This window comes from Triturus cristatus, chromosome 8 (assembly GCF_964204655.1).
Source record: "Triturus cristatus chromosome 8, aTriCri1.1, whole genome shotgun sequence".
Taxonomy (NCBI): Eukaryota; Metazoa; Chordata; class Amphibia; order Caudata; family Salamandridae; genus Triturus; species Triturus cristatus.
The window spans coordinates 38134366-38278544 of NC_140591.1; positions in this window are offsets into that span (position 1 = coordinate 38134366).

A 144179-nucleotide genomic window follows, 5' to 3' on the forward strand; every position below is an offset into this window, starting at 1 on the left:
ATGGCCAGCAGCTCTCTTTCTGCCACCGTGTAATGTTGTTCAGCTGGCAGCAGCCTGTTTGTAACTCTTGTTACAAGAGTCTTCGTTTCAAACCTCACTCTGATATGTGGCTCTCAGCCTGCCTTCGGTACAAGGATACACATGAGAGTCTGTGTTTCAAGCCTCACTCTGATCTGCGGCTCCCAGCCTGCCTTCGGTACAAGGATACACATGAGAGTCTGTGTTTCAAGCCTCACTCTGATCTGCGGCTCCCAGCCTGCCTTCGGTGCAAGGATACACATGAGAGTCTGTGTTTCAAGCCTCACTATGATCTGTGGCTCCCAGCCTGCCTTCGGTTCAAGGATACACATGAGAGTCTGTGTTTCAAGCCTCACTCTGATCTGCGGCTCCCAGCCTGCCTTCGGTACAAGGATACACATGAGAGTCTGTGTTTCAAGCCTCACTCTGACCTGCGGCTCCCAGCCTGCCTTCGGTGCAAGGATACACATGAGAGTCTGTGTTTCAAGCCTCACTCTGATCTGCGGCTCCCAGCCTGCCTTCAGTACAAGGATACACATGAGAGTCTGTGTTTCAAGCCTCACTTTGGGTCCGTGCATCAATCTTCCAATAGGCTACTAAGCGCCTGAAGATTGCGTTCCACACTTCTGCCGCTCCTGATCTCTTGTTATATGTATGAGATTCATTACATCTCAGCTGTGCCTGGGGAGGAGGTATGTTCAGTATAGACTTTCCCCGAGTTTCCTCTTTCCATACTCGAGTATGCCCCTGCCGCCCAACTGTCTTTGGATTTCTTCTGTGTACGTGCCATGTACCCTACTCACACTCAAATATCATTCAAGGTATCTTCTGTCCCAGGCAGTGATCCAGTGTGCTCTCCACTCGCCCACAAAACTGTCCTCAGTCCGATTTGCTGTCTGGTGTGTGGGTTCATCTCCCATAGTTTTTTTGGGTTTTGTGAAGGGTTGCAGTAATGTAATGTAATGTAAAATAGATTTCTATAGCTCACTACCACCCTATGGGTATCATGGCGCTGAGAGGATACCTTGTTGTTATAAGCATGCTTCATCAGTCACCCGAAAAAGAAAATACAGGAACTTGGTTAGAGAGTGAGGGGAGAACCGGACGAGATCAGTAGATAAATCAGTGACATTACATTTATGTATTATTTCTTCCTCGGGAATAACCATGTCGTCAGTTTCTTCCTAAATTGCATTACATTCTCACTCTGCCTGATGTTGGATGGAAGCTCATTCCACAGTTGTGAGGCCACTGAGCTAAAAGCTCTTCCACCTGTCCTAGCTCTTTTAAATCTTGGGATGTTGACCAGATTTGCTCTTGACGAGCGGAGGTTTCTTATAGGAGTATACCATGTAAATTTTCTCTGCAGTGGTCTAGGGCCCAGGCCATGTGCTTCTGTAAAAACAATGCAGAGAGATTTAAAATAAATCCTCTGCTGTATCGGTAGCCAGTGAAGGTCTCTTAGAGCTAGGGATGCAGAAGATCTGCGCTGCGGATTTAAGGCCAGCTTTGCTGCTATTACTAGGATTCTTTGCAACTTGAGTATCATGGAGTTAGGGGCTCCAAGACACAGTGAGTTGCATCAGTCCAGTCTGCTCAAGATAACACTCCTAACCACTTGTATTCTGGCAGAGACTGGTAATAGCAGGAGAATCTTACGCAGAGCTCTAATAAAGGAGAAACAAGTGCCGACTGTTTTGTTAACTTGTGAATCCAATTGGAGATTGTTATCCATCAGCACTCGCAGATTGCGTACTGTTTTAGTTGGAGTTAACACGCTATCTGTAGGGGTAAGCCAGAAATCAGCAGGAAGGGGACGGGCTATTTTGCCTGTGGTACAGAAGACAACTTCTGTTTTGTCTCCGTTAAATTGGAGAAAGTTATTTCTAAGCCAGTTTGTAGTGTTTTCCATGCACTGATGAAATATATCCATGGAAATTGTTTTATCTCCTTCCAGCGAGAACATAAGCTGTGTATCATCAGCATAGTTGACCAGTTGCACTCCAAAGGATTTAATGATGGGAATGAGTGGGCGCAGGTAGATGTTGAATAAAATTGGACTGATAGCAGAACCCTGCTGGACCCCATGAAGAACAGCTGTCCTTAATGATGTAAAAGGTTGGATGCTCACTGCCTGCGTCCTGTCCACTAAATAGGACTGAAGCCATTTTAATGCTTTTAGTGGAGGTTACTGATAACATCAGGATGGCACTGGACAATGGTCAGGCAGCACTTTTGGTGCTGCTTGACCTTTCAGCAGCATTTGACACTATTTCCCATCAGATTCTGTTGGAGAGGCTACAAGATTTGGGTGTTCAGGGACTTGCTCTGAAGTGGTTGACTAATTTCTTAACGGATAGAACTCAGACAGTCACCCTGGGCCCTTTTAAGTCTGCCCCTTCCCGGGTTACCAAGGGGGTCCCTTTGGGCTCGTGTTTGAGCCCAACTCTTTTTAATATCTATCTGACCTCTTTGGCGAAACTTATGAGGAGTTTGGGTTTAATCCCATTTCATATGCAGATGACACCCAACTCCTCCTTACTTTTGACAAAAACAGATCTGACATCCAGCATATCTTCTCCGAGGGCATGATGGCTGTTGCCTCTTGGATGCAAAGTAATTTCCTCCAATTAAACTCTGAAAAATCTGAAATTATGCTGTTTGGAGGTGCCGCCATTTGTTGGTCACCTACTTGGCGGCCTGAGGAGTTGGGTAAAGCCCCTACTCCTAAAGAAGTGATCAAAAATCTTGGTGTCAAAATCGATCAAAAGCTTACTCTAGATGCCCATGTCAACTCCACTATTGGCACCTGCTACTATGTTTTGGGTCTACTCAGGAGAAATTTTCCCATACTTCCCCCTCCGACTAGAAAAATGTTGATGCAGGCTTTGGTCATGAGTAGAAAAGATTATTGTAATGCCCTGCTTCTCTCGACCAATGAAGCCTCCTTAAACAAACTGCAGGTTGTGCAGAACACGGCAGTCCGCCTAGTTGCGGGAGCCCCGCTTAGGACTCCCTCTATGCCCCTCTTGAAAAAGCTCCATTGGCTTCCAGTAAGGAAAAGAGTGAAATTTAAGATAGGCTGCATTGTCTTTAAGGCCTTAAACGGTCTTGGCCCGTCCTATCTCTCTAGTAAAATAACTAACTACACTCCTCTACGCTCACTTAGGTCAGGATCTAAACGCTTACTCTTTATCCCCAGGATTAAAAAATCTCGTAGCGGCGGCAAAGCTTTCTCATATCTGGCCCCGGTTCTCTGGAATGAATTACCACAACATCTCCGTGATTGTATGACCATCTCTCATTTCAGAATGCTCCTTAAAACCTATCTCTTTTAATCAGTCGGCCGATGCAGTAGGGCCGTTACAAGCGCAGAGATACCCCTTGGGGTGATTCAGCGCTATACAAAATCATAAATAAAATCAAATCAAATGCTTGACCTTTAACTCCAATATTTCTGAGTCTTTCTACCAGGATACTATGGTTCACTGTGTCAAATGCTGCTGACATATCCTGCAGCACCAAGACGACCGATTGTCCATTATCAGCTTGTATTCTCATGTCGTCAAACATAGTTACAAGGGCTGTTTCTGTTCCGTGCTCTGGACGGAATCCAAATTGCCGTTCATCTAGTAGATGATTAGCCTCTAGGTAGTGGGATAAGGACTTGCTCACTATTAGCTCAAGGATTTTTACTGGATACGGTAGTAAGGAGATAGGTCTATAACTGACATATCGGAGGGGTCAAGTGTTGGTTTCCTAAGTAGCGGGGTCACTACTACCTGTTTCCAGCATTCTGGGACCTTTCCTTCCTGTAGCGATTGGCAGCATATCTGACGCAACTGGGGGAAAAGTTCTGCCTCAAATTCCTTCCAAACCCTCTGAGGGAGGGGATCCACTGGTGATCCAGAGGAGACGGTCAGCACTATATTATTAAACGTTTCCTCCAGAGGCAATTGGAACCGCTCCAAAGTAGGCTGATGGTTACTATCTAGACTCTCCATCTGTGTTTCCAGCACAGATTGCCCCAATAAGTCATTCTCCGTCTTTGTGGGTGCATTGCTATCACCGTCAACTCCAGTCTGCGTCTTTAAATTAAGTCCGTTGATAATTTTGTTAATCTTTTTATTAAAATAGGTTGCCAAATCGTCCCATAACTTTTGAGTGGCTACAATCTTATTACTTACGCAAATTGGCTTAGAAGGATCCTTTACTATACGCTAGGGATGGGGTTTTTAGTGAAGTCAGGAAGAATGGCGCTCAGACTAATGCACATATTGTCTTCTACGGACCTGTGTCGGTACGGTGCTGCCAGGTCGGGGGATTTACCCGATAACCCCCGGAATTGTGTGAATCACAGAATACACACTGGAAAGTGAGCATAGTCCTGGGCACACGTGGTCCACTGCCACTCCGCTTTTTGACCCCTCCTCTCCGCCAGACACTGGCTCCACTTTCTCTGCAACCTTTTAGGGTAAGTCCACCTAGTTTGCTGTCCAGGACCTGTAGTTTCCCGATCGCTACCCCCTCATCGTCAATTTCTCTTTCCTACAGCATTCCTGTCCATCCGCCGCCCCGGCGCACCCGCCTCGGCCATACTTCTTGATCCCACACACGTACGGCTCTACTTCAAGCCTGGTAAGGTGATATCTCACTTGTGCTCTCCCTTACTCACTAAGGTCATGTCCACACCCAACCTTTTGCTCTCTCCTACAGCGGCCACAACTGCCCATTCGTATTCCCAAACCTACGCGGAGCGCATCTAGTGCCAACCCCAATGATCCCAACGTACGCCCATAACCGGGGTGGAATTATCCGGTTATGGGCGTGTATCCACCATCCGTGGTGGCCTTGTCCTTACTTCAACCCCTGTTCGACTTATGTCTCTTTCACACAGGGGCCTGCTCCCCCGCACTGGTCCAAACACGTAACAGGTAACCAGCTTAATTTCCACCTCATGCATTCTGCCGACCCAGCGGCTTTACATGCCTTGTTTTTCTGTCTGCTCAGGATCCCACTTCTATTCCTTCACCTAGGGTCTCTCGGTCCTCCGATGCAGTTCCCTTCCCTCATCGCAATACATTGACAATTTTGCGTACCTTGTCCACTAGGTTCATCTCAGGCACTTATTTCCCTGCTTGTGTCAATTTTGGATGCTGTTCTTGCCACTGATTACATTAAGACCGCTTCTACCATTTATATGTACTACCTATCGCCGCCGATTTGTGCTTCTTTCTTTGGCCCCTTTTTGGTTAATTTTGCATCTAAGTTACCACAACTGCTCACACTTGCATACTATGTCACATCACCTCTTATACCGTGTTTTCCCGCGCTTTTTTCATGATATCCATGAGAGCGGCACACTCACAACAGTCACTGTATTTACTATGTTTTCCAGCACTTTTATCATGCGATCAAACCCATGAGAGCGGCACACTCACAACAGTCAGTCTTCGCCACACGCTTTGTATAGTGTAATTGTCTTCGGATGCACTAAGGGTATTCCCTTCCCCACTGTTCTCCGAGTATGACAACGACTAGTTACCCTCTGTTTACCCTGTTTCCCTCACCCAATGTTTTGTATCCTTCCCAGCCCTGAAGAGTCACAGGACTATTCCTAGTGACGAAACACGTGTCGGCTGGTTGTTTGGTTCAACACAGTCGTTGCTTCATGATAAAAAACTTTTTCAAACTTACGCTGGTGTCGACCACTGTACTTATATAACACATAAAACTTGTAGTAACATTGTGATATCCCCACCACGTGTGCCCTGGGATCCTTTACTATATTAAAAATAGTTCTAGCCTTATTCGATGATTGCAAGATGGTATTTGCAAAGTATTCATCCTTAGATCTGGCAATTGCCTCCTTATACTTATACAATTGAGTATTGTAATTTTTCAAATCTTTTTCAGCATATATCCGCCTCCATTTTCTTTCAGCCAATTTGCATTCCTTCCGCTGTAACCTCAGGTCCTCGCTGTAACAAGGGGCAGAAGGTTTGTCTCTATTTTTCAACCTCTTTACTGGGATTCTTTGATCTAGGCATTTATTTATCTCAGCGCAGAGGGTTAGATAATTTTCTCCCACTAAATTTTTTGAGTCAAATAAATGTTCCTCTGTAAGTAGTGGAGTTTGTTTGTTTTTTAATAGTTTGGGCCATTCCCTACCCTGCCGAAAATTCCCATGACAGGTCCCCTTCTTGATTGCTCTAGGTAGCACTAACAGAAAATGGACTAAAGAGTGGTCAATCCAGCATAATGGTAGTACTTCTACCACTCTGGCTTCCATAGGATTGGCAAATATTAAATCCAGGACATGACCTCTTTGATGTGTGGATTCTAGCACTAGTTGTTGCATATTAAAACTCTCACATGCTTGTGCTAGATCTCTCAGGGCTGGATTCACATCCCCCTTGTCCCAAAAGATTAAAATCGCCTAATAAAATCAGCCTAGAGTGTGTAAGTGACATATTATACACCAGATAAACCAGTGCCTGACAATGAGAGCCCTGTCCTGTGGGTGGTCTGTAGCACACTATGCCTGTGAGTATCTGTCCCTTATCCTCCTTAAGGGAAAATCCCAGAAGTTCTGCACCCTCAACCTCATCCATTTGAAGTGGAGTGAAATTCAATTTTTCTTTAAAAATTACTCCAGCCCCCTATCCTCTCCCATGTGTTCGGGGTTTATGGAAGGCTTTATATCCTGAGAAACAAGCTAGCCCTAGTTCCACTGTAGAATCACTCTGAGTCCATGTTTCCGTGATAAACAGAGCGTCAAAGTCATGGCTTTCCAACATAATAAAAATCTCTTGATAGTGCTTAACTAGGGATCTTGCATTGACTAACCCACATTTTAGGCTATCTAAGCGTAGCCCTATCAGAGGGGTGATTACATTCCCCCAATTTTTTGCCACAGAACCCATAGCATTTCCCTTGCCTATATGAATAATTTGTTCCCTTGAATAAGATGTTCTAGTATTGCTGGGTAGACGGCATTCCTCACCGGCAGCGTAGCTGGCGCTGTGCATCGTCGGTGCGCGGACAGGGGCAGACGGGCTTGCCTTTGGCACACCTCCGACGCGCCATCGGCGTGACCCGCTCTAACAGGCGGAAGCACACCAGCACACCCTGGTCGATGAGAGAAGTGCAAAAAGCAGGACAGGTAAGCCTAGTTTAATTTTTTTGCAGCGTTACAATTTTTTACCTGGTACAATTTCAGTGCAAAATCTTAGCAATCAAGGCTGTGCTCACTTGATACAGTACTCGACGTGGTTAAAATCACCCTACAAAGTTTAAAAAAAATTTCTAAAAAAACGGTTGGACACAGTTACGCTCAGAAAGAGTTCCCTTTTCAGAATTTAAAGTAAGCAATCACACATGCAACCTGTATACTCCGTCAGTAGTGCCTTAAACAAAGCCTTGTTCACTGAACCCTGCACATGGCAATCTAGGGCTTCTACTAACTGCTCCTCCATTTGGTGCGCATAAGGCACCTCCTCAAACTCAACGTAATCATTATAATCAGCCCATTCATCAACCTCTTCGGCGTAGTACGCCATCTCACTAAAGGAGGTGTGGAGGAGGTTAAGGGGGAGAGTAACCCAGGGGTGAAGTGACTTTATTAGAACTGTTGACTCTAACTGATTTACAACTGCACTTTTTTCAGGTTTAATCCAACAGGAAGAGTTGTTTAAAATTAAAATGTTTTTGCCTGAATTAATTTAGTCACATATATCTCAAAGTGGAGGGAGCCACCCCTATCCGCTCTCCTAAGGCAGAGCCTTCCACCGTTTATGCGGCCCGTCGGGCGTTTCAGGGACCGAGGACCAAGGCAGGATCACCAGCGCTGACGCTAGGAGCCAATCAGAAGATAATAGCTCCGATCTGGCTGCTCGCGCATGCGCGAGGTTCCTGGCAACAAAAAGAGGACTCCCTCCTCCAGTGAGCGAATTCTATGTCAGGACCGGAGGCTCCGATTATGCTTCTCATTTCTTTACTAGAAATTCGCTCAGCAGCCAATCATATTACAATATAACAAAAAACTACAATACCCATGAACCCAATGGGTATGACGAAATAACCATAGAGTATGCACATATAAATAGTCAGCAAGAGAATACCACATCCTCTTTCTTTGCTGCTCCGCAGCCAGTTAAGTGCATTTCTCTTTCTCCTTACAGCTATTTGTTTATTTATTTATACCGCTTGTTTTGTATTGCTCTGTTATTTAAATTCTGCATTGGTTTATATTCTCAGCGCTGTGCGCCGCTTGCGGACCTTGTGTTATGCTGTTAGATTTCTTCTTTGCTTCATATCGGTTCCATCGTTGCAGGGAGCGCGTGTCTTCCTCCCCGGTTCGGGCGCTCTGCGCCCGCCTCTCATTTCAAGTGGAGCGGGAGTGAATTAAGGGGCTGAAAGGCTACGCGCGTGTCGCGTAGGTCTTTCCTCGGTTAATTTCAGGCGGCCGTTAACGCGCATGCGCGGCGGCCATGTTTCCTGGGTAAAAACTTACTGTTTCCTCAGGAGTTCAGCGTGAGAGCAGCGCTTTATTTGCTCATGCCCACTGCCTGATTTCTCTTGCCCCTGTTGACGTCCTGCTGCAGGTTTGAAGCAGTTGGGGCTGTATAATTTTGCATAGGCTTTGCCTAGAGTGGCTTTCATTTGGCAAGTCCTCCCTCCACATCTAAATATTCATATTTCAGGTTCATTTTTGAACTGTTTGTTTAAACTTGCCTTCGGGGTTTGTGCCGCTCCCCCTTTATTGTGCTTGGCATACCAGATTTACTGTTGTTTTTTCCTTCCTCTTGTGGGCATTATTTGCGCCAGGTTCTGCCATGGCTGATAATTTTGAGGAAGATGACTATTATTATGATTATGAAGATGAGGACGCCTCTGGCTCTATGGAACAGGATTTGGTAGAGGTTCTTGACTTGGGTGTACAGTCCTCTGTGAATAAAGCGCTGGTCCGCGCTATTACACCTCTAAAACGTCATTTATTGCAATATGCTGTGCAACAGGGTTGGTTGCCCTCGTCCTCTAAATCTTCGAAATCTACTCAGTCCTCCAGGTCCTCTAAATCTTCTAAATTGTCTAATCCTCACAGGTCAGATTTTGTAAAGCTGGCTAAGGCCCTTTCCTCGGAAGATTCTTATGGTCAACCTCCTAAGGAGCCTTCCTCCCCTTCAGTTCATCCAACAGACGATGACGGTACCTCTCCATCTTCTTCTGACCATGGGGTATCTTCTCCTCCTCCTCGTAAAAAGGCTCGCAAGAAGCATTTTGTTGATGCGCCGTCGCATCCCCAGGTTCTCACGTTTGAACCTTCAGATATCATTCATCCCAATTCCTCTTCTTGGCTCCCGTCTCCTGAGGTGGCGGAGTACGTCCAGACGCATATTCGTCAACCTTTTGACAAGGAAGTGTGTTCCCGTCTTCGCTGTGAGTGTCCCCGTCCTGACTTGACTGATAAATTAGCGGACACCCCTGAGGTGGATCCCACTATGGTGACATATCTTAAAAAATATGCCAAGGATCCTAAAAGGGCCATTGACAGAGCATGGCGCTTTTGTCAAGATAAACTTTTGGATTTATTGGGACCCCTCACCAAAATTTTGGATTTAGGTTATCGGGCCAAGGAGTCTTCCTCTGCCATTGACCCGGATGACCTTATTGGTTGGGCTCAAAGAGCAGTTTGTCAATTGGGTAACGCCAATTGTGCTATGTCTTCGGAACGTAGGCGTTCTATTTTACTGAAATTGGACCCAAAATTGGCTGAACTTTCTACTTCTGAATCTGGTCCTTTGGCACAGGGTTTATTGTTTGGCCAGTCTTTCCTCAAAGAACTCACTAAATTTGTGGCCACTTTTAGTGGTCTTGATAAGGCGCAAGCGTCTATCAGATGGGCTTTTCGCCCGGTTTTTGGAAGGGCCGGTCGATATAGGGGACGATCGTCCGGCCGAGGTTATAACCAATCTAACCAGCGTGGTTTCCAGTCCCACCGTGGAGGAGGTCAGGACCCCAACTACTCCACCAACAAACCTTCCTTCTACCCTTCCCGTCGAGGTCGACACCAATTCCGGAAGGGGCGTACCGGCGGCAATCAAGGAGGGCACCACGATTCCTCCGCTTCAGGTGAGTCTGATCTCTGCTTCAGAGGTCATGTTGGGGGGCAGAATTCAGTTTTTTCTTCCCAATTGGCGTTTGATCTCCAACGATGCATGGGTGTTGGAGACGGTCAAGGGTTTCAGGATAGAGTTTTTCAGTTGCCCAAGTCAACCTGTCCCTCCTTTACCCTTGGTTTTTTCCCTTCAGGATCAGGCGATTATTTCTGCAGAAATAGACTCCCTTCTGACAAAAGGGGCGGTTGTCCGGTCTTCTCCTCACCCGCAGGGTTTTTCCAGCCACATTTTTCTCGTTCAGAAAAAAGGAGGCGGTTACAGGTTGGTTCTCAACCTGAAAGAGTTCAACGGCTGGATTGTCTATCGCCACTTCAAGATGGAAGGCATCCATCTTTTGAGGGATCTTCTTCAGGAAGGGGACTGGATGGTTCGTCTAGATCTAAAGGATGCGTATTTGTCAATTCCCATTTACGGTCCTCATCGCCGGTTTCTCCAATTCCAATGGCAAGGTGTCTGGTACGAGTTCCAGGTTCTCCCGTTCGGCCTCTCGTCAGCACCCTGGTGCTTCACGAAACTTCTGAGGCCTGTGGTAGAGTCTCTACGATCTCGGGGAGTTCGTCTGATAATCTATCTGGACGACATTCTTATCATGGCGCACTGTCCGCGTCTGTTAATGCTCCATTTGGACTGAGCAATAGATCTTTTACAGTCACTCGGATTTCTAGTCAATCCTCAGAAATCTATGTTCCGCCCTTCCCAGTCGATAGAATTTTTGGGTTTTCTGATCAATTCCCTCTCTTGCCAACTGTTCCTGCCTCTTCAGAAGATCCGGATGATCAAACGGGAGTTGAGATTGATTTTACACAAACAGCTTGTGTCATTGAGGTCTCTAGCTCGGATTGTCGGTCTGTTAGCTTCTTCAATTCAGGCCATCTTCCCGGGTCCCCTCCATTATCGGGCACTTCAGCGACTTAAAATCCGGCATCTCCAGAAAGGCCTCCGATACTCAGATCAGATTCCTCTTTCAGAGGAGGCGAGGTGGGAGATGTTGTGGTGGTTGGAACACATGGAGTCCTGGAATGGCAGAGCCCTGTTCGGAGTGTCTCCGGAGGTGGTGATCGAATCCGACGCCAGTCGGTGGGGATGGGGAGCCCGTTGCGGTCCAATGTCCACGGGCGGCCGGTGGTCCTTGGAGGAACTATCTCTCCATATCAATTGTCTGGAGCTTCTGGCGGGGTCGTTTGCGATCCGTTGTCTGTCTCCACGCATGACGAATTGTTGCATTCTCCTACGCATGGACAATGTCTCAGCGGTTCGATATGTCAACAAATTGGGGGGGACACGTTCCAAGATTCTGGCAGAAATTGCCAAGGACTTTTGGCACTTTTGCCTCCAGAGAAACATCACGGTGATTGCGGAGTACCTGCCGGGTCACAGCAATTTGATAGCAGACTGGAATTCTCGACATCTTCGCGACTTCAGCGACTGGAGACTTCACCCTCGAGTGTTCAGATCTCTGTCTCGAATGTGGGGCCCCTGCCAGATCGATCTTTTTGCCTCTCGTCTCAACACTCAACTTCCTCGGTTTTTCAGTTGGCGTCCGGATCCGGAGGCTCTGGCCACGGATGCTTTTCTTCAGACCTGACCGTCTCTTCTGTGTTATGCCTTTCCCCCGTTTGTCATGATATCCAGGGTTCTGGCACGCATGAAACTATATCAGACGGAGTTGATTCTGATCACCCCTCTCTGGAGGGCTCAGGCTTGGTTCCCTGTTCTCCTGCAGTTGTCTTGTGCAATTCCAGTTCTTCTTCCCCAATTGTGGAATCTGTTATTGGACCCTCTCAACAATCCTCATCCTCTCATAGTCGGGTCAACTCTTTCTGGTGGCATGGCGGGTTTCGGGGATCGCTGGCAGATCCCAGGCCTTTCGCGAGACGCTTCCAGATTTATCAACGAAGCTTGGTCTCCCAACACACACAAACGTTATGCCGCAGCATGGAAACGTTGGTGTGATTGGTGCACTCAACGGCAAGTGGATCCCTCTTCTGCGGATGTCGCTTTGATTGTGAATTTTTTAGCTTCTCTGGCATCCTCCGGCCTTGCATATCGGACTGTCAACAATTTCCGTTCGGCTATCTCTGCGGGGCATATTCCTATTAATGGTAAACCTGCGGGTGAACATCCTTTGATTTCCAAATTACTCAGAGGTATCAGATTGATAAAACCTCCTTCTCCAAAGTATGTTGCGTTATGGGATGTGTCTATTGTCTTACGTTTCTTGGAGGCTTGGCCTTCCAACGACTCTTTGTCCCGCAAACAACTTTCAGCAAAGTTAACTATGCTGTTGTGTCTAGTCTCTTGCAAACGTGTGTCTGATGTTCGCGCGCTAGATCTTGCAGGTCGTACTTTTTCTCCTGAAGGGGTTACTTTTTCCATTTCCAGACGTACTAAGTCTAATACTGCCTCCATCACTTACCCAAGTTTTCCCAATAATCCGAAACTCTGTGTAGTGCAATGTATTAAGGATTATGAGGTAAGTACTGCTCCTTTTCGTCAAGATTTACATGGTCAATTGTTGATTGCGTTGCAAAAACCCTTTCGCCCTGTGACCCCGGCTACTTTAGCCAGATGGGTCAGATGGCTCATGGGTGAAGCTGGTATTGATGTTACTACTTTTGGTGCACACTCAACTCGTGGAGCTATGGCTTCCAAGGCCTTTTCTATGGGTGTGACCTTAATAGATATTATGAAAGCAGCTGATTGGTCAACTGATTCTATGTTTAAGACTTTTTATTATAAACCTATTCTGGATATTGCTTCTGTTGTGGTGGCTCAGCTTTGAACAAGCATAATCGGAGCCTCCGGTCCTGACATAGAATTAAAAATTTGCGAACATTCGTGACAAGAATTTTCAATTCTATTAAGGACACGGAGGCGAGGATTATCCCACCCATTTTTTCTGTTATGTATTTTGCATATGATAATTTTTCAATTATTATTTCTGGTATACTGTTATGATGTATTTGGATACAGTCCGTGTTTTTCTCTTCCCTCCCTAAGTATTCTATGCTTTCTTTTCATTTCGGAAGGGTATATTACCACTTTATATCTTTTTTCAGGTTCTGATCCGAAGTGAGCTGCGCTTCTTTCTTTACCTTGGATTATTTTTTGGACGTCTGCTGGTTCCTGTTTTGGGGGATGTTGTTTCACGCATCAAATCAGCTGTTCTATCCTGTTGGTCTTCAGTTGAAGTGTTCGAGCTACGATTTTATCTTCCACGCCTTTTTTCCAGTTGTTGCACTTTTTTCTTCTTCTGACTGTTGCTAATTTCCAAAGAAAGAGGATGTGGTATTCTCTTGCTGACTATTTATATGTGCATACTCTATGGTTATTTCGTCATACCCATTGGGTTCATGGGTATTGTAGTTTTTTGTTATATTGTAATATGATTGGCTGCTGAGCGAATTTCTAGTAAAGAAATGAGAAGCATAATCCTCGCCTCCGTGTCCTTAATAGAATTGAAAATTCTTATCACGAATGTTCGCAAATTTTTAATTGCGCGTCCATCCAGCTCCTGCTCCACCAAATGACGTCAATAAAATCAATCACTCGCCGCTAATCGCGCCCTGGCAATGCTTGAGTCTGACTAATAACAATATTCAAAACATATCGCCATAACAATAACATAACTACTGAATAAAGAAACGCCTGTACTTAATTGGCTGCTGCAGCGGCAAAGAAAGAGGACGGACTTTGGTATTATGGCATTATATACCCTGTGGGAGGACTCTGTGATTGGTGCAGCGATGTCATGCTAACCATCATGGGTTATGTAGTTTAAAGTTTATTTGCTGCTGATTTGGCTTCAGTAAAGAAAGAGAAGCGTAATACTCGCCTCCGTGTCCTTAATAGAATCGAAAATTCTTGACGCGTCAGCTAGAATTTCTTTTACTCTGTGTCTACTCTGTGAGCTCCACCCACCCGATAAAGTGGTGAATGAGCAGGAAGAAGAAGGAAATGCATGGACATGGCGTCCCACCCATACAGAAGGCAATAGACTGCACCGATGTCTATAAGGCCAGGAAGCTGCAACGTCACCGACCTATCTGACCCATCTATAAAAAAGACTTTTTATTGAATTTAATTAATTTATGCTTCTCTGCCTGCAGAAGACCTGGCAATTATTATGAGAGCAGATGTTTTAACAGTGGAAGATTTCAATGTGAAAATAACCAACAATATAAGTGCTTAATTTGAGCCCTGCTTTCCGGTGCTCGGCACCATCATTTATTTGTCAACACCAGTGCTTGTGACAGTTTGCAACATGGTGGCACTTTCTGGCTAATTTAGGGATGACCACAACAACAGTCCATTATGAATTCAATAAAGTGGTGGCTGGCACAGGTAAACTCGTTGGGGCGGTGGGGCGGGGTCGTGGCAGGGTGGGAGGGGGAAGTATACAGATGACAAAATAGGTATAATTAAATAAATAAATAATACCTATTCCTTCATCTGTTGGCTTCCCCCTCTGTCGCGCTCTGCCCCGCCCTACCGTCCCACCGCGCTTACCACTGCTGATTCAATATACATGAAAAAAAAAGCTATTTTGTGCTGCCGAAGTCGTTCTTGTAGCTTTGGGGACCTGAAATAGTCTGAATTGTCACACTTCTAGGAGTGTGATGGTTACTAGCTGTGTTGTTGCTATCATTGGCAGCCTGGCAGGGGCGATGGGTGATGCAAGAAGCAGCGGCCTCGAGAGCCCTGGCACTGTTTTTTTTTTACAGATTAAGCACTGGATAACGAACGATTGCCACGGACGTCAAGAAACACTCTGGTTTATTCAAGAAGCACAGATTGCTAATGAAGAAGGTTCTAAAACAAGAATATCACTATTAGACACTTTACTTGAGTAAAGAGGTGGAATCCTTAACCTGGAGTAAAAGGGGGTATTCAGGAACTGACATCCTCTTGCTCCTGAATGGATTATAAAATCCCCTCCTATTTTCTATTCCATACAGAAGACAACATGACTGTCACGTTCACACATTTTTTGTGCAACAGTTCTTGTTCAATGACATCTTTTGTTTTAAAAGAAGTTTATTGATGTCCACATCAATATGGTAGGTGCACAAGCCAGGAATTGTGTCGATAGCCCTGTATAGCACAATGCCAGTGTAAATATTTTCCAATGAAAAGAGATAGTAAACCAAAAGAATAACAAGGTGACAACCTCAATATTAACAAATTCCCCCACTCCCTACCAACCATCCCCCTCCAGCTAGTATCAGTTGATCTAGTATAGGTTTAGTTGCAAGCAGTATTATGTCCACTTGGGCATGGTCGTTCCCTTCCTATCAGCTCCATCACAAGACCATGGGGGCCTCATTTACCATACATTGGTGCAGGGCAGTGCCACAAGCCTTCCTGCTGCTCTGCCCTACGTCGAAAGAAAAGGGCAGGAATGCGCAGTATCTACGAGATATCGCGCATTCCTGTCCTCTTCCACACTGTTGGTGCAGAAATGGAGGCCATGCGCCAACGCAGGCACCCGCGCACCATGGTGCAAGGGTGTTTGCATAATTTGGAATCAGGTTGTTTTTGTGGGGGAAAGGACACCTCCCTTCACAAAAAGAAGCCTTACGCCACCCCTGTGGAGGTGGAGGCTTTTGACGCATTCTCAGGTTTACAGCTTGTTGTAAATCTGGGTATATGTCAGATGCCATAGGTGTGACATGGGCACACCAACAATAAGGCCCATGGCATGCCTCTCCATCGCACTGTGAGGCAACATAGGGACTTGCACTGTGAGGCCTCACACCATATCTACGAGGTCATGAGAATCCATGCAGGTCCTCTGTGTATGGCCTCGCAAATATGGGTAAGTCCAGTGCGCCATCGGGCGTCATATAAAGTTACTGGGCTTGTAAATAAGTGAGGTGCACTAAGCTTGTAAATAAGCCCCTGTGTGCTTATGGGTCATCATCTACGCACCCTTTAATGTCGGTGGGCACTGTACCCAGATGTGTCCGAGACATAAACACTACTACACCACCCCAGCTTCCCTCAAAGCTCAGATGCTCCCCACACACACATTACTCATGAGCCTCCCCACAGTGACAATGTCCCACAGTCTGTTGCACTAATGAAATATGAGGGGTCCTTCTTCTTCAACCATATTGTTATTGCCAATTTAGCTAACCCTAAGAAATTCTGCAGCATAATCCAATCCGTTTTCATCATATATCTATGGTCTGATTGTCAGAGCGACTCCACATACATTTTCTAGCTTCTGTCTGACATCTTTAGCTAGTTCTGCTTTCACGGTGGCAGCAATTCAATTATGGACTTGTATTTTTGATATTTCATTTAAAGGTATTAGGTCCCCGTGAAGGCTTGGACTGGTACCGCTGAAATCGCCCTACGTTGGGCGCCAACTGAAGTACTGGGAATTTAAAGCCCAGCGGTGCAGGGGAACACACCCTAAGACTTCGGGATCTTCCTGTTTCAGACCTACAGAAACACAGAGTCTTCTGGGTGAAGTCAAAGATCGATTTATTGGCTGCAGACCAATTACAGGTATCCGAGAAGTACAACACAATGTATGTTCTCAGGAGACTGCTTAAAATTACAGAAACGGGCTTCTCCTTAAATACAAAATATCATGCTTCAGGCACACATTCCTCGTTTTATGATATGGTCATTCACATGTATTCATTACAAACGAAAAGGCAGAGTCATGATGACCATCCCACATTCCAGTTAAGCCAGCCCACAATTATTTACCCAGCGAGGCTCAGATCCCACATCAGATATCAACAGGCCCCAATAAACACGGGCATCTCCTGTTTGTAAAACAAGTCATAAAGCAGGAAGAGTCAGGTGTGAAAGAGATTAGCCGGAGGCTTGTGTGGGATGAAAAGGCTTTATGGTGCGTCAAACCCTGATGCTAATCACAGGTGGCCGTAGGACGGGGAGCTCGTGGGACCGGACTGACCTGGGGCAGCGGAGCCAAGCTGCACAGGTCACAGAGAAGTCAAACAGAAAGTACATGTGTTCTAAAGGCCCGTACTTGTTCATAATGTGTAGCCTATGTGAGGGCAACCATAAGATGGCCCCTGCTCCAAAATGGGACCCACGAAGTCAATGTAAAATATCGTATACAAAGTGCATTTATCGCTAAAACGTTATACAAAGCACTTGTACATACTGCATTGGCCATTCGCGGTTCGCTAATACCGGAATAGGCAGGGGTAGGGCCCTGTCTCCCACGCGGTCCCAAATTTTAAAGTACCACACCCGGATATTGATGTTTACTTCTGTTGGCTTTAACCTTATGGCAGGCTGAAGGTGGCAAGGAGGAAGTGTAGCCATGTAGCAGCCATGGTGTGCTGCAACACAGTATTAGATATTCTGTCAAGGAACTACTCTAACAAGGGTGTGTATTCACTCACGTCACCCATCCCTCCATCTTTCCACAGGGGAATCAACACTCACACCCCTCACACCCCTATGATACTTATATTGACACCCCCACCACACCTCACACCCCTATGATACTTAGTTCCACAGCCCCCGCTAGTCCACCCCCCCACTCCAGATGATCAAGCAAGCAGGACGCAACACAATGACCCAGACTACGTGTTACCCTCAAACTACCTTCTTGACACAAGCACACCTCCCATATCCACAATCCATTCATCAAACAGGCTACCACCCACACCTGACCCTAGACTTGACGAGATTCTACTCTCTTTAGAGCAAGTCAAAGAGGACCTACAAGCTCTATGCAAATTGTTTCTTAACCAACCCTCGACCAATAGATCTGAACAAGAAAACAGGACAAACCTCCACACTAACCACTCCATACTCACCTCAAAACTACTGCCCTCTAGGTGGAGATCAGTTCCTCACCACAATACTTCAACCCGCCCAATCCGAAGGACCAAAACTCTATCGGATAAAGACTTACTCTCCCTACTATGCTCCTATGATCTCCCACAACCCACCCTCAACACAGCGCTCTCAGACAACCTACACAAACATTCACTAATCCAAACTATCCCTTCCAATTCTCACAGATTCACAAAACATAATCCCAGAGGTATAGCTGAAATAAACCTTAGACAAGTTCCCCTTATACAAGAACCCAACTCAACCCTATTCAAACCCCATCTTAAAGGCATACTGCTAAATTGTAGATCTGCCTCAAGACATGCAGCTGATTTAGCTGACCTCATACTTACCCAAGAACCGGACCGATTAATTCTAACCGAAACATGGTTAAATGAATCTTCTATGCCCATCCTCGACATACTGGTTCCCCCAAACCATGATATCATCAGACTAGAAAGAATTCATAAGCCAGGGGGTGGGATTGCCTGCATACACGGGAACAATCTCTCAGTGAACCGATTCCAGTCTCCAGTATTCCCATCTTGCGAATACCTATGCTTAGACATAACTAGCAATAACAAACCAGTTTGTTCTCTTCACATTCTCTATCACACACCAGGTGATAACCTCACCTTCATCGAGCATCTCATGCACATTGTTTCTACTAATGCCGGACAACAAAACACCCCTATATTTTTCGGAGACCTCAATCTCCACTGGAATTATCCTAATGATTCAGCGGTCAATAGTCTCAAAACCTTCCTCTCGGACCTCGACCCCACCCAAATCTGTAACAGCTCCACACATGATAAAAGGGCAATCCTTGACTCAGTCATCAGGCCGAATTCATTCAGCTCGATACAATCCGTCCATGTGATTGGTCTGACCATCACATCATCACCTTCTTCAGCAACGAAACATTAAAACCAAAATATGGAAAAGGGACCTGAAAAATATCAATTCTGACCTAATCACAACCTCCAGCTCCAACATCCTTCTTTCCCCAGTAGGGCTATATGATGTTCAAGATATCACCAACCACTACTTCAATTCCATGAACATGGTATTAGATAAGGTTGCCCCCCTTCAACTGAGGAGAATCTCCATAAAAGACTCAAAACCCTGGTACGATGGAAGACTAAGTAAGGACAGATGATCCTTAAGATTAATCGAATGAAGATGGAGATCTGCACCATCCGCCAACCACCTCAAGCTGCTAAGAATGAAGAGAAACGCCTACAACAGAAAGATCTTAAGCAGACTTTTTCAGTTATAAATTAGACCAAGCCAAGAATCGTCCCAAAAAACTATTCGAGCTAATCAAAACACAATCTAAGGATCCACCCCCCAAGCTAACACAGGTTCACTACCCAATTGCGAAGCGTTTGCCTCCATCTTCACTCTAAAGACTGAAAACTTAAAGAAGGACCTACTCAACGATTTAATCACACAAACTGACACACACGTTGACTCTTCACCATCCTTTCCAAGAGTCACACCCCAGAGCTCACCAAGGCTCGACCTCAAAAATAATGCATCTTGGTCCTTCTTCAATACTCATAGTGAAGATGCTATACTCAAAATGCTCATAGCCTTGAATCCCGCCAAACACTTCACAGACTCTCTACCAGCAATCTGCATTAAAGACTTCATTCCACTTTTACTGCCTCTTTGGACCAAGATTATAAACTCCACTCTATTTCCAGGAATAATTCCCAAAATCATTGAATCCGGACAGGTATCCCCCATCCTAAAGAAACCAACGGCTGACCCCGCGGACTTAAATAATTACCGCCCAATAGCCAACTTTCCTACCCTGGCCAAGCTCTTAGAAAAATGTGTACACCTTCAGCTTCGAAAATACATAGACCACTTTAACCTTTTCAACCAATACCAATCCGGCTTCCATGCAGGATACAGTACTGAATCAGCCATGACCAACATAATAGATGATGCACTACAAATCCTAGACCAAAACAAAGCCTGCTTGCTTATCTTGCTCGACCTTTCTTCGGCATTTGACACCGTCAAACACAACAACTTGCTTGACCGTCTGAAACACAGAATGGGTTTATCCGGATCTGTTCTAAATTGGTTCTCATCGTTCCTCCAAAACAGATTGCAACGTTTTAAGGTTAATCATTCCCTGTCCAAACCCATCCCAGTCACCCTAGGAGTCCCACAAGGATCATCCCTCTCTCCAACACTTTTCAATTTATTCATGGAATCACTCACCGAAATTCTCAACTCCTCTAACATACAGTATCATATGTACGCAGATGATACACAACTATACCTAAAGATCCATTCATTAGAAGACATTCAATCTCTCAACACAACGCTAGAAAAAACTCAGACCAGGCTGGCCAAAAATCATTTAAAACTGAATACCCTCAAAACTGAATTTCTCCTAATCGCTCCTCCCGCCCAATTAACCATAATTCAAGATTGGATCAAACAGGGGCGTGGCCAACCGCCGAGAGACATGGCCGCTTTCTAAGGCGGCTCCGACTGAGTGTGCCCGCTCCAGGACAAATCAGCTCATAAATCCGTCCATGAACTGGTCGAAAATGGTATGGTGAAGTACCGGAATACACCTCGAGTCGAAGGAGCCTTGTGACCGCCGATTCCAGCTAGCGGTTCCAGCTATTGGCCTGACGACGCACTTCGCGGCCTGGCGGAGGTGCTGCGTAGTATACATATCGGAGGAACCCGAACCGCTGACTGGGGCTCTGTTCCAAGTAGTTGGTTTTGCCGGAGAAGGCCCCGTCTCTACCTGCTTGCGGCGCCTGGGGCTGATTGGAGGCCGGGTGCAGGTTGTGCCGAGCGGTGGCCAGCCGAGACAAGAGACACACCACTGACAGACTGGCTATTGCGCGGGCCTCGGAGCACCGGAGGCCCCGGGATGGCTCGCTCCTTGCAACCCAATTGGGATTGATCATCACAGAGCCCTCTGAAGCGCCGGATACTACAGACGTCGGAGGGGAAGGGCGCTCGCCTGCACCGGGGAAAACAGTAGCCTACCACCCCGCTGCCCCGAGGGAGTGGCCCTGGGACCAGCTATTGGGCCACAAGGCAGGAAAGATCACCGAGTGCCCCAGCAGGTTGTTCCGGTCCTGAGCGCTGCCCGCCTGTGAAGGGAGGAGACAGGTGGAGGGACGCGACCCCTGAAATCCCTCGGCGCCCGGGTCCCGCTTACTGCCTTCCTGGCCGACCACAGCCCTAGTCCGTGGCCATTAAAAGACAAACGGTGGCCGCTGCCAGATGCTGCACAGAGAAAGGGTTCACCCCCCCTGAGGTGGCGAGAAAAGCTGCCGGAAGGCCTTGCGGCCTGATTGTGCTCTGAGCAAGTGGCGGGGACTGAAGAAAGAGACGTTGAAATGAGTGATTTGACCGCCATCACCACTACGGCGAAGTTGCCGCGCTCGGTGACTGCCAAAGAGCGGAGTTGTTAGCCTGCGGACCGGAGGAGGGCTTGATACCTTGTACCCGGGAGTGCAGCCTATCGGCCTATTACCATTGCCTGAATCCCCAGTAGCCCTCGGCCCACAGCACTATACATAATCCCGCAGGAGAAGCTCTATTGGCAATTGGTATTGATCACCATCTGCGCAGATCGGATTTGCTCCTTTCCCCCGGATCACACACTGATCAATACGGCTTAGTCATGGCTGGGGGTCGTGGTTCCAAAACGGCGGTCCCGGCCAAGCTGATCAAATTTGCATGGGACAAGGGCCCTGGGGCAAGCCCGAAAGGGGGAGCGGCCGCATTGGAGAAGCAACAGTCCTGGGAGGAGGCAAAGGAACTGACACTGCTAGACATTCTCACAGCCATCACGACTGTTCATATGTCGTTGGAGTCGCGGATCGATTCTGTGTCCACAGAAGTAGTCCTTATTCGGGCAGATATGTGCTCTATGAACACGCGACTGAAAGATATAGAAATCAAAGCAAGCTCCTTGGTCGAAGACACCTCTGAAATGCAGCGCAGGATGGATGACCTTCAGGCTCACACCAACAAACTAGAAGCGCAGCTGGATGACTATGAAGGGCGCTCTAGACGTAACAATGTCCGCATAGTGGGAGTTCCGGAAAGGGTGGAAGGGCCGGCAGTGGACTTGTTTGTAGAGTAACTAGTCACCACTTACCTCAAATCAAGCTGGCTCTCCAACTTCTTCTCCGTGGAAAGAGCACACCGAGTGCCGGGCGGCAGACCAAAGCCAGGGGCCCACCGCGGCCCTCACTGGCTAGGATTTTTAATTTCAGAGACAGGGACATCATGTTGCAGACGGCTCAATCTGCGCCCCCACAGGAATTCCAAAACAGTCAAATCACCTTTTTCCCGAACTTCACCCTCAAGGTGCAGCGACAGCAACGCAGCTTCCTGGACGTCAAAAAGGCACTTTGAGAAGGTTCTGAAATACGCCATGCTCTTCTTGGCGAAGCTGAGGGTGGAATCAGACGGAATGGCTTGGTTCTTCGCCTGGGACTGGTTGGATGGATGGCGCACTGCAGGCCGAAAAAACAACCGCGCCCGGGAAGCGAGAGGCAAGAGGGGCACTGAAGATATCGGCAGAGGCACCCTGCCCGGCGAACAGGAGGCGACGACGGGAGGGTCAGAATAACTAGTCTGTATGTTAATCTATTCATGGGTTGGGGATCTATCTACTTTCCGCTGGACTGAGATGCGGGCTGGGTCCTCTTAGTGGTCAAACCCGCTATTGATCTGTGGTTCTGGGACTTCTTCATGATGGGCCCACTGTGATTTGGATATTAAATTGTAGTCGAATACTTATTTTTTATCAAATTATATGTTTACCAGTTGCCTTAGTCTCTGGGACGGGTGTCCGGCTGGACACACACACCCACAAGAGTAAGGGGTAGGCAATAGGCACTCTGTAAGTTCGGGTGGGCGGGAGGTTCTGACACCGCCATGCAGGGAGGCAGGGAGGGGGGTTCAGTTTTATGTTTCTAGGGTGTTGGGCTGTTACTCTGTTTGCCCTTTTTAGCGCAGGGAATAGGGTGGGGGGGATGTTCTATTCAGTTTTGCTTTGCATCTTGTACGTATGACAAACATGAATCCAATCGAGCATTGACAACCACTATACATATGTTTTGTGCTGTCGAGTCAGGCAGGGGGGGGGCTCTATAGTGCAGATTCAGCATGAAAATACCCAGGCAAAGTGTCCCCCGAGCCCACGCTACCAGACCTCAGGAAATGAGTGACAAGTCAGCTCGACCTGGGCCCAAACTGTTGTCTTGGAATGTCAATGGGCTGGGAGATAGGATCAAGCAGGGTGACGTTCTGCAGTTCCTCAAGTGACACACCCCAGTTGTTGTCCTCCTACAGGAAACACACTTGCTAGGCAACACATGTAAAGCCATGTCCAGATGGGCTTTTAAATTGGTGGCACACTCAGCATTTGGGTCTGGCTCCTGTGGAGTGGGTGTGATGGTGCAGAAATCGTTTCCCATGATGATAGACAAGGTTTGCAGTCTTGGCAGGTTCGCCGTTATAACTGGGACTTGGGAGGGGGAAAAACTGAACCTCCTCTCTGTCTATATTCCACCTGGTCTGCAGGCCCAGACTTTTAGAGATCTTGGAGATCTCCTTCTGGCATTACCATAGGGCAGGGTATGGATCGGGGGCGACTTTAACTCGATTGTCTCTGACTCGCTTGATCGCTGGCCCCAGAGAGCACTACTACCTTATGGAACACAGATCCACGGCTTCTTGGGGGCCATGGGCCTGGTTGATGTATGGAGGAGACTACACCCCATTGAGCAACAATTCACGTACTATTCAGGAGCCCACCAAAGCATGTCTAAAATAGACTACATCCTTACACTGGAACACCAAGTTGTCAGCGTCAAGGAAATTCAACACTTAGCCTGGGGCATTTCCGCCCACTCTCTGATCCTTTGTCGCATTGAAGTTGGGGAACCCATGGTAGGCCGAACAGCCCCGATTAATACTTGGTACCTTAAGAATCCCCAAGTCAGCGACAAAATACTGTGTGACTCCGATCTTTATTTTCAGGAAAATGAGGGATCAGTTGACTCACCGGTGGTACTATGGGAGGCCTACAAAGCTGTTATTTGGGGCTTGGCCCTGTCCCAAATAGCGGGCTTGTGGAAGGAGAAGAGAGCCGTAATGACTCGATTGGAGGGGGAAATCGTGCAGCTGGAGGAGACACTCAGAGAGCGGGATGAAGGAAAGGCGCACCATCAACTCCACATCAAAATCAGAGAGTACACTGACTTGGCAACAGAGGCAGCCAAACTGTACCATAGAGCCTCGCTTAGCAGAATATACAATGTCGGTGACTAGGCGGGTAGATTGCTGGCTTGGTTGGACCGGAGGGAACAGGCACATAGAGTGGTGGTTGAGGTTGAGACAGAATCTGACGCCCGCCTAACCGCCCCACAGGACATAGCAGATGCTTGTGGGCAATATTACCAGACCATCTACACAGCACAAACTCCGCACTCGGAGGAGGAGGCAGCCTCCTTTTTGCTAGATATCTCACTGCCGTCACTTACAGAGGAGGAGTGCCTTGAGCTCGAACTAGATATCACTGACATCGAGGTGGGAAAAGCCATTCAGGATTTATGGGGAGGTAAAGCTACGGGCCCCAATGGACTACCGATCGAACTATTTAAACTAACTGCGAGTAAAATCGCTCCGCACATCACCAATATGTTCTTGGCAAGCAAGGAACAGGGACTACTGCCGGCAGACCAACGGTTAGCTAATATCGTTGTTATTCACAAAGAGGGCAAGCCAAGGCACATATACTCCTCCTACAGACCAATTTCGCTATTAAATGGTGAAGCTAAGATCTTGGCGAAGGTCCTGGCCTTCCAACTACTAAGGGTCATCACCAGCCTGGTCCATACGGACCAGTCGGGCTTTATGCCCGCAAGAAACACCGCCCTCAACTTGCGCCGACTCCACGGAGTGCTAGGTCGAGCTGAGACAATATGTGAGGATGCGGTGGTGGTGTCGCTTGATGCGGCTGCAGCATTTGACACCATTGAATGGCCCTTCATGTTTGCTGTGCTTCGTAAACTCGGTATGGGCCCGGAATTCATAGGTTTGGTCCGAATTCTCTACCATAAACTTCTGGCCCGGGTAGTGGTCAACAACAGGACTTCCTACACCTTTGATCTTAGCAGGGGCACCAGGCAGGGATGCCCTTTATCCCCGCTCCTATTTGCCCTGACCCTCGAGCCACAGGCTATGTGAATTCATAGAGATCCATAGTCAGATCTGTGGCGGTTGGGAGGACCGATCGCATCTCATTGTATGCGGATGATATTTTTCTTTACCTGTCATCACCGGCCGCCTCATTGCACAGGGTCCTGAACATCTTTCAGGTCTTCGGAGAATTTGCTGGCTATAAAATAAACTGGTCCAAATCAGTGATATACGTCATTAGTGGGGCATTGCCTCCACTTCCTTGCGGGCTCCAACTAGTCGAAGCAGCCGACAGTTTTAAATACCTGGGGATCAGGGTCTCTAAGGACCCTACTAGATTCTACAAACTCAACCTCCTACCGCCTCTGACACGTCTCAAATCTAACATCAGGCACTGGAAGACGCTCCCAATCTCCCTATTAGGTCGTGCTGCCCTATTTAAAATGATGTCCCTTTCCCGCTTCCTCTACGCTTTACAAAACACCCCACACTGTCAGCCCCTCATATTTCAAAGAAGTTGACAGCCTCCTGCGAGACCTGCTCTGGGAGGGCAGCCCCCCGCGCATAGCTACCCACAAGCTCACTAGGGGATGGTTTGACAGGGGAATCAGATTGCTGGACATAAAGCGCTATTACTGGGAGTCTCCCCTCGCAGCCATCAACCAATGCATGTACAGACCCCAAGGCGATCCAGCCTTTCAGATTGATAGGTGGCTACTGCCGGGTGGGAGTTTCGTAGGGGCAATATATGCGTGTGCGCTGAACCACAACTTGACTGGCCCCACTGCACATGCGGTGCGAGTATGGAAGACTGCTATGAAAAGCCTGGGATGGGAAGGCAAGATCACCAAGCCACGCCGCTCTGGTGCTGCGACCAATTAGGACGATTGATTCGCTCGAAGGGCTTCGATCGGTGGGATCTTATAGAAATTCCCAGGGTAGGTGACATATGGAAGTCGGGAGACGTGGTCACGTTTGAGCAGCTGCAACAGGTTTATGAAATGGTGCGCTCCGAACACTTCAGATATCTGCAAATAAGGAATGCCCTGCTTGCAATACTCGCTAGAGGGGAACCGCTCCTGGAGTCCTCTCCGTTGGAAGATAGAGTACTAGATGGGGACCTGCCGGAGAAAGCCATATCGCTTATCTATAAAAAAGTGATAAATAACTTGGCGGACCCACTGGTCCAGCTGCGAGCAAAATGGGACCCCGAAGTGGCTGGTCTGGATGACGACGAATGGCTAGCATCTGTGGCCTCTCCTCGAGAGGTGGCCATCTCTTCCAGTCTGCGCTTAGTGCAGCTCAAAATCCTGCATAGATCGTACCTATCTAGATCAGTTTTGGTCTGAATGGGCTATAGCTCCTATGAGAATTTCTCTAGGTGGTGTGGACAGGTGGGCACGTTCATCCATACGCTTTGGGAATGCACAGTTATTCAGGGATATCGGGCGGGGATTGTGAGGCTTATGGAAAATGTGGAAGTATCTCTCTCTGTGGCCTTCTCAGATCCTCAACGGCCCCTCTAAGAGCTTCAATTAACGCAGCAGCCAGACTTATAACTGGCTCCAAAAGAAACTCTCACATCTCCCCTGACCTCAGATCCCTTAACTGGCTACCTTTTGAAGCCAGAATTCAACTAAAAATCGCTTGCCTGACGCACAAAGCCATACATCACAACACTCCTAGCTATCTGGCACAGGAACTGATGCCTTCTTGCGGCAACAGAGCATCCAGAAGGGCCATTACCCTTTTACTGACACCACAAAGATTCATCAAGAAGAAATCTTACAATCAAGCCTTCTCAGGAATGGCGCCCAGGATCTGAAGTGTCCTGCCCCCAGAAACTAGACTGAATCCCTCTACTGCTTCTTTAAAAAAAGAAGTGAAATCTCTTCTCGTTCCTGAAATCACTTGAGCCAGGGTATTGTGATTATACGATTCTTGATTGGTATGGAACTTTATGTTATTGTCTATATGCCTATGTGTGTCTATATTTACCCTGTAAAGCGCTCTGATACCCGCAAGGGTCTTGTTTGCACTATATAAAACCTTCAAAATAAATAAAACACTCCTGTACAAATCCCACCTCTGACTGCACCCAGCATCACCCATTTGCCAAAGGCCTGTGTCTACTGGTAACTAGTCCCAAGATGCAGCTGCTAGGGACCTAGTGAGGGAGAGGCCTGCCCCTTGAGCCCAGCCATGCTGCTCAGAGCCCAGGCACGACAGCTGCAAGTGCCAGCACAGCCCATTACCTTGATGCCACCAGTCCAGATGTGGGCCACACGAGCAGAAAGAGTCTGAAGCCTTTCCACCTGCCCCTCCCAAGCCTGCCCTGCCCTCTGCCACAGTGTCTAGAGGCCCTTGGTTGGCTGTGATGGAGGCTCAAGTTCCCACCCTGGGAGTATGAGTGGCAGGCACACTATAGCGCCTAGACTTGACACCTATACCTCTGCGTTCACATGTTGTGAATCAATGTTTTGGGGCACAGAGGCACATGTGTAAATACTCAGTAAAGGACGAACGAGGCAGGCAGACTGGGCAGGAATGTTGAACCTGGTGAGGGGTGAGATCCTTCTCATGTGACCCCGACTGGGGCGGATCTGATGCTGTGATTCAGCCGAAGAAACCTGAAATGGACTCCCAGACCCTCCAGAGCCTGAGGCGCATTTGGAGGAAGCGATTAAAGGAAGATTGGTGCATGCTCCAGACCATAGCAGCACCTCAGAGACAATATGGCTTCCTCAGTGGCCCCAGTGTTGGAGGAAGGCGAGGATTCCTTCTCTAGTATCACTGGAAGGACTCAGAGTCTTCACCTCTTCATAAGGTGATCCGACATGTTGTGGAAAGGGAAAAGGGAATGGAAAGCCATCGATAAGCATTCTTTCCTCGTTTCTGCCTAAACGTTATCCGTTGCAGGGATTGTCAGATGCGTGTCCTACTGTGGTCAGGGCAGACTCTTTCATGGCAGGGTTGTCTCCCCAGGGGTTATCATTTCAGAAGACGCGGTCCATCAGACCCTCTTGATAAAAGAATTGATTTTCAATGAAGTGGTCTTTTGCTGCATCAAACTTTGCAATTGTAACTGCCGCCAATTCCAGCTCTGAGGTTCAATCCCTCATTAAAGACTTTCTGGGGATAGGGGAGCAGATGCAGCAAGAGGAGGAGAGGACACCACCGACAGTCTGACAATAATGGGACATCACCCACAGTCTGACAATAATGGGACATCACCCACAGTCTGACAATAATGGGACACACCACAGTCTGACAATAATGGGACATCACCCACAGTCTGACAATAATGGGACACACCACAGTCTGACAATAATGGGACATCACCCACAGTCTGACAATAATGGGACACACCACAGTCTGACAATAATGGGACATCACCCACAGTCTGACAATAATGGGACACACCACAGTCTGACAATAATGGGACACACCACAGTCTGACAATAATGGGACATCACCCACAGTCTGACAATAATCGAGCGACAGCTTTGCTTCTTTTATTTTTACTGTTTTATTGGCTTTTTTCATAAAGTATTGCCGCAGTACTTACAGTGTATAAGATGCAGGATAGGTAGTAGCATAAAGCATGGCAGTGGCTGATATTTCAATAACTGAACAAGCAATGCAGGGGTGGACAATGAGGAAAGGAAGCAAAGTGGAGAACACACTGATCACAATGTCAAGGCTGCCCGGGGTGCCACGCAGTGGCCCCTCATCAGGGCGGCCGCCTTAGTGCCACAGGAAGGCACTGGAGTCGGCCTCTTAGTCTCCCTGGGCTGGGACCAGGGGGACTTCCGGCCGGCCACTTCCGGTAATGGGAGGGGGGACAGGGGTACATATACTGTCCCCCGCCCACTGGGCAGCCTCTTGTCCGCTGCCTGTCTCGCCGCACATACAGTGTATAAGATGCAGGATAGGTAGTAGCATAAAGCATGGCGGTGGCTGATATTTCAATAACTGAACAAGCAATGCAGGGGTGGACAATGAGGAAAGGAAGCAAAGTGGAGAACACACTGATCACAATGGCGACGATTACTCAGTCAGCTCAGGGTGAAGCAACAGATAGGAGCGGAGCGGTCGCCAAATGGTTTTTGACCTGGAGGCAAGAGGGACCAGCGTCGCATACACATCACTGGTGGTGTCACAGTATAGTAAGTCTCTCACCCAGGCCTTCACTGTAGGTGGTCTGCAAGGACACTGGCCTCTTGGCCAGCAGGAGGGCAATAGCCGTAAAGCGCCGATTCCCAGCTCCCAAAGGTCGGACACATCCTAGCAGCGCAAGTAATGGAGAGGGGGTCAGCGAGGGCTCCATCATTAATGCCAGATGTCTGAAAACTGCCCCCCAATACGTCAGCACAGGGAGCAATTCCACCCCAGGTGGATAAAGTCGGCAGTCAGTCAGCTATGGGGCCTGGCGGGGTCCACACTAGCGAGGAGTTTGGGCTGACATGGACTCTGTAGAAATATTTGAAACAGAGGAGCTTATGCTTCTAATTGCTGGATATATAGCGAGTTTGTTCGCAGCAGTATGCCCACATCTTGTCCGGCATAGGGGGGGGGGGGGGGGATCAGATCCCTCTCCTATGCCGCCCGTGCCACTCCTCCCAATTCTGGATGGAGTGTCTGAGCAAGGTGGTATAAGCGGGACACCAGATGCGCACTGTCCACCCACCATTGATGGCTTATCACAGTGACCACTGAGGCTCGTGTCCTATGCGAAAGGAATCTATCTGATGAGGACACGTCATGCCCCGCAGCCATGTCTGGCCCCCACTGTCCCCCATGGTACGGAGTCCACATCGCGAGAGCGTGTGCTTGGTCAGTGTTTCAGTGGTCGGGGATTCTTCGGGAGCGGTAAGTGTGGAGAGTAAAGGTATTGGCAAAGTTTTTTCCAAGCCAGCATGTGGAATGCAATGTTTGGATCTCGGTTGGAGATTTTGTGAGGCCAAGGGGGAGAATGGCAGAGAGAGGGCAGGGGCGAGTCTGCGACTGCTCGGGTTTCTGGTATTGTAGTCATTCATCTGGGTGATACCCAAAATATACGTAGCGTATTTGGGCTACCAAATAATATAACTAAAAATCTGGGACCCCAAAACCCCCCTTGCAAAGGGCATCGTGAGTGTCTGCCACCCAATGCGGGCATGTTCGCCGGCCCACACCAGCCTGATTAGCATGAAGGGTGTTAAAAAATAGGCGATAAAATTATCGCTGCTTTAGCGGCAGAAAACGGCGATAATGGGCTTGATAATATGCTCTATGGAATTCCAACTGAAGCTCAGGTTAGATGTCCTTCACCTCTAACATGGGCTTCTATGGGAATTCACAAGGGCATATTATCAAGCCCATTATCGCAGTTTTAGCGTCAGTTTTCTGCCGCTAAAGCGGCGATAATTTTATCACCTGTCTTGATAATATGCCCCTTGGATGTTAGTGGGATTGGGATGTTTAAAATAGATATAGATATAAAAATAGATTCATACAAAACGGGGCAACACAACCATCTTAATGATGGCTATTCTACCGGCAACCGATAGTGGGAGTGCTACCCATCGATCAATTTGCATCAATAATCGGTCAATTGCAGGGCCGTAGTTAAGGCAGATACCTTCGGACGCTGTGCGGTGCAGTGTAATACCAAGATATCGAGAGGGGTCGTCGCACCAGCGCAATGCCTTTTCGACGTCTAATGAGATTGCGGTCGCAGGGAGTTCAGGTTCGATTTGATTGATTACCACAAATATTGTACGCAAACTGACGGGGGTTGATCAGTTCGGAACAAAGCCAGTCAGAAGAGGGGAGATAATTTGATCAATTAAAAGCGATATGCGCGTGGCGAGCACCTTAGCTAACATTTTATAGTCTAGGTTTAGTAGGGATAGGGGCCTGTGAGAGGTTTATCTATCAGGTGGTTTACCCGGCTTAAGTAACAATGAAACAACAGCCTCTCGCATCGTGGGAGGGAGTGTCCCCAATTCCAATGCCTCCACATAAACCTCCAGGAGATGCGGAACCAGTAGGGTTTTGTATGTCTTGTAGAAAATGCCCGTGAGTCCATCGTGCCAGTGGCACAGTGCCATTAAGGTCGTCTATGGCCTGGGACACTTCATTGGTGTTTATAGGCGAGACCAAGAATTGACGCTGGCCCTCTTCAATCCAGACCATCACCACCTCCTCCAAATAGTCAGAGAGTGAGAAATCCGTTGGTGGGGAGCACGTAATGTATAAGCGAGAATAGTATGAGAAGAAAGCTGAGATTATGTCTGAGCCTTGAGTGATGTGAGTGTTGTTGTCTAGCTGCAACTGAGTAATGTATGAGGTCTGGTGTTGGGTCGCTAAGTGGTCTGGCCAGTGTCCACCCCGGTCTCTCACCCTCTCCTTACACCCAGGTCCGCGCATATTTCCCCAAATAAGTGGTTTCACAGGCAGCGAGCTCTTGGAAGTCCGCCAGTAGCTTTGCATGTTGATGTAAGGAAGAAGGTGGGTCGCCCGACTGGGCGTGAGCTTTAAGGGCTCTCAGTGCCCTCTCTGCTGCATGAAGATCACGCTGAATGGTGCACAAGACACCCGCCTATTTGGTTATGCAGATGCCTCGAATATACACTTTAAAGGCTTCCCATAAAGTGGGGTAATGAGGTACAGAGCCCATGTTGAACTGGAAATATTCGACAATAGCGTCATTTATCTCGCTCTTAAAGATGGCATCAAGAAGTGCATCAGCTGATAAGTGCCAGGGTCTGTATGGACGCACTATGCAGGGAATTGTTAGTGACATTAGCACCGGCGAATGGTCCGAGAGCGTTTGGGGCAAGTATTCAGTTGATAGCGCATGGAGCAAAAGATCAGTAGTCAGGTACCAGTGGTCTATACGAGACCATGTACCATGAGGTGACGGATATAATGAGAATCCAGTATTAGCAGGGTGCTGATGTCGCCAAGCAGTAGGTTTGCAGCAGGGCTGTGTGTTCCCCTGGGGAATGCAATTTAGTGACATGTTTTGTATCCCTGGGACCACTGCCTGATCTTAAAAAATATTTTCGCATCCATTCACAAAGGGGAAGGGGTCCCCTGGGAACCCCTTCCTGTTTGCGAGTGACTTACCACCTACTTGAAGTAGGTGGTAAACTGCAAGTGTTTTGCGGTCGCATTTGCGGTCGCAAAACAATGGTACATTCCATTGTGACTCGCTATTAGGAAAGGACGCCCCTTCCCAATAGCAAGAGTCGCAGACGCCATTTCGCGAGTCCCTGACTTGCAAAATATTTTTTGTACATGCCAGGACCCTTTTTTGCAGTTGCAAACAGGCCGATTTCCCATTTGCGACCGCAAAAGACGGTCGTACATCTGGCTCTGAATCACTGCAGGGCTGTCAGCTGTCTAATATGGGGTGTGGGGAAGGTCTAATCAGACATTGTCTTAGCCTGGACTTTGGAACGCCCTGGACTCTCTGATGAGCAGCAATCTCAGCCACTGAGACTCAGAGAGCTGCTCTCCCACTGCACACACCACTGGGAGCACTAGACCAGTCAAGACATGATGGATGTAAGGGATGCAGTTGTGGCAGCATGCAGGGGGATGCTCAGGGAGAGTTACATTGCAAGCCACACTTGTACTTGGCCATTTTCCACAAGCACATTTGAGCCCTAAGGCCTGTAAGATCTGAATGTGTGAGGCAAAGAAGTAGGTCAAAGAGAAGTGGATCAAGGAGAGGAGCGCATTCTGCTCTCTGTCTTGCACGTGGCCATTTCCCTGTCCGTGACTGCCCTCTTGAATAGTCACCTGCATATCTGCACCTTCCTCTCACAGGTGCTCTGCAGCTCACCTTAGCATTGCTGTTACTGTTGGAGACATGGGTTGTTACAATTAACATCTGTGAATTTGACATATTGCTGGTTATTCTTGGCTTCTAATGGGCATCTGGTGTACCGTGGCCCCTGGTTGTGGTCTGGTGGTAATTGAGACACAATAGTGCTTCACAGCCCATGTTAAGTTTGGAAGCCTCGTTCCTGATGCCCCCTCACATCCAGAGAGGACTTTCTGACATGGTTGTCATTTCTTTACATACATGGAGGCATTTCATCATCTCTGTTCATAAGTGCTTTTATGACATGATGGCGCCTCCCTGTACCACCCCCTCTCCAAAAGGAGTGTCCCGCACATTTGGCCACACCCATCTACCACCAGTTTCACAGGTCCTGTAGCGGGTAATTAATAGTAGCTGGGAGTATATGCCTCACTCCAGTTACCAACTGTACTTAGGGCTAGATTCAAAGCCACCAAAGTCACCAAAAGTGACAGAAACCGGCATAAAGTGTTGACTATGGAGGTACATTTCAGTTCAAAACCTATTCTGCATTGGAGAGTTGCCTCAAGTAACGCTTTGCACTACTTTGCTTTACTTTGCACCATGGGAGCATCCCATAGCTGCATCATGGGTGTTCCCATATTATCACTCATGGGTTAGGTTTTGGTGCAAACCCCTATTTACAGACATTTGTACACAGGGCTTCATGGCAAAAATTGCACCTCATTGAGGCAGGCACTAAGTGGGGAAAAATAATATTTTCTCCAAACTTTTCTAACGTTACTTGTGTGCTTTCCTGTGTAGCACACGTACAAAATGGGAAACATTTTAAGTATGCCTGAACAGAGCATTTTGTAGTGGAACCTATGCTAGATCTCACACACTGTGGTGCAAAGGTGTGTACATGGTGCTAGCTGCCTGAAAGTGGATGTATGCCGATACAACGCAAACAAAAACCACGCATGCAATTTCATCGCATTTTTTGCACACAAATACCACGCATACAATTACATCATAAAATTCTCCCTAACGGCCCCCCAAACACAAATATAGAAACCTTCCAAACACACTACGACCCCCTGACACTACCCTCAACCCTAAGCCCTAATGCCAAAAACAGTACCCTACACTACTCTTAACCCTAAGCCCTAACCCGTAAAGCCAAAAACAGTACCCTACATCACTCTTAACCTTAAGCCCTAAAGCCTAAAGCCTAAAACACTACCATATACTACTATTAACCCTAAACCCTAAACCTTAATCCCTAAAGCCTAAAACACTACCCTCCACTACACTCCCCATCAACTACCCTAAACCCTAAAACACTATGAGTCCAGCGTCGTCCTTACCTGTCTCTCGTTGTGGTTCCAGCTTTGTCTCCCCGTCCCGGTACCCTAAGCCATAACCCATAAAGCCAAAAACAGTACCATACACTACTAATAACCCTAAACCCTAACCCCAAAAGCCAAAAACAGTACCCTACACCACTCTTAACCCTAAGCCCTAAAGCCTAAAACACTACCATATACTACTTTTTCAACCCTAAGCCCTAAACCCTAATCCCTAAAGCCTAAAACACTACCCTCCACTACACTCCCCATCAACTACCCTAAACCCTAAAACACTATGAGTCCAGCATCGTCCTTACCTGTCTCTCGTTATGGTTCCAGCGTTGTCTCCCCGTCCCGGTGCACGACCTTCCCGGAGCCCGTCCCAGCGCACGACCCATCGGTGTAAAAGCATGCGTTGTAACGTCGCATGCGATGTAATGTCGTACGTAGTGAACGCACGCATCGTAATGTCGCGTGCGTTATGACGGCACGCGACGTAAACGCATGCATTGTAATGCATGCGTTGAGATGGTTGTTCGCCTCTGAAAGTGCACCAGTGCTAGGGAAGAGAGCAACAGTGAAATATCCTATTAGATATGGTGCTGTCCTCTCTCCCTCTCACGCAATGCAGCACAGCAATTTGGTTGCTGCGCTATGGGAATTATTGGTAAATTTGTCTCATACTGCCTGCGTCTTTCCATGACATGAAACACTACAACCGAAGCAAATTCTGCGCTCGGGTTTCACTGACAACTACTGGGAAAGTACTTAATATTGTTAGGGACACTTCCTCTGCTTAGGATTAATAACTACTTTTGTAGTGAGTTGTTGCTGTACACAATACTCATACACACATTGTAAACTTGAAGTTTCCCAAGCCCATGTGTGATGTGCTCCTCCAGTGTAGGTTTTTTCTTTGAATTTTACTGCTTGTAGTCTTGTTTATTGCATTATAAAACAGGACTGCAAGCCGCAGAATTCAATGAATAACAATCATTGGCAAAGCCATTAGGTCTCTCCAATGCAAGAGCTATTGACTTTGGTAAAGTGTTCTAGCCATGTTGTACACCAGTATGGCAGCTGTTCAGCATGGCTAAAGCTTTGTGATGGGGAGTGTTGTAAAGTGGAGTAGGGGAGTAGAGTGGATTTCTTGAAGTAGAGTGTCGTAGACTGGAGCAGAGTGCCACATTGTTATGGAGTAGAGGAGAGGAGAGTTCAGTGGTTCAGTGGTAGAGAGTGTCGTAGAGTGCAGTTTCACAGAGTGGAGTGGGGCGGAATAGCGTGGAGTATGTTGAATTGGATTGATGTAGTGAAGTGAATTGGATGGGATTGGATTGGAGTAGAGTGTGGTGGATTGGATTTGGGTAGAGCGGAGTGGATTGGAGTGTGGTAGGGTGTTGTGGATTGAGTGGGGTAGGTTGGCATGGATGGAGTGGGGTGGATTGGATTGGAGTGCAGCTGGGTGGATTGGAATGGAGTAGATTGGAGCGGAGTGGGGGATTAAGTGGGCTGTATTGGATTGAATTTGATGGGGTGGATTGGAGAGGGGCGTTTTGAACTGGAGTGGGGTGGATTGGATTGGGTGGAATAATCTGGATTGGGTGGGTTGATTGGATTGCAGTGGATACATTTTATTGGAATGAATGAATGGACTGGGGTGGGGTGAAGATTGGGGTGGGGTGGATTGGATTGGGGTGTATTGGAGTGGGGTGAATTGGATTGGGGTGGATTGGAATGGAGTGGGATGTATTGGATTGGAGTGGATTGGATTGGAGTGGGGTGGGCTGTGGTTGATTGGATTGGACTGGAGGAGGATGGATTGGACTGGAGTTGGGTGGATTGGAGTGAATTGGATTGAGGTGCCTTTGCTTAGATTGTAGTGGATTGGAATGGATGGAGTGGGGTAGATTGGATTGGTGTGGGGTGGATTGATTTAATCGGAGTATGGTGGACTGGATTGGAGTGTGGCAGATTGGATTGGAGGGTGGTATATAGAAGCGGGGTGGATTTGGTGGGGTGGGTTGGGTTGGATTGGATTGGGGTGGGGTGGATTGGATTGGGGTTGATTGGGTTGGATCGGAGTGTGGTGGATTGGATTAGAGTGGGGTGGTTTGGATTGGGGTGGAGTGGGTTGGGGGTGTTGAATTGGAATTGGGTGGTTTGGAGTGCAGCAAGTTGGATTGGAGGGGGGTGGAGTAGATTAGATTGGATTGGAGTGGGGTGGATTGGACTGAAGTGGGGTGCATTGGATTGAAGAGTTGTGAAATGGAGTAAAATCGATTGGGCAGAGTGGGGTGAAATGGAATAAAGTGTGGCGGATTGGAGTGGGCTGGATTGGATTGGAGTGGGGTGGATCAGAGTTAGTGGGTGGATTGGATGGGGTAGGTTGAATTGACATGGGTGGATAGGATTGGAGTGGGGTGGATTGTCTTGGCGTGGGGTGGATTGGGGTGGGTCAGATTGAGTTTGGGTGGTTGGATTGGGGTGGACTAACTGGCGTGGGCTGGACTGGTTTGAGGTGGTTTGGATTGGGATGGACTGGATTTGGGTGGGGTGGAGTGCAGTGGATTGGATTGGGGTAGGGTGTTGGGTGGATTGAAATGGGGTGCAGTGGATTGGAGAGCAGTGGATTGGAGTGGGGCAGATTGGATTGGAGTGGGGTTAATTGGATTTAGGTGGATTGGACTGGAGTGAGATTAATTTTCGCAGTGGGGTGAAATGAGGTGGAGTAGACTGGGGTGGGTTTGAATGGGATCGATTAGATTGGATAGGGATGAATTTAATTGGAGTGAGGTGGATTGGATTGGAGTGAGGTGGGTTGTGGTGTACTGGATTGTATTGGATTGGTTTGGAGTGGGTGGAATGGACTAGAGTTGGGTGGGTTGGATTGAGGTGGCTTAGCTTGGATTGGAGTGGATTGTATTGGGTGAGGTGGGGTCGATTGGATTGGAGTAGATTGATTTGATTGGAGTAGGGTGGATTGAATTGGAGTGTGGCGGATTGGATTGGAGTGGGGTGAATAGGAGTGGGGTGGATTGGAGTGAGGTGCATTGGAGTGAGGTGGAGTGGGTGGGGTGGATTGGATTGGGGTGGGGTGAATTGGAGTGAGGTGGATTGGAGTGAGGTGCATTGGAGTGAGGTGCATTGGAGTGAGGTGGATTGGGTGGGGTAGATTGGATTGGGGTGGGGTGGATTGGATTGGGGTGGGTTGAGTTGGATTGGACTGGAGTGGGGTGGATTGTATTGGAGTGTGTGGATTGGATTGGGTGGAGTGGGTTGGGGTGTTTTAGATTGGAATTGGGCAGTTTGCAGTGGGGTGAATTGGAGTGGGGTGGGGTTAAATTAGATTGGAGTGGGTGGATTGATTGGATTGGGATGGGGTGGGGTGGATTGGTGTATGGTCGATTGGACTGGAGTGAGGTGGATTTGGGTGGGGTGGATTGGATTGGTGTGGGGTGGGGTGGAGTGGATTGGATTGTTGTAGGGTGTATTATATTGGAGTGGCGAAGATTGTGGTGTATTGGACTGGGGTGGAGTGGGGTGGAGTGGATTAGATTGGATTGGGGTAAGGTGGATTTGATTGGAGTGAGGTATATTGGGTTGGGATGGATTTAAGTGGGGTGGATTGGGGAGTTGGTGATTGGGTGGCGTGGATTGTATTGGTATTGGGTGGATTGGAGTGAGTGGGTGAATTGGACTGGAGTAGGGTGGGGTCGATTGGATTGGGGTGTATTGTGTGGGATAAAATGGAGTGGATTGGATTGGGGCAGATTGGAGTAAACTGTTTGGATTAGTGTGAGGTGGAATGGATTGGGGTGGATTGGAGTGAGGGGGATTTGGGTGGATTGGGGTGAGTGGTTTGTATTGGAGTGGAATAGGTTGGATGGGAGTAGGGAGGATTGCTGGATGGATTGGGTGGATTAGTTTGGGGTGGATTGGTGTGGACTGGGTTAATTGGGATAAATGCTTTGGATTAGAGTGGGTTGGATGGGAGTGGGGTGGATTGAATTGGGTTGATTAGTGTGGGGTAGATTTGATTGGGGTGAATCGTGGTGAGTGGTTTGGATTGGAGTTGAGTGGGTTCGATGGGAGTGGGGTGGATTGAATTGGGGTGGTTTGAAATGGTCTGAGGTGGATTGGATTGGATGGGGTGGATTAATGTGGGTTGGGTTGGGTTGGGGTGGATTCGATTTGAGTAGGATGGTTTGGTTTGGATTGGGGTGGATTGGTGTAAAGTAGATGAGAATGGGGTAGATTGGGATGCTCTGCATGATTCCATGTTAAAGCATCATTTTGGAAATTACACATAAGATAGAAACAATGTCGCTTTGCAATATTGAGAACAAGATAATCGTCATCTTCCAAGAACAGCATCCAAGAGCAAAAACAAAACATGAGTGCAAAGTGAGAAAAGACCATTTGGCAAAATTAAAGAAAGTTAGGTCTATAAAATAAAACTTTGCAATTGTGTTTGTCATGCTAGGCACATTTTTACCAGTCTCACGCCTTCAATTAAAAAGAACAAAATAGTACCTCACTCATGTTGGGAGTAGCAGATGGGCATTGATTAAGTTGAATCATCAGTGTTTGGTCCCTGCTCCACAGAAAGGAATGAAAATGATGCTTGGCCTGAAGTGACTAATTGCTAGGCTGTAAAGAGGAATGTACCACAAGCCAACAAATGGTAAGCAACGGGCGGGCTGTAAGCCCTTTTTGTAAACAATAGTGTCTTGCAAGCAGGGCGCATATACTAGCGCATGTTATCGCAGGCTTGACCCTAAAAACTGGCTTTAATCAGCACATCATACATGCACCTGGGAAACTTGGTAGCAATGGTTAGCTAAGACTCTGGCAGTCCTCTTGATAAAGGTTATATTCTCTCTTTCAGTTTTTTTGGGTTTTTTGCTAGCACCACTCATTCACCTCCCACTCCCAATGCCTTATTTCATAGTCAGTGACTCTAAACATCACTGCCTATGGCCTAACCGACTTTGGAACTGGGGCTCGAGTCTTAGCGTCAGCTCCACATCCTGTAATTCTCTGCAAATCACTTAATCTCCCTGTTAGGAAACGGTGGAGGGTGATGCCTTCTTAATTGGTCCACGTCAGTGGATAATCAACATCAAGAGCATTGCTCAGAATGAAATTACTTGTGTTGTTTTTATTTCTGGCAGACAAAACAGGTATAAATTGTGAGAGGAAAAGCAACAAGCCGACACGTGTTTCGCCCTAGTGGCCCATTGGCCTTGGGCTTTTTCAAGGCGGTTTTCAGTAAATAACAAGGTCTTCCTGCGGATGAAATAGATGAGTCTCTGCGGTCTCAGGGAAATCGGAGGAATGAGCTGTCAGAAACCTTTCTGACAGCTCATTCCTCCGATTTCCCTGAGACCGCAGAGACTCATCTATTTCATCCGCAGGAAGACCTTGTTATTTACTGAAAACCGCCTTGAAAAAGCCAATGGGCCACTAGGGCGAAACACAAGTAATTTCATTCTGAGCAATGCTCTTGATGTTGATTATCCACTGACGTGGACCAATTAAGAAGGCATCACCCTCCACCGTTTCCTAACTTTACCTTTTCAATGGCTCTTGGGTGTAGCCATTTACGAGGATTGTGCCACATATAAAATTGGGCCCTAACAACTGTAGCGCCGTAAGTCCAGAACTTTCCACCCATACAGCTTCTCATATACTTAATCTCCCTGTGACTAAAAATACAAACAAAGAATGTGACTTTGCAATGAAGCCGGTGTTTATGTAAAGTTCTCCAATACAATCGGGTCGAGCAGTGTTTAATTTTAGCCAGTGGTTTTGCTGTGCTCAGCACCAGCACATAATGGTCAACACCGGAGCATGTGACAGTCTGCCAAAAGGTGTCGCTGTCTTGCTAATTTAGAGATAACCACAACAACAATTAATTATTATTAATTCAATATACATAAAAAAATTACTATTACTTGCTGCCCAAGCCATTCTTATAGACTTGGGGGACTGATACAGTCCGAGTTGTCACACTTGTAGTAGCGTGATGGTTAGTTGTAGTGTTACTACCATTAGCAGCATCGCTGGGGGAATGTGTGGTTCAAGCTGCAGTGGCCACTACTAAGATGACACTTACCTTCTGGAACCTTCCCCTCCTTCCTCTTAGGCACCCGTAACCCCCGCGTGCAGTCGCCCCTATTATGATGTAATCAGCTGGTATTCTAGAACGCCAGCTGAACGGTGGTCAGACTCATTGTCTGAGGACTGTCGTTAGGGAGTTGACACGTCTGTGGTTACTGCGGAGTCCTCCCTCTTGGTGTGCTGCATGCTGCAATAAACTACTCTTCTTCAAGTATCTTGTCTGCTCGTCTTAACAGCCTCCTGAAAAGATCACTGGCACTTATCTTTTTACAAATTTAGCTCTGTGGTCGAGTTTGCGCTATATCACAACTTCAGGTGTATGCCCTGAAGAGCGTTTCCTTATAACCCTGGTTGGGCATCTGAGCACGAGACACTGAATTCGAGTGTGTGCTTAGAGACCCCGTGTCTGTGCAGCGCAGGAGTCTGCCTGCTGTACATGTGCCATGAGGTTTGCTTTAACATGTTGGATTGAAATTGTATCACTGTTATTCAAGTTTCTGGGCCGTGCGATTTTTGTAGTCATTGAAATGTAAGGAAAAGTTCCTATAATTGTCCCCTAGAGGGCGCGCTAAGCCCACAGATGCACGTAGACTGAAATCACATTTCACGGGTAGAAAACTATCTTCTTCACTGGCGGCAGAAGTCAGCACCACCAGCGAAAGGCTGAAAGCGGTCACTTACAGCCTTGTCCATTCTATCCGGCCTGCAGCAGAGGAGCGGGAGAGACCCTGTCTGTCTGTGTAGAGGAGGAGGGAGTGAGACCCTATCTGTCTGCTGCAGAGTAGGAGGTAGAGAGAACCTGTCTGTCTGTGCACAGGAGGAGGGAGAGAGACCCTGTTTGTCGGTACAGAGGAGGAGGGAGACCCTGTATGTCTGTGTAGAGGAGGAGGGAGAGAGACCCTGTTTGTCTGTATAGAGGAGGGAGAGAGACCCTGTATGTCTGTGTAGAGAAGGAGGGAGAGAGACCCTGTCTGTCTGTGCACAGGAGGACGAATACCCTGTCTGTCTGTGCACAGGAGGAGGGAGACCCTATTTGTGCACAGGAAGAGGGAGAGAGACCCTGTCTGTCTGCTGCAGAGGAAGAGGTAGAGATACCCTGTCTGTCTGTGCACAGGAGGAGGGAGACCCTGTCTGTACAGAGGAAGGGAGAGAGGCCCTGTATGTCTGTGTAGAGGAGGAGGGAGAGAGACCCTGTCTGTCTGAGCAAAGGAGGAGGGAGACCCTGTATGTCTGTGTAGAGGAGGAGGGAGACCATATCTGTCTGTGCACAGGAAGAGGGAGAGAGACCCTGTCTGTCTGCTGCAGAGGAAGAGGTAGAGATACCCTGTCTGTCTGTGCACAGGAGGAGGGAGACCCTGTCTGTACAGAGGAGGGAGAGAGACCCTGTATGTCTGTGTAGAGGAGGAGGGAGAGAGACCCTGTCTGTCTGAGCAAAGGAGGACGAATACCCTGTCTGTCTGTGCACAGGAGGAGGGAGCCCTATTTGTGCACAGGAAGAGGGAGAGAGACCCTGTCTGTCTGTGCAGAGGATAAAGGAGAGAGACCCTGTTTTTTTGTGGCGCAGAAGAGGGCGAGACATCTGTCTGTGCAGAGGAGGAAGGAGCGAGACCTTGTCTGCCTGTGCAGAGGAGGAGGAAGACCCTGTCTGTCTGTGCAGAGGAGGAAGGAGAGAGACCCTGTCTGCCTGTGCAGAGGAGGAGGAAGACCCTGTCTGTCTGTGCAGAGGAGGAAGGAGAGAGACCCTGTCTGCCTGTGCAGAGGAGGAGGAAGACCCTGTCTGTCTGTGCAGAGGAGGAAGGAGAGAGACCCTGTTTGTGCAGAGGAGCAAAGCGAGAGCCCATGTTTTTCTGGCGCAGAAGAGGGTGAGACGCTATCTGTATGCTGCCGAGGAGGATGGAGACCTGGTCTGTCTGTGCAGAGGAGAAATGAGAGAGACCCTGTCTATCTGTGGAGTTAACTTCGTTTCAGATCCTCAGGCCCCAAATCTGCCCCTCCCCCACTCCAGCCCCAGGATGAGGAGAGAACCTGGAAATAAATGTCTGCACAGGTCTTTGCTCAGGTAGGAGATTATTAGCACCTTCTGCTGTTTTTGTAGAAATAGACTCAATAATCCTGGAGGGAACCTCTGCCAGGCGCCGGGCTGAGCGGGGCTCTTGTATCTGGGAAACTCGAAGGGGGGGGGGGGGGGGTGTTTGTGATCATCATTCGTGTTAAGAGTAAATCTGAGGACACTGCTCTGCTGTTTATTGTAGTCTGATGTATGTTTACAGCCTAATAAAGAAATCTGTGCACACTGCTTTGCATCTTACTGCACTACGGGGGTGTTTATAAAGGAGGTCTCTGTCAGGAGCTGTGCTGGGCTTTTCCATCCGGGGACCTCTAGGGGGCTTTCCTTCCGGCTCTGAGGCTGATTGTGATCATCATGTGAGTTAAAGAGGGGATCTGTGCAGACTGACTGCTTTATACTATACTACGAGAGATCTGTGCTCACTGCGCCACTTACTGATCCCACTGCAAGGGTTATTTACAGAGGGGGTCATCTTTGATCACTGTTCTGCTCTGTAGTACACATTAGGATTGACGCCTTATTAGCTGACCTCCATAGAAAAACCAGCCAAGGTGGCAATCCTAACTACATTATGAGGGGAGTTTGAAGGACAGGAAGTCTGTGTTCACTGTGCTTTGAGGAAGCTTAATGTTGTAATCTTAATTAGTTAAGTTACATGTGTGGGGCTATGTTACTTTAAGTGTGGAATACTCATACCATTCCGATGTTGCTATGTGTTGTAACTTATGTTTCCCTGCTGCTCAGCTAGAATGACTGTGGTGTGGAATGTTGGATGGATGGAATGTTGGATGTCTGTGAATGTCAGTTGGGTGTGGGCTGAGCAGCAGGACAGCTGCTCCTGGTGGGGTTTCTCTTGATTACTTAACAACTTGAATAAAGATCTTAACCAATATACTTAAGAAGAACGGACCATCTTTCATTTGGATTACAACACTATGTTGAGTGTCAGAGCTGTGTTCTAGAGTGTAACCACTGTATGCTGATTTCTGGTGGATTTGCCAACGCTTCTCTGTGCTCCTAATAAACTACTATTTCGATCTATCTTTGGTGTGAGGATCTAACTACAACAAATGGCGACGATTTAGCTACACCTCGAACTAAGAAGACACATCTTGAATCACGAAGATTGTGTAGAAAATATTTGATGAAGAGTGAAGAGAAGTCAAGGGAGCACAGAGTGAACCTTCTGTCCAATTTAAAGGAAAATTCACATTTGTGCCTATCAACGCGAGTGATCAACGCGAGGAATGGAGTAAACATTGGTATGACCAGAATATTGATGGACATACTGCAATCGTAAGGAGAATTTAAATATCTATTGGACAAAAAGGAAAGAAAAGAAAACTTTCTGTAGTCAACGCGTGAGATCGTTTATTTTAAGGTTACCCATGCCGATGGAACTAAAGGAAATCGAGTAAGGTGAGCGTAAGACTTCAAAAGGAAACACAGTGAACGTGTACCTTACCGTTGGATATATCACGCGAGGTCATTCCAACATTGAGGAGGGCGCGTGTTGTATTTTGAAGGACGCCATCTGTTCGTGGGACTGCTGGAACGTGACTGATACCGACGTTCGTGTTAGTTATTGTGCGTCAGCAAGGGACTTACGTCATTACGACTTCACGCCGCAACGTAGTATAAATCATCATTACGTTCACTGGCGCAACGTGCCTTTGTTGGTGTACGTGCTCTTCAGTCACTAGGCAACGAACTGAGAGTTCAATATGAAAGTGATTACGGCGGGTGTTTCTTCACGAAGAGACTGAATATCAACGCGCTGAGAAGGGGAATAAATATACCGAACATTGACGATACAAGATTGGAAGAAAAGGGAAGGATCATTATTGTCAACTGAATATTCTAATGATTAATTTTCTTTTTTTTTCTTTTTAAAGCTTGGCAAATTGTGACACCGGTTTACAAATTAAGCATATAGAAGTGGTAGAAGTATAACATGTCCCTAGTTTATACCTGGTTATAGGAATTGGTTGGTTTGGTGTTCACACTGCAGGTGTATTTGGGGCTGATGAAAAAAAAAGAGAAAGGAAAAATAAAAAAACCCAAATAGGAAGTTACATTCAAAAGTTGTCATAGACAATGGAAGGGAGTACTGTAGTACCACCGCCATTGTTCCTACAACAACCAGGTGATCCTCCCATAGAATGGGATGAATGAATTGATATTTTTGAAAATTAGATAATAGCACTGGATGGGAAAGATTTTAATGCAGAAAGAAAAAAAGCATTGTTATTAAGCACTTTGGGGAAAGAAGGACAGCATGCCTTTAGATTTTTACCGGTGGGTACAGATGGTGAAGGTAGAGCGATTACAAATGTTTATAACGAAGCAAAAGAAAGATTAAGGAAACAGTATGCTAAAGAGGTGAACATTGTAATGTGTAGGCATAAGTTTTATACGCAACCCCAAAAATGCGATGAAACAATTGATCAGTTTGTCACACGTTTAAGGGAATTATCCCTTAAGTGTCATTTTGGTGCAATGAGGGATGAAATGATTAGAGACCAGCTTATTGTGCAATGTTGCAACAAAAATATGCAGGAGAGATTGTGGGCAGCAAAAAATCCAACCTTAGGTAATGCTATTGATATAGCCAAAGTGGTGGAACAGTCACAGACGTGTATGAAAGAAATGGAAAAGAAAGAGAGTACGGCGAGTACGACGAATGTGATACAAGAGGATGTGGCTGCGGTAGGCAGCAACAAGAATAATGATTCTAGTGGGAGGATACTCTCTAAAAAACATAGTAACAACTCTGAAGGGAATTCAGAGTATAACAAAACGCATGAGAAAATGTGTACAAGATGTGGAAGCACATACCACACGGCTGACTACAAGAGATGTTATGCTCTTGATAAAGTGTGTAAGAAGTGTGGACGTAAAGGTCATTTCTACAAAATGTGCAAAACAAACAGTAGACCAAAGGTAGCAATTGTACAAAATAATGACGATAAGGTAGTGACAACATGTGTAGAAAAAGGCCTAAATAAGATATTGTGTGTTGAAGAGGATGATTTGACTATGGCAGTGGGTAGAAGAGTAAGACCCAAAGCGACATTTCAAATACAGGGGAAGGACACTGAGTTAATGGTAGATTCAGGATCTTTCTGGACAATTATCCCTCGAGCAATTTATGAGGAAAACTGGCCAGAAGTAGCATTACTTCCTAAAGATATAAATCCAGGAGGATATCAAGGGGAAAAGATAGAGATTGAGGGTTACATGCTCACTGACATTGTGTTCCAGGGAAGGTGCGTGGAAGGTAAAGTGTATGTGGCAAGCAGTGGACCACCGATTTTGGGTTGGGCACACCAGTATGATCTTCATATCATTCTAAATCCCAGGGCGGAACAACAAGTAATGGTGGTTGATGAGATCACGACGGAGAGCATTGTTGAAAGTATGACAGGTCTGTTTTCTGAGGAGATTGGGGAACTCAAAGGATATGTTCATAAAATAATACTCAAGCCAGATGCAGTTCCTATGCAACACAGAGTGAGAAGGGTTCCAATCATTGCCAGACAGGAGGTTAAACGCATGGATGTATGACGTTACAACGCACACTTTTACAACGCATGCACTTACAACGCATTTTTTACAACGCATAATCCATTACAACGCATGACATTACAACGCATGACACTACAACGCATTTTAAAAAAATACCTTTACAACGCATTGCCATTACAACGCATACTACCTTTACACCGCATACCATTACAACGCATTATATTAAATTACATTTAAGGTAAGTATTAGATAGTATAGGGGTAAAAATTACTATTCTAACTCCAGGGGGTGCAACAGTAGGGTAAGTGTTGGATAGTATAGGGGTAAAAATTACTATTCTAACTCCAGGGGGTGCATCAGTAGGGTAAGTGTTGGATAGTATAGGGGTAAAAATTACTAATCTAACTCCAGGGGGTGCAACAGTAGGGTAAGTGTTGGATAGTGTAGGGGTAAAAATTACTATTCTAACTCCAGGGGGTGCAACAGTAGGGTAAGTGTTGGATAGTATAGGGGTAAAAATTACTATTCTAACTCCAGGGGGTGCATCAGTAGGGTAAGTGTTGGATAGTATAGGGGTAAAAATTACTATTCTAAATCCAGGGGATGCATCAGTAGGGTAAGTGTTGGATAGTATAGGGGTAAAAATTACTATTCTAACTCCAGGGGGTGCATCAGTAGGGTAAGTGTTGGATAGTATAGGGGTAAAAATTACTATTCTAACTCCAGGGGGTGCATCAGTAGGGTAAGTGTTGGATAGTATAGGGGTAAAAATTACTATTCTAACTCCAGGGGGTGCATCAGTAGGGTAAGTGTTGGATAGTATAGGGGTAAAAATTACTATTCTAACTCCAGGGGGTGCATCAGTAGGGTAAGTGTTGGATAGTATAGGGGTAAAAATTACTATTCTAACTCCAGGGGGTGCATCAGTAGGGTAAGTGTTGGATAGTATAGGGGTAAAAATTACTATTCTAACTCCAGGGGGTGCATCAGTAGGGTAAGTGTTGGATAGTATAGGGGTAAAAATTACTATTCTAACTCCAGGGGGTGCATCAGTAGGGTAAGTGTTGGATAGTATAGGGGTAAAAATTACTATTCTAACTCCAGGGGGTGCATCAGTAGGGTAAGTGTTGGATAGTATAGGGGTAAAAATTACTATTCTAACTCCAGGGGGTGCAACAGTAGGGTAAGTGTTGGATAGTGTAGTGTAATATTATGCGTTGTAATGGTATGCGTTGTAATGGTAGTATGCGTTGTAATGGAATGCGTTGTAAAGGTAGTTTTTAAAAATGCGTTGTAATGGTATGCGTTGTAATGTCATGCGTTGTAATGGATTATGCGTTGTAAAAAATGCGTTGTAAAGGTAGTGCGTTGTAAAAGTTGCGTTGTAAAGGTTGTTCCCCTAAACGCATGCTTGATGAAATGAGTAAACAAGGTATTATTGAACAGATTGAAACATCCAGATGGGTTTCACCGGTTGTGATCACGAGCAAACCGGATGGCAGTTACAGGTTCTGTGTGGACTTGCGCACGTTGAACCAGAATATCGTGGTAGATACGTTTCCGCTGCCTAATATAAATGAATTGATTTTGTCATTGAAGGGTGGAAGGCATTTTTCTAAACTGGATTTACGTAGTGCGTATCACCAAATCAAATTGCATGAGGAGTCCAAACCATTGACAGCATTCATAACAACTGAGGGAATATTCCAATTTACAAGGATGCCTTTTGGCTTGGCATCCGCGGCTGGAGTGTTTCAGAGGATGATGGGGTCAGTGCTGAAGGGTACAAAGAATGTAGTCTACTTCCAAGATGATGTGTTGTTGTTTGGTGACACAAAGGAGCATCATGATCTGGTACTTAAGGAAGTGTTAGAGAAAATGCATAATGCAGGTTTAACCTTAAAAAAAGAAAAATGCAAATTTGCGGTGGAGGAGGTAGAATATTTAGGGTACACATTATCAGTCAGTGGAATTAGGCCAAAGAGAGATTTGTTAGAGGCCATAAAGAAAGCTCCGGCTCCCTCAGACAAGGACCAGTTAAGATCATTCCTCGGTCTAATTGAATATTATGCAAAATTTGTGTATAATTTTGCGGGAAAAACAGAGGTTATTAAAGCTCTTTTGAGAAAAGGTCATAAATATGTATGGTCTAGTGATCAACAATTAGCTTTTGAAAAAATTAAGAAAGAAATTTGTAATGCAAAAATTGTGACTCCGTTTGATACGAAGTTGAGATCAATTTTGACTGTGGATGCTAGTGCGGTGGGGATTGGTGCGGTTCTAGCACAGGTTCATGGTTCAGAAAGGAAAACGGTTGCCTTCGCTTCAAGGTCCCTTACGAGCTCAGAAAGAAATTACTCAGTAATAGAGAAAGAAGCTTTGGCTGCAGCGTGGGGTGCTGAGTATTTTAGAATGTATTTATGGGGCTTTCAATTCACATTGGAGATGGATCACAAACCACTTGTGAAAATTTTGTCTCCTGGAAGCGCAAATAATGGTTCTGCAAGACTAGCTAGATTAGCTGCTCGTTTACAAGAGTACTTATACAGGATTGATTATATTGCTGGATGGAGAAATTGCCAAGCGGATGGGTTATCAAGGTTACCTTTACCATGGGAGGAAGTGGATAAATCAAATGTTGAGTCTTTTCAATGTGAGGATGCTGTAGCTACAATGGTTGAAATGGTGAGCTGGACTAATGGTGCTGTGGGTGAGAAGGAATGGAATGCTAGTATGGACAAAGATGAAACTTTAAAGGTAGTGAGAGATTTAATAGTGAAAGGGGGTAGAAGGGAGAGTACCCTCCCCATTGCAGTAAGACCTTTTTTAAAGGTTCTTGAGGACTCGTCTATTGTGGATGGTGAAGTTAATATTATAATGAAGGAAGATAAAATTGTTCCTCCGTTAGACATGAGATTTGTGTTATTTAAACTTGCACATGAGGGTCACATGGGTCAATCTCTTACTAAGAAGAGGATAAGAGAACACGTTTGGTGGCCAGTGATGGACAGGGAAATTTCTGATTGGGTTGAGTCATGTGCAGAGTGTTTAGAGAGTGAGAAAAGGTTAAAAGTGGGTAACCAATTGAATTTGGGCAAAATTGTAGATCCTGAATTACCGTGGCACACAGTTTGTTTGGATTTCATAGGTCCATTTTCCAGTATGGGGTGCAATCTTAAGTTTGGAATAGTCATGGTGGATGTCACATCAAAGTGGTTGGTTGTAAGGTTTGTCAAAGAAATAACCACTAAAAGTACTATAAACATCTTATCTGCAGTTTTTAGGGAGGAAGGCTATCCTGTTAAATTGGTCACTGATAATGGTACTCAGCTAGTTTCAAAGGAGATGACTTCATTTTTGGAGACCTGTGGTATTGTGCATGTTAAAACGTCTTTGTACAACCCACAGGGGAATGGCATGGTTGAAAGGGCTAATCGTATGATAAAAGGTGTAATACAATTAGCTGTGGCAAGCAGAGAGGATGTGGAAAAGTTGGTTAATGATTTGGTATGGGCGTATCGTACTACAGAAAATACGGTTTCAGGGAAAATTCCGTTTGTAGTTATGAGGGGGCGTCCGGCTAGTACCAAATTAGTTCCTGCTTGGATGAAAAGGTGTCTTGTTTTAGCTAGCCTGGGTGGTGATATTGAAGGGGAAAATAAAGATTTGATGCTTAAGACAAAAATAGAACCTAATGATTGGGTGAAAGTGAAACCGGGACGTATTTGTGCTGGATTTACCAAGTTTCGTGGACCGTATAAAGTAAAAAGTGTCCATAACAGACATGTTACGCTTTACAATGGGGAAAATTGGAATTTGAGAAGGGTGGCACTTTATAAGAAGAAAAAACTAGGTGATGGGACTGATGGGATTGCTTGTGGTAATGGGAGTGCTTGTGGTAATGGGAGTGCGAGTTTTAATCCCCATTTCTACATGAGTGATGGTGAGGCTAGTGGAAGGGTTACTGAAACTACACCCAGTGATTGTGGTGACAGTATTACCAATAGGATTAGGCCTGAAAGGTTAAGATGTCCACCCAGATACTTACAAGATTATGTATGTGGGGATTCATAGTAAATGTGTCAAGATGAAGGATTGAGGATAGTGATAATTTGTGATCAGATGTTTGTTCTGATATGTTTTGTTCTTATTTGCTAATGTGATGCCTTGATCTTGTTATTAATGTGTTTTTTTTCTTCTTCCTTTATGTAGGAAGGGGGATGTGTTGTAATCTTAATTAGTTAAGTTACATGTGTGGGGCTATGTTACTTTAAGTGTGGAATACTCATACCATTCCGATGTTGCTATGCTGAGTGTCAGAGCTGTGTTCTAGAGTGTAACCACTGTATGCTGATTTCTGGTGGATTTGCCAACGCTTCTCTGTGCTCCTAATAAACTACTATTTCGATCTATCTTTGGTGTGAGGATCTAACTACAACACTTAACAGCTAAAATAGGTAATCTTTGGACCCTCAGTAATTTGACCAGACAGTAAAACTGCATGAGGGTTTGGCTCCAACATCAGTCAGTCCATGTGCCACAGTCCCTGATAATCTTTTTCTTCTCAAGACTATTCTTTCCATTCCCTCCCCTATCCTTCCTCCATCCCCCCAGGAAGGCACTGTAAATATTATCTGTCCATAACTAAATGTGAATGAAGTTCAATCAATCAATCAGGGTTTTTGTAGATCACACTACTTACTTGCGAAAGTCTAGAGGCGGGGGGGAAGCAGCTGCGTTAGGGTCATTTGAAGAGCCAGGTCTTGAGGTCCATTCTGAATTGGTGCAGTGTCGGGCTCCGTCGGAGGTGAAGGGGGAGTTCGTTCCAGGTCTTGGCTGCGAGGTATGAGAAGGATCTTCCACCAGCTCTGGTCCTGTAGAAACGAGGGACGGTGGCTAGTGCGAGGCCGGCTGAGCGGAGGTTTCTCTTGGGGGCGTGGAAGGATATTAGTTCTTTCAGTTATTGGGGTCCGGTGCTCTGGAGGTCTTTGTAGGCTTGTGTGAGCAGCTTGAAGGTTATTCTTTTTTCAACGGTAAGCCAGTGGAGGTCGCGGAGGTGTTGGGTGATGTCGTTGTGTCGTGGAATATCGAGGATAAGTCTGGCTGCAGCGTTCTGGACCATCTGGAGTTTGTGGAGGAGGTTTTTGTGGATTCCGGCATAGGGCGTGGCCATAGTTCAGTCTGCTGGTGATGAGTGCGTGGGTGACAGTTTCCCTGGAGTCGGGGGGATCCACTTTAACGTCTTGTGAAGTATGCGGAGGGTGTCGAAACGTGGAGGATATGGCGTTGATCTGGCAGGCCATGGTGAGTAACGAGTCAAGTATAATGCCGAGGTTGCTTGCATGGTCCGTTGGAAGGGTGGTTTCCGAGGGTGGGGGGCCACCAGGTGTTGTCCCGTGCGGCTGGGGTGGAGCTTCCATGGTGAACGGGTTTCTGCATGGACCTAAAATAGATCTTAGTCATTCTTCAGGACCTAAGTCTCCAACCTACACTCAGTATCCTAACTACCTCATACATGCCAACCCTCCCAATTCAGGCAGGAGACTACCGATTTCAAGGCTAGTCTCCTGACTCCCGATTACCGCATGCAAAAAGCCGATTCCTCGGCTGGCTTCATCCGACAGGCACTGGTCCTGAGTGCACGTCATTTTTGTCATGTTCTCTTTGCCTGCCATAGCGCATTCTTTGTGCTCCTGACAGTTAAAGAAAAAAACGTATATATGCATTTCTCATTTCCGAACCTATAGCAGCACACTAGCAAGTCCCATCCATGCCAATAGACCCGATTCACACCTCAATAGAAGTCAATAGGAGAAATACATTCTCCTGTTTTATTTTGTATTTTTTAAATAACCCACTTTCCTCTTCTAAAATGCTGGCATGTATGCTACCTAAACGTAAGTGGTGTCAAGGCTATAATGAAAGAGAAAAGATACTAGATCATTTGTGATTCTGATGCAGAGCTGATGTATTCCCACCCTCCAGAGGTGGGTTCTTACCCTAGTCAGTATCTAGGTCACTCAGGGGGAGGAGACCCTGGAATGACCCAAGAGCTAACATGTCGCTCCTGCAAGTAAATCTATTTTAGACTAGTGCCACCTGGCAGCCGAGGATTGTTCGTTAGGTAGGTTGCCTCTTGGGCTATTCCAGAACCCCAATAGGTTTTGAACCTGTGGGACCCTCTGGCTGCACACAGATATTTCTAGCAGGTACGTTAACAGTAATTTCTGTCAATAGCGAAAAATACATATTCTCAAGATGCTGTCTTAATCAGTGATGCTGTTGTTTAGGTGGCCTCTGGGAAGAGGGAATCTGGGGGAACAAAAGTGAGGAATTAAGAAGAAAATGAGAACGAGCTGAAGAAAGAAAGGGATAGGAAGAACGGAAGCAGTGAAGGAATGTGAGGTAGCAAAGAATGAAGGGGACAGACGTAAAGTAGAAGTAGTGTAAGCACAGGAGTGTGAAAGCCAGGAGAAGTAGCAAGGAAGGGAGGACAGATAAGGAAAAAAGAGAAAATAAAGGGAGAGCCATGAAGAAAGAAAGGAACAGACAATGTTAAGGGGGGCCTAAGGGAATAGAAGGAATAACAGTAGAGGGAATAGATGTTGCTCAGTGTAGGGTACCCCACTTGACCAACCCTACGTCTTCTTGGGAGACTACTACTTCCTTTTGCTTGACTTTTACTTTGACTCAGTTGCTGATAAACCTGCTTCTGACACTGAATAAAATCAAATCACATATAGTTAATCCAAGGGCAGTGACAGTGATTGACTCCTTAAAAATGTTGAGAGACATAATATAATTGCAATCTGAATCCTAAACTCTTTTTATTTTCAAGCTTTGCCTCTTGCCCTAATGCAAGATCTAACTCACCATTTACTTATTGTGCTGGAACATAGGGGGTTTACTAAGTGAATGAGAAGAAGAAAGCATCCTCATATGTATTCAATGTTACCAGCTGGGATCCTCCAGAAAACCTGGCCCACTTTTTTGACAGCTGCTAATCGTTTATCTTAAAGGCTACATCGTCACCCATCTGTACACGTAAGGAGAGTTGGATTGTTTGCTTAGGTTTATCATTAGTGTGTGCAGTTGAAATTTTGGATGCAAACGCTATCCATTCAAACTTTATTTAAACAGTTTGTCAGGTGCATACATAAATGCATCGTTACTGTAATGGATAACAGTTCCGAATTTCTCCTCGAGCAACAAGGCAAGAATCCTGCAGCTATGTTCTATATTTTTACACCATGTTTGTTATATCAGTCATGTTTGGTGGATCCAGTACAGGGTTACTGAGGCATCATATCATACTTCAGACACAGATTCTTGAGCTTTAATTGTCTGGATCTAAGTTCGGGCGAGGAGAAGTGGAGAATGTACTGGGACTACGCGACCGACACGAGGACATGTGGCCTCGACCAGTCCTGTGTCTTTATGGACATATGGAAGTATGTCCAAATCTTATTGACTGTTTATTTTTTCATGGTTTATCACTGTTAGTTTTCCCATAATTTGGACCACCACATGCTAATATGGGGAGATGAGAGTATCTTCCATACATGTGCTGTAGTATGCTTGGCAGCTAGGAGAACATGGGTGAGGGGTTAACCCATCATGGGGGAAAGCGGGTATTCTGACTCATCCATGATATCACCAAAGAGCAGTGTAATGGCTTTAACTTTTAACTCATTTACTGTTATTGATTTAATCTGGGCCAGTGCCTCCTTCCAAAATTTTTGTATTCTATCATAAGACCATCCCGTTCGTGACATATGCTGCACTCGTTGCAGTGTCGCTAGGATGTGGGAGGAGTTCCACACATGGGTGAAAGCGTATAGGGGATAGGGCTTAAGAACAAGATTTTTAAATTATATTCTTTATATTAGCTGCATATGGATGGAAAGATGACTCTGTACTGTGCATTTAACCAAGATCCCCCACTTGTTTCTAGTCGTAATTCTGTTTCCAATTTAGTTGGATTTGGTAGTTCAGATGTTTATGTAGATTAGTCAGATGTCAATACAATGGGTATATGAAGAGAAGTGAGAGGACGCAGTAGTGGATTTCAGTTGTGAGATTTATTGGGGGAGTACAGAGAGCCGTCCCTAGTACAGCCATGGCACAGACAGCAACTGCCACTGACAGAACATTCAGGGCATGATGTCTGCCAACACTCTAGATGACATCACGGAATACTCACAGGCCTCTGACAGCATCACATCGCCACAGTATATTACTTCAGTAAGGATTTTGCTTCTGTTTTCTGCTCTTGTCCCACCCTAGGTGACATTAGAGAGGGATGTTGTCGCGGTGTGCAGCCTTTACCACGCATCTTTTTACCACGCAGGTAAGTACCACTCAGCCCTTGTTTTGGTACTTATTCATGCAGGTAAGTATGTGTGTGTGTATATATATATATATATATATAGCCTATTACATCATTCCATATATTGAATTGTTTAAATTGGACAATTTAATGAAGTATTACCTGATGCAATATTACAAAACAATATATACATTATACATTAGCAATTCTGTAGTGAGGAGCAATACAGCATTTAATGTTCAAAGTTTGTCCTCTATGTTCATTTCACTAATTGAGCACACTGTCACTTTAAAAATGGGAGAAACTACGTGGCAAGTCATGTGATCAAGGGCTCTGTGAAGCCCGTTCCGTTTTTCCTTGATTAGGTGAAAAGGAGGAGTATCAAGTAATATATATAATATATATTATCTACTGGCGGTCGCCAGTAGATAGTTATAGTTAGGACCACGTTTCCATAGGAAATCCGCAACATTCTATTTTGAATAACTTTGGCGCCGGTTGACGAATCCTCGCGAATTTTTCAAAATAGGTGGGGCGCTACGCTCCGCTCCTACCCTGAAAGTCTCGGGGGGATTCGTCAAGCGGGGGCTGAGATAAAAGGGGGGTCCCAAAACGCGTTTTTCCCATGCATTTTTCCATAGGACCTTTAGACACAGCTACAGCCCGAACGGCTGAACAGAATTACTTGAAATTTGGCAGAGAGGTAGTCCTCAGGTCAAGGAAGTGCCTTTTGTAGGTTTGGTGTAAATCTGTTCAGTAGATCCTGAGAAAATAGCCTTTAAATCAATATATATATCTGTGGCAGCTTACGGTGCGCTTACCGTGCGCTTACGGTAAGCTTACCGTACTCGTACGGTGCCGTGCGCGAGCACGATTCTGATTGGCTGTTAGATCTTAGTAAACATTCGAATCGGTCGAAACCAGGAAATGGCGGCCGCCATTTTCTCTCTCGCACTCTGACAGGGGGTTGAAAAACAAAGTCCAAAAACATGTAAAGGGGCTGTTTAGACAGCTCCCAAGCACCTAGCCATGTTGAGGGAGTCCCCAACGATCCCCCAAGTGAAAAAAGGCAAATTTAATTTTTTCGAAAATTTCGCCGATTAATAGAAATATTAAAAAAAAAAAAAAAAATACCCATATTCTCCCCACCCCGTGCGCAAAAGGTGCCCGAAGGGCACCTTTTGTGCATGGATTATAAGATGTAAATCAAACATATATTTTACCTGTCACAACGATGCTCATCATATGTCATCCATGTGCGCACGGTGCGCGAAGCGCATCGTGCGTTCATGGCCCATGTAGCGTAACGTGGGCACGCGGTGCGCGAAGCGCACCGTGCGCGCTCGGAACGAACTGCGTTAAGTGGGCGCGCACGCCACAAATGGCGTAAAGTAACTTAGCATTTAAAAAAACGTACAAATTCACTGAAAAAACCATAGGTTTCACACACGTTATAGTTAGGAATTAGCATTTAAAAAACCTTGCAAATTCACTGAAAAAACCATAGGTTTCACACATGTTATAGTTAGCTGGACATTTTACTGATAAAAAACCAATGAAATTCCCCCGTTATAGTTACTGTAGGCAACTATAACTCACGCGACCGTAATCCTCTGCTGATGACATATGTGTCTTTATGAAAAAAAAATATTTGTAATATATGTATAGCTAAAATTTAATGGAAGAAGACATGGGCAAATAAGTGTCTAAATACAGTATTAGCATCAGCAGAGGATTACGGTCGCGTGAGTTATAGTTGCCTACAGTAACTATAACGGGGGAATTTCATTGGTTTTTTATCAGTAAAATGTCCAGCTAACTATAACATGTGTGAAACCTATGGTTTTTTCAGTGAATTTATATATATATATATATATATATATATATATATATATATATGCAAAAAACGAGAAGGTTGCCCTTGAAGGAACGCCAGCACAACAGGTAAGTAACTCCTTGCTTTATTTGAGGCTACAGGCACCACTTCACTTCTCCCCCACTCAGCGCCAAATGCATTTCGGGCTTCATGCCCTTGTTCACTGGCATTTCAATAGTCCCGCCAGCTTTGTGGACTTTTAAATCATTAACCCCGCCCTAATGGGTCTTCAGGTGTCGCAATGGATACTGGGTTTAGAAGTCCTGTAACTGCTCCATCGTGGGTGCTGCACGGAATTAGTGAATTAAATATACACTCCCCATGTGGGTTAGTTGGGGGAGAAACACCATGAGTGTCCAATACTGTTCACGCCAAAAATGCTGGAATTTACCTGCTCCTCTACGGCAACAGAAGTCCGAGTGCCGGAGGTCCGCGGTCAGTGCGGCAGGGCGTTCCTGCGACGAGGCGCGCCGCAATAAATTGCAAAAAACAAGAAGGTTGCCCTTGAAGGAACACCAGCACAACAGGTAAGTAACTCCTTGCTTTATTTGAGGCTACAGGCACCACTTCACTTCTCCCCCACTCAGCGCCAAATGCATTTCGGGCTTCATGCCCTTGTTCACTGGCATTTCAATAGTCCCGCCAGCTTTGTGGACTTTTAAATCATTAACCCCGCCCTAATGGGTCTTCAGGTGTCGCAATGGATACTGGGTTTAGAAGTCCTGTAACTGCTCCATCGTGGGTGCTGCACGGAATTAGTGAATTAAATATACACTCCCCATGTGGGTTAGTTGGGGGAGAAACACCATGAGTGTCCAATACTGTTCACGCCAAAAATGCTGGAATTTACCTGCTCCTCTACGGCAACAGAAGTCCGAGTGCCGGAGGTCCGCGGTCAGTGCGGCAGGGCGTTCCTGCGACGAGGCGCGCCGCATTAAATTGCAAAAAACGAGAAGGTTGCCCTTGAAGGAACGCCAGCACAACAGGTAAGTAACTCCTTGCTTTATTTGAGGCTACAGGCACCACTTCACTTCTCCCCCACTCAGCGCCAAATGCATTTCGGGCTTCATGCCCTTGTTCACTGGCATTTCAATAGTCCCGCCAGCCTTGTGGACTTTTAAATCATTAACCCCGCCCTAATGGGTCTTCAGGTGTCGCAATGGATACTGGGTTTAGAAGTCCTGTAACTGCTCCATCGTGGGTGCTGCACGGAATTAGTGAATTAAATATACACTCCCCATGTGGGTTAGTTGGGGGAGAAACACCATGAGTGTCCAATACTGTTTACGCCAAAAATGCTGGAATTTACCTGCTCCTCTACGGCAACAGAAGTCCGAGTGCCGGAGGTCCGCGGTCAGTGCGGCAGGGCGTTCCTGCGACGAGGCGCGCCGCATTAAATTGCAAAAAACGAGAAGGTTGCCCCTGAAGGAACGCCAGCACAACAGGTAAGTAACTCCTTGCTTTATTTGAGGCTACAGGCACCACTTCACTTCTCCCCCACTCAGCGCCAAATGCATTTCGGGCTTCATGCCCTTGTTCACTGGCATTTCAATAGTCCCGCCAGCCTTGTGGACTTTTAAATCATTAACCCCGCCCTAATGGGTCTTCAGGTGTCGCAATGGATACTGGGTTTAGAAGTCCTGTAACTGCTCCATCGTGGGTGCTGCACGGAATTAGTGAATTAAATATACACTCCCCATGTGGGTTAGTTGGGGGAGAAACACCATGAGTGTCCAATACTGTTCACGCCAAAAATGCTGGAATTTACCTGCTCCTCTACGGCAACAGAAGTCCGAGTGCCGGAGGTCCGCGGTCAGTGCGGCAGGGCGTTCCTGCGACGAGGCGCGCCGCATTAAATTGCAAAAAACGAGAAGGTTGCCCTTGAAGGAACGCCAGCACAACAGGTAAGTAACTCCTTGCTTTATTTGAGGCTACAGGCACCACTCACTTCTCCCCCACTCAGCGCCAAATGCATTTCGGGCTTCATGCCCTTGTTCACTGGCATTTCAATAGTCCCGCCAGCCTTGTGGACTTTTAAATCATTAACCCCGCCCTAATGGGTCTTCAGGTGTCGCAATGGATACTGGGTTTAGAAGTCCTGTAACTGCTCCATCGTGGGTGCTGCACGGAATTAGTGAATTAAATATACACTCCCCATGTGGGTTAGTTGGGGGAGAAACACCATGAGTGTCCAATACTGTTCACGCCAAAAATGCTGGAATTTACCTGCTCCTCTACGGCAACAGAAGTCCGAGTGCCGGAGGTCCGCGGTCAGTGCGGCAGGGCGTTCCTGCGACGAGGCGCGCCGCATTAAATTGCAAAAAACGAGAAGGTTGCCCCTGAAGGAACGCCAGCACAACAGGTAAGTAACTCCTTGCTTTATTTGAGGCTACAGGCACCACTTCACTTCTCCCCCACTCAGCGCCAAATGCATTTCGGGCTTCATGCCCTTGTTCACTGGCATTTCAATAGTCCCGCCAGCCTTGTGGACTTTTAAATCATTAACCCCGCCCTAATGGGTCTTCAGGTGTCGCAATGGATACTGGGTTTAGAAGTCCTGTAACTGCTCCATCGTGGGTGCTGCACGGAATTAGTGAATTAAATATACACTCCCCATGTGGGTTAGTTGGGGGAGAAACACCATGAGTGTCCAATACTGTTCACGCCAAAAATGCTGGAATTTACCTGCTCCTCTACGGCAACAGAAGTCCGAGTGCCGGAGGTCCGCGGTCAGTGCGGCAGGGCGTTCCTGCGACGAGGCGCGCCGCATTAAATTGCAAAAAACGAGAAGGTTTAACGTGATCAAGGGCTCTGTGAAGCCCGTTCCGTTTTTCCTTGATTAGGTGAAAAGGAGGAGTATCAAGTAATATATATATTATATATTATCTACTGGCGGTCGCCAGTAGATAGTTATAGTTAGGACCACGTTTCCATAGGAAATCCGCAACATTCTATTTTGAATAACTTTGGCGCCGGTTGACGAATCCTCGCGAATTTTTCAAAATAGGTGGGGCGCTACGCTCCGCTCCTACCCTGAAAGTCTCGGGGGGATTCGTCAAGCGGGGGCTGAGATAAAAGGGGGGGTCCCAAAACGCGTTTTTCCCATGCATTTTTCCATAGGACCTTTAGACACAGCTACAGCCCGAACGGCTGAACAGAATTACTTGAAATTTGGCAGAGAGGTAGTCCTCAGGTCAAGGAAGTGCCTTTTGTAGGTTTGGTGTAAATCTGTTCAGTAGATCCTGAGAAAATAGCCTTTAAATCAATATATATATCTGTGGCAGCTTACGGTGCGCTTACCGTGCGCTTACGGTAAGCTTACCGTACGCGTACGGTGCCGTGCGCGAGCGCGATTCTGATTGGCTGTTAGATCTTAGTAAATATTCGAATCGGTCGAAACCAGGAAATGGCGGCCGCCATTTTCTCTCTCGCACTCTGACAGGGGGTTTAAAAACAAAGTCCAAAAACATGTAAAGGGGCTGTTTAGACAGCTCCCAAGCACCTAGCCATGTTGTGGGAGTCCCCAACGATCCCCCAAGTGAAAAAAGGCAAATTTAATTTTTTCGAAAATTTCGCCGATTAATAGAAATATTAAAAAAAAAAAAATACCCATATTCTCCCCACCCCGTGCGCAAAAGGTGCCCGAAGGGCACCTTTTGTGCATGGATTCTAAGATGTAAATCAAACATATATTTTACCTGTCACAACGATGCTCATCATATGTCCTCCATGTGCACACGGTGCGCGAAGCTCATCGTGCGTTCATGGCCCATGTAGCGTAACGTGGGCACGCGGTGCGCGAAGCGCACCGCGTGCTCACTGTGCGCGCACGGTGCGCGAAGCGCACCGTGCGCGCACGGAACGAACTGCGTTAAGTGGGCGCGCACGCCACAAATGGCGTAAAGTAACTTAGCATTTAAAAAACCGTACAAATTCACTGAAAAAACCATAGGTTTCACACATGTTATAGTTAGGAATTAGCATTTAAAAAACCTTGCAAATTCACTGAAAAAACCATAGGTTTCACACATGTTATAGTTAGCTGGACATTTTACTGATAAAAAACCAATGAAATTCCCCCGTTATAGTTACTGTAGGCAACTATAACTCACGCGACCGTAATCCTCTGCTGATGACATATGTGTCTTTATGAAAAAAAAATATTTGTAATATATGTATAGCTAAAATTTAATGGAAGAAGACATGGGCAAATAAGTGTCTAAATACAGTATTAGCATCAACAGAGGATTGCGGTCGCGTGAGTTATAGTTGCCTGCACTAACTATAACGAGTGAAATGTCCAGCTAACTATAACATGTGTGAAACCTATGGTTTTTTCAGTGAATTTGCAAGGTTTTTTAAATGCTAATTCCTAACTATAACGAGTGTGAAACCTATGGTTTTTTCAGTGAATTTGTACGGTTTTTGAAATGGCAATTTTTTTTTTGAGATTTTTGGTAAACCTATGTATAAAATAATATATGTACTATATCCTGCATTTTTTTTATGCATTTTTTGCCGTGCGCGTACGGTAAGCTGACGCTACGCGCTCCGTACGTCATAAGTACGGTGCGCTTACGTGATGACGTATGCGTACATGCATGCGCGTTGCGCAGAAGCAACGTCACGGTTACGCAGGGGCGTGTAATGCGCATGCGCGAGTGCGTCTTACGTACGCGCTCCGTAAGCGTCACGTTTGCGCATGCGTACTTGTTTACGAGCGCGTACCGTAAGCTTACGGAGCGCGCACGGTAGGTCATGTGATCCACAAAGAACACTTTTCATTGGTTGAAACTACTTTCAGTTCCAGAAACTTCCCACACCACACCCATTCCCCTCATTACTGCTTGAGATCCCCTAGGAGAAGGAGCTGAATTGACATTGAGATACAATGGCAGAACAGCAGACCTCTTCTGAGAGTGAGGCTAGCAGCACCACCATCATCCAGAGAAGGAGGAAACAAAAGAATTCTTTTGTATGGGAGTATTTTACTTTTCCAGAGGGGCAGAAAAAGGTCAATGCTCCATTGGTCACTTGCACACTTTGTGACCGTGTTTTATCTAGAGGAAATCCAAGGAAGAAGTATTCCTTTGGAAATCACACTATGATGAGACACCTTAGGGATAAACATCCCAGGACCTTTGCTCAACATACTGGAGAAAACTCTTCAGTAAGTCACCAGAGCCCAACCTCAGAAGCTCAGCCGAGTACATCATCGGCAGCTCAGCTGAGCCCTTCCTCTGAGGTGGGAGCATCACCTTCTTCTGCTCCTCTGGACGTTAACCCTCGATTTGGGAGGTTTGCAATGAGGTGTACAACGTGTTGTAGTCTTATTGTTTTTGGGGAGACCAGTGTTCCCCTTATTAACAATAAGATAGACCAGCACGTTTGTAGACGCTCATAATATTCCCATTCTTTCTTTCCTCCATCCCTGTTGTTGGACCCGGCCTCGTAGCATGGCTCTACTTGTCCCCGCACCACCTAACCTGGTACCTGCAGTCCCGAGCACACGGCCTAGCCGATCCTTCCCACCAGAACACACGCACCCGACCCGGACATCCTCGTCCATGGCCTCTCTCCTTTCGGCCACCCCGGGCCCGCGTGCCCACTTCATGCACCAAGATGGCCGCCCGGCCCCAGCGTGACCCGGGCCTAGAAGCGCCACTCCGGCTGGAGGACATCACGCTTCCAGGGGATGAGAGAGGGAGGAGCAGTTTCTATCGCACCTCTGAACTCCCCTGGGACGATGGGTTTCGATCGGCCCTCCGGCCTCCCTGAGGGCTGGCTCCACGCCTGCTGGGTGTCTGGGACTCCTCCCGACCCGGCCCTGAAAGGATCAAAAGACAATGGCAGGAAACCCCGACAAGCGACCCCCAGGTGACAAGACCCCTGCCTGCACAGACTCCGGACATCAAAGAGGGGTCGACCTATAACAAGGGGTGCTCTGGGACTGTCCGGCAGATTCGACGCTGGAACAACGAGAGCCCTGCTGACGTGGTCGCGGCTCCTGGAACTTGTACCTGAGCCCTGCTGAGTGACTCGCGGCTCCCTGAAGATCGTAAGACCTCCGAACTTTTACCTGAGCCCTGCTGAGTGACTCGCGGCTCCCTGAAGATCGTAAGACCTCCGAACTTGTACCTGAGCCCTGCTGAGTGACTCTCGGCTCCCTGAAGATCGTAAGACCTCCGAACTTGTATCTGAGCCCTGCTGAGTGACTCGCGGCTCCCACGGACGCTCACGGTCCCGCCGGACCCCAACTACAACAAGCGTATCCCCCAGCTCGAGGATTGTGAGCTGTGCGCCGGGTACGTCCCTGCCTTGAACCTTTGCCAGAGACTGTCCCGCTACCCCCTATCCCTGGCGAGACTCATTGAGCCCACGCTCTCCTTGTACATATTTGCAGTGCTAATCTGATTGATAAAGATTGATTCCTAAGAACGCACGGTGTGGTGTCTCTGTGTCGTGTGGTGCCAGGGGTACGATCCTAGATACGAGATTCCTCCCCCTGAGGAGTCTCCCTCCAGTGCCCGGCTACGATACTTCGAGGGTGGGTCTCAGGGTAGTCAGGACCCCTTTCCGGGCTCCTCTGAGGTCGCCGTCTAACATTGGTGGCAGCGGTGGGATTCGGGCCCATAACCTAGAGATCGTACCGTGAACGAAGGACGCACTACCGACAAAGATGGCAGAAGGAAGCGCCATGAGCCCCGCAGAAACCAACGCCAACAGGGTGTTCCAGGTGGAACAACTAGAAGAATACACGCACAAAGAACTAAAGCAATTCTGCAAAGAGCTTAAAATCGCTACCACCGGTCTCAACACCAAAGAAGATTTGCAGAAAGCACTGAAAGCTTGGGTGGATGCCGGGGCCTCCCGCCCAGAAGGCACGGGGGAGCGCCCCGACGAAGCCGAACCCCCCCAAGGCGAAAGCAGCAGCAATCAGGTGCGAGGCATCGTACCAGACGGGGGCCTATCCCCGGAAGAACTCGCGGACAGAGAGAGAAGTCGCCATCACGAACTCGACTTAGCCAAACTCAAAATCGAAGGCGAATTGAAGTTAGCGGAAAAAAAGCTAGCAGTAGAGCAAATGCGCGTACAAGGCGAACTAGAAGAGAAGAAGCTCCAACGGGAGCACGAAGGAAGGAAGCTTCAACTAGAGCACTAACGCAGCTTGAAGGAAATCGAGCTCAAGGCCAGAAACGAGGAAGGGAGGCCCCCGGGAAACCGAGAGGCGGCCTCCCCAGCGGAGCAGAAGGTCCACATCCCCAAGGACGTCGTCAAAGAATATTATAAAAACGATGACATTCAACAATGGTTCAGGGCCTACGAGGTCGCCATGACCTCCCATCGGGTCCCGCAGAAGGACTGGGGGGCAGGGTTGTGGGGACGGTTTCTGAGCGAAGGGAGAGACACCCTGCTCGACCTATCCATCTCCCTGCAGACCTCCTACAGCCACATGAAAGAGGCTCTACTCACAAGGTACGGCCTCACCCCCGAGATGTACCGTCAGCGATTCCGGGACTGCAGGAAGATCCCGGGCACCACCTGGGTGGAGTATGTAAACTTTTTCAGTCGGGCCTTCGATGGGTGGATCAAGGGCAGCAAAGTCACCACCCTTGAGGAACTCACCGACCTCATGTTGTGGGAACACCTGGCTGCGAACTGCTTTGTGGAACTACGCCAGCATCTGCTCGACAGCAAACTCACCGATCCCAGGAAGCTGGCTGTGGAAGCAGACCGCTGGACCAACACCCGGGTCCCCCGGGGCATGGTAGGAGAATACCCCCGAGCCAGTCAGGGACCACCCCGCCAGAGAGGAGGAGGGAACCAGGGAGGGCAGAGAGAGTCCCAGCCTAGCCCCCCAAAGACCCAACCTCCACCTTTCCCAGCGCCCCCCCCCACCAGTAACCGGACCCCCCGGGAGACGGGGACACCGGGTAACCGTCACTTGTTTCCGTTGCCAGAAGCCCGGGCACTACGCCAATGACCCGGAGTGCCCCATGGCCACCCAAGTCCCCCCTGCGGCAACACCTGCGAGACAGATAGCCAACGTAGCCCTGGGGGAGGAGGTTGAGGAAACCGGGGAGTGGGAACCCGCAGCTATGGCCCTAGTATCCCTGGGAGATAGAGAGATGGTCCCTGGTAGCCTCCTGCCCTCCAACACGAAGAAATACGGGCAGCTCGTCAAGATCAATGGCTACCAAATAGAGGCCCTGCGGGACACCGGGGCCAGCATCACCGGTGTCTTCAGGCACTTAGTCCCCGAGGAGCAGATCCTCCCCAACGTCTTTTGCCCGGTAATTTCCGCAGATAATAGAGAGAGTATGTGTCAGGTAGCCCTGGTGCCGTTTGAGTGGGGAGGGGTGATAGGTAAACTAAGGGTTGCCGTAAGAACCTCCCAGCCGGTCGACTGCCTCTTAGGGAACGACCTGGAGAGTTCTCCCTGGAAGCACGTCGAGCGCAAGGCCCACCTAGGAATGATGGGACTCCCCGAGTGGGTGTGCGCCACCACCCGATCTATGTCAGCCCGACTCACCCCCCTGGGAGAAGTCGAAGACGCCCCGACTGAAGAAGTCAGAACAGTCCCCGCCGAGGGTCCTCCCGTCCCCCCATCGGAAGGGTCAGTCGCCTGCGGCGAACCCTCACAGTCCGACACCGCCCCGGTCCCCGAGTTAGGCGATCTACCCGAATTGGCCCAATGGCGCCACGAGGGCCGGCCCACCCGGGAGGAGTTTTGCCGGGAGCAAGCCACCTGTCCTTCCCTGGTCGGACTGCGGCGCCAGGCCGAGGGCCAAGCCGCAGGCGACCAAACCGGAACGCACCGAGTTTATTGGGAGAATAACATTTTGTACAGTGAGCAGAAGTCGGTGGAGCTGGGATCCGGCCGGGTGCTGGTGGTACCCCTACGCTTCCGAGACTTCCTCCTGGGCTTAGCCCACGACGTCCCCCTCGCCGGCCACCTGGGTCAGGACAAGACCTACAGCCGTCTCGTGACCCACTTTTACTGGCCTAGAATGAGAGCAGCTGTAGAGGCCCACTGCAAATCCTGTCCCACGTGCCAAGCTAGTGGGAAGAGTGGGGGGAAGTGCAAGGCTCCCCTCCAACCCTTCCCGGTCGTCAGTACCCCATTCGAACGAGTCGGGATCGACATCGTGGGGCCCCTGGATCCCCCCACCTCCCAAGGTCACCGTTTCATCCTGGTCCTAGTGGATCACGCCACCCGATACCCTGAGGCTATTCCCCTACGCACCGTCACGGCCCCCGTGGTGGGCCGGGCCCTGATGGGGATCTTTTCCCGGGTGGGTTTTCCCCGCGAGGTCGTGAGCGATCGTGGCACTAATTTTGTCTCGAAATACATGACGTCCCTGTGGCAACAATGTGGAGTGTCCTATAAATTCAACACCCCGTACCATCACCAAGGGAACGGCCTAGTAGAGAGGTTTAACAGGACTCTGAAAGGGATGATCACCGGCCTAGAAGAGCCCCTCCGGCGTAAGTGGGACGTCCTGCTCCCCTGCCTCTTGTTCGCTTACCGGGAAGTCCCCCAGAAGTCCCTAGGGTTCAGCCCATTTGAGTTACTCTATGGACACCCCGTCCGAGGTCCCCTCAGTTTGGTTAAGGAAGGGTGGGAGGCGGCACCCCAGACCACCCCACGAGATGTGTTCCAATACGTTCTGACCCTCCGGAACCAAACCAGGAAGTTCCGAGAACTGGCCGAGGCCAACCTGGAGGCAAGCCAAGAAGAGATGAAGCGCTGGTACGACCAGAATGCCACTCTGGTCGAGTTCCAGCCGGGCCAGCAGGTATGGGTCATGGCCCCCGTGAAGCCTGGCGCCCTCCAGGACAGGTGGACCGGGCCCTACAAGGTGATTGAGCGGAAGAGTCAAGTCACATACTTGGTGGACGTCCAGTCGCCTCGGGATCCCCTTCGGGTCCTTCATGTGAACCGCCTCAAGCCTCACTTCGTGCGGACAGAACTGAGCCTCCTGCTGGCCACCGATGACGGGGCCGAAGATGAGTCCGATCCCCTCCCGGACCTCCTGTGTGTCAAGGAGCAGGATGGCTCTGTGGAAGGAGTGAACCTCTCCCCAGCCCTCACTGCCCAGCAACAAGAGGACTGCCGCCAGCTCCTAGGACAATTTTCCGACCTCTTCTCCCTGATCCCCCGAGTCACCGACTGGTGTGTCCATGACGTGGACACCGGGGACAGCCCGCCGGTGAGACACCGAGCATACCGAGTCCCTGACCGGGTCCGGTCCTGCATTCAAGCTGAAGTCTCGAAGATGTTGACCCTGGGGGTGATCGAGCCATCTGACAGTCCCTGGGCCAGCCCCGTGGTCCTAGTCCCGAAGGCAGCGGCCCCCGGTGTCGCCCCCGAGCTCCGATTCTTCGTGGACTACCGGGAGCTCAATGACGTCACCCGAGCCGATGCCCACCTCATTCCACGAGCCGACGAGCTCATTGACCGACTCGGGACAGCCCGGTTCCTCAGCACATTCGACCTCACCTGCGGATACTGGCAGATTGCGCTCACCGAGGGAGCCAAGGAACGGTCCGCCTTCTCCACCCCAGATGGGCACTACCACTTCCGCGTAATGCCCTTCGGAATGAAAAATGCCCCGGCCACCTTCCAGCGACTGGTGAATAGAGTCCTGGCCGGGCTGGAACAGTTCAGCGCGGCCTATCTAGACGACATCGCCGTTTTCAGTTCCGAATGGAGTGAGCACCTCCAGCATCTCCGGAGGGTGCTAACCGCCCTGCGCCAGGCAGGCCTCACAGTAAAAGCCAGCAAGTGCCAGATTGGGCAAGGATCAGTGGTCTACCTGAGGCACCATGTCGGGAGCGGCCAGGTCGCCCCTCTACAGCTGAAGATCGACGCCATCTTAGCCTGGGAACCACCCACCACCCAAACGGAGGTCCGAGCCTTTCTGGGCCTCACTGGCTACTACCGAAGATTCATCCGGGGGTATGGCAGCCTGGTCGGCCCCCTCACAGAACTCACGTCCAAAAAACAGCCAAAGAAGGTGCAGTGGACGACTGCCTGCCAGGAGGCGTTCGAGGCCCTAAAGAAGGCCATGTGTACTGCCCCCGTCCTCCAGGCTCCCGACTACTCCAAGGAGTTTGTAGTCCAAACCGATGCCTCCGAGCATGGCATTGGGGCCGTCCTGTCCCAGATGAATGACCAAGGCCTAGACCAGCCCATCGCCTTCCTCAGCCGGCGGCTGTTGCCCAGAGAACAGAGATGGAGCACCATTGAGCGCGAAGCCTTTGCCGTGGTCTGGGCACTCAAGAAGCTACGCCCCTACCTGTTCGGCACCCATTTCAAAGTCCAAACCGACCATCGGCCCTTGCGATGGCTCATGCAGATGCGAGGAGAAAACCCCAAGCTACTGCGGTGGTCAATCTCCCTCCAGGGGATGGATTTCACCGTAGAACATCGCCCTGGTACGGACCACGCCAACGCTGACGGCCTCTCCCGGTTCTTCCGCCTCAGCGAAGAGAACCCCCCAAGATGATGGGCAGTTCTCTCCGGCTTTCAGCTGGGGGGGACGCGTGTTGGACCCGGCCTCGTAGCATGGCTCTACTTGTCCCCGCACCACCTAACCTGGTACCTGCAGTCCCGAGCACACGGCCTAGCCGATCCTTCCCACCAGAACACACGCACCCGACCCGGACATCCTCGTCCATGGTCTCTCTCCTTTCGGCCACCCCGGGCCCGCGTGCCCACTTCATGCACCAAGATGGCCGCCCGGCCCCAGCGCGACCCGGGCCTAGAAGCGCCACTCCGGCTGGAGGACATCACGCTTCCAGGGGATGAGAGAGGGAGGAGCAGTTTCTATCGCACCTCTGAACTCCCCTGGGACGATGGGTTTCGATCGGCCCTCCGGCCTCCCTGAGGGCTGGCTCCACGCCTGCTGGGTGTCTGGGACTCCTCCCGACCCGGCCCTGAAAGGATCAAAAGACAATGGCAGGAAACCCCGACAAGCGACCCCCAGGTGACAAGACCCCTGCCTGCACAGACTCCGGACATCAACGAGGGGTCGACCTATAACAAGGGGTGCTCTGGGACTGTCCGGCAGATTCGACGCTGGAACAACGAGAGCCCTGCTGACGTGGTCGCGGCTCCTGAAACTTGTACCTGAGCCCTGCTGAGTGACTCGCGGCTCCCTGAAGATCGTAAGACCTCCGAACTTGTACCTGAGCCCTGCTGAGTGACTCGCGGCTCCCTGAAGATCGTAAGACCTCCGAACTTGTACCTGAGCCCTGCTGAGTGACTCGCGGCTCCCTGAAGATCGTAAGACCTCCGAACTTGTATCTGAGCCCTGCTGAGTGACTCGCGGCTCCCACGGACGCTCACGGTCCCGCCGGACCCCAACTACAACAAGCGTATCCCCCAGCTCGAGGATTGTGAGCTGTGCGCCGGGTACGTCCCTGCCTTGAACCTTTGCCAGAGACTGTCCCACTACCCCCTATCCCTGCCGAGACTCATTGAGCCCACGCTCTCCTTGTACATATTTGCAGTGCTAATCTGATTGATAAAGATTGATTCCTAAGTACGCACGGTGTGGTGTCTCTGTGTCGTGTGGTGCCAGGGGTACGATCCTAGATACGAGATTCCTCCCCCTGAAGAGTCTCCCGCCAGTGCCCGGCTACGATACTTCGAGGGTGGGTCTCAGGGTAGTCAGGACCCCTTTCCGGGCTCCTCTGAGGTCGCCGTCTAACACCTGTATTAACCCAACGGCTCTTTTAAGAGCCAACCTTACCTCACAATTTTTTTATTTCTTTTTTAAGCTTTCCTTTTTGAAAAAATGTTTTTGCTGTGCGCGTACGGTACGCGTAATTACGCGAAGTTCGCGGAATTTTTCCATTTACGCCGTGCGCGTACGCTACGCGCATTCGGCGATTTTTTGAAAAAAAATTAAAATTAATTTTTGCCCTTGGGGGTCCTTCTGGGACCCCCTGACAAAGGCTAGGGGGTCAGGAACTGTCCAGCCTGCCCCCTTTTCACGTTATCCACCTTTGTTTTTCACCCCCTCAGACTGCGAGAGACAAAATGGCGGCCGACACTTCCTGGTTTCGACCGATTCGAATGTTTACTGAGATCTAACAACCAATCAGAATCGCGCTCGCGCACGGCAGCGTGCGCGTACGGTAAGCTTACGGTACGCGCTCGGAGCGCGCCCATAGATATATATATTGATTTAAATGCTATTTTCTCAGAAAATACTGAACAGATTTACACGAGACCTTCAAAAGGCACATCCCTGACCTGAGGGCTACCTCTCTGCCAAATTTCAAGTAATTCTGTTCAGCCGTTCGGGCTGTAGCTCGGACTAAAGGTCCTATGGAAAAATGCATGGGGAAAACGCGTTTTGGGACCCCCCCTTTTTCTCAGCCCCCGCTTGACGAATCCCCCCGAGACTTTCAGGGTAGGAGCGGAGCGGAGCGCCTCACCTATTTTGAGAATTTCGCGAGGATTCGTCAATCAGCGCCAAAGTTATTCCAAATAGAATGTTGCGGATTTCCTATGGAAACACGGTCCTAACTATAACTATCTACTGGCGACCACCAGTAGATAATATGTATATATATATTAAAGACAAGAAAGTTTGCTCTTACCCAAGCCTCTTAGACGGTGTTCACGCGGCGGGGTGGCGGTTCCCAACAGATCCAGCCTATTCAATATGAATTTATCCATAAACGGCACTTTGCTAAATCGAGCATCTTCAGCCAAATGAAATACCTGCCTGCCTGGAAAAAGATCTCAGCATGTAACCAGTGAGTATGTAATGAGTGTCTTTTGAACTATTTTTTCAGCGGTGGATTGTTTACAATTGCCCAGCTAGTTGTCGAGACGGTTTTAATAGCAACTAGATCTCTGGGAAAACCCTTTGGTAATATCGTATTTAACGGGATAGAGCTCACTAAATCAGCCTCCAACTTAGTGTAAGGTATGCGAGCATCTGGGTGGTACCAGGAATACGCAAAACTGCATTGCGCAGCTAAATGGTACACTTAAAAATTCAGGACTCCCAGGCCGCCTCTATCATATGGGAGCGTTAAAGTGTCCCAACTAACTCTTGCAATCTTACCCCCCATGTGAGCTGAATAAGATCAAAGCGTAATTTTGTCAATAGTGAATTTTGGAGTGGAATAGGTATGTTTTGAAACAAGTACAGGAACCTAGGTAGGACTATCATTTTAATAAGGGACACTCTACCTGCCAAAGAAAGAGGGACTTTAATCCAACGTTCAACTTGCTGTTCTAACGTATGTATTGCAGGACCATAGTTTAATTGTATTACTTGGTCTGCTTCCCTATGAAGATGGATTCCTAAATACTTAGTGGTGTAATCGCACCATGAAAGGTGAAACGCGCAGTCCCATCTAACCGTACCTGGGGTTGACAGAAAGATCTGATATTGACTCCAGTTAATAGCCAAACCCGAGAAAGCTCCAAACCAGATTACTTCTCGAATTAAAGGTTCAAGGTTATCTTGTGGCCTACGCACATAAACAATCACATCGTCTGCATAGAGGGATATCAGCAGCTGCCCAGTAGTAAATTATAGCCCCAGATGTAGGTGTCGCTCCTGTAAATGTCTAACTAATGGATCAAGCGCAATAATGAAGAGGAGTGGGGACAACGGGCAACCCTGTCTTGTGCCTCGTGTCAACTGAAAGGTCGATGAGAGTGTGCCATTCATTCTAAGTCTAGCGGTAGGCGAACTGTAGAGAAGTGCGATAAGTTCAATGAAGCTCCTAGGTATTCCCATCTTTCTCATCACTGCCAGGAAAAAGGGCCATTCGAGAGAATCGAACACCTTTTCTGTGTCCAAAAGTACAGCAGCAGCTGGGGTATTCGGATCCTATTTATGGTGGCAAAGAATGTGCGAAGATTCAATGCCGTGGATCTGTGCGGTACAAAACCGGATTGCACCGGAGAAATTATACGATCTAAAAGCAGGGCTAAGCGTAGTGCTATCATTTTAGTCAATATTTGGTAATCCAGGTTGAGCAGAGACAGCGGTCTGTAGGAACCACATAATAAAGGATCTTTGCCTGGTTTAGGCAGCAGTGCAATCACTGCTTCACGTAATGTGGGGGGAAGTATCCGCCTTTCCAGCGCTTCGTTGTAAACTTCCAATAGATAAGGGGCCAATATATCTTTGTATGTTTTATAAAATATACACGTATATCTGTCCAGCCCCGGGGCAGTGGAGCCATTGATAGCATCAATGGCAATTATAATATCATCCCTAGAGAAGGGTTCCGCTAAAAATTGTTGCATGGCTTTTTCTAGCCACACCACTGCAACTTCAGATAAATATTGAGTCTGCTCTTCCTCACTGTGTGATCTACGAGAGGTGTATAAGTTAGTGTAGTAGTCCAGAAATTCGTTACAAATCTCCTGGATGCCGGTTAGTATTTTCCCTTGCTGCGAGTGTAGTGCCGTAATGTAAGCCTGCCCCATATGCGGGCGTAATAATCTTGCTAACGTGCGACCTGGGCGATCACCCTCACCGTATCGTCTTTCGGTTGAGTATTTACTTAGGAAATGCGTCTCGCGTTCTGATGCCTCTCTAAAGTCCATCAACAGTGTCAATCATCTATGCTGCATATTACAATCGGGGCTGTCAATTTGTGCTCGATCCAGCGAGACTAACTGCTGCTCAATTTTTTGGAGCAAATTTCTCAAATCTCTCAGAACATCCTGCATGTTAAGAAATGTACACTCCTCTCATATATGCCTTAAAGGCCTCCCATAAAGTAGACCATAATGTGACTGATCCCACATTAATCTAAAAAAACTCTACGATTGCCTCCCGGTGCTCCTCCCGAAACACATCGTCTAGCAAGGACTGCCCAGGAAACCACCATTGCCTCTCACACCCCTCCGGTCATGGAACCCTGTAAGTCCCTAGTAAATGGCACCTCTGGTTCCTAGCACATAGGTACTGAAGAGGGTCCACTGGGGTTGCAGCATGTATTGTGCCACCCCAGGGACTCCTAACCAAGACTTGGTGCAGAGAAAACAAAGAGTCGACATGGCGCACAGCCCTGTGTGCTATGCCCACAGACACTGCATAAGATATTCGTAACTTACCCCTACTGTAGGCCTTTAGCCCTAAGGCTGGGTGCACTGTATCCTATGTGTGGGCATATCAGCATGAGCAGATATGTCCCTACAATGTCTAGTCTATTCTGAGATATTGTAAGTGGACAGGGAAGCCATACAGAGTACATGGGCTGGATACCTGTCAACATGAGTTTCATAGCTCCATGATGGCTTCACGGATTTCTAAGTTGTTTGGTACCAAACATCTTGCATTATTAAATCCTCACTGATGTCCGTGGTGGATTTATTTTCATATCCACACAGGGGACCCTCTTAGAGGGTCCCCTGAAAATATACCAAGCACTGGTGTGGTCTATGACTTATTTTCGCCAGTCTGCCACCGCCAAGCATGTTTCTGATCTCATGGGGTGAGCGCCAGCGCTCTCAGAGGACAGAGACAAAGCCTGCTCTGGAAGGAGATGCTTCACACCTCCTACAGGTCAGGATGACCTTCCTGGTTGGGAAGCTTCAAAGGTGATGCTACCTTTGAAATCCAACCCAACGGAGGAGGCCGAGCCCCCTTTCCTGCTCCACTTTGGTGAGGGGCAAGGCGGGAAAATTACTTAGATTAGGAGGAGGGTCCTCACTTAGCCTACATCACCCATAGGGCGGGGCAGATGAGGTGAACCCCTCCTGAAATTCCACCATCTTGGGATGTTGGAGAAACAACCTATCAAGGCTAGGGTAATGCCCCATCCCACTGGAAGTGGTCACTAGAGGGTGTAGACAGCCTACAGGTATGTACTCCATTGGCTACTTCCTATCTCCCCTTGTAATGCCCCTAAATTCAGTATTTAGGTGGCACCACGAGACTTGAACGTCAGATTCAATGGTTACGAGAAGGAAAAGGACAAAGAAGAGCAGCTGCCTTAAGACTGTAGCCCTCCTGCAGAAGAAACCCGGCCTGCTGCATGGTAGACTCGACAATCGTGGTGTGCTGACTTGCTCTGTACCTGTGAGGTCACCAAGAACCCAAGAGCTCCTCCAGCCTTCATTAAAAGGGGCAAGATGGCGTCTGACTAAACAGCGCTCGAGATCGCTCCCTATGCCTGAGAAATGAATCGGGAAAGAGGCGGTGTACGGGGGTCATATGCCCCATGGAGTCGGCGTCTTTGAGCTGTGAATTTGTTTCTGCCGCTGAGGAGCTAACCCGGGGATTGCTGGTGGCGACTACGGCGGTATTGGCGGCATTGGCGACACTACGCGATCGGAAGACCGGGCTGAGAGACAGCCTGTGTCCAGGAGACCCCGCCAACTGCGGGTGCGTGGAAGGCTGGGCTAGCGAAAAACGCGGCAGCAAGAAGGAAAGGACTCCTGAAGGCTGCAGGATTACCAGCGGAAAGAGGAGAGATCGGCAGGGTAACTGGCGGAGGGTGCCATTGCGGGAAGAACCCACCGATAGGCAAATTAGACAAGGCGCTGTGTTCGTGTCTCCATTGGATTTTTGTAAATCAAGATTTGTAGCAAACAGCACACACAGGATGGCACCGAAAACAGTGCGAGGAGGAAGAGGAAAAATCCCCGAAATAGAGCAGATGAGCATTAAACACCAGGCTCCCCTGAAGGATTCTGAGAAAACGAAGATTAATGAGGACGCCCTGACTATCTCAGGTGAGAGCGGGGGATAGAAACTAATATGGGGACTCGGAGCAATGCTAGGGGGAGAAAAGCTAAAGCGCCAGGCACAGAGACTACAATAAGTGTTACCAGTGTGGATAAGCTCACGAGCCATGGGGTAAACACAGGCGCCATCAAATCTATTACGGGGTACTTCTCCCCCGTCAGTCAAGATATTAGGAATAAAGCCAAAGCAGTTGAAGCAGGCAGTCCAATGGGAGCAACAGATAAAATCACTGAAGTAATGCTGGGCCGGGAGAAGAAGAAAGAAAAAAATGTGAGTACCTGTAAGGAAAAAGGCAATGTATATGAGAACCCAAGGAGGGTTTCGGAGGTGCAGGAGCAGGAAGCTAACTTTGAGCTGCAATGGAGGGAGACCATGGAGATCGAGGCTTCCGGGGAGCTTCAAATAGGTCAAGCAGGCCATGGCGAGAGTGGAATTGAGACGAGCCCAGCAATTCTTACAGACCAGCCAAAGGGGCAAAAAAGTTATGTAGGGGCAGAGGCAATCGGATCAATAATAGCCAGCTCGGAAACTGCACCTGATATCATGAGCCATGTCCCAGAGACAACCGATCCCCTAATGCAGGAGATTGCCTTATGCGGCGGACCCAGTGGTGCTGAGGATAACCCAGATGTAACGGATAATTTCTTCTCCGTTACCGATGGGTCTGAAGATACTCCCTCTGAGGCAGAAGGGAGTGAGGAAGAGAATTCTACGGATGCTAATTCTGTTCTTAGCTCAGCAAGTAGCCTGGGCTCTCTTAAGGAAAGAGATACAGCAATTAGAAAGAAGAGGCTGTCAAGGCGACAAAGAGCACAGTCACAGGAAAAAACACTAGGTGCACAAAGACGACGTAGTAGAGGCGATAGTATAACTAACTTAAGGTGGGCCTACTCGGATACCCAGGGGAACTATCCAGAAACAGGGACGCAGAAGGCTCTCGGAGAATCAGAAAGGGAAATGCCTCCTCTGCAGCTGATTTTGAATTCTATAAAGGAATTACAAGATGCAACAAAAACTGAGGGGAGGAAAAATCGTCTTGCAACTAGGAACCTAGAAAAGTCAGTAAAAAAAATAGCTAAAGCCTGCATAGAGACCAAAATGAGGGTATCTCATCTAGAAGAGCGCACCAGCAATTTGGAAGATCAACAACTAAAAGAGTCAATTAAGACAAAAGAACATGAGCGGCAGCTATCAGACATCCAATGGAAACTGGAAGATTTAGAGAACCGCCATAGACGGAACAATCTCAGAATTCTGGGCATAGAAGAAGGAAAGGAAGGGGGGGACGTCTGAACTTTTGTAATACAGCTGTTGAAGGGAGCCTTCCCAGAACTAAGCCACTGGGATTGGGAGAGAGAAGTGCAGAGGGTGCACCGATTTCCATTAATGTTGAAAAAGAGAGAGAATCTGGGGCAGGCTTTGGAAAAAGCTCAGGGAGGTACACAGAGAGCACAAAAGCCTAGGGCTATATTGATATATTTTGGTAATTTCTTACTAAGGGAAGAAGTGTATGCTAAAGCTCGCCCCAATTCTAAGCGCTCGTTTGATGGTCAGTCCTTCTTCACTACTCCAGACTACTGTCATATAACAGTGGAAAGGAGATGGAGATTAAGAGAGCTGCTTGATCCTTGTCATCAGATGGGCTTGCAGGCATATCTCATGAACCCAGCGAAACTGAAGATTATATATAAAAATACTGTCAGAGTGTTCACCTCTGAAATACAGGCAAAAGTATATTTGGAAACATTGAAAAAAGATAGTACCACCGTATGAAAAAAAAAGAAAAAAAAATGGACTGAATAAGAAATCTCAGAGACACTGTCAATAAGTAGATATATATTGATATATATAGATATCAGATATAAGATACATGTTGCATATATAGGCACGGGTGTAGATCAGACTGTGGGGTGTAAGAATTGAAGCTGCGGACGATACTATGATATGAAATGATACACCGCCTTCAAAAAAAAAAAAAAAGAGGGGGGGAAAGGAGGTAATGCATAGGGAGGCTGAGGGTCAGACTCCATCACAGAGACCATAGGTCTGCTTGCCACAGTAGGGGGGGGTGGGGGGGGCACCTTTCAGAGGGTGGCTGGGGGTGGGGTCGGGGATGGGGCTGGGGTTGGGGTTGGTAGGGGGACCTGGGGGGGAAAAAAGAGGAAAAATGTCATTATCACAAAGAAAATACACAGGAGGGAAAAGAGAGAAACCAGCAGGATTATGGTGGGGGGGGGAGGAAGGAGGGAAAAGGAGGGAAAAAGAGGAAAAAAGAGATAATAAATCTTCATGCGAGTAATTACAATTAATATATGCGGCTTGAATGATGCCAAAAAACGGAGAGAGCTGACAGAGTATCTAAAGTCAATAAATGCCGATATTGTTTGTATACAAGAGACTCATATCGAGGCATCCCGAAAATATTTATTAGAACAGCTTGGCTATCAGCTTTTAATATATACAACACAAGGGTCCAGGACGCGGGGGGTTGCTGTGCTAGCGTGGGGTGGGATGGTGACAGTTAAAAAACAGAAAGCAGACTCTTATGGCCGATGGATCATAATGGAATGCAGGGTGCGAGGTTTCGACTTTACACTTTTCTCCATCTATGCCCCAGTAATCGATGATTCAGAGGTTTTGGATTATATTAATGAACAATTAACAAACTGTCCCTTGCCTATCATAGTTTGTGGAGATTTAAATATAAATGGTATACATGGATTGTGGAAAAATGACCCATCTAGGTTCACAGGCCGAAAGAAAAAAACTCACAGGGCACTAATGCAGATGATGCAGGATAATGGATTGACGGATATATGGGAACAACAAAAGAATGGGGGAATGAGAGGGGGGAGCACTTATTATTCTGCACAACATAAATCCTTGGCCAGACTGGACTATTTTCTAGTATCATCTGTATTGTTGTCGATCTCTAAGGTTAAAAAATTACCACGGGTGGTTTCAGATCACAGTCCTTTGATACTTGATATAGACATCCCAAACCAGCAAAAAGAGAGATCTAGTTGGACTTTCGAGAGAGCCTTACTTTATGATCCTAATTATATAAATTGTATGGACAGCTGGTTAAGGGAATATCTAAGTATAAATAGAGGATCTGCGCCCCCTAGAATTGTATGGGATGCCATGAAGGCTGGTATAAGGGGAGAGACAATCAGCTATAGGTCTAAACGAAATAAACTAGAGAAGGAAGAAATGGAGGGTAGGCAAAGAAAAGTGGCCGCTATTGAAGAGGAATTTATAAAAGCAATCGAAGCTAAACAAGAGATTTCAGGAATCTCACAACGTCTCGCCATGGCAAAGGCAGATGTGGGCGAGCTATTAGTAAACAAAGCGGCAGGAAAATACCTGGCATGGAAACAGGACCAATATGAATATAGTGAGCAGATAGGGCGCACTTTAGCCATCAGGACTAGGCAGGTAGCCACAAAGGGGGACATTTTACAGATAAATTCTGCAACAGGAGTAATCGCCAGAACGCCGAAGGATATCTGCGCTATTTTTCAAGAGTTTTATCAAAATCTGTATAATCCTGAAAAAGACGCCATAGGCGGCGAAATTGAGAGCTATTTGGAGAGGGCTGAAGTAGAGAAATTAATAAGTGCGGATAGAGTATTAATGGATTCCAACTTCTTGCTAGAAGAATTGAGAGGAGCAATTAAAGATCTACCAACTGGGAAAGCGGTGGGTCCTGACTCTATACCACTTGAATTTTATAAAAAATTTCTTTCTAGTATAGAAGTCGATCTTTATCGATTAGTGGTTGATACGCAACGAGGGGCGATCCCTCCCGAGTCCTGGCAAGAGGCGACTATGGTGGTATTTCTCAAAAAGAACAAAATTCCAACTGACCCTGGGTCATACAGGCCCATAAGCTTGATGAATAGCGATACCAAGATCTATTCTAAGATGCTAGCTAATCGCCTCAGCGTGTTTATTGGGAAGATTGTCTCCCCTCGCCAGCATGGGTTTATCCCAGGTAGGGGCACAGCGGATCATATTCGCAGAGTATGTGCACTGTTCGATGGGACAGCAGCCTCACGAGACCCTATGGCCCTAATTTTATTAGATGCTGAAAAAGCATTTGATAGGGTCTCGTGGGGCTTCCTCTGGGCGGCCGTAAGGAAAGTAAACATAGGGGATGTTTGTATTGGGGCGCTGAGGGCTTTATATTTGAACCCCACGATAAGATTGAGGATCATGGGGGAGCAGAGTGGAGTTATAAAAATTGGACGGGGAACCAGACAAGGGTGCCCATGCTCCCCATTACTCTTTGCACTATATATAGACGCATTTATAAGAAAGATAGAGATAAACAGAAACATTTTACCCGTTGTCCTGAATGGACACGAAACAAAAATTTTAGGGTATGCAGATGATTTGGCTGTAATATCTGTGGACCCGGCAACAGCCTTGCCAGAGATAGAAAGGGAGGCAGCAGTTTATGGGGCACTTTCAGGGTATAAATTAAATGAGAGCAAAACCCAAATAGTAATTAATAAAATGGTAAGGATGGTGGATAAAAGAATAACAGACTCAACCACTTATTTAGGAATAACAATAACTTCTGACCTCTCAAAGATAGTGGAAATGAACTTGAGACCGGTAATTAAAAAGGCTAAGGGGGACTTAGATAGACTAAATAATCTGTATTTAACCACAATTGGCAGATGCAATTTAATAAAAATGATTTTCCTTCCATAAATATTATATCTGTTTCGAACAATTCTGCTGAGATTTAATAACAACTGGTTCAGTGAAATAGAAGGATTTACAAATCATTTTATTTGGGCCAAAGGTAAAACGCGGCGAGCATTGAAATTCCTGTCACTACCGAGAGAGCGTGGGGGTCTAGCGGCACCAGATTATAGGGTATATTATTGGGCAGCTGTCCTACAATATACCCGTGGGTTAGTGGGTGGAAATATGGAGGATCAATGGAGAGTAGGGGAGAGTGTTCCTGATATATATGAGTTATTGATCGAGGGTTCTAACAAATGGCTTCTTACATTTAATGAAGGCAGTTATTACAAGAAGGTCAAGTTCAAGACTCTGGGCGCAGCAATGGCAATATGGTCAGCTGTAAGGAAGAGAATGAAAATCGGGAGGATGAATTATTATACTCCGCTATTTAACAATCAGTCGTTATCAACAATATTCCATGATCCAGTTATGAAGCGCTGGGATATGCAGGGGATAAAAATAATAGGAGATTTGGTAGGCACAATGGGTCTTATAACATTCGACCAAGTACGGCAGTTATATAATCTAGATCGTAGAGATTTTTTTAAATATCTACAGATAAGATCGGCTCTGTCAAAGAAACAGGGAGGGGATATTAATTATAAAAGAGTAGAAATTATAGATATCCTTAGGGATAACAAAGGCTGCTCAATCTCCCAGGTTTATGGAGAATTGATCAGGTTTAAAGAGGATGACCGTGGGAAACTCATTGACAAATGGAATAACAAGCTGAACTTAGCTGGTAATGAGGTTGAAAAAGCGATTAAACTATCGAATTTAGTGCTCAGATCCGCCACTTTACAAACCAAACAGTATAAGACTATCTATGAGCTATATTATACACCACACAGAATTGCTCAATGGGGGGGAACAACGGGGGTGGTCTGCCCTAGATGCCGGTCGGCACAGGCGGATACCATCCATATGTTCTCCGCTTGCCCCGCCCTGGATCTATTTAAGAATACAATAGAGCTATTTCTGGATCATGAACTTGGGATTAAATTAAATATAACTAATGAAGTTATGATATTGGGTGTAACTAGGGATGGTATAGAACAATCTCAAGAGGAGTTCATTTATATAGCAATGACTCTATGTCGATTATGTGTCGCAGCGATGTGGAAAGACCCCAACCCGCCAACATTCCAACAATGGAGGGCACGATTACTAGCGATATTTGTATTAGAAAAAGCTCTGTACGATAAAAAAGGATGGAAGACACAGCAAATGGGGAAACGGATATGGACTCCTATTATTGATTGGAAAGATAGACTCGAAAATGACTGAAATAGTAAAGACTCTTCCCTTTTTTTTTTTTTTCTTTTTCCCCTTTTCTACTATTCAGAGGCTTAATCATATCTTAACTATGTCTATTTGTATATATTGCACTGCTATCATCGCTGAATTTGTTGTAAAATTTGATGAATGGAATCAGTATAATGAAACACATGGATTGATTTTTCTTATGTCATGATGAATAAAAAAAAAAGAAATAAAAAAAAAAAAAAAAACTACCAAGAAGCTTCCTTGGAGTGAAGGAATCACTCCCCTGCACACCCCAGGCACCAAACCCATGAAGTTCGGTTTGTCGACTTGCTGCTCCCTGACGACCTTTAATCAAAAAAAGGTACAACAGCTCTGAAGGGTCGGACCTGTCTCCTCGCCAAGTTTGGAGACACCAGGACCTACCAGAGCTGCGGTACCATTACCAGGGTTACCAGACCCCTAACGGAAAACGTAGAGAAGAAGAGTCCATTCTAGACTCCAACGACTCCAGTAGCAAGCACAAATCGAGGGACATCGAGACCCCCTGAAACCCACTTCCTGAGTGGCCCAGATTGTAGTGGAGGCAGCGTTTTAGATGCACACATTGCTATGTTGGCATAAGCGTCTTAGATGTTAGAAACGCCATCTTGCCACTTTTGCTGCTTTTGCACACGACACTGCAGATAGATGTTATTAGTTGATCGGCCCACGCTCTAGCCTAACACGCACACAGCTGCAAATATCTGAAGGTCGAGAGCCTTTAATATTGCAGTTTGCATGCATTAGACACACATTCTGGAGAAGAACTTTTCCAGGCGCAGAGCAAAGCTGATCCTGTGATGTGATTCACCTAAGCTGGTCTTTACGGTATGGGGTTCCCCATTCAAACCTAGAGACCTTCTATTAGTCTAATAATACTAGTGTACTAGCAAAGGGAGGGTGGTTGTATTCATTTGTAATATGAATTCTCCCTTCATTTTCTATGGTATTGTAACAATGCTGATGTGTTAGAAATGGGGACCCCTGGTTGGCGTTGGTAGTGCCAGCGACAAGCAGGGACCCGTCACCTCTAGTCAGGGCGTAGGATTACCCCTAAGAATAACCCCTGCTCACCCTTAAGGTTGCGTGGCGTGAGCAGACAAGGCTAATCCCCAGGCGGTATACAGTTAAGCATTTGAGAGCATCCACACAGCAAACACATCAGTTGTACCACAAAGGGACACCAGTCTGGTTTTTATAAAAATATGTAGACTTTATGAAAATAGATATATTCTTATTCAGGCTTAAGTACAAGACAATAACGTTTTTAGATGCACACAATACTGTTTTGGATCAAGAGTTCTCTTTAAGCAATGCTTCGTGTCAGGTTCTGTGCAGAGCGGGTCTCTGTGTTACGGACCCTCTGATCCGCGGCGCGCACTTTCCAGTGCGGGGGCACAAAATACGTGGCAGTGACTTGGGACGATGCGGGGCCACGAACGGGCGGTCGTCGGCAGCTCACAGGCAGCCCCGGCTCTCAGCAGCGCCGCGATGCGGGGCGTTGGGGCGGGACCTCCGGAGGAGCTGCGGCGGAGTCAGGCTGCGGCAAAGTCCAGCAAAGGGGGAGATTCCTTCAGGATTGAGGCTACTTCACCCGGGGCGGCAAGGCGGCGCTTAGCGGCCGGTACGGGTCATACAGGGCGGCTCTTTAGGTGCGGCACGGCCTTGGGGCATGAGACACAGTGCGGAGATACGCTTGTACGTGCACGCACAGGGTCGTCTTCTCGGACTTGCGCTGCGAGGTCGTGGCGGCTGTCGGCAGTGGCGGTGCGGCTCAGACGTGAAGGAGAGAGCGAGTCAGGTGCAGGGCGGCCTCAGCGGGACACGGTGCGAGCTACGGCTTACTCAGCGGAGACCCGCAGGGTCGGGCGGCACCAGCACGGACTCGAGGCACTTCAGGGCAAAACAACGGTTGCAAGGCCCAGTCAGCAATGGCAACAGCGGGGCACGAGCACAGGCAGTCCAGCAGCTCCTTTTTGAAGGGGGAGAGAGCCCAATGGTCCTGGGGCTCAGTTCAGAGGGCAAGTTCACAAGCAAGCCCTTGGAGATTGTTCACAAAGCACAAGTTGATTCAAAAGGTCTTTCTCAGTCTTTTCCTCTCCTTCTTGCAGCAAGGCACCCACCACAGGCCAGTCTCCCAGGTCAGAGACAGTAGTCCTCCATGTAGCTTTCCCAGGTCCTTCTCTTCGGGCAGAGGTTCTTCTTGGCGTAAACAGCATCTGATTTCTTAGGAGCAGGGCTCCCTCTTTTATACAGCAATTCTTATGTTCTTTGTCGCCAGGGGGGCCTTGGCCTGGCTCAGTCCGGTTTTGGAGCACTTTGTTGTGGTGACTCTGCTCTTTCCTTTCAGCAGCAGAGCAGAGATATCAGCCGCTCCACAGGGGGCGGAGCCGGCATTGTGGTGGCAGAGCACAGGTCTATTCAGAGTCAAGGTGTACTCCTCCCACCCATCCTGGTGTAATCTCTCTACCCACCACCTGGCTGCCAGCCTGTCTCCTGGAATTCCCCAGCCCTGCTCCTCACTGTTACTAGGCAGAACACACACACACAGCAGAGGCGGACTGAAATGGCCAGGTCAGTAAATACTAACTTTCTAAAAGTAGTATTTACAAACACAGGATATTAAAATAAACTTGACTAAAAGAAGTATTTTATTATTCTGAGTTCAGGCATACTAAACTTGACTTTCTACCATGCTCTCTGAGTCCACTGGGATCACAGAGTGTAGTAATTCCAGCAGCCCATTCTGGCCTATGGAGAGCAGGTAGCCTTCAATAGTGAAAAACGAAAATGGCTGTAATTCACTATTAGGACATGCCACACACATCAGGGCATGTCCTACCTTATACCTACAATGCACCCTGCCCTTGGGCCTACCAGAGGGGTGACTAATATGTAGTTAAGTGAAGGTTTGGGGACTGGCAAGTAGGTGCACTTGCGCAATCAGCGCGACAGTACCAGAACGCGCGCAGGTTCTGCAGTGGCCGACCTTAGACACATTTTGCCAGGCCGCTTCTGTGGGTGGCACAACCAGTGCTGCAAGCCCACCAGCAGCATTTGTAGTTACAAGCCCTGGCACTCCTGGTGCACTTTACTAAGGGCTGAAAGTAAACTAAATAAGCCAAACATGGACACCAATCAATGTATACACTTTTCAAAGGGAGCACTTGCACTGTGGCACTGATTAGCAGTGTCACAGTGCCCTGAGCAGCTAACACCAACAAAACACAATGAGGCACATCCGCAAAAAGTAGAAGGGAAACTCACGCCAAGGTGCCAGGTCTAACACGTGTCCCCTCCAGCTGAAATGTGGGGGGAACTACCCTACCCCAGGGAGTTCCTCTTCACTAAGGCGGAAAAACCTGGACAGACCGTCAGCATTGGCGTGATCTGTGTCAGGGCGATGCTCCACCGTAAAGTCCATACCCTGTAGGGAGATGGACCACCTCAACAGTTTTGGGTTCTCACCCCTCATTTGCATCAACCATCTGAGGGGCCTGTGGTCAGTCTGAACCCGGAAGTGAGACCCAAACAAGTAGGGTCTTAGCTTCTTCAGCGCCCAGACCACAGCAAATGCTTCTCGCTCGATTGCACTCCACCTTTGTTCCCGTGGGAGTAACCTCCTACTAATGAAGGCTACAGGTTGGTCCCAGCCCTCCTCAGTCACCTGTGAGAGAACAGCCCCTACACCATGCTCTGATGTGTCTGGCTGCACTAGGAATTCTTTGGAGAAGTCAGGAGCCAAGAGCACGGGCGCCGTGCACATGGCAGTCTTCAGGGTGTCAAAAGCCTTTTGACAGGTGTCAGTCCATATCACTTTTCTGGGCCGCTTCTTCGAAGTCAGCTCTGTCAAGGGGGCAACAATGCTGCCATACCCCTTGACAAACCTCCTGTAGTACCCTGTGAGTCCTAAAAAGGCCCTTACCTCCGTCTGGGTCTTTGGGGGCTCCCAAGCCAGGATGGTTCCGATCTTGGGTTGTAGGGGCGCCACCTGGCCGCTCCCCACTTGGAGTTCCAAGTACACCACTGAACCCTGCCCGATCTGACACTTGCTTGCCTTGATCGTGAGGCCTGCCTTGCGCAGTGCCATCAACACTTCCCAGAGATGTTTCAGGTGTTCTTTCCATGTGCCACTGAACACTGCGATGTCATCCAGGTAGGCGGCGCTGAACTCGGTCAGCCCAGCCAACACCTGGTTGACCAACCTCTGGAAGGTGGCAGGGGCATTCTTCATCCCAAATGGCATAACCCGGAACTGGTAGTGCCCATCTGGTGTGGAGAATGCGGACCTCTCTTTGGCCCCATCAGTCAAGGCGATCTGCCAGTACCCAGACGTTAAATCAAACGTGCTGAGGTACAGTGCAGCCCCTAACCGATCGATGAGCTCATCAGCTCTGGGGATGGGGTGCGCGTCAGTCTTGGTGACCGAATTGAGTCCTCTGTAGTCCACACAGAACCGGAGTTCGGGTGTTGCACCCGGCGTTGCAGCCTTTGGGACCAAGACCACTGGGCTGGCCCAAGGACTGCTGGAGGACTCAACCACCCCTAGAGCAAGCATCTTTGAGACCTCCTCTTTGATGCAGGCTCTGACCCTGTCAGTTCCTCTGTAAGCCTTATGCTTCAGAGGCAAGCTGTCACCTGTGTCCACATCATGGACGCACCAATCTGTGACACCAGGAACCAGGGAGAACAGGTCAGGAAACTGGCCCAGCAGCTGGCGGCAGTCATCCTGTTGCTCAGGGGTCAGGGTGGGTGAGAGGTTAACTCCATCCACTGACCCGTCTCGCTCTGAGGCTACCAGGAGGTCAGGAAGAGGCTCAGACTCCTCCTCCATCCCATCATCTGTGGCCAAGAGCATGCCCACTTCGGACCTCTCCAAGTGGGCCTTCAGTCGATTGACATGGAGGAACCTCAAGGGGTTCCTCGGAGACTGCAAGTCCACCAAGTAGGTGACAGAACTCTTGCGCTCCACAATCTCAAAGGGTCCTGTCCACTTGTCCTGGAGTGCACAAGGCTCCACAGGGGCCAGGACCCATACCTTTTGACCAGGTTGAAGCTCAACCAGAGTGGCGTTCTGGTCGTACCACCGCTTCATTTCCTCCTGGCTGGCTTCCAGATTTGCCTCAGCAAGTTGCCTGAAACGCCTAGTCTGGTTCCTGAAGGCCAGCATGTAACTATATACATTCTGGGGAGGTTTCCTGGGAGATTGCTCCCAGCCTTCCTTGACCAGACTAAGAGGTCCTCGTACTGGGTGGCCATACAGAAGCTCAAAGGGACTGAACCCCAGAGACTTCTGTGGCACCTCACGGTACGCAAAGAGAAGGCATGGTAAGTGGACGTCCCACTTACACCTCATGGGTTCCTCAAGACCCATAATCTTGCCCTTTAGGGTTCGGTTGAATCTTTCGACCAACCCGTTTCCTTGGGGATGGTAAGGGGTGGTGAACTTGTATGTCACACCACACTCTTGCCAAAGGGATTTCATATATTTCGATATGAAATTGGTCCCCCTGTCAGACACCACCTCTAGAGGGAATCCTACTCGTGAGAAAATTCCCATTAGTGCTCGTCCCACCACGGGGGCCGTCACTGTCCTCAGAGGGATGGCTTCAGGGTACTGGGTGGCATGGTCCACCAAGACCAGGATAAACCTGTTGCCCATGGCTGTCTTGGGGTCCAGTGGCCCCACGATGTCAATCCCCACTCGCTGGAATGGGGTAATGACCACAGGGAAAGGTTGGAGTGGAGCCTTCAGCTTCCTTCCACTCTTACCACTTGCCTGGCAAGTCTGGCATGTCCTGCATTGAGTGTCTGAACTCCTGCGCATTTGAGGCCAATAAAAGTGGGTGACAAGCCTTTCAAAGGTCTTGTCCTGCCCCAAATGCCCTGCTAATGGCACATCGTGAGCCAGCCCCAGTAGGAAGGCTCTGAACTTCTGGGGTACCACCAGCGCACGGGCTGACCCAGGTTCAGTAACCTTAGGCTCTGAGTACAGGAGGTCATTCTCCCAGTAGATCAAGTGAGTACCGGACTGATCACCATTGGCCTGGGCTGCAGCCTGCTGCCGCATACCCACTAGAGAGGGGCACTCTTTCTGCTCCCGGCAGAATTCCTCCCTGGAGGGATCTCCTTCTTGCTGCCAATGGGTCAGCTCAGGCAGGTCCCCCAGTTTGGCTATATGTTCCCCGGTAGGCTCCAGGGCATCCCCCTCAAGGTCTGCTTCCTCCTGGGCCGTGGGAACTTTAGGGGCCGGTTTCCCGCTCCTCCTGCACCCTCTCCCTAAGGCCGGTTCCTGGGCCTCTCCCTCAGGCTCCAGGGTCCCTTCAACACCCCTACTAGCTGCCATTGACCGGGTGGTCACGCACGCCCAATCAGGTAAACCCACCATCCGCAGGTGAGCTGTCTTCTCCACCTTTTCCCAAGGGGAGCTCTCCAAATCATTCCCTAGTAGACAGTCTACAGGCATGGCAGTTCTCACAGCGACTTGCAGAGTACCAGAGACCCCCCCCACTCAAAGAGAACTTGAGCCATTGGACAATGACTCTCTGTGTTGTCAGCATTGACAACCCGACAATAGGCATGGGGTACAACCTGCTCTTGAGATACCAGGTGCTGCGGTACTGCAGTCACACTGGCGCCTGTGTCTCAAAGAGCCTCTACCTTCTTCCCATTGACGGTCACCACTTGCCCATATTTCTTAGTGTTAGAGGGCAAGTCGGCGTTAGGGACCATCTCACTGTCTTCTAGTGAGACTAAGGTCAGCTGGACGGGGTCCCACCCACCTGGGACTTCTACCTCCTCCCCAAAGGCTACTGTAGCCACTTGCTTCGGTAGAGCACCAGTGGGTGCTGGTTTCACATACTGGCGACACTTGGGATCACTGACAAAGTGACCTTGTTCACCACATTTATATCATTGAGGGGGTTCCCTTGGGAACAGGTTTACCTGTCGGGGCCCCTGTCGGCTTCGGGGGTGGGGGAGGCTGAGAACCTTTCTGCTGGTTCCCTTGGGTATTACTTTGGGGGCCTTTTGGAAACCCTTTCTGTTTTCCCCTGGCCCCCCCACTCTTCTGCTGGGGACCCTGCCCACTCTTGGCGGAGTCTCCCACTTGACCCTTGTGGACCCTGATGCTGACCCAGCTGTCCGCCTCTTCAGCAAGCTTCCTAGGGTTAGTCAGCTTGCTATCTATCAGGTGTTGGCGTAGCTCAGGAAAACAATTAAGCGACAAGTGCTCCCATGCAATTAAATCAAAGAGACCTTGGTAAGCATCCACTTTGCTACCCTTCACCCAGACATCCAGTGCTCTGCAGAAAAAGGTTACATACTCCACATAGGTACTCCCCGCAATCTTGGTACACCCCCTGAACCTCTGTCTATACAATTCAGGAGTTAGCCCATACCTGGTCATTAAAGCTTCCTTCATGTGGGGGTAAGAATTATACATGTCAGAGGGCAAATCTAAAAGTGTGTCCCGCCCCTCACTGAGGAATCGTCCCCACAACCCCGCTCCCCAATCTCTCTCAGGGACCCGGTGGGAAGACATGGCTACCTCATAGGCCTTGAACCATTGCCCTATGTCATCATTCTTAAAGTATTCCTTGACTACATCTTTTGGCATGTACACCCTTGACTCTACCTGCATCGGCGTTGCGCTGCCACCAGAGGGAGCATTTTCCAAACTTTTGGCTTTCAGCTCCAACTCCCTCATTTTCATGTCGTGCTCCATCTGAATTTTCCTTTCTTCTAGAGCCATCCTCTTGTTTTCTAGTTCCAACTGGCCATTTAATTTCAGCTCGGCCAATTTTATTTCATGATCCCTGGTTGCTTGTCTGTCTGCCAGCTCCTCTGCTGACAGGCCTCTGCCCAAACTATGAATGCTCTCTGCTGGTTCCACTGGTACCACCTCCTGAGGTGTACCCCTTGATTCAATCCAGGCCCTCAGCGCCTTCAAGTATTGAGCTTTGTGCCTAAATCCAGTTTTGGAGATTCCAAATTTGTTGCTAAAGCCTTTCAGCTGTGCCACGGTATAGCTTTCCAATTTCTCTTCATCCCACTCTAAGTCTTTCATGTCACTGACACTAAGGACTATGGATGGCACTTTCTCTGCAGACTTGGAGCCAGGCATGATTCCAAAAGAAATGGAGGTTTTTGGCAAAGCAACAGAAAAGATCAACAGTATGTGGCTGCGTTATTCGGTCTGAACTCAGTATGTGGACACTAATTATTTACTGTGTGTAAACTCCAAATGCAAATTCGAGAAATCCTCACCGCTGCCACCAATGTTAGAAATGGGGACCCCTGGTTGGCGTTGGTAGTGACAGCGAAAAGCAGGGACCCGTCACCTCTAGTCAGGGCGTAGGATTACCCCTAAGAATAACCCCTGCTCACCCTTAAGGTTGCGTGGCGCTAGCAGACAAGGCTAATCCCCAGGCGGTATACGGTTAAGCATTTGAGAGCATCCACACAGCAAACACATCAGTTGTACCACAGAGGGACACCAGTCGGATTTTTATAAAAATATGTAGACTTTATGAAAATAGATATATTCTTATTCAGGCTTAAGTACAAGACAGTCGATAAGGTTTTTAGATGCACACAATACTGGTTTGGATCAAGAGTTCTCTTTAAGCAATGCTTCGTGTCAGGTTCTGTGCAGAGCGGGTCTCTGTGTTACGGACCTTCTGATCCGCGGCGCGCACTTTCCAGTGCGGGGGCACAAAATACCTGGCAGTGACTTGGGACGATGCGGGGCCACGAACGGGCGGTCGTCGGCAGCTCACAGGCAGGCCTGGCTCTCAGCAGCGCCGTGATGCGGGGCGTTGGGGCGGGACCTCCGGAGGAGCTGCGGCGGAGTCAGGCTGCGGCAAAGTCCAGCAAAGGGAGAGATTCCTTCAGGATTGAGGCTACTTCACCCGGGGCGGCAAGGCGGCGCTTAGCGGCCGGTACGGGTCGTACAGGGCGGCTCTTGAGGTGTGGCGCGGCCTTGGGGAATGAGACACAGTGCGGAGATATGCTTGTAGGTGCACGCACAGGGTTGTCTTCTCGGACTTGCGCTGCGAGGTCGTGGTGGCTGTCGGCAGTGGCGGTGCGGCTCAGACGTGAAGGGGAGAGCGAGTCAGGTGCAGGGCGGCCTCAGCGGGACACGGTGCGAGCAACGGCTTACTCAGAGGAGGCCCGCAGGGTCGGGCGGCACCAGCACGGACTCGATGCACTTCAGGGCAAAACAACGGTTGCAAGGCACACTCAGCAACGGCAACAGCGGGTGTTGGAAGGCGGACCCCGAGGAGTCGGTGCGACCACCAAGGGGGGCCCTCACACTGCACGAAGTAGCCGAGCGCTGCCGAGAAGTCCCCTGAGAGATCCTTCTCCTATCACGTACTAGCACAGTAACACCACCACACAGGACTCAAGGAGGTTGTCTTGTGACAAGCAATTCTTTATCAGCAATAAAAGGGTTACGAGGGCAATATTTACACGAAGGGATCGAGGGATCCACCAAAAGTCTCAGTGTCTCTTTGGAAGGGTCGGGGTAGCGGGACAGTCTTTGGCAGGAATGCGGTACGAGGGTACCTGGGGCCCAGTTCTTATCCTCAAGCTGGAGGACCTCCGGATCTCGGAGGGGTCGAGCCGCGACGGCGTCAGCAGGGCTCTGGCGTACAGTTCGTGGAGAGCCGCGATCCAATCAGCAGGGCTCTCAAGATGGTTTCTGCTCAGCTCGAGCCGCGACGTCGTCAGCAGGGCTCCGAGGGAGGCTTCAGCGAGGTTGGGCCGCGACAGCGTCAGCAGGGCTCCGATGTTCCAGGTGGTTCAGCAAGGGTTCACAGGAAGGAGCCGCGACGCAGTCAGCAGGGCTCGTGATGGTTCCGACAAGAGTTCTTCTCCGTAGGGTCAGCCGCGATTCAATCAGCAGGGCTCTCGACTCCGGGATACAACTGTCGAGCTGTGGTGGGGTCGCCCCAGATATAGGTCTGGAGCCCTTTGATGTCCGGACCTATGCGCCCGAGGGGGCGGAGCGGCCGGGTGGAGGTGGCCAGACGCCCAGCAGGAGAGGCGCCAGGCCCATGGGAGTTGCCGGGCGATCACACCTCGAGAGGGGAGGACAGTTGGGGGTCCCATCGATACTGTCCTCCGCCGGGGGCGATGAATGGTTCCTGCGGCACCCCCTGGCTAGTTCGTGGTGCCTCGATGGCGGGGCTTCGCTGGGGTCGAGGCCGGGTTGAGCGGGGTCGCGCCGGCTGGTGCACGGTGTGACGTGGATGCCAACAAGATGGCGGAGCCACGAGGAGTATGCGACCACGTGCAGCTCCGGGTGAAGGGTCTTGGTGCAGTTCAGAGGGGTGGCCCGTGAAGGCCGGGGCAGGGAACGGGCACAATCCAGGGGGTTAAGGACCACGCCACGAGGCCGGGTCCAACAGGCGTCCCCCCCAGCCGAAGGCATGGAGAGTCACCCATCTCCTTGGGGATTCTCCTCGTCAAGGCGGAAGAAGCGGGACAGGCCGTCGGCGTTGGCGTGGTCATTGCCGGGCCGGTGTTCGACGTCAAAGTCCATTCCTTGTAGCGAGATGGACCACCGCAGCAGCTTGGGGTTCTCGCCCCGCATTTGCATTAGCCATTGCAAGGGCCGGTGGTCGGTCTGGACCTGGAAGTGGGTGCCAAAGAGGTAGGGCCGGAGCTTCTTGAGGGCCCACACCACAGCGAAGGCCTCACGCTCAATAGTGCTCCAGCGTTGCTCTCGGGGCAGTAGTCGTCGGCTGAGGAAGGCCACTGGTCGGTCGAGCCCCTTTTCGTCGGCTTGGGATAGGACGGCCCCGATCCCATACTCGGAGGCGTCCGTCTGTACCACGAACTCCTTCTGGTAGTCCGGGGCCTGCAGCACCGGAGCAGTACACATGGCTGTTTTTAGGGTGTCGAAGGCTGTTTGGCAGCGGGGTGTCCAGTGTACCTTCTTGGGCTGCTTTTTGGACGTTAACTCTGTGAGGGGGCCAACAATGCTCCCATAGTCCCTGATAAACCGCCGGTAGTATCCGGTGAGGCCCAGGAAGGCCCGGACAGCGGTCTGGGTAGTGGGGGGTTCCCAGGTCTGGATGGCATCTATCTTTGCTTGGAGGGGGGCCACCTGCCCGCTCCCCACTTGATGGCCCAGGTAGGTCACGGATCCGTGGCCGATTTGGCATTTGCTGGCCTTGATTGTGAGCCCGGCCCGCTGAAGGGCGGCCAGGACGGCCTTCAGGTGGCGAAGGTGCTCGGCCCAGTGGTTGCTGTACACGGCAATGTCATCTAGGTAGGCCGCGCTGAAGGCCTCAAGCCCGGCCAAAACCTTGTTCACTAGTCTTTGGAAGGTGGCCGGGGCGTTCTTCATTCCGAAGGGCATCACCCGAAAGTGGTAATGCCCATCCGGGGTCGAAAAGGCGGATCTTTCTTGGGCGCCGGGGGTGAGCTGGATCTGCCAGTACCCGGCGGTGAGGTCCAGCGTGCTCAAGTAGCGAGCGGCCCCTAGGCGGTCGATGAGTTCGTCGGCCCGGGGTATCGGGTGTGCGTCTGTCTTGGTTACTGCATTCAGGGCTCGGTAGTCCACGCAGAATCGCAACTCCGGGGGGTGACCGGGAGCTGCGGCCTTGGGCACCAGGACGACAGGGCTGGCCCACGGGCTGTCGGAAGGCTCGATGACTCCCAGGGCCAGCATCTTTGCTACCTCAGCCTGGATGCAGGCCCGCACTCGGTCAGGCACCCGGTAGGCTCTGTGCCGTATGGGGGGGCTCTCCCCGGTGTCGACATCGTGGACGCACCAGTGGGTCACCCCCGGGGTGAGAGAGAAGAGGGCTGCGTAGTCCCGCAGTAATTGCTGGCAGTCGTGGCGCTGTTCCGGGGTCAGGGACGAGGCGAGTTGGACCCCTTCGATCGATCCATCGTGAATGTCGGATTGCAAGAGGTCGGGCAAGGGCTCGGAGTCGACCTCGCCCCCTTCGTCAGTCGCCAGCAGCAGGCTCAGTTCAGTCCGGGCGAAGTGGGGTTTTAGCCTGTTAGCATGTAGGACCCGGAGGGGGTTCCGGGGGGACTCCAGATCGACCAGGTAGGTGACGGGACTTTTCTTCTCCACCACCTTGAAGGGCCCGGTCCACTTGTCCTGGAGGCCGCCGGGTTCGACCGGGGCCATGACCCATACTTTCTGTCCTGGCTCGAATTCTATAGTAGAGGTGTTGCGATCGTACCACCGCTTCATGTCCTCCTGGCTGGCCTCGAGGTTGGCTTCGGCCATGGCTCGGAACTTGCGGGTCTGGTTTCGGAGGGTCAGGAGGTATCGGTAGACGTCAGGAGGGGCGCCTCGGGGTTTCATCTCCCAGCCCTCCTTGACCAGGCTGAGCGGTCCGCGGACCGGGTGCCCATACAATAGTTCAAACGGGCTGAACCCCAGGGACTTCTGCGGGACCTCCCGATAGGCAAACAGGAGGCAGGGCAGCAGGACATCCCATTTCCGCCTGAGGGGTTCTTCCAGGCCCTGGATCATCCCTTTTAATGTTCGGTTGAACCGCTCAACCAGGCCGTTCCCCTGAGGGTGATAGGGGGTCGTGAACTTGTATGTGACCCCGCACTGTTGCCACAGAGACCGCATGTACCTGGAGATAAAGTTCGTGCCGCGGTCGCTCACCACTTCGCTGGGGAATCCCACTCTGGAGAAGATCCCCATCAAGGCCCGGCCTACCACAGGGGCCGTTATAGTTCTTAGCGGGACCGCCTCCGGGTACCTGGTGGCGTGGTCCACGAGGACCAGGATGAAGCGGTGGCCCAGGGCGGTTTGGGGGTCCAGGGGTCCCACAATATCGATTCCGACCCGTTCGAACGGGGTGCTGACGGCGGGAAAGGGCTGGAGGGGGGCCTTGACCCGACCCCCCGTCTTTCCGCTGGCTTGGCAGGTCTGGCAGGACCGGCAGTGGTTGTCCACATCTCTCCGCATCTGGGGCCAGTAGAAGTGGGTCACCAGACGACTGTACGTTTTGTCTTGCCCCAAGTGTCCGGCGAGGGGCACATCATGGGCCAGGTGGAGAAGGAACTCCCGGAAGCGGAGGGGGACCACCAACACGCGGCTGGCCCCGAGTTCTGCTACTTTCTGTTCACTGTACAACAGGCCCTCGGTCCAGTAGATCCAGTGGGTGCCGGTCTGGTCACCGTTGGCTTGCGCGGTCGCCTGTTGTCGGACCCCTTCGAGAGAGGGACCGGACTGTTGTTCTTGCTGGAACTGCTCTCGGGTGGGGCCCCCTTCGTGTCGCCATTGTGTCAGCTCTGGGAGGGCGCTCGGAGAAGCCATCTCTTCGGGGGAGGATTCGCTGGGTCCCGGGTCGGTGTCCGCCTCCTCCTCGCTGCTGGCGGGAGGGGGTGTGAGCCCCTCGGGCTGGGCGGTCCCGGAGGTCGAGGATGAGCGGGGGGCCTGGGCGGTCATGGACCGGGTGATGGCGCAGGCCCAATCAGCCAGTCCCAACATTCGGAGGTGTTCTCGTCGCTCTACTTGAGCCCAGGGGGAACTTTCCAAGTCGTTCCCCAGGAGGCAGTCGACCGGGGCGTCGTCGCGCACTGTCACCTTTAGCAGGCCCGTCACCCCTCCCCACTCGAAGGGGACCAGGGCCATCTGGCATAGGCTTTCACTGTTGTCGGCCGTCCGTACGGGGCACAGCACATTCGGTAGAATCTGCCCAGGGGTCACCAGGTGGCAGCGGACAGCGGTGATACTGGCGCCTGTGTCACGAAGGGCTTCGGCCCGTTGTCCATTGACCGTGACCTGCTGCCGGTACTTCTGGGTGTTGGTTGGGATGGGGGTGCAGGGTACCATCTCTCGGCTACCCAGGCAGACCAGGGACATGGCTGCCGGCTCCCACTCAGTGTTCTCTCGGTCGAGGGCCTCCTCTTCCTCTTCTTCTCCCCCCAAGGCGGCGGCTGTCAGCTGCCGGGGCGGGTGCCCGCCGGCCCCGTTTCTTCGGTTCAGAGGGCAGGCCGGATCGCTGGCAAAGTGTCCTGTTTGTTGGCAGCCGTAGCAGGTCACTGGCGGCCGTGGTCCGGGTCGGGCCGGGCCCACCTTTCGGGCTAGGCTCGGGGAGAGATGTGGCTGCGGTGGCCCTCGAGGGGGGCTCCTGGGGGCCCCGGCGGGAGGGTCTCGGTTCCTGTTCGGCCCTCCCCCCCCACCGCGCTGGCGGGGGGGCCCGTTGGGGTTCCTCTGGTACTCCCCCATTGAGTTCCGGGGGACCCGGGAGTTGACCCATCGATCGGCTTCGACGGCAAGTTTTCGCGGGTCGGTCATTTTGCTGTCGAGGAGGTGCTGCCTCAGTTCCACGAAGCAATTGTTGGAAAGGTGTTCCCATACGATGAGGTCGACCAGCTGCCCGTAGGTGGTTGCTTTGCTCCCTTTGATCCACCCTTCTAGGGCCCGACTGAAAAAGTCCACATACTCCACCCATGTGGTACCCGGGATTTTCTTGCAGTCTCTGAACCGCTGGCGGTACATTTCCGCTGTTAGCCCGTAGCGGGTGAGCAGGGCCTCCTTCATGTGATCGTAGGAGGTCATCACCTCCTCCGGTAGCTGGAGCAGCGTGTCCCGCCCCTCACTCAGGAACCGCCCCACAGGCCCGCGCCCCAGTCCTTTCGGGGCACCCGATGAGAGGACATGGCCACCTCGTAGGCCTTGAACCATTGTTGGATGTCGTCATTCTTGTAATACTCCTTGACGACTTCTTTCGGGATATGCACCTTGGCCTCGGAAGGCGGTAGAGTGTCTCTGGGGGTGTCAGTCCCTCCGTTCTTGGCCTTGATCTCGAGCTCCTTGAGACTGCGCTCGTGCTCAAGAGTTAGTTTCTTTTCCTCCAACTCCCGGTGTCGTCTCTTCTCCTCTATCTCTTCTTGAAGGCGCAGCTGCTCTAGGGCCAGTTTCTTCTCTGCCAGCTGGAGTTCACCGTCCAGCCGCAGTCGGGCGAGCTCTAGCTCGTGGCTCCGGACCTTTTCCCGCTCTCGTATTTCTTCTTCGGAGAGGCCGGTTTCTAGACTCTTTCTTCCTCCGGTTGCCGGAGTCCGTGCGGTTGCTGCGGTCTCAGTCAGGGGCAAGGGCCCTTCCTCCTGGGAGGGGCCTGCCCCGGCCTCCAACCATGCCCTCAGAGCTTTCTGCATCTCCTCTTTGGTACCCAGGCTGGTGGTTGCAATGCCTTTGTCTTTGCAGAACTGTTTCAATTCTTTGTGCGTATATTCTTCCAGCCGTTCGGGCTGGAACTCCATTGTCGCTTTGTTTTCCTGGCTGCTCATGATGCTGTTCGTTTGGATGGGTAGCTAGTGGGTACTGGCTGGTACGTACTGCGTTCGGCTCGGATCCCGTCGCTGGCCACCAAATGTTGGAAGGCGGACCCCGAGGAGTCGGTGCGACCACCAAGGGGGGCCCTCACACTGCACGAAGTAGCCGAGCGCTGCCGAGAAGTCCCCTGAGAGATCCTTCTCCTATCACGTACTAGCACAGTAACACCACCACACAGGACTCAAGGAGGTTGTCTTGTGACAAGCAATTCTTTATCAGCAATAAAAGGGTTACGAGGGCAATATTTACACGAAGGGATCGAGGGATCCACCAAAAGTCTCAGTGTCTCTTTGGAAGGGTCGGGGTAGCGGGACAGTCTTTGGCAGGAATGCGGTACGAGGGTACCTGGGGCCCAGTTCTTATCCTCAAGCTGGAGGACCTCCGGATCTCGGAGGGGTCGAGCCGCGACGGCGTCAGCAGGGCTCTGGCGTACAGTTCGTGGAGAGCCGCGATCCAATCAGCAGGGCTCTCAAGATGGTTTCTGCTCAGCTCGAGCCGCGATGTCGTCAGCAGGGCTCCGAGGGAGGCTTCAGCGAGGTTGGGCCGCGACAGCGTCAGCAGGGCTCCGATGTTCCAGGTGGTTCAGCAAGGGTTCACAGGAAGGAGCCGCGACGCAGTCAGCAGGGCTCGTGATGGTTCCGACAAGAGTTCTTCTCCGTAGGGTCAGCCGCGATTCAATCAGCAGGGCTCTCGACTCCGGGATACAACTGTCGAGCTGTGGTGGGGTCGCCCCAGATATAGGTCTGGAGCCCTTTGATGTCCGGACCTATGCGCCCGAGGGGGCGGAGCGGCCGGGTGGAGGTGGCCAGACGCCCAGCAGGAGAGGCGCCAGGCCCATGGGAGTTGCCGGGCGATCACACCTCGAGAGGGGAGGACAGTTGGGGGTCCCATCGATACTGTCCTCCGCCGGGGGCGATGAATGGTTCCTGCGGCACCCCCTGGCTAGTTCGTGGTGCCTCGATGGCGGGGCTTCGCTGGGGTCGAGGCCGGGTTGAGCGGGGTCGCGCCGGCTGGTGCACGGTGTGACGTGGATGCCAACAAGATGGCGGAGCCACGAGGAGTATGCGACCACGTGCAGCTCCGGGTGAAGGGTCTTGGTGCAGTTCAGACGGGTGGCCCGTGAAGGCCGGGGCGGGGAACGGGCACAATCCAGGGGGTTAAGGACCACGCCACGAGGCCGGGTCCAACAGCGGGGCACGAGCACAGGCAGTCCAGCAGCTCGTTTTTGAAGGGGGAGAGAGCCCAATGGTCCTGGGGCTCAGTTCAGGGGGCAAGTTCACAAGCAAGCCCTTGGAGATTGTTCACAAAGCACAAGTTGATTCTAAAAGTCTTTCTCAGTCTTTTCCTCTCCTTCTTACAGCAAGGCAGCCACCACAGGCCAGTCTCCCAGGTCAGAGACAGTAGTCCTCCATGTAGCTTTCCCAGGTCCTTCTCTTCGGGCAGAGGTTCTTCTTGGCGTAAACAGGATCTGATTTCTAAGGAGCAGGGCTCCCTCTTTTATACAGCAATTCTTTTGTTCTTTGTCGCCAGGGGGGCCTTGGCCTGACTCAGTCCGGTTTTGGAGCACTTTGTTGTGGTGACTCTGCTCTTTCCTTTCAGCAGCAGGGCAGAGACATCAGCCGCTCCACAGGGGGCGGAGCCGGCATTGTGGTGGCAGAGCACAGGTCTATTCAGAGTCAAGGTGTACTCCTCGCACCCATCCTGGTGTAATCTACTCTGTTGAAGACTGGACCTCCATACTAGAACAGTCCTACCCCCCCCTTGTTTTTGACCCTGTGACTGCAGACTCGAACCTTGCTAACTGGCTCACCAACTCACTCGACTCTATTCTTCCCAAGAGAAGCACCCAGAAAAAGTAGAAGAGAGCTGACTCTGCCCCTTGGTATACTCCCGAGCTGAAATTACTAAGGAAAGGATGTAAAAAACTGGAGCGCTCCTGGAGGAAAGACTGGGCGAGATCCAGGAAAGATGAATATCGCACCGCCATGAGAACATACAAGACGGCCCTGCGCAATACTAAGAGGCATTTCTTCAATGAAAGAATTAAAAACTCTTCCAACTCCTCTAGAGAAACTTTCCTCATAGTTAAGGAATTGCTCAAGGTGCCGGACCCCCCTCCCTCCATACATCTGGCCCACGTGTTTGGGGCAGCCCCCCTCCCCTAAAAATGAGATCAAAAGTGTGGGGATCTGGATGGAACAGGACCTCTCATTTAAGACCCAAGCAAAAAAAATGGCGGGAACCTGCTTCGGCCTCCTTCGATCGGCTCGGAAAGTCCTGCCTCTCCTCCCACAGCCCTCTCGGAAGCTGCTTATCCAAGGACTTATCCTCTCCAGATTGGATTACAAAAATGCCATCTTCCTTGGGGCACCGGAAACCACTTTTAACAAACTCCAACAGATCCAGAACACTGCAGCACGGCTTCTCACGGGCACCCCAGCCAGAACATCAGCCAAACCAGCACTTAAACTTTTGCATTGGCTCCCAATACGCGAAAGGGTAAAGTTTAAATCCCTATGTTTGGCACACAAATTGTTGCAGGATAAGGGCCCCCCCATCCTAAAGAACATAGTCATGCCCTACAAATCCAACAGACCACTCCGCTCAGATCATGAACGCCTGGCCACAATGCCCAGAGTAAAAAAAACACGTACAGGAGGACGGCGATTCTCAGTCAACACAGCCAAACTATGGAATTCCCTTCCCTTCAAACTCAGGATCGAACCCTGCCATCTGCGATTTCGGAAACTCCTAAAAACCTACCTCTTCCCTTGACCCCTTCCTTTTCCCTGATACCCCCTCTGGTCTCTCTGTTTCGGTTTAGCGCTGGGATTCTTTCGGGTAACTATGCGCTCTATAAATCCGCATTCATTCATTCATCTCTCTACCCACCACCTGGCAGCCAGCCTGTCTCCTGGAATTCCCCAGCCCTGCTCCTCACTGTTACTAGGCAGAACACACACACACAGCAGAGGCGGACTGAAATGGCCAGGTCAGTAAATACTAACTTTCTAAAAGTAGTATTTACAAACACAGGATATTAAAATAAACTTTACTAAAAGAAGTATTTTATTATTCTGAGTTCAGGCATACTAAACTTGACTCTGAGTCCACTGGGATCACAGCGTGTAGTAATTCCAGCAGCCCATTCTGGCCTATGGAGAGCAGGTAGCCTTCAATAGTGAAAAACGAAAAAGGCTGCCATTCACTATTAGGACATGCCACGCACATCAGGGCATGTCCTACCTTATACCTACAATGCACCCTGCCCTTGGGCCTACCAGAGGGGTGACTAATATGTAGTTAAGTGAAGGTTTGGGGACTGGCAAGTAGGTGCACTTGCGCAATCAGCGTGACAGTACCAGACCGCGAGCAGGTTCTGCAGTGGCCGACCTTAGACACATTTTGCCAGGCCGCTTCTGTGGGTGGCAAAACCAGTGCTGCAAGCCCACCAGCAGCATTTGTATTTACAAGCCCTGGAACTCCTGGTGCACTTTACTAGGGGCTGATAGTAAACCAAATAAGCCAAACATGGACACCAATCAATGTATACACTTTTCAAAGGGAGCACTTGCACTGTGGCACTGATTAGCAGTGTCACAGTGCCCTGAGCAGCTAACACCAACAAAACACAATGAGGCACATCCGCAAAAAGTAGAAGGGAAACTCACGCCAAGGTGCCAGGTCTAACACGTGTCCCCTCCAGCTGAAATGTGGGGGGAACTACCCTACCCCAGGGAGTTCCTCTTCACTAAGGCGGAAAAACCTGGACAGACCGTCAGCATTGGCGTGATCTGTGTCAGGGCGATGCTCCACCGTAAAGTCCATACCCTGTAGGGAGATGGACCACCTCAACAGTTTTGGGTTCTCACCCCTTATTTGCATCAACCATCTGAGGGGCCTGTGGTCAGTCTGAACCCGGAAGTGAGACCCAAACAAGTAGGGTCTTAGCTTCTTCAGCGCCCAGACCACAGCAAATGCTTCTCGCTCGATTGAACTCCACCTTTGTTCCAGTGGGAGTAACCTCCTACTAATGAAGGCTACAGGTTGGTCCCAGCCCTCCTCAGTCATCTGTGAGAGAACAGCCCCTACACCATGCTCTGATGCGTCTGTCTGCACTAGGAATTCTTTGGAGAAGTCAGGAGGCAAGAGCACGGGCGCCGTGCACATGGCAGTCTTCAGGGTGTCAAAAGCCTTTTGACAGGTGTCAGTCCATATCACTTTTCTGGGCTGCTTCTTCGAAGTCAGCTCTGTCAAGGGGGCAACAATGCTGCCATACCCCTTTACAAACCTCCTGTAGTACCCTGTGAGTCCTAAAAAGGCCCTTACCTCCGTCTGGGTCTTTGGGGGCTCCCAAGCCAGGATGGTTTCAATCTTGGGTTGTAGGGGCGCCACCTGGCCGCTCCCCACTTGGAGTTCCAAGTACACCACTGAACCCTGCCTGATCTGACACTTGCTTGCCTTGATCGTGAGGCCTGCCTTGCGCAGTTCCATCAACACTTCCCAGAGATGTTGCAGGTGTTCTTTCCATGTGCCACTGAACACTGCGATGTCATCCAGGTAGGCGGCGCTGAACTCGGTCAGCCCAGCCAACACCTGGTTGACCAACCTCTGGAAGGTGGCAGGGGCATTCTTCATCACAAATGGCATAACCCGGAACTGGTAGTGCCCATCTGGTGTGGAGAATGCAGACCTCTCTTTGGCCCCATCAGTCAAGGCGATCTGCCAGTACCCAGACGTTAAATCAAACTTGCTGAGGTACGGTGCAGCCCCTAACTTATCGATGAGCTCATCAGCTCTGGGGATGGGGTGCGCGTCAGTCTTGGTGACCGAATTGTGTCCTCTGTAGTCCACACAGAACCTGAGTTCGGGTGTGGCACCCGGCGTTGCAGCCTTTGGGACCAAGACCACTGGGCTGGCCCAAGGACTGCTGGAGGACTCAACCACCCCTAGAGCAAGCATCTTTGAGACCTCCTCTTTGATGCAGGCTCTGACCCTGTCAGTTCCTCTGTAAGCCTTATGCTTCAGAGGCAAGCTGTCACCTGTGTCCACATCATGGACGCACCAATCTGTGACACCAGGAACCAGGGAGAACAGGTCAGGAAACTGGCCCAGCAGCTGGTGGCAGTCATCCTGTTGCTTAGGGGTCAGGGTGGGTGAGAGGTTAACTCCATCCACTGACCCGTCTCGCTCTGAGGCTACCAGGAGGTCAGGAAGAGGCTCAGACTCCTTCTCCATCCCATCATCTGTGGCCAAGAGCAGGCCCACTTCGGACCTCTTCAAGTGGGGCTTCAGTCGATTGACATGGAGGACCCTCAAGGGGTTCCTCGGAGACTGCAAGTCCACCAAGTAGGTGACAGAACTCTTGCGCTCCACAATCTCAAAGGGTCCTGTCCACTTGTCCTGGAGTGCACAAGGCACCACAGGGGCCAGGACCCATACCTTTTGACCAGGTTGAAGCTCAACCAGAGTGGCGTTCTGGTCGTACCACCGCTTCATTTCCTCCTGGCTGGCTTCCATATTTGCCTCAGCAAGTTGCCTGAAACGCCTAGTCTGGTTCCTGAAGGCCAGCATGTAACTATATACATTTTGGGGAGGTTTCCTGGGAGATTTCTCCAAGCCTTCCTTGACCAGACTAAGAGGTCCTCGTACTGGGTGGCCATACAGAAGCTCAAAGGGACTGAACCCCAGAGACTTCTGTGGCACCTCACGGTACGCAAAGAGAAGGCATGGTAAGCGGACGTCCCACTTACACCTCATGGGTTCCTCAAGACACATAATCTTGCCCATTAGGGTTCGGTTGAATCTTTCAACCAACCCGTTTCCTTGGGGATGGTAAGGGGTGGTGAACTTGTATGTCACACCACACTCTTGCCAAAGGGATTTCATATATTTCGATATGAAATTGGTCCCCCTGTTAGACACCACCTCTACAGGGAATCCTACTTGTGAGAAAATTCCCATCAGTGCTCGTCCCACCACGGGGCCGTCACTGTCCTCAGAGGGATGGCTTCAGGGTACTGGGTGGCATGGTCCACCAAGACCAGGATAAACCTGTTGCCCATGACTGTCTTGGGGTCCAGTGGCCCCACGATGTCAATCCCCACTCGCTGGAATGGGGTACTGACCACAGGGAAAGGTTGGAGTGGAGCATTCAGCTTCCTTCCACTCTTACCACTTGCCTGGCAAGTATGGCATGTCCTGCAGTGAGTGTCTGAACTCCTGCACATTTGAGGCCAATAAAAGTGGGTGACAAGCCTTTCAAAGGTCTTGTCCTGCCCCAAATGCCCTGCTAATGGCACATCGTGAGCCAGCCCCAGTAGGAAGGCTCTGAACTTCTGGGGTACCACCAGCGCACGGGCTGACCCAGGTTCAGTAACCTTAGGCTCTGAGTACAGGAGGTCGTTCTCCCAGTAGATCAAGTGAGTACCGGACTGATCACCATTGGCCTGGGCTGCAGCCTGCTGCCGCATACCCACTAGAGAGGGGCACTCTTTCTGCTCCCGGCTGAATTCCTCCCTGGAGGGGCCTCCTTCTTGCTGCCAATGGGTCAGCTCAGGCAGGTCCCCCAGTTCGGCTATATGTTCCCCGGTAGGCTCCAGGGCATCCCCCTCAAGGTCTGCTTCCTCCTGGGCCGTGGGCACTTTAGGGGCCGGTTTCCCGCTCCTCCTGCGCCCCCTCCCTAAGGCCGGTTCCTGGGCCTCTCCCTCAGGCTCCAGGGTCCCTTCAACACCCCTACTGGCTGCCATTGACCGGGTGGTCACGCACGCCCAATCAGGTAAACCCACTATCCGCAGGTGAGCTGTCTTCTCCACCTTTTCCCAAAGGGAGCTCTCCAAATCATTCCCTAGGAGACAGCATGGCAGTTCTCACAGCGACTTGCAGAGTACCAGAGACCCCCCCCCACTCAAAGGGAACTTGAGCCATTGGACAATGACTCTCTGTGTTGTCAGCATTGACAACCCGACAATAAGCATGGGGTACAACCTGCTCTTGAGATACCAGGTGCTGCCGTACTGCAGTCACAATGGCGCCTGTGTCTCAAAGAGCCTCTACCTTCTTCCCATTGACGGTCACCACTTGCCCATATTTCTTAGTGTTAGAGGGCAAGTCGGCGTTAGGGACCATCTCACTGTCTTCTAGTGAGACTAAGGTCAGCTGGACGGGGTCCCACCCACCTGGGACTTCTACCTCCTCCCCAAAGGCTACTGTAGCCAGTTGCTTCGGTAGAGCACCAGTGGGTGCTGGTTTCACATACTGGCGACACTGGGGATCACTGGCAAAGTGACCTAGTTCACCACATTTATATCATTGAGGGGGTTCCCTTGGGAACAGGTTTACCTGTCGGGCCCCTGTCGGCTTCGGGGGTGGGGGAGGCTGAGAAACTTTCTGCTGGTTCCCTTGGGTATTACTTTGGGGGCCTTTTGGAAACCCTTTCTGTTTTCCCCTGGCCCCCCCACTCTTCTGCTGGGGACCCTGCCCACTCTTGGCGGAGTCTCCCACATGACCCTTGTGGACCCTGATGCTGACCCAGCGGTCCGCCTCTTCAGCAAGCTTCCTAGGGTTAGTCAGCTTGCTATCTATCAGGTGTTGGCGTAGCTCAGGAAAACAATTAAGCGACAAGTGCTCCCATGCAATCAAATCAAAGAGACCTTGGTAATCATCCACTTTGCTACCCTTCACCCAGCCATCCAGTGCTCTGCAGAAAAAGGTTACATACTCCACATAGGTACTCCCCGCAATCTTGGCACACCCCCTGAACCTCTGTCTATACAATTCAGGAGTTAGCCCATACCTGGTCATTAAAGCTTCCTTCATGTGGGGGTAAGAATTATACATGTCAGAGAGCAAATCTAAAAGTGTGTCCCGCCCCTCACTGAGGAATCGTCCCCACAACCCCGCTCCCCAATCTCTCTCAGGGACCCGGTGGGAAGACATGGCTACCTCATAGGCCTTGAACCATTGCCCTATGTCATCATTCTTAAAGTATTCCTTGACTACATCTTTTGGCATGTACACCCTTGACTCTACCTGCATCGGCGTTGCGCTGCCACCAGAGGGAGCATTTTCCAAACTTTTGGCTTTCAGCTCCAACTCCCTCATTTTCATGTTGTGCTCCATCTGAATTTTCCTTTCTTCTAGAGCCATCCTCTTGTTTTCTAGTTCCAACTGGCCATTTAATTTCAGCTCGGCCAATTTTATTTCATGATCCCTGGTTGCTTGTCTGTCTGCCAGCTCCTCTGCTGACAGGCCTCTGCCAAACTATGAATGCTCTCTGCTGGTTCCACTGATACCACCTCCTGAGGTGTACCCCTTGATTCAATCCAGGCCCTCAGCGCCTTTAAGTATTGAGCTTTGTGCCTAAATCCAGTTTTGGAGATTCCAAATTTGTTGCAAAAGCCTTTCAGCTGTGCCACCATATAGCTTTCCAATTTTTCTTCATCCCACTCTAAGTCTTCCATGTCACTGACACTAAGGACTATGGATGGCACTTTCTCTGCAGACTTGGAGCCAGGCATGATTCCAAAAGAAATGGAGGTTTTTGGCAAAGCAACAGAAAAGATCAACAGTATGTGGCTGTGTTATTCGGTCTGAACTCAGTATGTGGACACTAATTATTTACTGTGTGTAAACTCCAAATGCAAATTCGAGAAATCCTCACCGCTGCCACCAATGTTAGAAATGGGGACCCCTGGTTGGCGTTGGTAGTGCCAGCGAAAAGCAGGGACCCGTCACCTCTAGTCAGGGCGTAGGATTACCCCTAAGAATAACCCCTGCTCACCCTTAAGGTTGCGTGGCGCGAGCAGACAAGGCTAATCCCCAGGCGGTATACGGTTAAGCATTTGAGAGCATCCACACAGCAAACACATCAGTTGTACCACAGAGGGACACCAGTCGGATTTTTATAAAAATATGTAGACTTTATGAAAATAGATATATTCTTATTCAGGCTTAAGTACAAGACCGTCGATAACGTTTTTAGATGCACACAATACTGGTTTGGATCAAGAGTTCTCTTTAAGCAATGCTTCGTGTCAGGTTCTGTGCAGAGCGGGTCTCTGTGTTACGGACCCTCTGATCCGCGGCGCGCACTTTCCAGTGCGGGGGCAAAAAATGCCTGGCAGTGACTTTGGACGATGCGGGGCCACGAACGGGCGGTCGTTGGCAGCTCACAGGCAGGCCTGGCTCTCAGCAGCGCCGCGATGCGGGGCGTTGGGGCGGGACCTCCGGAGGAGCTGCGGCGGAGTCAGGCTGCGGCAAAGTCCAGCAAAGGGGGAGATTCCTTCAGGATTGAGGCTACTTCACCCGGGGCGGCAAGGCGGCGCTTAGCGGCCGGTACGGGTCGTACAGGGCAGCTCTTTAAGTGTGGCGCGGCCTTGGGGAATGAGACACAGTGCGGAGTTACGCTTGTAGATGCACGCACAGGGTTGTCTTCTCGGACTTGCGCTGCGAGGTCGTGGCGGCTGTCGGCAGTGGCTGTGCGGCTCAGACGTGAAGGGGAGAGCGAGTCAGGTGCAGGGTGGCCTCAGCGGGACACGGTGCGAGCTACGGCTTACTCAGAGGAGGCCCGCAGGGTCGGGCAGCACCAGCACGGACTCGAGGCACTTCAGGGCAAAACAACGGTTGCAAGGCACACTCAGCAACGGCAACAGCGGGGCACGAGCACAGGCAGTCCAGCAGCTCGTTTTTGAAGGGGGAGAGAGCCCAATGGTCCTGGGGCTCAGTTCAGGGGGCAAGTTCACAAGCAAGACCTTGGAGATTGTTCACAAAGCACAAGTTGATTCTAAAAGTCTTTCTCAGTCTTTTCCTCTCCTTCTTGCAGCAAGGCACCCACCAGAGGCCAGTCTCCCAGGTCAGAGACAGTAGTCCTCCATGTAGCTTTCCCAGGTCCTTCTCTTCGGGCAGAGGTTCTTCTTGGCTTAAACAGGATCTGATTTCTTAGGAGCAGGGCTCCCTCTTTTATACAGCAATTCTTTTGTTCTTTGTCGCCAGGGGGGCCTTGGCCTGGCTCAGTCCGGTTTTGGAGCACTTTGTTGCGGTGACTCTGCTCTTTCCTTTCAGCAGCAGGGCAGAGACATCAGCCGCTCCACAGGGGGCGGAGCCGGCATTGTGGTGGCAGAGCACAAGTCTATTCAGAGTCAAGGTGTACTCCTCCCACCCATCCTGGTGTAATCTACTCTGTTGAAGACTGGACCTCCATACTAGAACAGTCCTACCCCCCCTTGTTTTTGACCCTGTGACTGCAGACTCGAACCTTACTAACTGGCTCACCAACTCACTCGACTCTATTCTTCCCAAGAGAAGCACCCAGAAAAAAGGAGAAGAGAGCTGACTCTGCCCCTTGGTATACTCCCGAGCTGAAAATACTAAGGAAAGGATGTAAAAAACTGGAGCGCTCCTGGAGGAAAGACTGGGCGAGATCCAGGAAAGATGAATATCGCACCGCCATGAGAACATACAAGACGGCCCTGTGCAATACTAAGAGGCATTTCTTTAATGAAAGAATTAAAAACTCTTCCAACTCCTCTAGAGAAACTTTCCTCATCGTTAAGGAATTGCTCAAAGTGCCGGACCCCCCTCCCTCCATACATCTGGCCCACCTGTTTGGGGGAGCCCCCCTCCCCTAAAAATGAGATCAAAAGTCTGGGGATCTGGATGGAACAGGACCTCTCATTTAAGACCCAAGCAAAAAAAATGGCGGGAACCTGCTTCGGCCTCGTTCGATCGGCTCGGAAAGTCCTGCCTCTCCTCCCACAGCCCTCTCGGAAGCTGCTTATCCAAGGACTTATCCTCTCCAAATTGGATTACAGCAATGCCATCTTCCTTGGGGCACCGGAAACCACTTTTAACAAACTCCAACAGATCCAGAACGCTGCAGCACGGCTTCTCACGGGCACCCCAGCCAGAACATCAGCCAAACTAGCACTTAAACTTTTGCGTTGGCTCCCAATACGCGAAAGGGTAAAGTTTAAATCCCTATGTTTGGCACACAAATTGTTGCAGGATAAGGGCCCCCCCATCCTAAAGAACATAGTCATGCCCTACAAATCCAACAGACCACTCCGCTCAGATCATGAACGCCTGGCCACAGTGCCCAGAGTAAAAAAAACACGAACAGGAGGACGGCGATTCTCAGTCAACACAGCCAAACTATGGAATTCCCTTCCCTTCAAACTCAGGATCGAACCCTGCCATCTGCGATTTCGGAAACTCCTAAAAACCTACCTCTTCCCTTGACCCCTTCCTTTTCCCTGATACCCCCTCTGGTCTCTCTGTTTCGGTTTAGCCCTGGGATTCTTTCGGGTAACTATGCGCTCTATAAATCCACATTCATTCATTCATCTCTCTACCCACCACCTGGCAGCCAGCCTGTCTCCTGGAATTCCCCAGCCCTGCTCCTCACTGTTACTAGGCAGAACACACACACACAGCAGAGGCGGACTGAAATGGCCAGGTCAGTAAATACAAACTTTCTAAAAGTAGTATTTACAAACACAGGATATTAAAATAAACTTTACTAAAATAAGTATTTTATTATTCTGAGTTCAGGCATACTAAACTTGACTTTCTACCATGCTCTCTGAGTCCACTGGGATCTCAGCGTGTAGTAATTCCAGCAGCCCATTCTGGCCTATGGAGAGCAGGTAGCCTTCAATAGTGAAAAACGAAAAAGGCTGTCATTCACTATTAGGACATGCCACGCACATCAGGGCATGTCCTACCTTATACCTACAATGCACCCTGCCCTTGGGCCTACCAGAGGGGTGACTAATATGTAGTTAAGTGAAGGTTTGGGGACTGGCAAGTACGTGCACTTGCGCAATCAGCGTGACAGTACCAGACCGCGCGCAGGTTCTGCAGTGGCCGACCTTAGACACATTTTGCCAGGCCGCTTCTTTGGGTGGCACAACCAGTGCTGCAAGCCCACCAGCAGCATTTGTATTTACAAGCCCTGGCACTCCTGGTGCACTTTACTAGGGGCTGATAGTAAACCAAATAGGCCAAACATGGACACCAATCAATGTATACACTTTTCAAAGGGAGCACTTGCACTGTGGCACTGATTAGCAGTGGCACAGTGCCCTGAGCAGCTAACACCAACAAAACACAATGAGGCACATCCGCAAAAAGTAGAAGGGAAACTCACGCCAAGGTGCCAGGTCTAACACGTGTCCCCTCCAGCTGAAATGTGGGGGGAACTACCCTACCCCAGGGAGTTCCTCTTCACTAAGGCGGAAAAACCTGGACAGACCGTCAGCATTGGCGTGATCTGTGTCAGGGCGATGCTCCACCGTAAAGTCCATACCCTGTAGGGAGATGAACCACCTCAACAGTTTTGGGTTCTCAGCCCTCATTTGCATCAACCATCTGAGGGGCCTGTGGTCAGTCTGAACCCGGAAGTGAGACCCAAACAAGTAGGGTCTTAGCTTCTTCAGCGCCCAGACCACAGCAAATGCTTCTCGCTCGATTGCACTCCACCTTTGTTCCAGTGGGAGTAACCTCCTACTAATGAAGGCTACAGGTTGGTCCCAGCCCTCCTCAGTCATCTGTGAGAGAACAGCCCCTACACCATGCTCTGATGCGTCTGTCTGCACTAGGAATTCTTTGGAGAAGTCAGGAGCCAAGAGCACGGGCGCCGTGCACATGGCAGTCTTCAGGGTGTCAAAAGCCTTTTGACAGGTGTCAGTCCATATCACTTTTCTGGGCTGCTTCTTCGAAGTCAGCTCTGTCAAGGGGGCAACAATGCTGCCATACCCCTTTACAAACCTCCTGTAGTACCCTGTGAGTCCTAAAAAGGCCCTTACCTCCGTCTGGGTCTTTGGGGGCTCCCAAGCCAGGATGGTTTCGATCTTGGGTTGTAGGGGCGCCACCTGGCCGCTCCCCACTTGGAGTTCCAAGTACACCACTGAACCCTGCCCGATCTGACACTTGCTTGCCTTGATCGTGAGGCCTGCCTTGCGCAGTGCCATCAACACTTCCCAGAGATGTTGCAGGTGTTCTTTCCATGTGCCACTGAACACTGCGATGTCATCCAGGTAGGCGGCGCTGAACTCGGTCAGCCCAGCCAACACCTGGTTGACCAACCTCTGGAAGGTGGCAGGGGCATTCTTCATCCCAAATGGCATAACCCGGAACTGGCAGTGCCCATCTGGTGTGGAGAATGCGGACCTCTCTTTGGCCCCATCAGTCAAGGCGATCTGCCAGTACCCAGACGTTAAATCAAACGTGCTGAGGTACGGTGCAGCCCCTAACCGATCGATGAGCTCATCAGCTCTGGGGATGGGGTGCGCGTCAGTCTTGGTGACCGAATTGAGTCCTCTGTAGTCCACACAGAACCGGAGTTCGGGTGTGGCACCCGGCGTTGCAGCCTTTGGGACCAAGACCACTGGGCTGGCCCAAGGACTGCTGGAGGACTCAACCACCCCTAGAGCAAGCATCTTTGAGACCTCCTCTTTGATGCAGGCTCTGACCCTGTCAGTTCCTCTGTAAGCCTTATGCTTCACAGGCAAGCTGTCACCTGTGTCCACATCATGGATGCACCAATCTGTGACACCAGGAACCAGGGAGAACAGGTCAGGAAACTGCCCCAGCAGCTGGCGGCAGTCATCCTGTTGCTTAGGGGTCAGGGTGGGTGAGAGGTTAACTCCATCCACTGACCCGTCTCGCTCTGAGGCTACCAGGAGGTCAGGAAGAGGCTCAGACTCCTCCTCCATCCCATCATCTGTGGCCAAGAGCATGCCCACTTCGGACCTCTCCAAGTGGGGCTTCAGTCGATTGACATGGAGGACCCTCAAGGGGTTCCTCGGAGACTGCAAGTCCACCAAGTAGGTGACAGAACTCTTGCGCTCCACAATCTCAAAGGGTCCTGTCCACTTGTCCTGGAGTGCACAAGGCTCCACAGGGGCCAGGACCCATACCTTTTGACCAGGTTGAAGCTCAACCAGAGTGGCGTTCTGGTCGTACCACCGCTTCATTTCCTCCTGGCTGGCTTCCAGATTTGCCTCAGCAAGTTGCCTGAAATGCCTAGTCTGGTTCCTGAAGGCCAGCATGTAACTATATACATTCTGGGGAGGATTGCTGGGAGATTTCTCCCAGCCTTCCTTGACCAGACTAAGAGGTCCTCGTACTGGGTAGCCATACAGAAGCTCAAAGGGACTGAACCCCAGAGACTTCTGTGGCACCTCACGGTACGCAAAGAGAAGGCATGGTAAGCGGACGTCCCACTTACACCTCATGGGTTCCTCAAGACCCATAATCTTGCCCTTTAGGGTGCGGTTGAATCTTTCAACCAACCTGTTTCCTTGGGGATGGTAAGGGGTGGTGAACTTGTATGTCACACCACACTCTTGCCAAAGGGATTTCATATATTTCGATATGAAATTGGTCCCCCTGTCAGACACCACCTCTAGAGGGAATCCTACTTGTGAGAAAATTCCCATCAGTGCTCGTCCCACCACGGGGGCAGTCACTGTCCTCAGAGGGATGGCTTCAGGGTACTGGGTGGCATGGTCCACCAAGACCAGGATAAACCTGTTGCCCATGTCTGTCTTGGGGTCCAGTGGCCCCACGATGTCAATCCCCAGTCGCTGGAATGGGGTACTGACCACAGGGAAAGGTTGGAGTGGAGCATTCAGCTTCCTTCCACTCTTACCACTTGCCTGGCAAGTCTGGCATGTCCTGCAGTGAGTGTCTGAACTCCTGCGCATTTGAGGCCAATAAAAGTGGGTGACAAGCCTTTCAAAGGTCTTGTCCTGCCCCAAATGCCCTGCTAATGGCACATCGTGAGCCAGCCCCAGTAGGAAGGCTCTGAACTTCTGGGGTACCACCAGCGCACGGGCTGACCCAGGTTCAGTAACCTTAGGCTCTGAGTACAGGAGGTCGTTCTCCCAGTAGATCAAGTGAGTACCGGACTGATCACCATTGGCCTGGGCTGCAGCCTGCTGCCGCATACCCACTAGAGAGGGGCACTCTTTCTGCTCCCGGCAGAATTCCTCCCTGGAGGGGCCTCCTTCTTGCTGCCAATGGGTCAGCTCAGGCAGGTCCCCCAGTTCGGCTATATGTTCCCCGGTAGGCTCCAGGGCATCCCCCTCAAGGTCTGCTTCCTCCTGGGCCGTGGGAACTTTAGGGGCCAGTTTCCCGCTCCTCCTGCGCCCTCTCCCTAACGCCGGTTCCTGGGCCTCTCCCTCAGGCTCAAGGGTCCCTTCAACACCCCTACTGGCTGCCATTGACCGGGTGGTCACGCACGCCCAATCAGGTAAACCCACCATCCGCAGGTGAGCTGTCTTCTCCACCTTTTCCCAAGGGGAGCTCTCCAAATCATTCCCTAGGAGACAGCATGGCAGTTCTCACAGCGACTTGCAGAGTACCAGAGACCCCCCCCACTCAAAGGGAACTTGAGCTATTGGACAATGACTCTCTGTGTTGTCAGCATTGACAACCCGACAATAGGCATGGGGTACAACCTGCTCTTGAGATACCAGGTGCTGCCGTACTGCAGTCACAATGGCGCCTGTGTCTCAAAGAGCCTCTACCTTCTTCCCATTGACGGTCACCACTTGCCCATATTTCTTAGTGTTAGAGGGCAAGTCGGCGTTAGGGACCATCTCACTGTCTTCTAGTGAGACTAAGGTCAGCTGGACGGGGTCCCACCCACCTGGGACTTCTACCTCCTCCCCAAAGGCTACTGTAGCCAGTTGCTTCGGTAGAGCACCAGTGGGTGCTGGTTTCACATACTGGCGACACTTGGGATCACTGGCAAAGTGACCTAGTTCACCACATTTATATCATTGAGGGGGTTCCCTTGGGAACAGGTTTACCTGTCGGGCCCCTGTCGGCTTCAGGGGTGGGGGAGGCTGAGAACCTTTCTGCTGGTTCCCTTGGGTATTACTTTGGGGGCCTTTTGGAAACCCTTTCTGTTTTCCCCTGGCCCCCCCACTCTTCTGCTGGGGACCCTGCCCACCATTGGCGGAGTCTCCCACTTGACCCTTGTGGACCCTGATGCTGACCCAGCGGTCCGCCTCTTCAGCAAGCTTCCTAGGGTTAGTCAGCTTGCTATCTATCAGGTGTTGGCGTAGCTCAGGAAAACAATTAAGCGACAAGTGCTCCCATGCAATTAAATCAAAGAGACCTTGGTAATCATCCACTTTGCTACCCTTCACCCAGACATCCAGTGCTCTGCAGAAAAAGGTTACATACTCCACATAGGTACTCCCCGCAATCTTGGTACACCCCCTGAACCTCTGTCTATACAATTCAGGAGTTAGCCCATACCTGGTCATTAAAGCTTCCTTCATGTGGGGGTAAGAATTATACATGTCAGAGGACAAATCTAAAAGTGTGTCCCACCCCTCACTGAGGAATCGTCCCCACAACCCCGCTCCCCAATCTCTCTCAGGGACCCGGTGGGAAGATATGGCTACCTCATAGGCCTTGAACCATTGCCCTATGTCATCATTCTTAAAGTATTCCTTGACTACATCTTTTGGCATGTACACCCTTGACTCTACCTGCATCGGCGTTGCGCTGCCACCAGAGGGAGCATTTTCCAAACTTTTGGCTTTCAGCTCCAACTCCCTCATTTTCATGTCGTGCTCCATCTGAATTGTCCTTTCTTCTAGAGCCATCCTCTTGTTTTCTAGTTCCAACTGGCCATTTAATTTCAGCTCGGCCAATTTTATTTCATGATCCCTTGTTGCTTGTCTGTCTGCCAGCTCCTCTGCTGACAGGCCTCTGCCCAAACTATGAATGCTCTCTGCTGGTTCCACTGGTACCACCTCTTGAGGTGTACCCCTTGATTCAATCCAGGCCCTCAGCGCCTTTAAGTATTGAGCTTTGTGCCTAAATCCAGTTTTGGAGATTCCAAATTTGTTGCAAAAGCCTTTCAGCTGTGCCACCGTATAGCTTTCCAATTTCTCTTCATCCCACTCTAAGTCTTCCATGTCACTGACACTAAGGACTATGGATGGCACTTTCTCTGCAGACTTGGAGCCAGACATGATTCCAAAAGAAATGGAGGTTTTTGGCAAAGCAACAGAAAAGATCAACAGTATGTGGCTGCGTTATTCGGTCTGAACTCAGTATGTGGACACTAATTATTTACTGTGTGTAAACTCCAAATGCAAATTCGAGAAATCCTCACCGCTGCCACCAATGTTAGAAATGGGGACCCCTGGTTGGCGTTGGTAGTGCCAGCGAAAAGCAGGGACCCGTCACCTCTAGTCAGGGCGTAGGATTACCCCTAAGAATAACCCCTGCTCACCCTTAAGGTTGCGTGGCGCGAGCAGACAAGGCTAATCCCCAGGCGGTATACGGTTAAGCATTTGAGAGCATCCACACAGCAAACACATCAGTTGTACCACAGAGGGACACCAGTCGGATTTTTATAAAAATATGTAGACTTTATGAAAATAGATATATTCTTATTCAGGCTTAAGTACAAGACCATCGATAACGTTTTTAGATGCACACAATACTGGTTTGGATCAAGAGTTCTCTTTAAGCAATGCTGCGTGTCAGGTTCTGTGCAGAGCGGGTCTCTGTGTTACGGACCCTCTGATCCGCGGCGCGCACTTTCCAGTGCGGGGGCAAAAAATACCTGGCAGTGACTTTGGACGATGCGGGGCCACGAACGGGCGGTCGTCGGCAGCTCACAGGCAGGCCTGGCTCTCAGCAGCGCCGCGATGCGGGGCGTTGGGGCGGGACCTCCGGAGGAGCTGCGGCGGAGTCAGGCTGCGGCAAAGTCCAGCAAAGGGGGAGATTACTTCAGGATTGAGGCTACTTCACCCGGGGCGGCAAGGCGGTGCTTAGCGGCCGGTACGGGTTGTACAGGGCGGCTCTTTAGGTGTGGCGCGGCCTTGGGGAATGAGACACAGTGCGGAGATACGCTTGTAGGTGCACGCACAGGGTTGTCTTCTCGGACTTGCGCTGCGAGGTCTTGGCGGCTGTCGGCAGTGGCTGTGCGGCTCAGACGTGAAGGGGAGAGCGAGTCAGATGCAGGGCGGCCTCAGCGGGACACGGTGCGAGCTACGGCTTACTCAGAGGAGGCCCGCAGGGTCGGGCAGCATCAGCACGGACTCGAGGCACTTCAGGGCAAAACAACGGTTGCAAGGCACACTCAGCAATGGCAACAGCGGGGCACGAGCACAGGCAGTCCAGCAGCTCGTTTTTGAAGGGGGAGAGAGCCCAATGGTCCTGGGGCTCAGTTCAGGGGGCAAGTTCACAAGCAAGACCTTGGAGATTGTTCACAAAGCACAAATTGATTCTAAAAGTCTTTCTCAGTCTTTTCCTCTCCTTCTTGCAGCAAGGCACCCACCAGAGGCCAGTCTCCCAGGTCAGAGACAGAAGTCCTCCATGTAGCTTTCCCAGGTCCTTCTCTTCGGGCAGAGGTTCTTCTTGGCGTAAACAGGATCTGATTTCTTAGGAGCAGGGCTCCCTCTTTTATACAGCAATTCTTTTGTTCTTTGTCGCCAGGGGGGCCTTGGCCTGGCTCAGTCCGGTTTTGGAGCACTTTGTTGTGGTGACTCTGCTCTTTCCTTTCAGCAGCAGGGCAGAGACATCAGCCGCTCCACAGGGGGCGGAGCCGGCATTGTGGTGGCAGAGCACAAGTCTATTCAGAGTCAAGGTGTACTCCTCCCACCCATCCTGGTGTAATCTACTCTGTTGAAGACTGGACCTCCATACTAGAACAGTCCTACCCCCCCTTGTTTTTGACCCTGTGACTGCAGACTCGAACCTTGCTAACTGGCTCACCAACTCACTCGACTCTATTCTTCCCAAGAGAAGCACCCAGAAAAAGGAGAAGAGAGCTGACTCTGCCCCTTGGTATACTCCCGAGCTGAAATTACTAAGGAAAGGATGTAAAAATCTGGAGCGCTCCTGGAGGAAAGACTGGGCGAGATCCAGGAAAGATGAATATCGCACCGCCATGAGAACATACAAGACGGCCCTGTGCAATACTAAGAGGCATTTCTTCAATGAAAGAATTAAAAACTCTTCCAACTCCTCTAGAGAAACTTTCCTCATCGTTAAGGAATTGCTCAAGGTGCCGGACCCCCCTCCCTCCATACATCTGGCCCACCTGTTTGGGGGAGCCCCCCTCCCCTAAAAATGAGATCAAAAGTCTGGGGATCTGGATGGAACAGGACCTCTCATTTAAGACCCAAGCAAAAAAAATGGCTGGAACCTGCTTCGGCCTCCTTCGATCGGCTCGGAAAGTCCTGCCTCTCCTCTCACAGCCCTCTTGGAAGCTGCTTATCCAAGGACTTATCCTCTCCAGATTGGATTACAGCAATGCTATCTTCCTTGGGGCACCGGAAACCACTTTTAACAAACTCCAACAGATCTAGAACGCTGCAGCACGGCTTCTCACGGGCACCCCAGCCAGAACATCAGCCAAACCAGCACTTAAACTTTTGCATTGGCTCCCAATACGCGAAAGGGTAAAGTTTAAATCCCTATGTTTGGCACACAAATTGTTGCAGGATAAGGGCCCCCCCATCCTAAAGAACATAGTCATGCCATACAAATCCAACAGATCACTCCGCTCAGATCATGAACGCCTGGCCACAGTGCCCAGAGTAAAAAAAAAATGTACAGGAGGACGGCGATTCTCAGTCAACACAGCCAAACTATGGAATTCCCTTCCCTTCAAACTCAGGATCGAACTCTGCCATCTGCGATTTCGGAAACTCCTAAAAACCTACCTCTTCCCTTGACACCTTCCTTTTCCCTGATACCCCCTCTGGTCTCTCTGTTTCAGTTTAGCCCTGGGATTCTTTCGGGTAACTATGCGCTCTATAAATCCGCATTCATTCATTCATCTCTCTACCCACCACCTGGCAGCCAGCCTGTCTCCTGGAATTCCCCAGCCCTGCTCCTCACTGTTACTAGGCAGAACACACACACACAGCAGAGGCGGACTGAAATGGCCAGGTCAGTAAATACTAACTTTTTAAAAGTAGTATTTACAAACACAGGATATTAAAATAAACTTTACTAAAAGAAGTATTTTATTATTCTGAGTTCAGGCATACTAAACTTGACTTTCTACCATGCTCTCTGAGTCCACTGGGATCACAGCGTGTAGTAATTCCAGCAGCCCATTCTGGCCTATGGAGAGCAGGTAGCCTTCAATAGTGAAAAACGAAAAAGGCTGTCATTCACTATTAGGACATGCCACGCACATCAGGGCATGTCCTACCTTATACCTACAATGCACCCTGCCCTTGGGCCTACCAGAGGGGTGACTAATATGTAGTTAAGTGAAGGTTTGTGGACTGGCAAGTAGGTGCACTTGCGCAATCAGCGTGACAGTACCAGACCGCGCGCAGGTTCTGCAGTGGCCGACCTTAGACACATTTTGCCAGGCCGCTTCTGTGGGTGGCACAACAAGTGCTGCAAGCCCACCAGCAGCATTTGTATTTACAAGCCCTGGCACTCCTGGTGCACTTTACTAGGGGCTGATAGTAAACCAAATAAGCCAAACATGGACACCAATCAATGTATACACTTTTCAAAGGGAGCACTTGCACTGTGGCACTGATTAGCAGTGGCACAGTGCCCTGAGCAGCTAACACCAACAAAACACAATAAGGCACATCCGCAAAAAGTAGAAGGGAAACTCACGCCAAGGTGCCAGGTCTAACACGTGTCCCCTACAGCTGAAATGTGGGGGGAACTACCCTAGCCCAGGGAGTTCCTCTTCACTAAGGCGGAAAAACCTGGACAGACCGTCAGCATTGGCGTGATCTGTGTCAGGGCGATGCTCCACCGTAAAGTCCATACCCTGTAGGGAGATGGACCACCGCAACAGTTTTGGGTTCTCACCCCTCATTTGCATCAACCATCTGAGGGGCCTGTGGTCAGTCTGAACCCGGAAGTGAGACCCAAACAAGTAGGGTCTTAGCTTCTTCAGCGCCCAGACCACAGCAAATGCTTCTCGCTCGATTGAACTCCACCTTTGTTCCAGTGGGAGTAACCTCCTACTAATGAAGGCTACAGGTTGGTCCCAGCCCTCCTCAGTCATCTGTGAGAGAACAGCCCCTACACCATGCTCTGATGCGTCTGTCTGCACTAGGAATTCTTTGGAGAAGTCAGGAGCCAAGAGCACGGGCCGCGTGCACATGGCAGTCTTCAGGGTGTCAAAAGCCTTTTGACAGGTGTCAGTCCATATCACTTTTCTGGGCTGCTTCTTCGAAGTCAGCTCTGTCAAGGGGGCAACAATGCTGCCATACCCCTTTACAAACCTCCTATAGTACCCTGTGAGTCCTAAAAAGGCCCTTACCTCCGTCTGGGTCTTTGGGGGCTCCCAAGCCAGGATGGTTTCGATCTTGGGTTGTAGGGGCGCCACCTGGCCGCTCCCCACTTGGAGTTCCAAGTACACCACTGAACCCTGCCCGATCTGACACTTGCTTGCCTTGATCGTGAGGCCTGCCTTGTGCAGTGCCATCAACACTTCCCAGAGATGTTGCAGGTGTTCTTTCCATGTGCCACTGAACACTGCGATGTCATCCAGGTAGGCGGCGCTGAACTCGGTCAGCCCAGCCAACACCTGGTTGACCAACCTCTGGAAGGTGGCAGGGGCATTCTTCATCCCAAATGGCATAGCCCGGAACTGGTAGTGCCCATTTGGTGTGGAGAATGCGGACCTCTCTTTGGCCCCATCAGTCAAGGCGATCTGCCAGTACCCAGACGTTAAATCAAACGTGCTGAGGTACGGTGCAGCCCCTAACCGATCGATGAGCTCATCAGCTCTGGGGATGGGGTGCGCGTCAGTCTTGGTGACCGAATTGAGTCCTCTGTAGTCCACACAGAACCGGAGTTCGGGTGTGGCACCCGGCGTTGCAGCCTTTGGGACCAAGACCACTGGGCTGGCCCAAGGACTGCTGGAGGACTCAACCACCCCTAGAGCAAGCATCTTTGAGACCTCCTCTTTGATGCAGGCTCTGACCCTGTCAGTTCCTCTGTAAGCCTTATGCTTCAAAGGCAAGCTGTCACCTGTGTCCACATCATGGACGCACCAATCTGTGACACCAGGAACCAGGGAGAACAGGTCAGGAAACTGGCCCAGCAGCTGGCGGCAGTCATCCTGTTGCTCAGGGGTCAGGGTGGGTGAGAGGTTAACTCCATCCACTGACCCGTCTCGCTCTGAGGCTACCAGGAGGTCAGGAAGAGGCTCAGACTCCTCCTCCATCCCATCATCTGTGGCCAAGAGCATGCCCACTTCGGACCTCTCCAAGTGGGGCTTCAGTCGATTGACATGGAGGACCCTCAAGGGATTCCTCGGAGACTGCAAGTCCACCAAGTAGGTGACAGAACTCTTGCGCTCCACAATCTCAAAGGGTCCTGTCCACTTGTCCTGGAGTGCACAAGGCTCCACAGGGGCCAGGACCCATACCTTTTGACCAGGTTGAAGCTCAACCAGAGTGGCGTTCTGGTCGTACCACCGCTTCATTTCCTCCTGGCTGGCTTCCAGATTTGCCTCAGCAAGTTGCCTGAAATGCCTAGTCTGGTTCCTGAAGGCCAGCATGTAACTATATACATTCTGGGTAGGTTTCCTGGGAGATTGCTCCCAGCCTTCCTTGACCAGACTAAGAGGTCCTCGTACTGGGTGGCCATACAGAAGCTCAAAGGGACTGAACCCCAGAGACTTCTGTGGCACCTCACGGTACGCAAAGAGAAGGCATGGTAAGCGGACGTCCCACTTACACCTCATGGGTTCCTCAAGACCCATAATCTTGCCCTTTAGGGTTCGGTTGAATCTTTCAACCAACCCGTTTCCTTGGGGATGGTAAGGGGTGGTGAACTTGTATGTCACACCACACTCTTGCCAAAGGGATTTCATATATTTCGATATGAAATTGGTCCCCCTGTCAGACACCACCTCTAGAGGGAATCCTACTCGTGAGAAAATTCCCATCAGTGCTCGTCCCACCACGGGGTCCGTCACTGTCCTCAGAGGGATGGCTTCAGGGTACTGGGTGGCATGGTCCACCAAGACCAGGATAAACCTGTTGCCCATGGCTGTCTTGGGGTCCAGTGGCCCCACGATGTCAATCCCCACTCGCTGGAATGGGGTACTGACCACAGGGAAAGGTTGGAGTGGAGCCTTCAGCTTCCTTCCACTCTTACCACTTGCCTGGCAAGTCTGGCATGTCCTGCAGTGAGTGTCTGAACTCCTGCGCATTTGAGGCCAATAAAAGTTGGTGACAAGCCTTTCAAAGGTCTTGTCCTGCCCCAAATGCCCTGCTAATGGCACATCGTGAGCCAGCCCCAGTAGGAAGGCTCTGAACTTCTGGGGTACCACCAGCGCACGGGCTGACCCAGGTTCAGTAACCTTAGGCTCTGAGTACAGGAGGTCGTTCTCCCAGTAGATCAAGTGAGTACCGGACTGATCACCATTGGCCTGGGCTGCAGCCTGCTGCCGCATACCCACTAGAGAGGGGCACTCTTTCTGCTCCCGGCTGAATTCCTCCCTGGAGGGGCCTCCTTCTTGCTGCCAATGGGTCAGCTCAGGCAGGTCCCCCAGTTCGGCTATATGTTCCCCGGTAGGCTCCAGGGCATCCCCCTCAAGGTCTGCTTCCTCCTGGGCCGTGGGAACTTTAGGGGCCGGTTTCCCGCTCCTCCTGCGCCCTCTCCCTAAGGCCGGTTCCTGGGCCTCTCCCTCAGGCTCCAGGGTCCCTTCAACACCCCTACTGGCTGCCATTGACCGGGTGGTCACGCACGCCCAATCAGGTAAACCCACCATCCGCAGGTGAGCTGTCTTCTCCACCTTTTCCCAAGGGGAGCTCTCCAAATCATTCCCTAGGAGACAGCATGGCAGTTCTCACAGCGACTTGCAGAGTACCAGAGACCCCCCCCCACTCAAAGGGAACTTGAGCCATTGGACAATGACTCTCTGTGTTGTCAGCATTGACAACCCGACAATAGGCATGGGGTACAACCTGCTCTTGAGATACCAGGTGCTGCCGTACTGCAGTCACAATGGCGCCTGTGTCTCAAAGAGCCTGTACCTTCTTCCCATTGACGGTCACCACTTGCCCATATTTCTTAGTGTTAGAGGGCAAGTCGGCGTTAGGGACCATCTCACTGTCTTCTAGTGAGATACCTGGTCATTAAAGCTTCCTTCATGTGGGGGTAAGAATTATACATGTCAGAGGGCAAATCTAAAAGTGTGTCCCGCCCCTCACTGAGGAATCGTCCCCACAACCCCGCTCCCCAATCTCTCTCAGGGACCCGGTGGGAAGACATGGCTACCTCATAGGCCTTGAACCATTGCCCTATGTCATCATTCTTAAAGTATTCCTTGACTACATCTTTTGGCATGTACACCCTTGACTCTACCTGCGTCGGCGTTGCACTGCCACCAGAGGGAGCATTTTCCAAACTTTTGGCTTTCCTCTCCAACTCCCTCATTTTCATGTCGTGCTCCATCTGAATTTTCCTTTCTTCTAGAGCCATCCTCTTGTTTTCTAGTTCCAACTGGCCATTTAATTTCAGCTCGGCCAATTTTATTTCATGATCCCTGGTTGCTTGTCTGTCTGCCAGCTCCTCTGCTGACAGGCCTCTGCCCAAACTATGAATGCTCTCTGCTGGTTCCACTGGTACCACCTCCTGAGGTGTACCCCTTGATTCAATCCAGGCCCTCAGCGCCTTTAAGTATTGAGCTTTGTGCCTAAATCCAGTTTGGGAGATTCCAAATTTGTTGCAAAAGCCTTTCAGCTGTGCCACCGTATAGCTTTCCAATTTCTCTTCATCCCACTCCAAGTCTTCCATGTCACTGACACTAAGGACTATGGATGGCACTTTCTCTGCAGACTTGGAGCCAGGCATGATTCCAAAAGAAATGGAGGTTTTTGGCAAAGCAACAGAAAAGATCAACAGTATGTGGCTGCGTTATTCGGTCTGAACTCAGTATGTGGACACTAATTATTTACTGTGTGTAAACTCCAAATGCAAATTCGAGAAATCCTCACCGCTGCCACCAATGTTAGAAATGGGGACCCCTGGTTGGCGTTGGTAGTGCCAGCGAAAAGCAGGGACCCGTCACCTCTAGTCAGGGCGTAGGATTACCCCTAAGAATAACCCCTGCTCACCCTTAAGGTTGCGTGGCGCGAGCAGACAAGGCTAATCCCCAGGCGGTATACGGTTAAGCATTTGAGAGCATCCACACAGCAAACACATCAGTTGTACGATAGAGGGACACCAGTCGGATTTTTATAAAAATATGTAGACTTTATGAAAATAGATATATTCTTATTCAGGCTCAAGTACAAGACCGTCGATAACGTTTTTAGATGCACACAATACTGGTTTGGATCAAGAGTTCTCTTTAAGCAATGCTTCGTGTCAGGTTCTGTGCAGAGCGGGTCTCTGTGTTACGGACCCTCTGATCCGCGGCGCGCACTTTCCAGTGCGGGGGCAAAAAATACCTGGCAGTGACTTTGGACGATGCGGGGCCACGAACGGGCGGTCGTCGGCAGCTCACAGACAGGCCTGGCTCTCAGCAGCGCCACGATGCGGGGCGTTGGGGCGGGACCTCCGGAGGTGCTGCGGCGGAGTCAGGCTGCGGCAAAGTCCAGCAAAGGGGGAGATTCCTTCAGGATTGAGGCTACTTCACCCGGGGCAGCAAGGCGGCGCTTAGCGGCCGGTACGGGTCGTACAGGGCGGCTCTTTAGGTGTGGCGCGGCCTTGGGGAATGAGACACAGTGCGGAGATACGCTTGTAGGTGCACGCACAGGGTTGTTTTCTCGGACTTGCGCTGCGAGCTCGTGGCGGCTGTCGGCAGTGGCTGTGCGGCTCAGACGTGAAGGGGAGAGCGAGTCAGGTGCAGGGCGACCTCAGAGGGACACGGTGCGAGCTACAGCTTACTCAGAGGAGGCCCGCAGGGTCGGGCGGCACCAGCACGGACTCAAGGCACTTCAGGGTAAAACAACGGTTGCAAGGCACACTCAGCAACGGCAACAGCGGGGCACGAGCACAGGCAGTCCAGCAGCTCGTTTTTGAAGGGGGAGTGAGCCCAATGGTCCTGGGGCTCAGTTCAGGGGGCAAGTTCACAAGCAAGACCTTGGAGATTGTTCACAAAGCACAAATTGATTCTAAAAGTCTTTCTCAGTCTTTTCCTCTCCTTCTTGCAGCAAGGCACCCACAACAGGCCAGTCTCCCAGGTCAGAGACAGTAGTCCTCCATGTAGCTTTCCCAGGTCCTTCTCTTCGGGCAGAGGTTCTTCTTGGCGTAAACAGGATCTGATTTCTTAGGAGCAGGGCTCCCTCTTTTATACAGCAATTCTTTTGTTCTTTGTCGCCAGGGGGGCCTTGGCCTGGCTCAGTCCGGTTTTGGAGCACTTTGTTGTGGTGACTCTGCTCTTTCCTTTCAGCAGCAGGGCAGAGACATCAGCCGCTCCACAGGGGGCGGAGCCGGCATTGTGGTGGCAGAGCACAGGTCTATTCAGAGTCAAGGTGTACTCCTCCCACCCATCCTGGTGTAATCTACTCTGTTGAAGACTGGACCTCCATACTAGAACAGTCCTACCCCCCCCCTTGTTTTTGACCCTGTGACTGCAGACTCGAACCTTGCTAACTGGCTCACCAACTCACTCGACTCTATTCTTCCCAAGAGAAGCACCCAGAAAAAAGGAGAAGAGAGCTGACTCTGCCCCTTGGTATACTCCCGAGCTGAAATTACTAAGGAAAGGATTTAAAAAACTGGAGCGCTCCTGGAGGAAAGACTGGGCGAGATCCAGGAAAGATGAATATCGCACCGCCATGAGAACATACAAGACGGCCCTGTGCAATACTAAGAGGCATTTCTTCAATGAAAGAATTAAAAACTCTTCTAACTCCTCTAGAGAAACTTTCTTCATCGTTAAGGAATTGCTCAAGGTGACGGACCCCCCTCCCTCCATAAATCTGGCCCACCTGTTTGGGGGAGCCCCCCTCCCCTAAGAATGAGATCAAACGTCTGGGGATCTGGATGGAACAGGACCTCTCATTTAAGACCCAAGCAAAAAAAATAGCGGGAACCTGCTTCGGCCTCCTTCGATCGGCTCGGAAAGTCCTGCCTCTCCTCCCACAGCCCTCTCGGAAGCTGCTTATCCAAGGACTTATCCTCTCCAGATTGGATTACAGCAATGCCATCTTCCTTGGGGCACCGGAAACCACTTTTAACAAACTCCAACAGATCTAGAACGCTGCAGCACGGCTTCTCACGGGCACCCCAGCCAGAACATCAGCCAAACCAGCACTTAAACTTTTGCATTGGCTCCCAATACGCGAAAGGGTAAAGTTTAAATCCCTATGTTTGGCACACAAATTGTTGCAGGATAAGGCCCCCCCCATCCTAAAGAACATAGTCATGCCCTACAAATCCAACAGACCACTCCGCTCAGATCATGAACGCCTGGCCACAGTGCCCAGAGGAAAATAAACACGTACAGGAGGACGGCGATTCTCAGTCAACACAGCCAAACTATGGAATTCCCTTCCCTTCAAACTCAGGATCGAACCCTGCCATCTGCGATTTCGGAAACTCCTAAAAACCTACCTCTTCCCTTGACCCCTTCCTTTTCCCTGATACCCCCTCTGGTCTCTCTGTTTCGGTTTAGCCCTGGGATTCTTTCGGGTAACTATGCGCTCTATAAATCCGCATTCATTCATTCATCTCTCTACCCACCACCTGGCAGCCAGCCTGTCTCCTGGAATTCCCCAGCCCTGCTCCTCACTGTTACTAGGCAGAACACACACACACAGCAGAGGCGGACTGAAATGGCCAGGTCAGTAAATACTAACTTTCTAAAAGTAGTATTTACAAACACAGGATATTAAAATAAACTTGACTAAAAGAAGTGTTTTATTATTCTGAGTTCAGGCATACTAAACTTGACTTTCTACCATGCTCTCTGAGTCCACTGGGATCACAGCGTGTAGTAATTCCAGCAGCCCATTCTGGCCTATGGAGAGCAGGTAGCCTTCAATAGTGAAAAACGAAAAAGGCTGTCATTCACTATTAGGACATGCCACGCACATCAGGGCATGTCCTACCTTGTACCTACAATGCACCCTGCCCTTGGGCCTACCAGAGGGGTGACTAATATGTAGTTAAGTGAAGGTTTGTGGACTGGCAAGTAGGTGCACTTGCGCAATCAGCGTGAAAGTACCAGACCGCGCGCAGGTTCTGCAGTGGCCGACCTTCGACACATTTTGCCAGGCCGCTTCTGTGGGTAGCACAACCAGTGCTGCAAGCCCACCAGCAGCATTTGTATTTACAAGCCCTGGCACTCCTGGTGCACTTTACTAGGGGCTGATAGTAAACCAAATAAGCCAAACATGGACACCAATCAATGTATACTCTTTTCAAAGGGAGCACTTGCACTGTGGCACTGATTAGCAGTGGCACAGTGCCCTGAGCAGCTAACACCAACAAAACACAATAAGGCACATCCGCAAAAAGTAGAAGGGAAACTCACGCCAAGGTGCCAGGTCTAACACGTGTCCCCTCCAGCTGAAATGTGGGGGGAACTACCCTACCCCAGGGAGTTCCTCTTCACTAAGGCGGAAAAACCTGGACAGACCATCAGCATTGGCGTGATCTGTGTCAGGGCGATGCTCCACCGTAAAGTCCATACCCTGTAGGGAGATGGACCACCTCAACAGTTTTGGGTTCTCACCCCTCATTTGCATCAACCATCTGAGGGGCATGTGGTCAGTCTGAACCCGGAAGTGAGACCCAAACAAGTAGGGTCTTAGCTTCTTCAGCGCCCAGACCACAGCAAATGCTTCTCGCTCGATTGCACTCCACCTTTGTTCCAGTGGGAGTAACCTCCTACTAATGAAGGCTACAGGTTGGTCCCAGCCCTCCTCAGTCATCTGTGAGAGAACAGCCCCTACACCATGCTCTGATGCGTCTGTCTGCACTAGGAATTCTTTGGAGAAGTCAGGAGCCAAGAGCACGGGCCGCGTGCACATGGCAGTCTTCAGGGTGTCAAAAGCCTTTTGACAGGTGTCAGTCCATATCACTTTTCTGGGCTGCTTCTTCGAAGTCAGCTCTGTCAAGGGGGCAACAATGCTGCCATACCCCTTTACAAACCTCCTATAGTACCCTGTGAGTCCTAAAAAGGCCCTTACCTCCGTCTGGGTCTTTGGGGGCTCCCAAGCCAGGATGGTTTCGATCTTGGGTTGTCGGGGCGCCACCTGGCCGCTCCCCACTTGGAGTTCCAAGTACACCACTGAACCCTGCCCGATCTGACACTTGCTTGCCTTGATCGTGAGGCCTGCCTTGTGCAGTGCCATCAACACTTCCCAGAGATGTTGCAGGTGTTCTTTCCATGTGCCACTGAACACTGCGATGTCATCCAGGTAGGCGGCGCTGAACTCGGTCTACCCAGCCAACACCTGGTTGACCAACCTCTGGAAGGTGGCAGGGGCATTCTTCATCCCAAATGGCATAGCCCGGAACTGGTAGTGCCCATTTGGTGTGGAGAATGCGGACCTCTCTTTGGCCCCATCAGTCAAGGCGATCTGCCAGTACCCAGACGTTAAATCAAACGTGCTGAGGTACGGTGCAGCCCCTAACCGATCGATGAGCTCATCAGCTCTGGGGAGGGGGTGCGCGTCAGTCTTGGTGACCGAATTGAGTCCTCTGTAGTCCACACAGAACCGGAGTTCGGGTGTGGCACCCGGCGTTGCAGCCTTTGGGACCAAGACCACTGGGCTGGCCCAAGGACTGCTGGAGGACTCAACCACCCCTAGAGCAAGCATCTTTGAGACCTCCTCTTTGATGCAGGCTCTGACCCTGTCAGTTCCTCTGTAAGCCTTATGCTTCACAGGCAAGCTGTCACCTGTGTCCACATCATGGACGCACCAATCTGTGACACCAGGAACCAGGGAGAACAGGTCAGGAAACTGCCCCAGCAGCTGGCGGCAGTCATCCTGTTGCTCAGGGGTCAGGGTGGGTGAGAGGTTAACTCAATCCACTGACCCGTCTCGCTCTGAGGCTACCAGGAGGTCAGGAAGAGGCTCAGACTCCTTCTCCATCCCATCATCTGTGGCCAAGAGCATGCCCACTTCGGACCTCTCCAAGTGGGGCTTCAGTCGATTGACATGGAGGACCCTCAAGGGGTTCCTCGGAGACTGCAAGTCCACCAAGTAGGTGACAGAACTCTTGCGCTCCACAATCTCAAAGGGTCCTGTCCACTTGTCCTGGAGTGCACAAGGCTCCACAGGGGCCAGGACCCATACCTTTTGACCAGGTTGAAGCTCAACCAGAGTGGCGTTCTGGTCGTACCACCGCTTCATTTCCTCCTGGCTGGCTTCCAGATTTGCCTCAGCAAGTTGCCTGAAACGCCTAGTCTGGTTCCTGAAGGCCAGCATGTAACTATATACATTCTGGGGAGGTTTCCTGGGAGATTGCTCCCAGCCTTCCTTGACCAGACTAAGAGGTCCGCGTACTGGGTAGCCATACAGAAGCTCAAAGGGACTGAACCCCAGAGACTTCTATGGCACCTCACGGTACGCAAAGAGAAGGCATGGTAAGAGGACGTCCCACTTACACCTCATGGGTTCCTCAAGACCCATAATCTTGCTCTTTAGGGTTCGGTTGAATCTTTCAACCAACCCGTTTCCTTGGGGATGGTAAGGGGTGGTGAACTTGTATGTCACACCACACTCTTGCCAAAGGGATTTCATATATTTCGATATGAAATTGGTCCCTCTGTCAGACACCACCTCTAGAGGGAATCCTACTCGTGAGAAAATTCCCATCAGTGCTCGTCCCACAACGGGGTCCGTCACTGTCCTCAGAGGGATGGCTTCAGGGTACTGGGTGGCATGGTCCACCAAGACCAGGATAAACCTGTTGCCCATGGCTGTCTTGGGGTCCAGTGGCCCACGATGTCAATCCCCACTCGCTGGAATGGGGTACTGACCACAGGGAAAGGTTGGAGTGGAGCCTTCAGCTTCCTTCCACTCTTACCACTTGCCTGGCAAGTCTGGCATGTCCTGCAGTGAGTGTCTGAACTCCTGCTCATTTGAGGCCAATAAAAGTTGGTGACAAGCCTTTCAAAGGTCTTGTCCTGCCCCAAATGCCCTGCTAATGGCACATCGTGAGCCAGCCCCAGTAGGAAGGCTCTGAACTTCTGGGGTACCACCAGCGCACGGGCTGACCCAGGTTCAGTAACCTTAGGCTCTGAGTACAGGAGGTCGTTCTCCCAGTAGATCAAGTGAGTACCGAACTGATCACCATTGGCCTGGGCTGCAGCCTGCTGCCGCATACCCACTAGAGAGGGGCACTCTTTCTGCTCCCGGCAGAATTCCTCCCTGGAGGGGCCTCCTTCTTGCTGCCAATGGGTCAGCTCAGGCAGGTCCCCCAGTTCGGCTATATGTTCCCCGGTAGGCTCCAGGGCATCCCCCTCAAGGTCTGCTTCCTCCTGGGCCGTGGGAACTTTAGGGGCCGGTTTCCCGCTCCTCCTGCGCCCTCTCCCTAAGGCCGGTTCCTGGGCCTCTCCCTCAGGCTCCAGGGTCCCTTCAACACCCCTACTGGCTGCCATTGACCGGGTGGTCACGCACGCCCAATCAGGTAAACCCACCATCCGCAGGTGAGCTGTCTTCTCCACCTTTTCCCAAGGGGAGCTCTCCAAATCATTCCCTAAGAGACAGTCTACAGGCCTGGCAGTTCTCACAGCGACTTGCAGAGTACCAGAGACCCCCCCCCACTCAAAGGGAACTTGAGCCATTGGACAATGACTCTCTGTGTTGTCAGCATTGACAACCCGACAATAGGCATGGGGTACAACCTGCTCTTGAGATACCAGGTGCTGCCGTACTGCAGTCACAATGGTGCCTGTGTCTCAGAGAGCCTCTACCTTCTTCCCATTGACGGTCACCACTTGCCCATATTTCTTAGTGTTAGAGGGCAAGTCGGCGTTAGGGACCATCTCACTGTCTTCTAGTGAGACTAAGGTCAGCTGGACGGGGTCCCACCCACCTGGGACTTCTACCTCCTCCCCAAAGGCTACTGTAGCCACTTGCTTTGGTAGAGCACCAGTGGGTGCTGGTTTCACATACTGGCGACACTTGGGATCACTAGGAAAGTGAACTAGTTCACCACATTTATATCATTGAGGGGGTTCCCTTGGGAACAGGTTTACCTGTCGGGGCCCCTGTCGGCTTCGGGGGTGGGGGAGGCTGAGAACCTTTCTGCTGGTTCCCTTGGGTATTACTTTGGGGGCCTTTTGGAAACCCTTTCTGTTTTCCCCTGGCCCCCCCACTCTTCTGCTGGGGACCCTGCCCACTCTTGGCGGAGTTTCCCACTTGACCCTTGTGGACCCTGATGCTGACCCAGCGGTCCGCCTCTTCAACAAGCTTCCTAGGGTTAGTCAGCTTGCTATCTATCAGGTGTTGGCGTAGCTCAGGAAAACAATTAAGCGACAAGTGCTCCCATGCAATTAAATCAAAGAGACCTTGGTAATCATCCACTTTGCTACCCTTCACCCAGACATCCAGTGCTCTGCAGAAAAAGGTTACATACTCCACATAGGTACTCCCCTGAACCTCTGTCTATACAATTCAGGAGCTAGCCCATACCTGGTCATTAAAGCTTCCTTCATGTGGGGGTAAGAATTATACATGTCAGAGGGCAAATCTAAAAGTGTGTCCCGCCCCTCACTGACGAATCGTCCCCACAAGGCTCTGCGCGCATTTGCTCTCACCTTCGTGATTTTTAACAACTTTTGTGTTTAATTTGTTTGTATACCTGCTTTTAGACAGCGCCCTTCACTTGCACCATAATTGGCCCCCGCACTGCCGTTTTGGCGGATTTGGCTCTGGGGTGGGTGACCTGTCCGTTTTGGCCGCCATTTTGGAGTGGGGTGTGTGGATAGAGGTGTCTCTACCCTCCAGCGCTTCAGTGCGCAGGAGCAGCCTGGGAACACCTACTTAAGGCGAGTCCCTCCTGAAACCGCCCCTGACAAGGTAGCTGCGTGAGCGCTCTGCGCGCATTTGCTCTCACCTTCGTGATTTTTAACAACTTTTGTGTTTAATTTGTTTGTATACCTGCTTTTAGACAGCGCCCTTCACTTGCACCATAATTGGCCCCCGCACTGCCGTTTTGGCGGATTTGGCTCTGGGGTGGGTGACCTGTCCGTTTTGGCCGCCATTTTGGAGTGGGGTGTGTGGATAGAGGTGTCTCTACCCTCCAGCGCTTCAGTGCGCAGGAGCAGCCTGGGAACACCTACTTAAGGCGAGTCCCTCCTGAAACCGCCCCTGACAAGGTAGCTGCGTGAGCGCTCTGCGCGCATTTGCTCTCACCTTCGTGATTTTTAACAACTTTTGTGTTTAATTTGTTTGTATACCTGCTTTTAGACAGCGCCCTTCACTTGCACCATAATTGGCCCCCGCACTGCCGTTTTGGCGGATTTGGCTCTGGGGTGGGTGACCTGTCCGTTTTGGCCGCCATTTTGGAGTGGGGTGTGTGGATAGAGGTGTCTCTACCCTCCAGCGCTTCAGTGCGCAGGAGCAGCCTGGGAACACCTACTTAAAGCTCCTCCCCTAGCGCAGCGGGATCGCGCAGCGGGCGTGTCCTCGCGTGGCCGGAGTCGTGCCAGAGTCCTGCCCGTCTGCGCCCGTCCGCGTTAAGGACGCGCTGGACGTCGCGGTACTCTGTGTAAGGACTATCATACCATCCTGGGTCCACCATGCTGACGTACTCGCGGGATTGCCTGTTTGCCATCGGTCAGGTAAGCCGCTGTTGCACCCTTCCACCGGTACACCCATTGCGTGGCCCATATCATTGCCCTTGTAATGGGTGGGCTCTCGACTCTCCGCATCCTCTCCCAAGGTTTATTTCCTCGGAGACCCGCCGTACTACAGACACTCCTACTACTCTGAAGATCCTGAATTTAAACGTCAGGTCTGCGCTGAAACACTATCAGCATATCTATGACCTCATTGAGGAGGAAGCTCCAGACGTATTTGCCATGACGGAAACATGGCTACAGGACGCTGATACCGCTATTACCAATCTAGCCTGCCCACCCGGCTATTCTATGTATACCCTGAATAGGCTGTCCAGGGGTGGAGGTATCGCGTTAGTGGTAAAATCTATCTACCCTTGCATCTGGGGTGCCCTAAACATCTCCGGGTGTGAAAGTGCCATGTTCAAGGTCTCTGTCAGCCCTGAGTTTACCCTGTCCGGGATGGTCGTTTATCGCCCACCCGGCAGTGATGTGGCGTTTAGAAATGCTTTCCCTGACACTGTTGGCCCTTTGGTCGCCGAATGTGCCAACTTTTCTATCATGGGTGACCTAAACCTACATTTCGACACCCTCTCTGGCCTGACAGTGCGTTCCATCTCTTCTGACCTGGAGGCCTTTCAACTTCCCCAGATGGTTTCCCAGCCTACCCATCTGGGGGGGCATATTTTGGATCCCCTGTTTACCAATCTGTTGGGGATTCAAATTACCTCTGTCTCTCCGGTGGAATGGACAGACCACTTCTTGGTGTCCATCCTCTGCCCGGTCTCGGCCACTCCTTCCATCTCTACGGCTAGACGGGTTCAGAAGAGGGCTTGGAAAAAGCTTCGGCTAGAGGACTTTCATCGTCTTCTATTAGAGGAGCCGCTGGGCCCTTTGACGGATGTGGAAAGGGGGTATGACCTCTTCTGTTCATGGATAACTAGGGCCTTGGACTCTCTGATACCCATCGTTTCAACTAAAATCAATCCCAGAGAGTCGAGTCCCTGGTACGATGGCACTCTCCGGGCCCTAAAGGGTGCCTGTAGACGAGCAGAGAGGGCTTGGAGGAAAACCTATGGGGCTGATCTAAAAGCTGCATACGCCAAGTCCGTTAAGCTCTACCATCGAGCTATCTGCCGAGCCCGTGCGGCTTTTTATGCCACCGAATTCCGGAACAGTCCGAATCCGTCAAAAGCTATCTTTAAGGCCGTAAAAGATCTCACAGCGAAGCGGACTACCTCTACGATCGTGAGCTCCCTTTCCCATTGTGAATCCCTTGCATCTTACTTCTTGGGGAAGGTCCAAGCTATATATAGGACATTCCCTAGCATAGGGTTCACTGAGGAAAGTATAAATGGGGTCCACCATCAGACTACACTGCTTGTTTTCCCCCCCCTCACCTTGGATGGTTTTGACAAACTTGCACTGCAAGTCAAATCTGGGTCCCCATCCGATCCAGTAAGGCCTGCTCTCTTCCGAGACCAAGCTTTTATGGGGCGTACAGCTGTATGCTCCCTTGTCAACCTCTCCTTGGAAACGGGAACTGTTCCATCTAAGTGGAAACAAGCTGTGGTGTCCCCGATCATTAAAAAGCCCACCCTGGACCCTTCCAAGCCTGAAAGCTATCGCCCCATCTCGTTGTTACCCTGGCCAGCCAAGATCACGGAGGCCCACGTCAACCTGGCCCTGTCTGAACATCTGACTCGGACCAATGCCCTCGACCCCACACAAAACGGTTTCCGTGCTGGGCACAGTACGGAAACTGCGCTACTTGTGATGGTGGAACATCTCCGGGCAAGGTTGGATGCTGGTCAAACGGCGGCGCTTATTTTGTTAGATCTTAGCGCCGCCTTTGATACGGTAGACCACAGCATCCTCCTGCGTCGGCTCGAGGAGACTGGCATTGGCGGTCAGGTGTTGCAATGGTTCCGCTCCTTTTTAGATGACCGCTCCTTCTGTGTTGCCATCCCTCCCTTCAAGTCCAACTACCAACCACTGGCCATGGGGGTTCCGCAAGGGTCCTCGCTGAGTCCCACGTTGTTCAATCTTTACGTGAGACCGCTGGCTGATGTCGCTAGGCAGTGGGGCCTTACTTTGGTCTCATATGCTGACGACACTCAGCTGGCGGTTACTCTCAGTGGGGATGCGGAGATTGAGGCCCCCAGGTTTCAGTCCGGACTGAAGGCGGTGGCTAGCTGGCTGACAGGCAATTGCCTTCAGCTAAACGCCACTAAAACAGAGGTGATGGTCGTCGGGAAGGGAGTGGAGCTGTGGGGTGACCACTGGTGGCCCTCAGAGTTGGGACCTACTCCGATCCCGGTATCGGAAGTGAAAAATCTGGGGGTATGGCTGGATGCGGGCCTCTCCTTTGTAGGCCATACTAAAAGAACCGCGGCCTGTTGTTTCGGTCTCCTGAGGGGCTTGAGACCTGTTCTCAAGTTCTTTGACGCCCCGACCAGGCAGCTGGTGATCCAGGCTACTATCATCTCCCACCTGGATTACGCCAGCTCTCTCCTGGCTGGGGCTAACCAGGCTGAACTAACCCGCTTGCAACGGGTTCAGAATGATGCGGCGAGGGCGATTGTTGGCTTGCCCAGATTCTGCTCAGTGATAGGTGTCCTTCGCTCCCTACACTGGCTTCCGGTCAGGAAGCGCATCCTCTTCAAGGTTTTGTGCCTTGCTTTTAAAATCTTGAGAGGTACAGGCCCGGAAATCCTGTCGAGTTGTCTGTCTTTGTATGTCCCTGCCCGTAGCCTTCGCTCTCAGGGTCTGGCCCTTGCGGTGGTTCCCAGATTCAGGCTTAGCCGCATGGGAGGCCGCTCGTTTAGGGTAATGGCTGCGTCAGCATGGAACTCCTTGCCTGTTGAAATCCGCTTGCTGGAGGACCTTCTGACCTTTCGGAGGGCTATAAAAACCTTCTTGTTTTAGCTGTTTCTTAGTTTCTGTTTTTAGCCTGTGGTTGTGTTACGTGCTACCTTGTCTCTGCGCCAGGACGCTCCTTGGCTGGAGTATCTGTGCGCACAATAAATAGTCGTAACATAACATAACATAACAACCCCGCTCCCCAATCTCTCTCAGGGACCCGGTGGGAAGACATGGCTACCTCATAGGCCTTGAACCAGTGCCCTATGTCATCATTCTTAAAGTATTCCTTGACTACATCTTTTGGCATGTACACCCTTGACTCTACCTGCATCGGCGTTGCGCTGCCACCAGAGGGAGCATTTTCCAAACTTTTGGCTTTCAGCTCCAACTCCCTCATTTTCATGTCCTGCTCCATCTGAATTTTCCTTTCTTCTAGAGCCATCCTCTTGTTTTCTAGTTCCAACTGGCCATTTAATTTCAGCTCGGCCAATTTTATTTCATGATCCCTGGTTGCTTGTCTGTCTGCCAGCTCCTCTGCTGACAGGCCTCTGCCCAAACTATGAATGCTCTCTGCTGGTTCCACTGGTACCACCTCCTGAGGTGTACCCCTTGATTTAATCCAGGCCCTCAGCGCCTTTATGTATTGAGCTCTGTGCCTAAATCCAGTTTTGGAGATTCCAAATTTGTTGCAAAAGCCTTTCAGCTGTGCCACCGTATAGTTTTCCAATTTCTCTTCATCCCACTCTAAGTCTTCCATGTCACTGACACTAAGGACTATGGATGGCACTTTCTCTGCAGACTTGGAGCCAGGCATGATTCCAAAAGAAATGGAGGTTTTTGACAAAGCAACAGAAAAGATCAACAGTATGTGGCTGCGTTATTCGGTCTGAACTCAGTATGTGGACACTAATTATTTACTGTGTGTAAACTCCAAATGCAAATTTGAGAAATCCTCACCGCTGCCACCAATGTTAGAAATGGGGACCCCTGGTTGGCGTTGGTAGTGCCAGTGACAAGCAGGGACCCGTCACCTCTAGTCAGGGCGTAGGATTACCCCTAAGAATAACCCCTGCTCACCCTTAAGGTTGCGTGGCGCGAGCAGACAAGGCTAATCCCCAGGCGGTATACGGTTAAGCATTTGAGAGCATCCACACAGCAAACACATCAGTTGTACCACAGAGGGACACCAGTTTGATTTTTATAAAAATATGTAGACTTTATGAAAATAGATATATTCTTATTCAGGCTTAAGTACAAGACCGTCGATAACGTTTTTAGATGCACACAATACTGGTTTGGATCAAGAGTTCTCTTTAAGCAATGCTTCGTGTCAGGTTCTGTGCAGAGCGGGTCTCTGTGTTACGGACCCTCTGATCCGCGGCACGCACTTTCCAGTGCGGGGGCACAAAATACCTGGCAGTGACTTGGGACGATGCGGGGCCACGAACGGGCGGTCGTCAGCAGCTCACAGGCTGGCCTGGCTCTCAGCAGTGCCGCGATGCGGGGCGTTGGGCGGGACCTCCGGAGGAGCTACGGCGGAGTCAGGCTGCGGCAAAGTCCAGCAAAGGGGGAGATTACTTCAGGATTGAGGCTACTTCACCCGGGGCGGCAAGGCGGCGCTTAGCGGCCGGTACGGGTCGTACAGGGCGGCTCTTTAGGTGTGGCGCGGCCTTGGGGAATGAGACACAGTGCGGAGATACGCTTGTAGGTGCACGCACAGGGTTGTCTTCTCGGACTTGCGCTGCGAGGTCGTGGCAGCTGTCGGCAGTGGCGGTGCGGCTCAGACGTGAAGGGGAGAGCGAGTCAGGTGCAGGGCGGCCTCAGCGGGACACGGTGCGAGCTACGGCTTACTCAGAGGAGGCCCGCAGGGTCAGGCGGCACCAGCACGGACTCGAGGCACTTCAGGGCAAAACAACGGTTGCAAGGCACACTCAGCAACGGCAACAGCGGGGCACGAGCACAGGCAGTCCAGCAGCTCGTTTTTGAAGGGGGAGAGAGCCCAATGGTCCTGGGGCTCAGTTCAGGGGGCAAGTTCACAAGCAAGCCCTTGGAGATTGTTCACAAAGCACAAGTTGATTCAAAAAGTCTTTCTCAGTCTTTTCCTCTCCTTCTTGCAGCAAGGCACCCACCACAGGCCAGTCTCCCAGGTCAGAGTCAGTAGTCCTCCATGTAGCTTTCCCAGGTCCTTCTCTTCGGGCAGAGGTTCTTCTTTTTTTCTTTATTTTTTTTTTTTTACAAAATACAAGGATGAGAAAAACATTTTAAACAATGACAATCATTCGCATAATTGCTGATACATTATTAACAAAACCAAGTAAGAAATAAATGAAAAAGAAGAGAAAATAAACCGGTGAGACATAGAAAACATAAGATATCTCTTTTTACAGATGTGGTCGTTATTAGATTAAATCCAGTTATCAATAGGAGACCATAGTTTCCTAGCAAATATCTTCTTTCTGTGTCCTTTCAATTTGTACACTGCTTTATCCATTCTATAAACATTTAACAACTTTCCCAACCATTGCTCGAATGATGGTGGATCAGCATCTAACCATCTTGAGGGAATACAAAAACGGTAAATGGACATTCCAATAAAAAGAAAATGTTCTTGATCAGCAGATAAGCTCTCAGATGGAACATATAAGCCAAAAATAATCACAGATGGACATAACTTGATATTAGTATTAAGCAAATTAGTCAAAAACTTTTCTATCCTATTTATATATACAGTTAGTTCAGAACAGCTAAAAAACATATGACATGAGTCTGCTGCTAAAGTTCCGCAACGACTACAATTGATACCTTTCGTAGCTTTCCATTTGGCCAGTTTTGCCGGTGTATAGTAAAGATCTAGAGATGCCATGTAATGTTGACTTTTAAGAGAACTGTTGATTAATGTTTTATTGCTAATCTCAAACGCCCTTGCCATATCTATCCCTTCTATACACAGTTTCCTTTCCCATTTCTGGGCTTGTTGGTCGAGATCATCATGCAGCCTGTTGACCATTAGTTGATAGATTGTACCAATGCGACTATCCCTCCTGCCGCTCTCCATAACAACATTGGTCTCCATTGCGTCACTATATAAGAGGTTTTTTTTTTCCAGAAAACTACGAATTTGTAAGTATTTAAAAAATTCGTTTCTGGAGAGACCCAATATATCTTGAAGTTTGGAAAAGGACATTAGAGCCCCATTTTGGTACAGTTGCCCAATTGAATGAATCTGTCCCAGACGAAATCGATTCGTGGGGATATCTTGAGAAATACCAGATAATGAAATATTGCAACAGATGGGTGTATAAAAATTATATTTTGAGATTATCCGTAAAGCTTTATTAATTTGTCTCCAAACCAAAAAAGCAGAGAGAAGAACCTTAAATTTTGTTTTTTTGTAATAACTCGGCTCCGTAAATATCAATAAACATTGGCGCACATGAGCACCCATAAGCATTTCAAAAATGGATGGCGACATAAAGGTTTCGTTGACATGATCATAAAATAATAAAACCTTAATTGTTTTAAGAGTTATAGCCCAATAGTACATTCTAAAGTTCGGAAATCCCAACCCACCACGCCCTTGCGGTAAGGTGCACCATTTTAGAGATCTTCTTGAGCGGCGATACCCCCATAAAAATCTGGACAGCATCGTATCTATTTTATTAAAAAGGGACGTAGAGAAAAATAGGGGAATGGTGCGAAAAAAATAAAGAAATTTTGGAAAAATCAACATCTTAATGACATTGGTCCGTCCAAATAAAGATAAATGTAGATTATTTATCCTTTCTAAGGTTCTATTAGTGGATATGAGTAAAGGATCCAGATTTAGTCCAACAATGTCATCTATTTTAGATGATATAGTTACACCAAGGTATGTAGCAGTATCATTTAGTAGAATATCAGTGGGTGTACCAGTTTTAGAATGTACAATTTGGGTTTTTGAGATATTTAATTTGTATCCAGAGAATTTACCAAATTCACTAGCAATTTCTATTATTTTAGGTAAGGCGGAAGAGGAATCAGAGGTTACAATGGCCACATCGTCTGCGTATGCTAAGACTTTGTGGTCTATCTCATGGAGTCGGACAGGTGGAATACCGGGTTCTATAATTAATCTATTCAAATAGGGTTCTAGATAAAGTGCAAATAAAAGTGGAGAGCAGGGGCACCCTTGCCTGGTCCCCCTGGTAATTGAAAATGGACTAGAGATATCCGTGCCTAATCTTATTACACCCTTTGCATTACAATAAAGTGACTGTATAGCTTTAATAAATTGTGGTGGAAAACCCTTCCATTTTAGTACAGACCAAAGGAACCCCCAGTCTACTCTATCAAACGCTTTTTCAGCATCGAGTAGGATAACTCCGACTGGGGATTCCTTTGCTTGAGCCCAATCCAACAGTGCAATAACACGTTTAACGTGATCTGTAGTGTCCCTGTGTTTAATAAACCCGTGTTGAATATTAGAAACCAAACCCGGCATAACATCGTTTAGTCTATTTGCAAGAATTTTAGAATAAATCTTACTATCAGCTGTAATCAGGGAGATGGGACGATACGAGCCTAATTCCTTTGGATCCTTGTTCTTTTTGACAAAAACAACTATAGTAGCTGTGGACCAGGAGTCAGGAGCTTTGTCTTGAAATGCTACATTAAAAATTTTAAGCAACTCTGGTTTCAGCAAGAGTCTAAATGTCCGATAAAATTCAAGAGGAATCTGATCGGGCCCCATAGCTTTACCAGCTGCAAGACTCGTAATAGCCCTTTCAATCTCTTCCCAGCTTATTGACCTAGAAAATAAATCTATATCATCTGTGCACAAAGAAAGTTGGTTAATGTTTTGTAAATAATCTGTGGGATTAAGAGTCTTGTCAGTTTCATTGTTAAAGTCGTTATACAGCATCTTGTAGAAGCCCTGAAATGCCTCTAATATTCCTTCCCTACTTTCGTGAAGGACCCCATTTGTATCTTTAACACATTGTATTTCGTTAAAAGAAGATTTTTGTCGTAAGCGCTGTGGGCAGAGGTTCTTCTTGGCGTAAACAGGATCTGATTTCTTAGGAGCAGGGCTCCCTGTTTTATACAGCAATTCTTTTGTTCTTTGTCGCCAGGGAGGCCTTGGCCTGGCTCAGTCCGGTTTTGGAGCACTTTGTTGTGGTGAGTCTGTTCTTTCCTTTCAGCAGCAGGGCAGAGACATCAGCCGCTCCACAGGGGGCGGAGCCGGCATTGTGGTGGCAGAGCACAGGTCTATTCAGAGTCAAGGTGTACTCCTCCCACACATCCTGGTGTAATCTACTCTGTTGAAGACTGGACCTCCATACTAGAACAGTCCTACCCCCCCCTTGTTTTTGACCCTGTGACTGCAGACTCGAACCTTTCTAACTGGCTCACTAACTCACTCGACTCTATTCTTCCCAAGAGAAGCACCCAGAAAAAGGAGAAGAGAGCTGACTCTGCCCCTTGGTATACTCCCGAGCTGAAATTACTAAGGAAAGGATGTAAAAAACTGGAGCGCTCCTGGAGGAAAGACTGGGCGAGATCCAGGAAAGATGAATATCGCACCGCCATGAGAACATACAAGACGGCCCTGCGCAATACTAAGAGGCATTTCTTCAATGAAAGAATTAAAAACTCTTCCAACTCCTCTAGAGAAACTTTCCTCATCGTTAAGGAATTGCTCAAGGTGCCGGACCCCCCTCCCTCCATACATCTGGCCCACCTGTTTGGGAGAGCCCCCCTCCCCTAAAAATGAGATCAAAAGTCTGGGGATCTGGATGGAACAGGACCTCTAATTTAAGACCCAAGCAAAAAAAATGTCAGGAACCTGCTTCGGCCTCCTTCGATCGGCTCGGAAAGTCCTGCCTCTCCTCCCACAGCCCTCTCGGAAGCTGCTTATCCAAGGTCTTATCCTCTCCAGATTGGATTACAGCAATGCTATCTTCCTTGGGGCACCGGAAACCACTTTTAACAAACTCCAACAGATCCAGAACGCTGCAGCACGGCTTCTCACGGGCACCCCAGCCAGAACATCAGCCAAACCAGCACTTAAACTTTTGCATTGGCTCCCAATACGCGAAAGGGTAAAGTTTAAATCCCTATGTTTGGCACACAAATTGTTGCAGGATAAGGGCCCCCCCATCCTAAAGAACATAGTCATGCCCTACAAATTCAACAGACCACTCCGCTCAGATCATGAATGTGAGAAGTTGGCCTGGTATATGATGTTCACTAGTTAAAGTGACCACCTTGTACCATGCCAAGCAACCCTTATGGTGTGGTTGTAAGTCAACCTTTTCGGACTAGCTGCCCTAGTGGTAGCGTAGGCTAAGCAGTCTTTGAGGCTAAACTCGTTAAAGCGTGTTAAGCAGGCTGTTTTACCATATGTAACCCCCCTTTATGCCAATGAAAGGACACCACACAGATATATATTCAAAATATATATGTATTTATTACTCAAAGTATCCCCTAGACTCTTTATGAGCACAGGAGCACAAATCGTTAAACAAGAAAGTATTACAATATACAGAAGTTGCACTTTATATGGATGGGCCCTGGTGGCCACTCAAACCATATACTAAAATAGTGGTATAAGTACCACGAACAGGAAAGGGAAAAGGCCTAGGGCCTCTAGAATCGCTGGGCCTACAAGGAGCTAACTTCAGTTAGTGACCAGGAGGTCCACGGGTCGCGTGTGCAGTGCGGAAAGTTACACGTGGGCTCCCATAGGTTTTCAATGGTTGCGTAAAAGTTCAAATGTTACTGCTAGATCGGTCTTCTGGATGGACTACGAACTTAAGACTTAAAACACAGACACTAGAGATGTTTCTCTACACTTGGGCACCGGAGTGCCAGCTTTACCTCACCCACAGGAAGCGGGTGCATAAGTCTCGAAGTGCGTCGGGTTTCGTCTATCTGTTCAATGGAGCCTGGTGACAAAGATGCTGCAGGCGGCCGGTCCAGAAGAGATGCGGTGGATCCAAGGGTGGATCGGAGTTGTAGAAGACCTGAAAGCAGAGGGGACAGTGTTCACAGTCTCTAGCCAGTGACCGGCGTGGCACCAGGTAGGTACCAGGCGATGTCGGGTGCAAACAGGTGAAGAGGTGTAGCTTTTCTCTGCAACCACGTGGTCCCTGAAGGTCGACAACGTCCAGGAGTCGGTTCACGAGCTGTGCCATGCAGGCTCTCGCTGTCGGCGGAATCGGCGACTCAAAGGAAGCAAACAAGCCTTGGCAAAAGCAGGAGTCATAAGAAATGAAGAAAGCTGATGGTTCTGACCAGCAAGGTCAGAGGGGCTGCTCCTTTAGAGGGCAGCAGGGGCCAGTTTGGGGCAACCAGACCAGCATCGTAGTTTTCAAGTTAGTTTTCCAAAATGGCCACTAGCCAACGGGCCAGGGACCGGGCAGGCGCGTCGAGATGCAAAGTGCAGAGGGGCCCCACGCAGATCGTGGAGATGCTGGAGGGCTCACCTTTGGTGCAGATGCTGCTTGGATGTTGGGCTTCTCAGGACCTAAAGCACAACTTGGAGGGAGCCTCTGTTGTTGCGCTTGCAGCTTGTCAAGTGTCTTTTCAAGATGGCTGGCTCCACGTGTCTCGGTGCCTCCACAGGTTCCTTCTTTGCAGGGACTGTGGATCGGGCGGTGAGATGTCTGGAGGTCCAGTTCTTGTCAGGCTCTGGGCTCGGGCTCCGGCAGGAGGCGGCGGCAAAGCAGACGTCGAGTAGCTGGTTGGTGCTTGCGTTAGCAAGATGGTCACTCCCTGACCATAGGGGAGATTTCCTTCTGTCCTCTGTGCAGCAGAGCGTCGAAGTTCCCGTCTTCTTCTTTGTAGTAAGTTGATTCCAGGATGTCTGAAGTCTTAGGACACAGCTCCTACCTTTAAGCGGATTCTAGGGGCCGGACTACCTGCTAGGTCCCTCCCTAAGGGTGGGACCAGGAAGGGGGGTGGTTACACCCCCAATCCTTTGTCCAGCTCGCCCCAGGTCCGGGGCTGGTGTGCCCCAGGACCGGTTTGAACTGGCATATGCACCGAGGCTCCTTGTGAGCCTCAGGCATGTCTGATTCTATTCAAGCCCTACCTGACCAATACACAAAATCCTGTCTGGGGTGGTGCACGCACCTCCCCTGGCAGGAAATCCTTTGTCCACGTCTCCCAAGCTGGAAGGACTCCCAGCAGCAGGAGGGCAGACTTGTGTCGGTGGTGGCGGCGTCCATTTTGTGGAGCTGAGGCTATGTCTGATTTTACCCGGGTTTCAGGTTCTGTACATGTCGTGTCCCTCTAGAAGGGTGGAATGCTAACCCCATCACCAGAATTGGCGAGGGGTTAGTATTCCAATTCGTATGACACCTTACTCGACATGTTTTGATAAAGCCAAACCAAAGTTAGCATTTAACCGCGAGGTTCATAATGCACTTAAGAGTATATGGTATGGCGATATCTGGAAACGGTAGAAGGAAGTTGTTCCGACCACTGCAGACAGGCTCAGCTCATGCCAGAGCACCATCTCACATGGAACCACGCACTCTGCCTTCAGGATTGTTAAGGCCTGCCATAGGAGTGACTTATAGGTTAACATGTGTCCCATTTAAGGTTAGGTATAGGTATACTACACCTAAGTAAGAGGTGGTTACACCAACTTACCCCAGCTGAGTGATCAGCCAGTTGTGTCAAATTGCTAGGCCAGGCCAGGGGTGGCACAATACATGCTTCAGCCCCTGGTAGGCCTTAGATACACCAATGCCCTGGGTACCTAGTGTACACTGGTACAGGGGCTCACAGGGTGATCCAATTCCAATTGGTTATGCACCTATAGTGCATAGTGTCAATTTAGTAGAGAGAACAGCAGGCTGGGGGTCTGATTAGCAGGCCCACAGCCTCAATATGTCAAAAACCAGTGAAGGAAAAACCAAAAATTTGGGGTGACCATAGGATAGCAGACCCTACTCTCCTACACAACCCCCCCCCAAACGCAGGGACATTAAACTAGCCTTGACCAGTCTCGTCTTCATGTCCTAAGTGGAAGTACCTGGAGAGACCATCTGCATTCCCATGGTCTGTACCTGGCCGGTGCTCCACTGTAAAGTCCATCCCCTGTAGGGAAATGGACCACCTAAGCAGTTTGGGGTTTTCACACTTCATCTGATTTAGCCACAAGAGGGGCTTATGGTCGGTCTGAATCTTGAAGTGAGTGCCAAACAAGTATGGCCTCAGCTTCTTCAGGGCCCACACCACAGCAAAGGCCTCCCTCTCAATAGCTGACCAATTCTTCTCTCTGGGGGTCAACCTTCTGCTAATAAAAGCAATGGGTTGGTCTTGACCATCTACATTAAGTTGTGACAGCACAGCTCCCAAACCCAACTCAGAAGCATCTGTTTGAACAATAAATTCTTTGGAGTAGTCAGGACTTTTCAGGATAGGTGCAGAGCACATGGCCTTCTTCAGGTCTTCAAATGCTTTTTGACAGCTTACTGTCCACTGAACCTTTTTGGGCATCTTCTTGGATGTCAGATCATTAAGAGGAGTCACAATGGACCCATAGTTCTTAACAAACTTCCTGTAGTACCCAGTCAAGCCCAAGAAAGCTCGAACTTGAGTCTGGGTGGTTGGAGGAGACCAGTCCTTGAGGGATTGTATCTTACTCTCCAGTGATTGAACTTGGCCTCCACCTACAAGGTGGCCCAAATACACAACCTTACTCTGCCCTATCTGGCACTTAGTAGCCTTGATAATGAGGCCTGCCTTTTGCAGAGCCTCAAGTACCTTCTTCAGGTGGATCAGGTGATCCTCCCAGATGGAGCTAAAGACAGCAATGTCATCAAGATATGCTGCGCAAAAGTCATCCAACCCAGTAAGGACTTGATTCACCAACCTTTGGAAGGTGGCAGGTGCATTCTTCAAACCAAAGGGCATCACCAAAATTGGTAGTGTCCTCCTGGGGTTGAGAATGCTGTTTTGGCCTTAGACTCCTCAGCTAACCTGATTTGCCAATAGCCAGCTGTCAAATCAAATGTGCTCAAAAACTTAGCAGAAGCCAGTTTATCTATGAGCTCATCTGCCCTTGGAATAGGATGTGCATCTGTCCTAGTGACAGCATTGAGTCCTCTGTAATCCACACAGAACCTCATCTCTCTCTTGCCATCTTCGGTGTGAGGTTTGGGGACCAGAACCACTGGGCTAGCCCAGGGGCTCTCTGAGGGTTCAATGACACCCAGTTCCAGCATTTTGTGTACCTCAGCTTTTATACAGTCCCTGACATGGTCAGGTTGTCTGTAAAGTTTGTTCTTTACAGGAAGACTGTCACCAGTGTCCACCACATGGGTACAGCAGTCAGTTTGACTAGGTATCAGTGAAACCATATGCTGAAATGATTGTAGAACCTGTCTACATTCAATCTGCTGATGCAAAGTGAGGTTGCCTCCAAGGGTCACTCCTTCAACTGAACCATCTTCAGGGTTCTGAGACAACAGGTCTGGGAGAGGGTCACTCTCTTCCTCCTGTCCCTCATCTGTAGCCATGAGCAAGCCCATGTCTGCCCTGTCAACATATGCTTTTAACCTGTTAACATGGAGTACCCTGTGGGGACTCCTGGGAGTTCCTAGGTCCACCAAGTAGGTAACCTCTCCCTTCTTTTCCAGGATTGTATGGGGTCCAGGCCACTTGTCTTGGAGTGCTGCTGGGGCCACTGGCTCCAACACCCATACCTTCTGTCCTGGCTGATACTCAACCAAGACAGCCTTTTGGTCATGCCAAGCTTTCTGTAAGGCTTGGCTTGCCTCAAGGTTTTTGGATGCCTTCTCCATATACTCAGCCGTCCTGGAGCGGAGACCAAGTACATAGTCCACTATGTCTTGTTTAGGCTTTTTGAGAGGTAACTCCCATCCTTCCCTCACCAGACATAGGGGGCCTCTTACAGGGTGCCCAAACAACAATTCAAAGGGGCTGTAGCCAACTCCTTTTTGTGGGACCTCTCTGTAAGCAAACAGAAGGCAGGGTAGAAGGATGTCCCATCTTCGCCTGAGCTTTTCAGGTAATCCTTTGATCATACCCTTTAGGGTCTTGTTGAATCTCTCAACAAGCCCATTGCATTGTGGGTGATAAGGGGTGGTGAACTTGTAGTTGACACCACATTCCTTCCACATAGCTGTCAAGTATCCTGACATGAAGTTGGTACCTCTGTCAGAAACCACCTCCTTAGGAAACCCCACTCTGGAGAATACTCCCATCAGGGCCCTGGCCACAACAGGAGCTGTAGTGGTCCTAAGGGGAATTGCCTCTGAATACCTGGTGGCATGATCCACTACCACCAGTATAAATCTGTGCCCAGATGCAGTGGGAGGATCCATGGGACCCACTATATCTATTCCCACTCTTTCAAAGGGAACCCCCACCACAGGTAGTGGTATTAGGGGGGCCTTTGTTGTGCCACCTGATTTGCCACTGGCTTGGCAGGTCACACAGGAGCGACAAAACTCCTTGGTATCTTCATTCATGTGAGGCCAATGAAAGTGAGGGACAAGCCTGTCCCAAGTCTTGTTCTGGCCTAAGTGTCCTGCTAGAGGAATATCATGGGCCAAGGTAAGAAGGAAGCCCCTAAATTGCAGAGGTATAACCAACCTCCTGGTTGCACCAGGTTTTGGGTCTCTAGCCTCTGAATAAAGGAGCCCATCATCCCAATACACTTTATGGGTACCTTGAGCATTCCCAGCAGCCACAGCAGCAGCCAGCTGCCTGAGGGGTTCAAGAGATGGACAGGATAACTGAGCCTGCCCCAAGTCAGCCCTGGAAGGTCCCCCTGTCCCCAGAAACTCAACCTGGTCAGGTTCAAGCTCTTCAGGGACAGTTCCTTCAGGGTTCTCTAGATCATCCTTCTGGGAAGACTGATCATCACTTGGAGGCAGGGGGGAAGGCACAGCCTTAACCCTCCTGTTCTTCTTCTTGGTAGATGCTTGGTCCATTGTTCCAGGATCCAAGACCTGAGGTTCAGTAAGGCACTTTTTGGCCTGTGACCTGGTCACAGCAAGGACATGTGGTGATATACCTAACATCTCTGCATGTGTCCTGTACTCCACTTCTGACCATAGAGAACTCTCTAGGTCATTGCCCAACAAAGATTCTACTGGGAGGTCTGTACTAACCACAACCCTTTTGAGGCCAGTTAC